This window comes from Eriocheir sinensis, chromosome 3, assembly GCF_024679095.1.
Source record: "Eriocheir sinensis breed Jianghai 21 chromosome 3, ASM2467909v1, whole genome shotgun sequence".
Lineage (NCBI taxonomy): Eukaryota > Metazoa > Arthropoda > Malacostraca > Decapoda > Varunidae > Eriocheir > Eriocheir sinensis.
The window spans coordinates 3,310,273-3,442,639 of record NC_066511.1 but is presented as its reverse complement, the minus strand read 5'-3'; the positions used below and the strand labels follow the sequence as shown (position 1 = coordinate 3,442,639).

The 132,367-nt window shown below is 43.0% G+C and overlaps 1 protein-coding gene across 1 annotated transcript; it reads left to right on the top strand.

Moving 5' to 3' along the window:
• Window positions 1-15,904: 15,904 nt before the first annotated feature.
• LOC127003749 (major facilitator superfamily domain-containing protein 6-like) lies at window positions 15,905-109,701 on the top strand. The gene is made up of 9 exons (XM_050870754.1): window positions 15,905-16,480; window positions 37,989-38,221; window positions 38,473-38,647; window positions 38,919-39,072; window positions 48,738-48,906; window positions 52,632-52,795; window positions 79,662-79,865; window positions 85,812-85,979; window positions 108,280-109,701. Exons 1-9 carry the CDS (start codon window positions 16,331-16,333, stop codon window positions 108,630-108,632), a joined length of 1,770 nt encoding a protein of 589 aa, XP_050726711.1. The 5' UTR covers window positions 15,905-16,330; the 3' UTR covers window positions 108,633-109,701.
• Window positions 109,702-132,367: the final 22,666 nt, after the last annotated feature.

Below are 132,367 nucleotides of genomic sequence, written 5' to 3'. Positions count from 1 at the left end.
TAAGAAGGGTGACAGTTCCAATCCCTCAAACTACCGTCCATAGACTCCGTAACCTTGACGGGTGTCGGCGGAACCGCCTAAATAATAGGCGGGCAAACTCTCAAAACAATAAAAAGGCGTCCTGACTTTATTTTTTTTACCTAGCCTCACCAAATTTTGCATGTAGCCCCCCACTGGTAATGCGCATGGACCCATGAAGTCACATTTTCATTTCAGTTCGTTTTAGTATCAATAAGATATACAAAAAACTTAAGCACGCGCGCTAAAACACAACACTAACATCTTTTCTGCCCGCTCAGTTTCTGCTATTTAAACCCACTCTTGCTTGAGAGAGAGAGAGAGAGAGAGAGAGAGAGAGAGAGAGAGAGAGAGAGAGAGAGAGAGAGAGAGAGAGAGAGAGAGAGAGAGAGAGAGAGATAAAAGCCTAATACATCGTCGGACCGATTTCTTTTGCGGTGAGTGCATTTATATATATACTTTTGTTATTTTTTACTTATTATCAATACCTCCTATCCCATTTCATGCTCCCTGTTACTTACATTAGACACCAGTAACTGTTCTGAATAGCTATCTGTAATACATTATTCACTCATAAATCCACGAAGAATTGATAAAAGAGATGGTAGTATTTTTCTAAGGATGTGAGGACACAAGTGTTGTAGGTGGAATTCCTGAAGTAGAGAGAGAGAGAGAGAGAGAGAGAGAGAGAGAGAGAGAGAGAGAGAGAGAGAGAGAGAGAGAGAGAGAGAGAGAGAATTATACTTTCACTCCATAATCTTCCTTTCTTTATATTCCTCCCTCAAAATCGGTTCATCTTGTATATTATCATTTTTTATCCCTTTCCTTTCTCTTATAACCTTCCCCCCGCGTTCTCTCTCTCTCTCTCTCTCTCTCTCTCTCTCTCTCTCCACTTCATGAATTCCACCTACAACACTTTTTCCTCACATCCTTAGAAAAATACCACCATCTCTTTAAGCTCACAACTGAGAGAGCGCGGGTTCGATTCCCGGGCGGAGTGGAAAAATTTGGGTGGCTTTTCCGATACCCTACGCCCCTGTCCACCCAACAGTGAATGAGTACCAGGTATTAATCGGGGGTTGTGTTCTGTCTCCTGGGATCTGTTCCTTTCTCTTAAAATTCCTTCCCTTTCTGTCTCTCTGCGGCATATGACCACAGATGTTGGGCCGACTAAACGAAACTTTCCAACTTTCCAACCATCTCTCTTATCAATTCTTCGTAGACTTATGAGTGAGTTATGTATTACAGATAGCTATTCAGAACTGGTGTCTAATATAAGTATCAGGGAGCATGAAATGGGATAAGAGGTAAGGATAATAAGTGAAAAAAAAGTTTATATATATATATATATATATATATATATATATATATATATATATATATATATATATATATATATATATATATATATGCACTCACCGCAAAAGAAATCGGTCTAGAGATATATTAGGCTAATATTTTTAAGGAAGACTACTCTCTCTCTCTCTCTCTCTCTCTCTCTCTCTCTCTCTCTCTCCACACTTCAGGAATTCCACCTAAAACACATGTTTCCTCACATCCTAAGAAAATACCACCATCTCTTTTAAAAATTCTTCGTGGACTTGAGAGTGAATAATGTATTACAGATTGAGAACTGGTGTCTAATATAAGTAACAGGGAACATGAAATGGGATAAGAGGTAATGATAATAAGAAAAATGAACTATATATATATATATATATATATATATATATATATATATATATATATATATATATATATATATATATATATATATATAGAGAGAGAGATGCACTTACCGCAAAAGAAATCGGTCCGGAGATGCATATTAGGGTAATATATTTTAGTAAGCTACGACTCTCTCTCTCTCTCTCTCTCTTTCACGAATATCACCTCCACCACTTGTTTCCACACAACAAGAGAAAAAAAACACCATCTGTTTTATCAATTCTTCGTGGACTTATGAGTGAATAATGTATTACAAATAGCTATTCAGAACTGGTGTCTAATATAAGTAACACAGAGCATGCAATGGGATAGAAGGTAAGGATAATAAGTGAATAATAAAAGTATATATATATATATATATATATATATATATATATATATATATATATATATATATATATATATATATATATATATATATATATATATATAAATGCACTCACCGCAAAAGAAATCGATGTCCGGATATGTATTAGGCTTCTAATGACTGAAAACACACATTTCCTGCTACATTATTATATATCATCTGTGAACCATTTCTTCATAATTTTTGCACTGTGACCAGAAGGAAGGAAGTTATGAAGAAGGCCAGTAATTAGAAGCAAGGCACAATAAAGCAATTATCAGCGACAGCAAGGGATGGACGCGCGGAGCAGAGTACTTACTCGGGGCACTGAGTGTCCGTTAGACCGTTACTAATGTAGCCCGCCTATCTCCCGAGCTATTGAGCCAAAGCCCTCCCGACACCCGTCAAGGATATGGAGTCTATGTACCGTCCCATAGCTTTATTTTCCTGTCTTTCTAAAGCTTTTTAATTAATCATTAACAGGAAAATTCTTCAGCATCTATCCACTTCTGACCTACTATTTGATCGCCAGTATGGGTTCCGCGAGGGGTGTTCTACTGGTGAACTTCTTACTTTCTTAACTGACTCCTGGTCGGTGAAACTTTTTCAGTTGCGCTAGACACATTGAGAGCTTTCGATAGAGTCTGGCACATATCTTTGCTTTCTAAACTACCCTTCTACGGATTCTATCCCTCTCTCTGTACTTTTATCTCCAGTTTCCTTTCCGACCGTTCTATCTTTGCTGTGGTAGACGGTCTGTATTCTTCCCTTAATCCTATCAACAGTGGTGTCCCGCAGGGCTCTGTCCTGTCTCTCACTCTTTCTGATATTCATCAATGATCTTTCCACAACAAACTGTCCTAGCCATTCGTACGCCGATGACTCAACTTTGCAATATTCAACTTCTTTCAACAGAAGACCCTCCCGTTAAGAGCAGTGAGTACCGGGTTTTTTTCATTATTATTTCCCTTTTTTTTTTTTTGCCATTGAACTGTTTCCTTTGCTGTAAAAAGAAAAAAACCCCACTGGGATGGGATTGAGTAGAAAGTCGTGGGCAGCGGGGCCGCGGGAGAGGGGGGGGGGGGGGGCATACAGTTAACAAGTTCAGACGAGGAGTCAGCGTGAAAATATCAATAGAAGATAGAAAGAGAGGCAACATGGTGTGGAATTTTTAATGGGTAGGAGATGGCCAGTAAGAGGAGTTGATGAGACGAAGAGCCTTAGACTCTACTCTGTCCAAGAGAGCTGTGTGTGTGTTGAGCCCCCACACACGTGAAATGCAAAGTCCATACGAGGGCAGACAAGGCCCTTATATATGGATAGCGACTCTGCGGGGGAAAAGAACTGGCGGAGACGATACGAAACGCCCAAGCCCGAAGAAGCTGATTTAGTGAGAGATGTGAAGTTTCCGGTTAAGATTTTAAGTTAAGGATAGACCGAGGATGTTTAGTGTTGAAGGACACCGGGTTCCTTCTGCCCCAATCGGAAATAATAGCAACGTCAGAAGTTAAACGTTCTGCAGCCTCCCGTGTAGAGTCTCGTAACTCCTGTTGTGAGGGTTTTCTGCTGAAAGATGTTGAATAATGCAAAGTAGAGTCGTCGGCGTATGAGTGGATAGGACAGCTTGTTGTGGAAAGAAGATCATTGATGAATATCAGAAAGAGAGTGGGAGACAGGACAAAGCCCTGCGGGACACCTTGTTGATTGGTTTAGGGGAAGAACAGTGACCGTCTACTACAGCAGAAATAGAACGGCCGGAAAGGAAACTACAGATGAAGGTACAGAGAAAGGGATATAATCTGTAGTAGGGTAGTTTAGAAAGCAAAGAGTTGTGCCAGACTCTATCAAAAGCTTTCGATATATCTAGCCCAACTGAGAAAGTTTCACCGAACATGCTAAGAGAGGATGACCAGGAGTCCGTTCAGAAAGCAAGAAGATCACCAGTAGAACGGCCCTTGCGGAACCCATACTGGCAATCAGATAGAAGGTCAGAAGTGGATAGATACTTATGAATCTTCCGGTTAACTATTGATCCAAAAGCTTTAGAATGACAGGAAAGTAAAGCTATAGGGCGGTAGTTTGAGGGACTGGAACGTTTACCCTTCTTAGGCACAGGCTGTATGTAGGCGTACTTCCAGCAGGAAGGAAAGGTAGATGTTAACAGGCAGAGACGAAAGAGTTTGACCAGACAGGGTGTCAACACGGAAGCACAATTTTTAAGGACAATAGGAGGCACTCCATCCGGCCCATAAGCCTTTGGAGGGTTCAGGCCAGAGAGGGCATAGAAAACATCATTCTTAAGAATCTTAATAACAGGCATAAAGAAGTCAGAGGGGGGATGAGTTGGAGGAATATGCCCAGAATCGTCCAGAGTGGAGTTTTTAGCGAAAGTTTGAGAGAAGAGTTCAGCCTTAGAGATATATGTGACGGCAGTGCTGCCGTCAGGATTAAGGAGAGGAGGGAAAGATGAAAAAGTGAAATTGTAAGAGATATTTTTGGCTATGTGCCAGAAGTCTCTGGAAGAATTAGAGAAAGCAAGGTTGTGGCATTTTCTCTTGATGAGAGTATTTTTGGTGAGTCGAAGAATAGATTTGGCACGATTCCGGTCGGACATATAAAGATCATGATTAGCAGGAGTGCGAAGGCTCTGGTACCTTTAGTGAGCTGCCTCTCTATCTTTGATAACACGGGAACAAGCGTGATTAAACCAAGGCAATTTAGCATGAGGGGTAGAGAAAGTACATGGAATGTGTGCCTCCATTCCAGAGACAATCACCTCTGTGATGCGCTGGGCACACACAAAGGGGTCTCTCTCCTGTCAGAAAAAAATATCCTAAGGTCGTCCCACCGAGCTGAAGCAAAATGCCAGAAGCACCGCCTCTTCAGTGGGTCCTGAGGCTGTGCAGGAGCGATAGGACAGGATACAGAAATAAGGATGTGATCGGAGGAGCCCAACGGAGAGAACAGTTTGACGGAATAAGCTGAAGGATTAGAGGTTAGGAAGAGGTCTAGAATGTCGGGCGTGTCTCCAAGGCGGTCGGGAATACGAGTAGGGTGATGAACCAACTGCTCTAGATCATTGAGGAAAACAAAGTTGTAGGCTTGTTCACCAGGCTGGTCAGTGAAAGAAGATGAAAGCCAAAACTGGTGGTGAACATTGAAATCTCCTAAGATGGAAATTTCAGCAAAGGGAGAGTAGGTCAAGATGTGCTCTACTTTGGAATTCAAATAGTCAAAGAATTTTACATAGTTGGTAGAGTTAGGTGAGAGATAAACAACACAGATGTATTTAGTAATAGAGTGACAATGAAGTTTTAGCCAGATGGTGGACAATTCAGAAGAGTCAATGTCGTGGGCACGAGATCAAGTGATGTCGTTGCGTACGTAGACGCATCATCCAGCTTTGGTTTGAAATTTAGGATAGAGATAGTAGGAGGGAGCAGAGTAGACGTTGCTGTCAGTATCCACCGAGACCTGTGTTTCGGTGAGGAATAGAAGGTGATGTTTAGCGGAGGACATATGGTGCTCCACAGAGGGGAAATTAGAACGAAGACCGCGAATGTTGCAAAAATTGGTAAAGAAGAAGCTTGAAAAGTTACCAGGACACGTCTCGGGTTGGTACCTAAAAGGGGAATCCTCTCTGGGGGAGTTTGTGGTCCCCCGATTCATTGTTGTTTCAACATTTTGAATTTGAAAATTTTGGGAAATTTGTGTGTGTGTTATGTGTATGTAGCGTGGTCTGGAAAGAGAGAGGATCTGTCTTTAGGGAGCATGCTGAAATATTCTCTGGTGTTGATGAGACACTAGGGAAACGGAAAGTGATAACACGCGAAGGGTCTTTGGTGGGCTCGCAGCAATCTCCTCGCTTCCAGTATATACCTCACCGTGAGTGGCTATACTGTCCAAATCCCTTATGCAAGAGTTAACCAGCATCTTTATTCTTTCATCCCTCATGCTGGTAATTTCTGGAACAATTTTTCTTCGTTTGTATTTCCTCCTGCCTACGACTTGAACTCTTTCAAGGGGAGAGTATCAGGACACCTCTCCTCCCGAAATTAACCTCTCTTTTGGCCACTTCTCTTAACTCTTTAATAGAAGCAGTTATTTGTGGGCATTTTTTTCATTATTGCTTTTCTTTTTTTGCCCTTGAGCTGTTTCCTTTACTGTAAAACTCACACACACACACACACACACACACACACACACACACACACACACACACACACACACACACACACACACACATTTCATTACTTCGACCCTATTCAGTTTTGCGTATTTTCCATCCATCCACGGTTGAGAGTTTATGATTACACACACACACACACACACACACACACACACACACACACATACACACGTTAAAATATTGTAGAGAGAGAAAAATATGCTTTGCGGGATGAGTAAAACCATGGAAAGCTAGCCTAATATGATTGAAGTATAAATATTAATGTGTGTGTGCATGAGTTTTTTTATTTTTATTTACAACAAAGGAGACAGCTCAAGGGCACAAAAAAAGGAAACAATAATAGATAACCCGCTACTCGCTGCTCCTAAAAAGAATCAAAAGAGGTGGCCGAAAGAGGGGTCAATTTCGGGAGGAGAGGTGTCCTGATACCCTCCTCTTGAAAGAGTTCAAGTCGTAGGCAGGAGGAAATACAGATGAAGGAAGATTGTTCCAGAGTTTACCAGCGTGAGGAATGAAAGAGTGAAGATGCTGGTTAACTCGTGCGTAAGGGATTTGGATAGTATGGGGATGAGCATGAGTAGAAAGTCTTGTGCAGCGGGGCCGCGAGAGGGGGGAAGGGATGCAGTTAGCAAGTTCAGAAGTGCAGTCTGTGTGAAAATAACGATAGAAGATAGAAAGAGAGGCAACATGGCGGCGGAAATTAAGAGGTAGAAGACTATCAGTAAGAGGAGGAGAGCTGATGAGACGAAGAGCCTTAGACTCCACTCTGTCCAAGAGAGCTGTGTGAGTGGAGCCCCCCCACACGTGAGAGGCATACTCCATACGAGGGCGGACAAGGCCCCTGTATATGGATAGCAACTGTGCGGGGGAGAAGAACTGGCGGAGACGATACAGAACGCCCAACCTCAAGGAAGCTGATTTAGTGAGAGAGGAGATGTGAAGTTTCCAGTTAAGATTTTGAGTGAAGGATAGACCAAGGATGTTTAGTGTTGAAGATGGTGACAGCTAAGTGTTGTCGAAGAATAGGGGATAGTTGTTTGGAAGATTGTGTCGAGTTGATAGGTGGAGAAATTGGGTTTTTGAGGCATTGAAGGACACAAGGTTCCTTTTACCCCAGTCGGAAATGATAGTAAGGTCTGAGGTTAAGCGTTCTGCAGCCTCCAGCCTGGAGTCATGTAATTCCTGTTGTGAGGGTCTCCTGTTGAAAGAACTTGAATAATGCAGAGTGGAGTCGTCAGCGTATGAGTGGATAGAACAATTTGTTATGGAAAGAAGATCATTGATGAATAACAGCAAGAGAGTGGGTGATAGGACAGTGCCCTGTGGAACACCACTGTTAATAGGTTTATGAGAAGAACAGTGACCGTCTACCACAGCAGAGATAGAACGGCCGGAAAGGAAACTGAAGATAAAGGAACAGAGAGAAGGATAGAATCCGAAAGAGAGCAGTTTAGAAAGCAAAGACTTGTGCCAGACTCTATCGAAGGCTTTCGATATGTTTAGTGCAACTGAGAAAGTTTCACCGAAACGGCTAAGAGAGGATGACCAAGAGTCAGTTAAGAGAGGAAGAAGATCGCCAGTAGAACGCCCCTTGCGGAACCCATCCTGGCGAGTGACGAAGGAAGGGAGAGAGGATGGAAAGAGATGAGAGAAAGGATGAAGAGGAATGGGTGAAAGTAGAGAGAGAGAGAGAGAGAGAGAGAGAGAGAGAGAGAGAGAGTGTTTTATGCACACGAATGAATTTAGTTATGAAGCTGTTTATGGGGTAATTATAAATATATGAGAAAAAAAAAATATATATATATATATATAGAGATATATATATAGATATAGAGAGAGAGAGAGAGAGAGAGAGAGAGAGAGAGAGAGAGAGAGAGAGAGAGAGAGAGAGAGAGAGAGAGAGAGAGAAAGGAATGGAAGGAGGAACAGGTGGGAGTGAGTGAGGAAGGAAGGGAGAGGATGGAAAGAGATGAAAAAAAGGAGGAAGAGGAATGGGTGAAAGGAGAGAGAGAGAGAGAGAGAGAGAGAGAGAGAGAGAGAGTTTTATGCACACGAATGAATTTAGGTATAAAGCTGTTTATGAGGTAATTATAAATATATGAAAATGCTAAGAAAGTGTTTGCTCGTCGATGTGCCACAGGTCTGCCGCCGGTAGGCCGGCGGTCTACCGCCGACTGACCTGCTGCAGTCGCCGGTCGGAGATATCGAAAATCGTATATGGTCGCCGGTCTACCGCAGGTAGATCGGCGGTAAGCCGCCGGTACCGGGATTATTGCCTATTTTGTCGGCGGTCAGGCCCCGATCGGCTTATCGGGAGTCATCGGGGACGATCGGGATCGGGACCGGGAATGTGTGAGAGCCCCTTTATCGGGAGCGATCGTTGACGATCGGGACCGGGACCGGGAATGTGTGAGAGCCCCTTTAGGCTGACCACCCGCTCACATCTCCGTGACCTGCCCGAGTGAACCGGAGGGTTAGTGATCCGTGCTCTGCAAAGTTGCGATCTGAGTAGGCAAGAGTAGAAGGGAGGGAGGGGGGTGAAGAGAGGTAACGAAATGAAATATATAATGGCAGAGCTTGAGGCTGAGTAGGCAAGAGTAGAGGGGAGGGAGGGGGTGAAGAGAGGTGACGAAATGAAATATATAATGGCAAAACTTGAGGCTTAGGAGGCAAGAGTAGAGGGGAGGGAGGGGGTGAAGAGAGGTGACGACATGAAATATATTATAATGGCAAAGCTTGAGGCTGAGGAGGCAAGAGTAGAGGGGAGGGAAGGGGGTCTGGTGTTGCCCGTCCCTCAGCGCGCGCTTGACTGAGCCGTGCCGAGTCCGGAACCCTGAGTCCTCGGGCGCAGCTGACGCGATGCGCTGTGGGTTGACACCGGATCGGTTAACCGAATTCTTGAGGAACCTTGAGCATAACCAAGGCAGGGGTTTCTATCATCCCACGACTGTGTGGTGTGTGAGAAGTAAATGTACGTTGTTCTCTACTTCACAAATACGCCTTAACTATTTTGTTCAGTAGTCGATCAATATTTAGTTTATTTAACCAGATACCCTACTATTACATTAATTGTTGTGTTTTATATCGTCCAGCTTCCAGTGTTAAAATGACCAATGCTGTACAATATATAAACTGCAATTATGGAGTATAACAGTGGGTTATGTAGCCACACAAGAAACTATTTATTGCCTAGTCCTGAAAAAAATCTCTCTCTCTCTCTCTCTCTCTCTCTCTTAAACACACACACACACACACACACACACACACACACACACACACACACACACACACACACACACACACACACACACCGGTAGCTCAGTGGATAGAGCGTCTGCCTCACAACCAGAAGGACCGGGGTTCGATTCACCGGCCAGGTGAAGATAAGTCGGGTTTATCTTCTTTCACGTGTAGCCCCTGTTCACCTAGCAGTGAGTAGGTACGCGACGTAAGGCAAGGAGTTGTGACCTTGTTGTCGCGGTGTGTTGTGTGTGAGTGGTCTCAATCGTACCCAAAGATCGGTACTATGAGCTCTGTGCTCTCCCGTAGGGGAACGGCTGGCTGTCTCGAGAGAGACCCGCAGCAGATCAAGGGGTGAATTACACACACACACACACACACACACACATTAATATTTTAACTTCAATCCTATTAGGCTAGCTTTCCATGTTTTTACTCATCCCGCAACATTTCCATATTTTTCTATCTCTACAATATATTAAGGGGGAGTTTTAAAATCTCAAATCCCATGTTAAATTCCTTATGTTCTAAGTGTATTTCCTCCCTTACTTACGGGCCGATTTCTTTCATTCAAAAAGCATTTCAATCAGGAGGGATGGGAGATTAACGTTTGCTTTCGGTACGTTTTCTACAATAGTAAAACATATTTTTTTAAAGTTCAATGAAATAATAAAAACAATTTTGACAAAAATATTTTTCAAAAAGTAAAATCAACTTCAAGCAATAGTTCCGATAGCAAACCCTATTCCTTACACATACTTTCATAAGCTGCAGTAGGAGATTTGTGCATAACATGAAGTGCAACGGAGGAGATATTTTTGCAAGTGCAAAATCGTGGTTTAGAGATATCAAGCGATGAAGTTAAAATATTTTTTTTATTTTACCTATTCCAACTAGGGACTTGAAATCCACAGGATACATGCATTAGGATATGAAGAAAAAAGCAGACATAGTTTCCTTAACTTACTTTCATTGGATGTGTACACAGGGTGCGTTGTTTACCCATTGTTACGTCTTTTTTTACGGGGTGGCAAATCCATGTACTCGATTTTGACCATATTTCAAAGTAAAAACCAGTCTTCTACTGAGTGAAATCAATAAAATATAATTCAAAAGACATTTGAGGAAGCGAACAGAATGTTGGGCTTCATTAAAATACTTTTTACTAAAAAATAAAGAAGTAATAATTCCGCTTTACAATAGTTTAGTCAGACCTCACTTGGAATATGCGGTACAGTTTTGGTCTCCCCACCATGCAAAGGACATTGCTAAATTAGAAGGTGTTCAACGTCGGGCAACAAAATTGATCCCTTCCTTGTGCAACAAACCCTACGACGAGAGGCTCTCCACCCTTAAAATGTTCTCTCTTGAGAAACGTCGCCTCCGAGGAAAACTGATTGAATGTTTTAAAATACTTAATGGCTTTACGAATGTAGACAAATCAAAATTGTTTATGATCGATGACACTTTGCGAACGAGGAATAATGGCACAAAACTTAAATGTAGACAAGTAAATTCAGACTGCACCAAATTTTTCTTCACCAAAGTTGTAGTGTGAGAATAAAGTAAGCTTCCACCATTAGTGGTCCAGTGCAACACGATTGACTCCTTTAAAAACAAGCTCGACCGACACTTCCCTCAACTTAATATCAACTAGAGTAGAAATGCAAAGTTTTGGAGAGATCTGATTAATGTAGAATCACTTAGATTTAAGGACAGATCACGTAGTCTGGACCATGGGGTCTGTGTGGTCTGATTTTATATGTAAATCTCTGTAAATCTCTCTCTCTCTCTCTCTCTCTCTCTCTCTCTCTCTCTCTCTCTCTCTCTCTCTCTCTCTCTCTCTCTCTCTCTCTCTCTCTCTCTCTGTGTGTGTGTGTGTGTGTGTGTGTGTGTGTGTGTGTGTGTGTGTGTGTGTGTGTGTGTGTGTCTCTCTCTCTCTCTCTCTCTCTCTCTCTCTCTCTCTCTCTCTCTCTCTCTCTCTCTCTCTCTCTCTCTCTCTCTCTCTCTCTCTCTCTCTCTCTCTCTCTCTCTCTGTTCATAGATGGAGGGGGAGGAGTAATGGGAGAGGACATCTAGCTCATAATACAACCAGGCAGCTTAGTAGTAATTATAGGGGAGTAACAGAGGGCGGGCTAAGAATCTTCTATACTAACAGCAGGAGCCTCAGAAACAAGATAGACATACTAAGGGGTGAAGCTTGTGTAGAAAATTTTGACATAATAGCGATCACTGAGACATGGATAGACACTGCCAATAGAAATTTTAGATCGGAATTTGAAATAACGGGTTATCAGATGTTTCACAAAGACAGAAGGGGAAGAAGGGGAGGTGGAGTTGCGCTATATGTTAAAGACTCAGTTAAATGTTCAGTTAACAATTCAGTCAAAATTAACATGGATTCAGAGTCAGTTTGGGTAGACGTTTACAAAGGAAAAGAAAAACTAACTCTAGGGGTTCTGTATAGGCCACCCAACCTTAATAGGCAGGACACGAGTACACTACTACAAGAGATTGGCAGGGCGAATAGGAGTAAAAATGTCTGCGTAATGGGGGACTTTGATTATAGGAATATAGACTGGGAAGACCTAGTGGGTGACCTGGAAGCCGAGGATTTTCTTGAAGTTATACAAGATAATTTCCTTAAGCAGGTAGTTACAGAGCCTACCAGAGGAGATAACATATTAGACTTAGTCCTAACTAATAATGGGAACTTGATACGTGAGTTGGAGGTGGGCGGAGAGTTAGGAAATAGTGACCACAGAACGGTTCGTTTTAGCTTAGACTAGGCGGTAACCCGCGAACCAAACCCAGTGTTAGTGCCAGATTTTAGAAGAGCAAATTACGAAGGGCTTCGAAGACATCTTAAAGTGGTAAACTGGGAAAATTTGGGGATTTATGAGGGCCAGAACTGTGGGTTGGAGAGCTAGGAAAACCGGGTAGAAATGTCTTACAATAATTTAGTTAGAGTAATAGTAGAGGGGCAAGGACCGCATATACCCCAGCGAACACTTAGAAAAAAACAATGACCCTAAGTGGATGATTCGTGGACTAAAACACGAGATAGGGTTAAAGAAGGGAATTTATCAGAAAATAAAGAATGGTGAAACACATTTCAGGGGCCGGTATGTCGAACTATCTAGATTAGTGAAGAAAAACACAAGGGTAGCAAAAAGGAACTATGAGATTAAAGTAGCAAATGAGGCGAAAAGTAATCCTAAGGGCTTCTTTCAGATGTATAGAACAAAAACAAGGGAGACAATTGGACCGCTGAAAACAAATACAGGCGAGCTAGTGGAAAATTTCGAAAATATGAGCACATTTTTGAACAACTTCTTCCTTTCAGTATTCACACAAGAGAATAGAATGACTATTCCGGAAAGGGTTCAGGTGTACGAGGGCAGGGATGGCGATAAATTGAGGGATATAATCATTACCAGGCAAGTAGTTCAGGATGATATAGATAAGCTTAAGAAGAATGAGTCGTCAGGTCATAACGGGATATTTTCGAGGGTATTAAAGGAATGCAAGGATGTACTCAGTGACCCACTAACCGACACCTTTAAGATGTCGGTATATACTGGTTATGTGCCTAGCCTATGAAAAAGTAGCTAATGTGACGCCGATTTAAAAAAAATGGGGACAGGACAGCTGCTTCAAACTATTAGGTTAATTAGCTTAACATCGGTTATAGGCAAGATGCTGGAGTCCATAATAGCCAGGAACATTCGGGAGCATCTTGAGAAACATAGCTTAATTTACGACTCGCAGTATGGGTTCGAGAAAGGTAGGTATGCCTCACTAATCTCTTGTCCTTCTACAATAAAGTATTTGAGGCGGTAGACAGAGATGAAAATTATGATGTAATCTATCATGATTTTAGTAAAGCGTTTGACAAAGTTCCTCACCAACGACTGTTGCTTAAATAATTACAGGCTCACGGGGTAGAGGGTAAAGTTTTGAACTGGGTCAATGATAGCAAATAGGAAGCAAAGAGTGCAAATCAATGGTAAAAGATCTGACTGGGGATGTGTTACGAGTGGGGTCCCACAAGGATCGGTATTAGGTCCACTTTTGTTTATTATTTATATCAGTGACTTAGATACAGGAATTAGTAGTGATGTAAGTAAATTTGCAGATTATGCCAAGATCGGTAGAGTAATTGAGTCGGATCAGGACGCTAGTATTCTCCAGGATGAACTAAACAGATTGTATGACTGGGCGGATAAATGGCAGATGGAGTTCAATGTAGGGAAGTGCAGTATTCTGAGTGTAGGTAGGAACAACCCCTCACATAACTATTGCTTAAATGTCACTCCCATAAGCAGATCTGGGTGCGAGAGAAATTTAGGGGTCTTAGTGAACTCTGATCTCCGTCCAAGGGCACAATACATTCAAGCTAGAAATCGCACAAACAGGGTGCTGGAATTTATTTCAAGGAGCGTAAGCAACAGAAGCGCCGAAGTCTTCCTCAAACTATATTTAGCATTAGTTAGACCTCAACTTGATTATGCGGTTCAGTTCTGGTCACCTTATTATGGAATGGATATCAGAATGTTTGAATCGGTGCAGAGGAGGATGACTAAGATGATTCAGGGGTTTAGAAACTTGCCATACGAGGAAAGACTCAAACAGTTTAACTTGCATTCTCTAGAAAGGTGAAGGGTGCGCGGAGACATGATCGAGGTTTATAAATGGATGAAGGGCTTAAAAAAGGGGGATATTCATAAGGTTTTGTTGGTAGGAGAACCGGGTAGGATACGTAGTAATGGGTTTAAACTGGATAAATTCAGATTCAACAGGGACATAGGCAAAAATTGGTTTGCTAACAGGGTGGTGGATGAGTGGAATAGGCTGAGCAGCCATGTGGTGAGTGCCAATACAATTGTCACATTCAAAAATAGATTAGATAAATTCATGGACAGTGATATTAGGTGGGGTTAGATTCACGGGAGCTTAGGTTCAAAGGAGCTGCCTTGTACAGGCCTACCGGCCTCTTGCAGACTCCTACGTTCTTATGTTCTTATGTTCTTTTATGTCAGTCAGATGTATCCATCTGTTTTATCCATCTACCTTTCCATCTAGATAGATTAGGTTGAGAGAGAGAGAGAGAGAGAGAGAGAGAGAGAGAGAGAGAGAGAGAGAGAGAGAGAGAGAGAGAGAGAGAGAGAGAGAGAGAGAGAGAGAGAGAGAGAGAGAGAGAGAGAGAGAATTACATAGATTTACAGAGAAAATCAGACCACACAGACACCATGGTCCAGACTAGGTGGTCTGTCTTTAAACCTAAGTGATTCTACATTAATCAGATGGCTCCAAAACTTTGCAATATCAACTTAAGTTAATTTTAAGTTGAAGGAAGTGACGGTCGAGCTTGTTTTTAAAGTAGTCAATCGTGTTACACTGGACCACTGAAGGCGGGAGCTTATTCCATTCTCGCACTACAACGTTGGTGAAGAAAAATGTGGTGCAGTCTGAATTTACTTGTCTAAATTTAAGTTTTGTGCCATTATTCCTTGTTCGCGAAGTGTCATCGATAATAAACAATTTTGATTTGTCCACATTCGTAAAGCCGCGAAGTATTTAAAAAAAATTCAATCAGTGTCTGCCGTAAAACTCTGTATATTTGAAAATCATCTTCGAGTGATTGACCGGGAGGCCGGTAGGTGACGGATATATTTATATTATTTTTTTTATAGTAATTACTAGCACGAAGAAATGTTCAACATTACTGGCTCTTGTTGTTCTGTCAGTAGGTTGCAAATAGTTTTTGACATAAAAGGCTACAGCACCACTTCTACGGGTGTCACCATCTTTGTTGAAGAGTCTGTATAACAATGAGTTGGGTAAATGGCGTGGGGGGCGAGTCTGGATCCTCTCCTCAAGGTAATGAAGCCCGCATTATCAGGTGTAACTCTTCTACTCCCCTGTGGCGAGATACCCTCGGTTGATGGCGGGGCTTGAAGTGGCTTCAGTGGTAGTCGGTACCACGATGTTTGCTTGAATAAATTCCTGCAAGGTTTCAACAGTACGGGTTAATTAGGTGATCTTCTCCTGGCCAGCTGTCAGCCTTTCGTCTTTCTCAATAAGTCTTGATTCCATTTGCTGTCTCATCAGGCAAATTTTGCAGACGGACGATCGTCCTGTGAAAAAATGGCATGAAAAGTTACCGGAACACGATGTACATTTTTTCAGCGCCATTGTCCCTGGATCTGGAAAAAAACAACAACAATAAAACAAGACAATGACGGGGCAGGGCAGGTGATGAGGTCGCTCAGTTGAGAGAGAGAGAGAGAGAGAGAGAGAGAGAGAGAGAGAGAGAGAGAGAGAGAGAGAGAGAGAGAGAGAGAGAGAGAGAGAGAGAGAGATCTGAGCAACATGTAGGAAATCTTCTGCCAATTGGCGATGGTCAAAAATTGCGAGCGTCTTGCGGTGGAACTCGAACCTGGGTGCTCTAGACCATCACATCCACATCCACATCCACATGTCTGGCCACCGCCACCCCTAGTAAGAATACATTGGTAGGTCTCGTATTATTCCAGATATTTGTATAGAACTAGAACATTACTCCGGAGAGAGCGCTTACTGAGGAAAAGCTGAATCAAACCACGGTTTCTCCAGGGCGGTTACTGGTTGCCACTTGGGCACTTAAGATTGCTAAAATGGAATGGGCGTAGCGGCCTGTAATTCTATAATGAATCAAACCAAAGTTAGTTTAGAGGAACACTTAGCATGAAAATTGCTATAAGAGATAGTAAGGGAAGCATTGCAGCTCCGGAATTAATATATGTCCACCTCTACTTCCAGGATCAATGGCAATGTTTCCGTTCCTGACGCTGCAGGCGAGGTCGTTGGGCATCACAGAGAAAGAACTGGGCATTGTATACGCCTTCACGCCATTCATCACCATCATCGGGCCGCTGCTCACAGGTTTAGTGGCGGACAGAATCGGCAATTTCAAGGTAGGATAATGGTTTTTGGTTTGTAAATTAAGGGAAAAAATAAATATGCCTGTAAAAATCCGTTACGTACCTCTTTTTTAATTTTCTTTACGATTCAGGAAATACATTAAGGTCAATAAAGTAAAAAAAAAAACGCATCACGACACTCCATATAAAGTAAACATTGATCATACTTAATTAGGTGGATAACTTGATACCTCCTCTCCTTCCATGAAATAGTCCACTTTTATGGAAAAAGGAAGTACAGTGAAGGGAAGGTAAAATGAGACGGGGAACGATGCGAAAAACGGGATCATATTTGCTTGAGGTGTCTCTTTCTTTATTTCCCTTGAAAGTCTAAATAGGCTCAAGGAAATGACACTGCCATTCTTCTTCTTTTTACCCAGCCAGATGTAACAAATTTCAAACTTTCTTTTTCAAGATCCAGTAGGATGAGAATTAAAGGTTTTTAATAGCAGAGACCATAGATGCACCGCTGGACATGGCATTGCAAAGGTGTAGAGATAGCCGAGAAAGGGGAAAAAAACTGGTGAAGATGATACAGAAAGCCTAACCTCGAAATAGCTAAGTTAGCAAGAGAAGGGATGTGAAGTTTCCAGTAAAGATTTTGAGATAATAATAGACCGAGAATGTTTTGTGTAGAAGAAGGTGCCAGCTGAGTGTTGCTGAAGAATAAGGGGTAAGTGTTTAGTGGGTTATGTCGAGTTAACACCTAATAGAATTGATTTTTTGAGTCATTGAAGAAAATCACCACCTCCTGCCCCATTCGGAAATGATGGCATGATCAAAGTTCAAGCTCTACGTAACGTCCAATCTTGAGTCCTATTTTTAACCTCTTTGGTTTCTTTTTGTGAGCAGCGAGTAGCGTTTTTTTTTTTTTTTTTGTTTGCTTTTTTTTGTGCCCTTGAGCTGTCTTCTTTGTTGTAAAAAAAAAAAATAATTACAGGCGAGTTAATTTCTCAATCACGAAGTCGTGTGTGTGTGTGTGTGTGTGTGTGTGTGTGTGTGTGTGTGTGTGTGTGTGTGTGTGTGTGTGTGTGTGTGTGTGTGTGTGTGTGTGAGAGAGAGAGAGAGAGAGAGAGAGAGAGAGAGAGAGAGAGAGAGAGAGAGAGAGAGAGAGAGAATGACTTGTTAGTGTATTATCATATTAATAATAATAATAATAATAATAATAATAATAATAATAATAATAATAATAATAATAATAATATTGTCGTGAGTTGTAACCGAAGTTATATTAATAATAAGAATACAATAAAAAAGTATAAGAATAATGATAATAATAATAATAATAATAATAATAATAATAATAATAATAATAATAATAATAATAATAAGAAGAAGAAGAAGAAGAAGAAGAAGAAGAAGATGAATAAGAATAAGAATACAATAAAAAAGATAATGATACGTAATAATAATAATAATAATAATAATAATAATAATAATAATAATAATAATAATAATAATAATAATAATAGTAAAAAAAATACAATAAATATATAATATTAATAATAACAATAATATTAATAATAATGATAATAATGATAATAATAATAATAATAATATTAATAATAATAATAATAATAATAATTATAATAATAATAGTAATAATAATAATAATAATAATAATAATAATAATAACAACTGAATAAAAATAATATCGCGAGCAAGTTGTATCTGGAACTTATATTTATTATAAAAATAGAATACGTGTGTGTGTGTGTGTGTGTGTGTGTGTGTGTGTGTGTGTGTGTGTGTGTGCGCGCGCTCCCCAACCTCCATTAGACCTTAACCTGAAATAATCGTTGGTTTAGACCGTTGACATTCGTGCTATAAGCTGTAAATGTAAATTGAAAATCAATCATCGTACATATTTACTCAAATTGTCAACGGTAAAACTCCAAAAACCGACGTACATGTGCAAGTATGCGTTTGTGATTTATTTGTCCACTGTGTAAAGTTATTTATAACACTCAACTGACTGTATGGTGGGTCACCGCCGCCCGGCCCTGGGACCATGGGGTTGCAAGATTGGGCGAAAAGTAGCGGATTGGGCGACTTATGAAGGCTACACGCTACTTAACTTTTTAATCCACTACTTGCAACTTAAATTTCGAGTAATTCTGAAATGTATTGGGCTACTTCATGTTGAAATCCGCTACTTTTTGATGTGTGAGTAAGCTACTTATCGTCAAAAGAATCTGGCAACCCCAGCCCGGCCCCCGCCCGGGGTGGAGTCTGTGCCTGGCGCGAGGTATAAACAAAGTTTAACAAACTAGCCATGGACGCCCCTAATGCCTCTTCTGGCGTTTCTGCAGTCGTAGCACATGCTTCATTATGTGCAATGCAGCAGCACAATCTTCTAAATCCTCAATGTCCTTCCGATTCATGGTAAAGTGGCTGGAGATGATGCTGGCGTAGTGTTTGTTGTTGTTGTAGCGCGTCGTCAACACAACAGTGTTCAGGGTCACAGTGTGATGCACACCATTGTTGGTTGGCGGTTATCACCAACAAAAACGAGAAATATGTTGGCAGAAATTTGTCCTGTGTGACGCCAGCTTAACCCTTACGACCTCACGCTCCCCTCCTCTCAGCATCCGGCGACCGTTTCTAGACCTCTTTGAGGACATGCCCGACCCTTTCACATCAAACAGCGTGAACGCGGCTTTAGGCCCCCTTCACACTGTGCCGACTTTGTGCTACGACGACCCACGACTCTTGGGTACACGAGGTCTAGGGTGCTGATGTGAACGGGTCGCGCATGACCTGAAAGAGGACTAGAAATGATCTCCGGATGCTGAGCGGACGTCGGGAGGGAAGCATATAGGGTCGCAAGGGGGAGCGCGAAAAAAAAAATCCATGCTAAACTTCCACAAGTGTCTGAACCAACGGTCACTTCCGGTTGATGTCTGAGGGAGGTCGGGGACAGTCGTTAAGGCTGTCCGCAACAGTCTTAGCTTGTCCTGAGACAGTCGCAAAGACTGTCGGGTTCACTTTTTAAATATTGACCGTGTCCTGTCGGTATAATCGTCGGTGCCGACACTCAAGAATAATAAGGGACTGTCGTGACGACAGTCTTCGTCTAATGAAGGACGTTCTTGACGACTGTCGGCTCACATATATTAGCTAAACGTTGTCGGGATGTTGGCTAGCAGCATGTCCCAAGACAATATTTTTAGACAACGACCGTCCGTCAACCACTAGGCAGACTGTCGGCCAACTAATTTTTCTCGCTAGATGTGGAGTCCTCTTGCTCCATTTCAGCAATTACTTATCAAAAATGACACACTGTGTCCAGTGAAGCAGGCAGGGGCGAGCCCACATGCGTCGCTGCAGCCTTTTCTTCTTCTTGCTTACTCTCCTATGGGCCTTGACTACTTTCACTGCCTCCATCAGGAGCTTCATATTTCATTTTTATTTTGCAAGCGCAAGCACAACAAAACTTCTGGGCATGGTTATGTTTCACTGACACAAATCTGAGACTCACCAATGCAGGCACCCATTTCTGCTGCCTCTCTCTTGAGTTGAATGACACAACGGAAAGTCGCAGTCCATTATATATACCCCAGGACCCAAGAAAAGGGGAGTGCTGGGCAGATGTCTACAGTCTAAATATCCTTTTAAAATTCTGGATAGAAGCATGTCGTCGACTTGCTAACAATTTATTGGGCGAATGTCCCGAACAGGCGACGACCGTCGGCAATCATACTAGCATACAACACGAAGACAACCACAACAGCAACAAAAAACCTCCCCTATTCCTGGAGCGTGGGAGCCGACTTATCATATCCAAAAGCCGCTGGGTTGTAGTTGCCCAGAGTCGGCACAGTGTAAAGAGGGCCTTACACGTCGCCATTTGTCAACATGCATATATATATATATATATATATATATATATATATATATATATATATATATATATATATATATATATATATATATATATATATATATATATATATATATCCAGTGGCGGGATTCAAATTTTTTAAGAACAGGTTCTCTCACTCCAGGACTCGCTAACAACAGGTTCTCTCACTATCACAGTCTCTAGAAGCAAACCATGCTGGTTGGCCCGATGTAAGTGCAAAGATTGATCTTTGGGTTGCCACATGCTACAGTCTAGCAAGTGAAATTATTGATTTTAGTTATTTTCCCAACTTAAAAAAAATATAATGGTTAAAGCATAATTAATACTGAGCAGACAGTATATGCTTAATGACTATTAAAATGATTGGATAGTTGCAAATGTTATCCATTAGACTATTACCAGTTGTGATAATGTTGTGCTAATATTTTTGTAACAACTGTTTGCAATTATAAAATCTTTATTTTCTGTGCTTCAAAAATCTTTTAACACTTTTATTATCATATATGGTTGAATCCATGCACATTCTACTTTCAATAAATATTTTGTTTTCGTCATGTCAGCCTTGCCCCTTCCACTTTTTGTTCTATTTGACCTCATCCATCAGCACGACAATGTTGTCAATAACTATACGGTTGATCAGAATGCATCAAAAGTCTATTGGGCTTATTTTGTGTCTCGGCCCTATGCCTATATATGGCATATTTATAGATTGAAACGGTTATCAAAGTGATCTTGACATATTTAAGATCACCATCCTTATGTCATGATGTGTGACTACAGAAAATAATAGCTAGAGCCTCAAAAAAAAAAAATTCCTACTAGCTACAGTGGTGTCTGCAGAAATGTTGTTGTTACTGTTGTCAGGGCCGCGAAGATCTGAAGATCATTATGAGCCCTGGGGAAGTCCTGTGAGGTTATCACAGGCGTGACAGCTGGCCTGTCTTCTTCAGGAAGACACAGGTGAGGCAGATGACAGCTGGTTGCCGTGAGGGGGAAGTAATTCAAGTAAACAAAACCAGCTGGCAGGGGTTGCTGTCGGTGTAGCCTTTGTAACGCGCTCTCGTTCGAATCGGTGATGCCACATTCGTCTTGAACCCGTGTTCGGCTCCACCTGATATCAAATCTGGTTTTAGTCGTGTTTTTTGACTATTAAAAGCCAGTAACAGATCTATGAGGGGTTTACCAAAATAAGTTATAAGTAAAAGGTGTTCATGGGGGAAAAATTGAGAACCCCTGATTTAAGCTAACAGTAACAACCGGTTCTCGGGATTAAAGAAATTCCAAGAACAGGTTCCTGCGAACCGGTACGAACCGGCTGAAATCCATTACTGTATATATATATATATATATATATATATATATATATATATATATATATATATATATATATATATATATATATATATATATATATATATATATATATATATATATATATATATATATATATATATATATATATATATATATATATATATATATATATATATATATATATATATATATATATATATATATATATATATATATATATATATATATATATATATATATATATATATATATATACCCGACGCCTTGTTCCATCGCGGGAACTTCCCTCCAGGGGGTGGCCGCGGCAGAAGTGTCTCCATCTCTCCCTGTTTTGGCACTCCCTCTCAGCACATTCAATCCTGCTACTTCCAACTCTCTCTTTTCAGTACTCACTCACCCTATTGCTCCACTTCACAGGTGGTCTTCCCCTGACACCCCCTCCCTCAATCTTCCCCCATACACTCTCTTCACGAATTCATTCTCCCCATTCTCATCACGTGTCCAAACCACCTCAATGCACCACGCTTCACCTACTCCACCACTCCACATTCCACTCCTTTCGCTGTCGCACCCATACCAAACTGCTCATACACGCTTTCATTACTTTCTCTATCCCATCCTGACACCACATGCACCTCTTATAGAACTCATTTCCACTGCACATATTCTCGATTGCTGTGCTGCATTCCATCTCCACGTCTCTGACGCATATGACAGAGTTGGCAGGATAATACTACTCCTTGTTCCCCTCTTTACCTCCATGCTCGCACTTCTCCCTATCATAACTCTCTCCAATGCACCCACCGCCTGTCTGCCCCTCACTGCTCTTTCCCTCACCTCACCTACCATACTGCCATGCTTACAAAAAACAGTCCCTAAATATTTAAACTCAGTCACCTACTCCATTCTCTCCTCCCCTAACCTTATCCTACACTTCGTTGTACCCTCTGCTCTAACTCTGTACGGCTTTGCAAAATCAATAACCTGTTCTCCTCCATACTTCAGCATTTCTGCTGTTATGCCATCAGCTCCAGGGGCCTTTCCTACTTTGTAACTTCTTCATTGCCTCCTCTATCTCACCTCTTTCCACTCTCCCCTGTGGATCTCGCCGCCCTACATTGATGTTTATTTCTACACTAGTCACTTTTGCTCTCCCTCCCACACTCTCATTCATTACAGTTTCAAAGTGCTGGTTCCATACCTCCCTTATCTCCTCATTCCCTCTCACAAGCACCTCATCTTTCCTCTTCATGCTACAAATGTCATTCTTTTCTCTTCCCATTTCTCTTTTAACTTCTTTCCAGAAAAGTTTTTCGTTCTCCTGGTATTTTGCTGAATTTTTCCTATCAAAATCCTCATCAACTCTCTCTTTACTTTCCCTAACGAATCTCTTTACCAACATCTTTAGTTCAGCACCCTACACGTATTACCGACCGTCTTGGAAACCGGCCCAACATACTAGACCTCTTCCTTACCTCTAACCCTTCTGCTTACTCTGTCAAACTGTTCTCTCCGTTGTGTTCCTCCGATCACAACCTTATTTCTGTATTCTGTCCTATCGCTCCTGTACACCCTCTGGACCCACCGAAGAGGCGATGCTTCTGGCATTTTGCTTCAGCTCGGTGGGACGACCTGAGGATGTACTTTTCCGATTTCCCGTGGAATGATTACTGCTTCCAGGTTAGAGACCCCTCTGTGTGTGCCCAGCGCATCACAGAGGTGATTGTCTCAGGAATGAAGTCATACATTCCACATACTTTCTCTACTCCCCATGCTAAAAAGCCTTGGTTTAATCACGCTTGTTCTCGTGCTGTCAAAGATAGAGAGGCAGCTCACAAAAGGTACCAGAGCCTTCGAACTCCCGCTAACCATGACCTTTACATTTCCGCCCGGAATCGTGCCAGATCTATTCTTCGACTTACCAAAAACTCCTTTATTCATAGCAAATGTCAACACCTTGCTTTCTCTAATTCTTCCAGACACTTCTGGCAATTAGCCAAAAATATCTCCTCCAATTTCACTTTTTCCTGCCGTCTCTTCTATCTCTAAGGCTGAACTCTTCGCTCAAACTTTCTGTAACAACTCCACTCTGGACGATTCTGGGCATATTCCTCTTACTCATCACCCCTCCGACTCCTTTATGCCTGTTATTAAGATTCTTCCTAATGATGTTTTCTATGCTCTCTCTGGCCTCAACTCTCAGAAGGCTTATGGACCTGATGGAGTGCTTCCTATTGTCCTTAAAAACTGTGCTTCCGTGCTGACACCCTGCCTGGTCAAACTCTTTCGCCTCTGCCTATCAACACCTACCTTTCCTTCCTGCTGGAAGTATGCCTTCGAACAGCCTGTGTCTAAGAAGGGTGACCGTTCCAATCCCTCAAACTACCGCCCTATAGCTTTACTTTCCTGTCTATCTAAAGCTTTTGAGTCAATCCTTAACCGGAAGATTCAAAAGCACCTTTCCACTTCTAACCTTCTATCTGATCGCCAGTATGGGTTCCGCAAGGGGCGCTCTACTGGCGATCTTCTTGCTCTTTTAACTGATTCTTGGTCATCCTCTCTTAGCCGTTTCGGTGAAACTTTCTCAGTTGCACTAGACATATCGAAAGCTTTCGATAGAGTCTGGCACAAGTCTTTACTTTCTAAACTGCCCTCTTTCGGATTCTATCCTTCTCTCAGTTCCTTTATCTCCAGCGGAAAAAATAACAATCGCGTTTGGTAGGTAATGAATGGCAAACAACTTTCTGCAGTAAGTAAAGAAAAGGATCTTGGAATCACTATATCAAGCGATTTAAAGCCCGGTCAGCATTGTTCAGAGGTAGTTAAAACTGCAAACAAATTGGTTGGCTTCATCGGACGAGTCTTTAATAATAAATCGGAAAAAGTAATATTAAAACTGTATAATTCGTTGGTTCGACCCCGTCTAGAGTACTGTGTACAGTTTTGGTCTCCCTACTACAGAAAAGAGTAACAAAGATGATTCCTAGGTTTAAGAATTTATCATATGAACAAAAGCTTAAAGAGGTAAATTTATTCAGTCTATCAAAACGAAGAATGCGAGGCGATCTAATAGAAGTGTTTAAAATGTTTAAGGGATTCAGTGATATTAATGCGGAAGATTACTTCACAATTGATCGATCAAATAGAACAAGAAGAAATCACAATTTCAAGATAAGTGGTAAAAGGTTATCGTCGCACGAAGCTAAACACTTCTTCTTCAATCGAGTTGTTAATGTTTGGAACTCTCTACCCTGTGATGTCGTTGATAGTACAACAGTTACGGCCTTTAAGAATAGATTAGACAGGTGTTTTGAATCCAACCAGCAACTAAGATATTACTCATTGTCGTAATAACGTCAAGTTCTTTCGAATACTGGTGTCCTTGTCCGCTTTTATCGCCCGGTTATTGGTAGCAGTATTGGTAGTTCTTTCCTCTTTCCTACATAATTTCCATGCAGTTTTTCCATGCTGCATGGTTCTTTTTCCTTTCCTGCCAGCTTTGGCTGGAGGGATGGGGGGTGGGGAGGAGCCTTCGCCTTTGCTGTCCTTCATCTTCCACCTTTGATTAGATAGTGTAGCTTGTCACAAACAGCCTCGTAAGGACCAGCAGGTCTGCTGTTGTTTGTTCTTCCTTTGTGTTTTCTTTGTGTTTCCTTTCCGGCCGTTCTATCTCTGCTGTGGTAGACGGTCACTGTTCTTCTCATAAACCTATTAACAGTGGTGTTCCACAGGGCTCTGTCCTATCACCCACTCTCTTCCTGTTATTCATCAATGATCTTCTTTCCATAACAAATTGTCCTATCCACTCATACGCTGATGACTCCACTCTGCATTATTCAACTTCTTTCAACAGAAGACCCTCTCAACAGAAATTACATGACTCCAGGCTGGAGGCTGCAGAACGCTTAACCTCAGACCTTACTATCATTTCCGAGTGGGGTAAAAGGAACCTTGTGTCCTTCAATGCCTCAAAAACCCAATCTCTCCACCTATCAACTCGACACAGTCTTCCAAACATCTATCCCCTATTCTTCGACAACACTCAGCTGTCATCTTCTTCAACACTAAACATCCTCGGTCTATCCTTAACTCAAAATTTTAACTGGAAACTTCACATCTCGTCTCTCACTAAATCAGCTTCCTCGAGGTTGGGCGTTCTGTATCGTCTCCGCCAGTTCTTCTCCCCCACACAGTTGCTATCCATATAGGCTACAGGGGCAATGTCCGCCCTCGTATGGAGTATGCATCTCTCGTGTGGGGGGGCTCCACTCACACAGCTCTCGTGGACAGAGTGGAGTCTAAGGCTCTTCGTCTCATCAGCTCTCCTCCTCTTACTGATAGTCTTCTACCTCTTAATTTCCGCCGCCATGTTGCCTCTCTTTCTATCTTCTATCGATATTTTCATGCTGACTGCTCTTCTGAACTTGTTAACTGCATGCCTCCTCCCCTCCCGCGGCCCCGCTGCACGCGACTTTCTACTCATGCTCATCCCTATACTGTCCAAATCCCTTATGTAAGAGTTAACCAGCATCTTCACTCTTTCATTCCTCACGCTGGTAAACTCTGGAACAATCTTCCTTCATCTGTATTTCCTCCTGCCTACGACTTGAACTCTTTCAAGAGAAGGGTATCTGGACACCTCTCCTCCCGAAATTGACCTCTCTTTCGGCCACCTCTTTGGATTCTTTTTGTGAGCAGCGAGTAGCGGGCTTTGTTTTATTTTTATTATTGTTTACTTTATATTGTGCCCTTGAGCTGTATCCTTTGTTGTAAAAAAAAAAAAAAACTCTTACTCTTCCTGTATTTTCTCTAACATCTCCCTCTCACTTCCTCCGTCACATTTCCCTGTAACATTTTCTTGTAGTTCCTTCTTTTTTCCTAAACTGCCTCTTTTATCCCATCCGTCCACTACGCACTCCCTTTTTTTCCTTTTCCACACGACCTATAATATATATATATATATATATATATATATATATATATATATATATAGAGAGAGAGAGAGAGAGAGAGAGAGAGAGAGAGAGAGAGAGAGAGAGAGAGAGAGAGAGAGAGAGAGAGAGAGAGAGAGAGAGAGAGAGAGAGAGAGAGAGAGAGAGAGAGAGAGAGAGAGAGAGAGAGAGAGAGAGAGAGAGAGAGAGAGAGAGAGAGAGAGAGAGATCTGAGCAACATGTAAGAAATCTTCTGCCAATTGGCGATGGTCAAAAATTGCGAGCGTCTTGCGGTGGAACTCGAACCTGGGTGCTCTAGACCATCACATCCACATCCACATCCACATGTCTGGCCACCGCCACCCCTAGTAAGAATACATTGGTAGGTCTCGTATTATTCCTGATATTTGTATAGAACTAGTACATTCCTCCGGAGAGAGCGCTTACTGAGGAAAAGCTGAATCAAACCCCGATTTCTCCAGGGCGGTTACTGGTTGCCACTTGGGCACTTAAGATTGCTAAAATGGAATGGGCGTAGCGGCCTGTAATTCTATAATGAATCAAACCAAAGTTAGTTTAGAGGAGCACTTAGCATGAAAATTGCTATAAAAAAGAGAGAGAGAGAGAGAGAGAGAGAACGTGGAGGGCCAATGGATGATGGCTGTACTTCGCACTTAAGCGGGGCGGGTTGCCGACTGGTCAGCGTGCGGGCGTTGTGAGCACTGTGTAGCATTATCGTTGCAATGTTTATGAAAAAAGGAACATAATGACAACAAGGTGTCGTCGTGTGTCTACAGCGACGTACTACTGGGCAGGTCGAGATCTTTGAAAAAATAAATAATAATAAATAAATAAATAAATAAATATATATATATATATATATATATATATATATATATATATATATATATATATATATATATATATATATATATATATATATATATATATATATATTTATTTATTTCAAGGATCTCGACCTCGCCACACGCATGGACAGAATGTACTGTTGCATTCAGGAAGTCTCCAAGAGCCTGTACCCAAAGCCCCGTCCACACGACTGGGTAATGCCCGCGAGCACAAACGAGAAGTTTGGTTGGTTGTGGACAGGCTTACTGCTTGTGCCCGCGGGCAAAATAGTAAAATAACGATGCTGGTGGCTGGGTGATTTCATCAGGCACTGCCCGGTAGTACGTCGGTGCAGACACACGACGACACTTTGTTGTCATTATGTTCCTTTTTTCATAAACATTGCACGATAATGCTACACAGTGCTCACAACGCCCGCACGCTGACCAGTCGGCAACCCGCCCCGCTTAAGTGCGAAGTACAGCCATCATCCATTGGCCCTCCACGTTCTCTCTCTCTCTCTCTCTCTCTCTCTCTCTCTCTCTCTCTCTCTCTCACACACACACACACACACACACACATGAGAGCGAGTGGCGACGGGTAGTGACAGCATTTGCTGCTTCCATCCTGGTGAGCGGCGTTCAGGATACTAACCTTGTTAGGCGGTCAGCACACTAACAATTACCCAAATACCCAATCGTATGGACGGGGCTTTGGGTACTGGCTATTGGAGACTTCCTGAATGTAACAGTACATTATGTTCATGCGTGTGGCGAGGAGGTCGAGATCTTTGAAATTTACATATACCTTAGTAGTGTCGTGGAGAATAACGAAGCGCGTCAAGAAGGATTCTGACGGATTGGAGTGAATCATTGCGTAATGAACTCTCTTCTTATATGTTGTTGTTGATACTTGTGCAGAGACACATAAATTCGGATCTTAAAGTTGCTTAGGCTCCTTGTATTTTTCTATGGTTGTGAGACGTTGACACTGACGATATTTCAAGAGGTGAGTTGACGCCTGTGGTAATAGATGTCTTCCCAGAATCATGGGGCATCGCTGGAATGACTTTGCATCAAATCTGCAACATATCGTATTGCCTCTTCGCCGCTTGAAGCCCCTTGCGTGCACATCCGTGGCAACAGCCACGCTTTACGCTAGCAACCGATCGTTAACAAGCAGTAGCCACGCACATGAAAGTCATTTATCAGGCATGCGGAGGGCTCTGCGTGTGGGCTCCTGGAACGTACGGAGCCTCTCGGACGATGATCGACTGCCCCACCTATCAAATGAGCTCAGAAGGCTGAGGGTGGACATAGTGGCACTCTCTGAGACAAGGAGGCCTGGCAGTGGCGAGATCAGTGAGGGGGGGTACACCTTCTACTGGTCCGGCATGAGCAATGGCTTCCATGTCAGGGGGGTAGCTATGGGCATCTCCAGTCAACTGCTGCCATTTGTGGTTGAGGTTGCTCCGGTTGATGAGCGTATAATGCGAGTGAGGCTGAAGCACACACTGGGCTTCATGTCTCTTGTTGCAGTGTACGCTCCTACCGAGATGCGTGAAACTGAAGAGAAGGAGACGTTCTACGCCAAACTCGACTCCGTATTAGACCAGTGCCCTCCCCGGGACACACTCATTGTCCTGGGCGACTTCAATGCTACTACTGGCACTGACAGGGTTGGCTACGAGCTATGTGTTGGTCCCCATGGATCTGGTACCAGGAACATCAACAGCTCTCTCCTCCTGAATTTTGCAAAATCCAGAAGGTTGAGAATTGCGGGTTCCTGGTACCAGAGACCAGAGCTGCACCGCTGGACTTGGTATAGCGATGCCGGAGGGGTAGCTAAGGAGATCGACCACATTCTCGTAAGTACTCGTTGGAGGATCCTTCAGAACTGCAGGGTTTACCGGAGTGCTGAGTTCTTTGCAACTGACCACAGGCTTGTTGTTGCAACACTCAAGCTTCATGTCAGGTCAAGAAGAATCTCGAGATGCAACACTACTGTGTTCCATCTCGAGAGGCTGAAGGACCTGGCATGTGCTCAGGAGTATGCAGTGGAAGTCTCAAATCGGTTCGAAGTGCTTGGCACCCTGTAGGACCCTGTAGATACCTTCAAACGTGAGACTCTGCAAGCTGCCAAGGAGTGCATTGGAGAGCGCCCGAGATCTTGGAGTGGCTTTGCCTCGGTGGAGACACTGGAAAATATTGAGGAGAGTCGCGCTGCCAGACCTGCTGGGAACCGGGACCAATACAGTGCTCTGTCACGTTGGACTAGAGCTCTCCTGAGGAGAGACAAAGAGAGGTATGTCAGGGGTCTCGCTGAGGAAGTCGAGTGCCATTTAAATGCGAATGACCTGCGACCCGCTTACCGAGCCCTGAAAAAGCTCCGCTCTAAGTCTTCCTCTCAGGTGAGCGCTATCCGAACAGCTGACGGCTGCCTCGTGTCGGACATGGATGGGCAGAGGGCTCGCTGGACTGAGTACTTTGAGCAGCTGTACATGGCGGACCCTCCACATGGGCAGCTTCCAGTTGCTGGGTTGCAGGTGAAGGATGCTGACCCACCCATTGACGAAAGCCCACCCTCTCTGGGCGAGGTCAGAGAGGCTGTGGCCAAGTTGAGGGGTGGGAAGGTACCTGGCACCTGTAACATCAGCGCGGAGCTGCTCAAAGCTGGAGGTGAGGCCATGATCCGCGGGTTGCATGCGGTCTTGACTGCCGTATGGCAGTCCGGTACCATTCCTCCTGACTAGAAGAGGGGGTTGGTCGTCCCTATCTGGAAAGGGAAAGGGGACCGCCAGGACTGCAACAACTACCATGGTATTACACTGCTCAGTGAGCCAGGCAAGGTTCTTGCCCACCTATTGCTGATGCGAATCCGCAGCCAGCTGCAGAGACCTGAACAGTCTGGGTTCACGCCTGGCATTTCAACAACTGACCGTATCCTAGCGCTTCGCGTACTGGTGGAGCGCCGACGTGAGTTTCGACAGGGGATGCTTGCAGTCTATGTCGATCGCAAGAAGGCGTTTGATTCTGTGCATCGTGAGGCACTCGGAAATCTGCGACTCCGTCGCTTTTCAACACTTGTATGGACGGGGTACTGGGCAGAGTTGTGGACCAGAGTCATTGCGGAGCGTCCATTGGCAATACCAGGGTCACTGACCTTGTTTTTGCTGATGATGCAGTAATCCTGGCGGAGTCGCTGGAGGTCTTGGTGATGGCTCTCGAGGCACTGCACGAGGAGGCGAAGCCCTTGGGACTCCAGGTCGCCTGGGCCAAGACCAAGATACAGGTGTTTGGAGGCTTGCTGGATTAAACAGTATAGTCTGTTCATGCGTGTGGCGAGGACGTTGAGATCTCAGAAAGTTTCACGTATCTTGGTAGCGTAGTTCATAACAACGTTGAGCCTGGCCAGGAAGTCTTACGGTGGATTGGTCTGGCCCACGGTGTTATGGACTCGCTCAACACGAGTATATGGCGTTGTCGATACCCGTGCAGAAGGACAAAGATCCGGATCTTCAAATCCCTTGTGCTCCCTGTCTTACTCTATGGTTGTGAGACATGGACACAAAATGGGGACTTGGAGAGGCGGATTGATGCCTTTGGTAATAAGTGTCTACGCAGAATCATGGAATATCGCTGGAATGACTTTGTGTCAAACCGGCGACTACTCCGTGAGACTGATTCGACGTATATTACCTGCATAGTCGCCAACTCCGGCTATACGGACACGTGGCACGTTTTCCGGAAGCTGATCCTGCTCATCGGGTTGTCTCTGTAAGAGACAATCCTGAGTGGAGGAGGCCAAGGGGACGCCCACGGAGTTCGTGGATTGAGCAAGTCGATAGATGCTGCCGGGAGGTACTCGGGGTGGGAAGGGGGCCTGCATGGAGACTCGCCCTTAGGGACCCCCGGGCTTGGCGTCGTAGAGTGGGCGAGGCGACGCGCCCCCCGGCGTATGCCCCATTGATTGATTTATTGATATCATGCATCATAACATACAGTTATTAAGTATTTACCATTGTCCCTAACGAAGTGTTTGTTATATATGAACTTCTTTTTGGGTTACTTAACAAATGTAGGAGCCTCCATGCGGTTTCTCAGATCACACAGCCTGATCTGACTTCCAGCACCAGGCTTTGCCGCCAAACAAACTGCAAAAATTGATGAGGAATCTTTGTTTACCGACTAGTCTACAGTTTATGTGTAGCTTACTGCAAACACGTCTCCGTGGTCTAGTGGTCAGCGTGCCTGGCCACCACTCCGCGGGCCCGGGTTTGAATCCCGGCCCGGGCAGTAGGTGTGCAGCTCACACAGCTGTTCATCCTCCCTCTCGGGCTGGTCGATAAATGGGTACCTGGGGAAACCTGGGGAAGGTAAACTGTGGTAACCCGGATGTCACACTGGCCCTGTGTCCCGGGGTAATGGGCTCCCTCCCACCACAGGCTCAAGGGCCACTGTTACGGAGATGAGCACCGAGGCCACGCGCTGCTACAGCGTATGCCCCCAACTTTACCTTTACTGCAACTTCGTGTGTGTAAAGGACTTCCAAATATTCAGGAGACGAAATATTCCATATTGTCGTTCACAACTTGGTAGATACAGACCCACCTACACTCGCTACACAGCGGTCATATATACCATAAATCGACGCAAAACTTAAGACCTAAAAGCAATGGGTAATATATATTTTCCCTACCAGTAGGTACCGTGTTTGGGCATTTGACCCCACTCAATAACTCAAGTACATTCCGGAATCACGAAAAAAAAGGTCATTAGGGCTAGTACCTCCTAGACCAGCATTTCCCAAACCGAGGGAAATTTCTCCCTGAAAGGAATTTCAGGATTCCAGGGGGAAACATAGTCGACTGAAAAAAAAAAAGATCTCATAGATTGCGGCTATTGACATTTCTTCAAGTATATAGAAAAAAATACCTTGATATGGTTTGGATATGTGTAAAGAATGAATAGGGATGATATTACAAAGAGAACCTATGTGAATAATATCTAGGGGACAGGTGTGAGACAAAGACCCCCAGAGAGTTGGGAGGATAGAGTTAAGGTATACCTAAAAGAGAGGGGCGAAGGAGGGATGCGAGGACTTAGATGTGCTAGAAATGTATATTTGGAGAGGGAAAACTGGAGACTTCTGTGCTGACCACCCCCTTGGAGGGAGCTCCAGGCGGAAACGGGCGTCAAAGCTATTGATTGATTGATTTGTGTTATTGAGCAAGTAAATTTTGTGTTTGGTTTAATCACGCTTGTTCTCGTGCTATCAAAGATAGAGAAGCAGCTCACAAAAGGTACCAGAGCCTTCGCACTCCTGCTAACCATGATCTTTATATTTCTGCCCGGAATCGTGCCAAATCTATTCTTCGACTTACCAAAAGTTCTTTCATTCATAGGAAATGTAAAAACCTTGCTTTTTCTAATTCTTCCAGAGACTTCTGGCACTTAGCCAAAAATATCTCCTCCAGTTTCACTTCTTCATCTTTCCCTCCTCTCCTTAACCCTGACGGCAGCACCGCCAACTCATCTATCTCTAAGGCGAAACTTTTCGCTCAAACTTTCTGTAAAAACTCCACTCTGGACGATTCTGGGCATATTTCTCCTACTCATCCTCCCTCCGACTCCTTTATGCCTGTTATTAAGATTCTTAAGAATGATGTTTTCTTGCCCTCTCTGGCCTCAACTCTCAGAATGCTTATGGACTTGATGGAGTGCCTCCTATTCTACTTAAAAACTGTGCTTCCGTGCTGACACCCTGCCTGGTAAAACTCTTTCGCCTCTGCCTATCAACATCTATCTTTCCTTCCTGCTGGAAGTACGCCTTCATACAGCCTGTTCCTAAGAAGGGTGATCGTTCCAATCCCTCAAACTACCGCCCTATAGCTTTACTTTCCTGTCTATCTAAAGCTTTTGAATTAATCCTGAACCGGAAGATTCAAAAGCACCTTTCCACTTTTGACCTATCTGATCGCCAGTATGGGTTCCGCAAGGGGCGTTCTACTGGCGATCTTCTTGCTCTCTTAACTAACTCTTGGTCATTCTCTCTTAGCCGTTTCGGTGAAACTTTCTCAGTTGCGCTAGACATATCAAAACCCTTTGATAGGGTCTGACACAAATCTTTGCTCTCCAAACTACCCTCCTACGGTTTATATCCTGCTCTCTGTACCTTTATCTCCAGTCTCCTCTCTGACTGAACTATCACTACTGTATTAGACGGTCACTATTCTTCCCCTAAACCAATCGACAGTGGTGTTCCTTAGGGCTCTGTTCTATCTCCCACTCTCTTCCTGTTGTTCATTGATAATCTTCCCAAAACGAAGTGTCCTATCCATTCTTAAGCCGATGACTCTACTCTGCATTTCTCAACTTCTTTTGATAGAAGGCCAACTCAACAGGAACTAGACGATTCCAGGATGGAGGCTGCATAACGCTTTACCTCAGACCTTACTAACATTTCCGACTGGGGCAAGAAGAACCTGGTGTCCTTCAACGCCTCAAAAACTCAATTTCTTCATCTATTAACTCGACACAATCTTCCAAACACCTATCCCCTATTCTTCGACAACAGTCAGGTGTCACCTTCTCCTACACTAAACATCCTCGGTCTATTCTTAACTCAAAATCTCAACTGGACACTCCACTGTGTGTGCCCAGCGCATCACAAAGGTGATTGTCTCTGGAATGGAGGCATACATTCTACGTACTTTCTATACTCCTCATGCTAAAAAGCCTTGGTTTAATCACGCTTGTTCTCGTGCTATCAAAGATAGAGAGGTAGCTCACAAAAGGTACCAGAGCCTTCGCACTCCTGCTAACCATGATCTTTACATTTCTTCCCGGAATCGTGCCAAATCTATTCTCCGACTTACCAAAAACTCCTTCATTAATAGAAAATGCCAAAACCTTGCTTTTTCTAATTCTTCCCGGGACTTCTGGCATCTAGCCAAAAACATCTCCAACTTCACTTCTTCATCTTTCCCTCCTCTTCTTAGTCCTGACGGCAGCACCGCCGTCTCATCTATCTTTAAGGCTGAACTCTTCTCTCAAACTTTCTCTAAAAACTCCACTCTGGACGATTCTGGGCATATTCCTCCTACTCATCCCCCCCCCGTCTGACTCCTTTAAGGTTCTTACGAATGATGTTTTCTATGCCCTCTCTGGCCTCAATCCTCAGAAGGCATATGGACCTGATGGAGTGCTTCCTATTGTCCTTAAAAACTGTGCTTCAGTGGTGGCACCCTGCTTGGTCAAACTCTTTCGAATCTGCCTGTCAACATCTACCTTTCCTTCCAGCTGGAAGTATGCCATCATACAGCCTGTGCCTAAGAAGGGTGACCGTTTCAATCCCTCAAACTACCGTCTTATTGCTTTACTTTCTTGTCTATCTAAAGCTTTTGAATCAATCCTTAACCGGAAGATTCAAAAGCACCTTTCCATTTCTGATATTCTATCTGATCACCAGTATGGGTTCCGCAAAGGACGTTCTACTGGTGATCTCCTTGCCTTCCTAACTGACTCTTGGTCATCCTCTCTTACCCGTTTCGGTGAAACCTTTGCTATTGCTCTGGACATATCAAAAGCCTTTGATAGGGTCTGGCACAAATCTTTGCTTTCCAAACTACCCTCCTACGGTTTCTATCCTTCTCTCTGTACCTTTAGCTCCAGTTTCCTTTTTGACCGATCTATTTCTGCTGTGGTAGACGGTCACTGTTCTTCCCCTATTAACAGTGGTGTCCCGCAGGGCTCTGTCCTATTTCCCACTCTCTTTCTGTTGTTCACTGATGATCCTCTTTCCAAAACGAACTGTCCTATCCATTCCTACGCCGATGACTCTACTCTGCATTACTCAACTTCTTTTAATAGAAGACCCACCCAACAGGAACTAAACGATTCCAGGATGGAGGCTGCAGTACGCTTAGCCTCAGACCTTATTATTATGTCAGATTGGGGCAAGAAGAACCTAGTGTCCTTCAACGCCTCAAAAACACAATCTCTCCACCTATCAACTCGACACAATCTTCCAAACACCTATCCCCTATTCTTTGACAACACTCAGCTATCACTTTCTTCAACACTTCCTTAACTCAAAATCTCAACTGGAAACTTTATATCTCTTCTCTTACTAAATCAGCTTCCTTTGGGCTGGGCGTTCTGTATCCCCAGTACAGTTGCTATCCATTTACAGGGCCCTTGTCCGCCCTCGTATAGAGTATGCATCTCACGTGTTGGGGGCTCCACTCACACAGCTCTTCTGAACAGAGTGGAGTCTAAGGCTCTTCGTCTCATCAGCTCTCCTCCTCTTGCTGAAACTCTTCTACCTCTTAAATTCCGCCGCCATGTTGCCTCTCTGTCTATCTTCTATCGATATTTTCATGCTGACTGCTCTTCTGAACTTGCTAACTGCATGCCTCCTCTCCTCCCGCGGTCCCGCTGCACTCGACTGTCCACTCTAGCCCACCCCTATACTGTCCGAACCCTTTACGCAGGAGTTAACCAGCATTTTTATTCTTTCATCCCTTACACTGGTAAACTCTGGAACAGTTTTCCTTCGTTTGTATTTCCTCCTGCCTTTGACTTGAACTCTTTCAAGAAGGATGTATCAAGACACCTCTCCTCCCGAAGTTGACCTCTCTTTTGGCCACTTATTACTTTTATCTTTGAACAGCGATTAGCGGGCTTTTTTTACACCTTTTTTTGTTGCCCTTGAGCTGTTTCCTTAGCTGTAAAAAAAAAAAATATCCTCTCTCACTAAATCAGGTTCCTCGAGGCTGGGCGTTCTGTATCATCTACGCCAGTTTTTCTCCCCAGCACGGATGCTGTCCATATACAGGGGCCTTGTCCGCCCTCATAAGGAGTATGTATCACATGTGTGTGGGTGCTCCACTCACACAGCTCTCTTGGACAAAGTAGAGTCAAAGGCTCTTTGTCTCATGAACTCCCCTCCTCATACTGACAGTCTTCCATCTCTTAAATTCCGCCGCCATGTTGCCTCTCTTTCTATTTTCTATCGATGCTGACTGCTCTTCTAAACTTGCTAACTGCATGCCTCCCCCCCTCCTGCGGCCCCGCTGCACTCGACTTTCTACTCTAGCTCATCCCTATACTGTCCATACCTCTTATGCAAGAGTTAACCAGCATCTTCACTCTTTCATCCCCTACACTGGTAAACTCTGGAACAGCCTTCCTTCGTCTGCATTTCCTCCTGCCTATGACTTGAGCTCCTTCAAGAAGAGTGCATCAAGACACCTCTCCACCCGAAATTGACCTCTATTTTGGCCACTCTTTACTTTTGTCAATTATGGGAGCGGTGAGTAGCGGGCTTTTTTTTCTACACTCTTTTTGTTGTCATTGAGCCGTCTCTTTTTGTTGTAAAAAAAAAAAAGGTTGTTAATTGTTATCGGGGAAGTAAATTTCGTGTTTTGGATACTTTTTTCATACTCCACATAAAGGGGGAAATCCAGATGGTTGAACTGGTTGAATGGGGAAACGACAGAAAAAAGGTTGGGAACCACTGTCCTAGACAGTCCTCCAGGTGACCTAGTGTGGCATTGATTGTATAGCCAATACGGCCTATTGTTTCATGAATCTGAATTTTTGCGTACTACTTGCAAAGTCCATGAACACCAACTCCAGCTATATAGGCATGTGGCAAGAGTCTCCCAAAAAGTGGTTTATAAATATACCAAATGAGAGGCAGTTATCAAATCTACCTAGAAACAAAATAGAGGGTCTAGGAAGTCACTTATATATGAAAAATGTGACATTTACATTGTCATTTTGTAAGTGACACCTTCGCCGGGCTGGCTAAGGGCACATGTGAAGTCACTGACATGGCCGCTCCAATGGGAAGTTCAAACCTGAGTGTTACCTACTTCCTACACGATATCTGGTTAACGGTAAAATGACAAAACACGATGTGCAATCTGTTTGATTTTTGTTGCAAGACTCCAGAATATAGTTTACGACATTTTCCATTTTAGAAGTGCACGTAAAGTTTTGAAACAGGTATGGATTCCTTTTAGTGAGTGGAAGGACAAATTATTGGTTCTTGGTATTGTAATTTCAATTACTTTCTTTAGAAATGAGTTAGATTCAGTAGACTATTTAAGATTCAGCAGAGCAGAAAACACATGATAGATAGCATCCAAGTTTAATCTTTAATAGTATCATCTGCGTTCATGCTAGGATAATTAGGAAAGACCTCATTAGCGTTGGAGGAATGACCAATGGAGCTAGTCTAGAATTCACATGACGGAGCACAGTGACGGTAAGTCCCTATACTGAAGATCCACGGATCCTGGAAATATCAAGTTCAAAACAGGCCATATATATGAGTAGATACTGACACAAGCTATTCACAACTTGATATTTTAGCAAATTTTTCAGCATAACTGAATTCATAAGTAGATTTTGATGGAAAAATAACCAAATATTTGTACAAATGATCAGAGAAAACTGAAAGGGTTGAAGTAAGATTACAACGGGGGAAAGCATCAGACATTTAACTGTCTGTGCTTTAACTTTTTCTGTGTCAGGTGTTCCTGAGCCTGACGCTGGTGGCTAGCGGCTTTGCCGCCATCACGTTTTCCGCAGTGCCAGTGGCTCGCCACAACCACCCGCTACCCGATACCTTGCCCCTCACCCTCTCCCGCCTGGACAACAGCCTGGCGACCCTAACTCTCGCCCCGCCCCTGCACTGTGACATCCTGCCGCACCTCCACAACCTTACCATCGCCCTCACCAACTGCAGCCTCTGCGACCCCACAGGGTGAGGCACACACACTTTTCTTTGTCTTCGTCCCTGCAACTTTGCCTCAGTGCTTGTCCCTGCAGCGTTACTTCAGTGTTTGTCCCTGTAACGTTGCCTTAATGTTTGTCCCTGGAACGTTGCCTCAGTGCTTGTCCCTGCACGTTGCCTCAGTGCTTGTCACAGCAACGTTGTTTCGTTGCTATTCCCCGCAATGTGTCATGTTGTTTTGGTTTGTAAGACTAAGTGAGCGATATTCCCTTGATGTCAAGGATCATAGCGAAGGACGGATGTGTATCTCCTGGCACGGCCACGTGCACCCGGCAAAATGTGGTGGTGCCAGGAGAGACTGAGGTGCAGGTGAGCGTCGCCACGTCGGCCGCCAACGCATCCAACGCCATCTTCCTCAATGTGGTCCAGTGGGACGACACGGCGGTCAAATCTCAGGTGATTATAGCTCCTTGACCTTGGCACTCAAAGTAACATGATTTTATTGTTATCGATTAAAGTATTTTCCACCAGACCCATAACAGCGTAGTCATCTAATGGTCAGCTTTAGATTTTTGTGCAACTGAGGAATGAAAATAATTATAGGAACATTTTGCATGCTCTCTCTCTCTCTCTCTCTCTCTCTCTCTCTCTCTCTCTCTCTCTCTCTCTCTCTCTCTTGGCAACATAATTAAGAAGTAAGAGACTGACGGTTCACTTTTACCCTCAGCCAGTTGGAGTAGAGGCTGGCTGTGGTCTAGTCTGCCTTGCCGCCGTTGCACGAGTGGACCTGTGCTCCAACACCCACTCTGTTGAGCTGTTTGACCCAATGATGACATTTTGGTGCTATCTCCTCGTCCGTGTGCTGAATGGCTTTACTCTGGGTAATCACTGGTAGATGTCTGACACAAGCCAACACCAACACCTACAAAAACAAAAACAAACAACAAAAATAACAGCAGCGACAGCAGCAGTAGCAAAAAGTAAAGCAGCCATAGCAATATTAATAACAACAAAAAATAATAAAAAAAAGCATGCGGGCGGCCGTGGAGTCGTAGAGGACCCGGAATTGAGTCTCGCCCGCCGCTAGGAGCTGACAATTTTCAGTCATCGCCGAGTGGCCTAAGACTACCCACATGTTGTCCTCAAAACGACTCTTATCAACCCGGACTCAAGATTCTCTCTAGAGAGGATAAAAAGAATGAGCTCGGGGGGGGCAGCATGAGCCAAGCAAGGTAAAGCTACTTAAAGCACTTCCCTGCGCCACAACGGGCTGGGGCCGAACATCAGACCCAGTCAAGAAAGCCTACCGGCGCCATAGGATGAAAGTGAGAAAAAAAATTAGCCGTATTAACTGTAACAACTACAATTTACAGCAGCAACAACAGCAACAAGAAAAACAGTAATGATAATAATAGTATCAGCACCACCAACAAGAACACTATTAGCAACATCAATACCAACACAACTATAACATAAACCCTGCACACACACACACACACACACACACACACACACACACACACACACACACAGTGGTTAGCCCCCTCACAACAAAACCTTCAGGCCCTGGGTTCGATTCCCATGGGAAGTGGAGACGGATGGGCAGTTTCCCTTAAAACCCGTTCACACTGTGTCGACTCTGTGCCACTAAACGAAGCAGTGTGTGACTCCCGTTCAAACAACTGCTATCCATAGCGTCTCTACCGTTTAAATGGGTGTCATGCAGCACTGCTAAAGCCAAATCGTAAAACCGCAAATAACACCACCTCTGTTACTAAACCTCAAGATAATGTAAAAGTCCCAAGTTTCAGTACACGTAGCTTAAGAAACACAGTGAAGAATTGAGATGTCTCGTTTCAACGGAAAATTTTGACGTAATTGCTACAACTGAAACATTTATTGACACCACAAATGGAGTTGGTGTGGAGATGGTGTTGTCGCCCTTTATGTCAAAAGCTGCTGATAACCCACTGATGGACCATCAAAAGAAAATATCGTTGAACATTTGTGCGTGCGAATAAACACTGTAAAAATAATGTAAATGTATCCGTCACCTACAGGCCTCCGGGTCAATCTCTCGAAGATGATATTGAAATGTACAGCGTTATACGGCAGTCACTTAATAACAACGACTCACTGATATTAGGTGACTTCAATCTCCTTCATATCGACTGGGCGACACTGTCGGGTACATAAAGTGAGTCACATAGAATGATTCTAAGTCAAATGATTACTAAACCAACTCAACAAAATAACACACTAGACCTTGTTATAGCAACCCAAGATAATCTACTCAGTAATGTTACGGTAAGAGAACATCTTCATCCTTGCGATGATAAATTAATGCGCATCGACATGAGTAGAGGTCAAACAACACTGAAAATATAATAATGGTGCCCAATTTTAAAAGAGCAAATTTCGTAGAAATCCGACAAAAAACAACAGAAATGCAACTCTCAGATGATTGCAACGTAGAGGTAACCTGCCTAAACTTTAAAAATAAAATTAATCACTCAGCAGAATACATTTGTCACGTTTTACGAGAAACAGTGTAACCCTAATATTTAAAAGTCCACCTTGGTTTAATAGCGAAATCAAACATTTGATTTACAAGCTAAATAAAGAGAAAACACACGCCCGAAAATATTAGACTTTATCATGAAGCAAGGCGACGAGTGAAAAGACTAGCATGTCAGACAAAGCGTGGATATGAAGAAAACCTTGCCGTCAACTGTAAAAATAATCCGAAATCTTTCTTCAGTTATATAAACAACAAAAAGGCGATCAGGAGTGGAATTGAACCCTTAACTGACAGTGACGACGAATTAGTGACAGAGTCAACACGTTCCGAACTTTTTATACAATTATTTTTCCTCGGTATTTCATACTAGTAGTCTCACCGCAACTAGCAACAACACCAGCGACGACAATAGTGCAAATGTAAATCTCATTCATTTTTTTATTTATTTTTTTATTTTTACGTTGCTGCCTATTGCGCCGGTAGGCATCTTCCCGGTGGGGCCTGGTGGTCGGCCCAAGGCTTCTTCCAGGTGGGGCCTGATGGTCGGCCCAGCCTGTTCTGGCGCAGGCGAGTGTTTATAGTGGCGCCATCTTGCATTGCCTAACTTTGTAATAACTACCGATGAAGTCCTAAAATTCATAGGTCTCCATCTCAAATGACCTCGAGGGCCGCATTGTCCATTCCCCGTCATCCCGCGGGCCGCACCCAAGAAACAACAACACCACCTTTAATATAAAATATGATATATGGACTTTATTGACAAGAAATAGATGTTTTAATTCTAATGTGAAACTTGATGGGATTTATAATCTGACAATGATTTAAAATCGGGGACAATTAATGAAACAGAAAGCAATAGAGTATCTTGCAAGTGACTATCAGTCAGTTGAGAGGGGGTTCTGGACTTGACAAGCTTCATCTTGTTGAACAGCTGTTCACATGCGTAGGTCGACCCGAACAAAGAGGACACCCGGAGAGCGTTGGCCACGAGTCCCGGGAACTCTGTGGGGGACTGTGCCTTCCAGAAGGCAAAGGGGGTGGCAGCCACAAACTTTGACTTGGACTGATCGCTGCACTGCAGTTCGATGACCTCCATCTGCAGATCCGAGGGCAAATCAGCTGGGTCGAGGTCGAAGGGGGCGGAGAAGATCCTGAGATCGAGCGAGTGCTTGTCGAAGTCCTTGAAGCTGCTCTCGAACTCCTTTCTCAGGTCTGCGACAGCAGCGGCGTAACGGCGAGCAGCGGGCTGTGTTGGCTCGTGCGACGCCAACTTGGTAAAGTGGGCAAAGGGTACCACGATTGTACATAACGCTGTAGACTTGCGTGTTCACGAGGGAAGGGAGGACGAAGAGAGTCGGGAGATGTCGAATTCTCTGAACACGACGGAGACTAGTGCACGTCTCGAGCAGGGGAAAGACACTGAAAACCGAATGGCCGAAGCCCCCTTATAAAGCCGAAAAGTGCCCCATAGTGGACGCTGATTGGCCGGCTTAACAGCGCACGCTCATTGGCTCTCTTAGCACTGCAGAAATTAAAAAAAAGTTGTAAACCAGTCACGTGCCCACGGTCTGCACCGCGGGCCACAGAAACGATCCTGGAGCCCTTCGGCGGGCCGCACCTAATGTTGAATGATGTAAAGCCCCAGGGCCGCACCGAGGGGTCTCGCGGGCCGCGGGTTGGGGACCTATGTCCAGGACCTAAATGTTCTCAAATCCCTTAAAACAAATAAAAGCCCAGACAATGCATATCCTATTCTACTTAAAGAAACAAAGAGCGAAATTCTCTCCTCCCTCACAACCGTATTCAATATTTCCTTGCAACAAGTATCGTCCCTTCGGATTGGAAAATGGCTAACGTAACACCGATTTTTACGAAAGGGGACAAAAAAAATACCAGGTAATTACAGGCCCATTAATCTTATCTTCAGTAGTTGGTAAGCTACTCGAGAGCATAGAGAAAAAATTGTGAGTTACCTTGAAAGCCACTCATTGATTAAGGATTCAGAACATGGCTTTCGAAATAAGAGATCCTGCCTATCAAACCTGCTGATCTTTTATAACGACATAGTCTCAGTTTATAACATAACCAAATCGCTGGACGTAGTATATCTTGATTTCCAGAAAGCGTTTGATAAAGTTCCACACCATAAATTATTTCATAAATTTAAGTAACTAGGTATTGAAGGTGAGGTACACCAATGGATCGCAAACTGGTTGAACAATAGACAGCAGAGTGGTGATCGACGGATTTAACTCAGAGTGGGCGTCTGTCACTAGTGGTGTCCCTAGGGCTCAATTCTAGGCCCAGTGCTGTTCATAAACGACGATGACGTTAGACTTAATAATCTCATTAGTAAATATGCTGACGCCGCAAAGATTGATAATTTGGTCCCTATTGACGAAGACAGACAAAGCCTCCAAGAAGATTTGCACAGAATTTCAGCTTGGTTTGATGGATGGGAAATGCTCTTGAAAATTGATACGTGCCAGGTTCTTCAAGTTGGAACCAAAAATAAGAGGTTTCATTACGAAATGCGTGGCGTTAAACTCAATAACGTTCAATGCGTCAAGGACCTGGGTGTCAAAATCGCGTTCTACATCGAATTCTCGCAGCAATGGATTGACACAGCATATGAAGCGAACTTCTTTAAAGAAACTTTTTATTAAAAAATAAAGATGTAATACTCCTGCTCTACAATTGTTTTGTCAGACCCCAGTTGGTATAAGATGTTCAGTTTTGGTCTCCCCACCATGCAAAGGCCATTGCTGAAAACTTGAAGGCGTTCAACGTCGGGCAACAAAGATGATCTCTTCATTGCGCAACAAACCTTACGACGAAAGGTTCTTAACTCTTATTGTTCTCTCATGAGAAACGTCGCCTCCGAGGAAAACCAATCGAATGTTTTAAAATACTTTATGGCATTACGAATATGGACAAATCAAAATTGTTTATAATCGATGAGACTTTGCGAACGAGAAATAATGGCACAAAATTTAAATGTAAACAAGTAAAATCAGACTGCTTCAAATTTTTCTTCACCAACGTTGTAGTGCGAGAATGGAATAAGCTCCTACCCTCAATGGTTCTGTCGCGGGTGCTACTTCAGGCAGTCTACTTTCTTAGTTCAGGGAAGGAAGAATGAATCACTGCGATGGTCTGACAGCAACTGATATATTAGCTTGAGAGACAGCTGTTTATAGGGCGCTACAGGATCAAGCACAGTTCCACAACCAATCAGCTACCAGCGTGACAGCCACTCCGCACCTCGTGAGTATTCGCTGTCGGCCGTCTTGGATCTAGCGCTTAGACTCCCGTCCTGCGCCTCGTGATTGGGTTTGTGTCGAAGGCCGCCACAATACTCCCCCTTCAGCGAAAACGCCCCGTTGAGCGTAAGAGGGGACGGCCCGCCCTGGAGAGTCGTACAGGAGGGGGGTCGTCGTCTCGAAGGTAAAACATAAGAACGTAAGGAGTCTGCAAGAGGCCGGTTGGCCTATACAAGGCAGCTCCTGTAGCCTATACAAGGCAGCTCAATTGAGACCCAGTCGTCGCTGCCCTTTAAACGTAGAAGAAAAGCTTTCTTCTCTCTTTGGATGACTTCGTAAAGGCCAGAGTAGGGGTGGGGGGTGGGCGTCGGTGCGAAGAAAGACATGCTTTGATGAATGCAGATCTTGGGGGATGTATTGTATTCTTGTATGTTTGCTTGCACGCGGGGCGAGTTTCCCTACGATGCTCCTGAGGCGGCTTATGTCGTTGCCCGTAGGGGCATCGGGGAAGAATTCGCCGGGTACAACGAGGGGGTCGCCGAAGACCATCTCGGCCGCGGAGACGTCGAGGCCCTCCTTTGGGGTAGTACTAAGGCCGAGGAGGACCCAGGGAAGCTGTGAGAACCATGTTGAGTTGTTGCATCGTGATATCAGGACCGCCTTGAGGGTCCTGTGAAATCGCTCTACCATGCCGTTAACTTTTGGGTTGTAGGCTGTAGTGTGGTGGACCGCTGTGCCCAACAGCTGTCCCAAGGACGTCCAAAACTGCAACGTGAAGGCGGTGCCGCGGTCGGACGTGATGTGCTCTGGAATGCCGAATCTGGCCATCTATCCGGAGAGCAGGGCTGTGGTGCAAGAGGCTGAAGTGGCGTCGGGCATTGGGACGGCTTCACGCCATTTGGTAGAGTGGTCTACGATGGTGAAAAGATAACAGTGTCCTGCTGACTGAGGAAGGGGACCCACGACGTCCACGTGGATGTGGGCGAACCGTCTCTGAGGTTGGTTAAAGGATCCGGGGCCCGTCTCGGTGTGTCGGTGGACTTTGGATATCTGGCAGGAACAGCAGGACCGAACCCCGCGTCGCGGGAGATGCCGTGCCACACGAACTTTTGTGTTAGCAGTCATGTTGTTGCTCGTCGTGAAGGATGTGACAGGTCGTGGACGAAGTCGAAAACGTGCCTCGAAGGGATGTTGGTATCTATGGGCGTGGTCGCCCGGTGCTGACGTCGCAGAGGACGGTGGTGCCGGAATCGCTCAGGGGAACGTCCTTCCACTGTAGGGATGTGAGCGATATTCTCGCTGCTGTCGTCTCGGGGTCCCGTTGCTGCTCCTTGGCAAGGAGGTTGTAGTCGAATCCCAGTTGAATTGCGTCTATCTCGACTCTGGAGAGGGCGTCGGCTACGGGGTTCTTCCTACCTGGCAGGTGTTTGAAGGTGCAGTTAAACTCGGAGATGGCTGAGAGGTGTCGGCGCTGTCGTGGGGACCAGGCGTCCGTCTGTCTAGTAAAGGCGTGAACCAAGGGCATGTGGTCGGTCTGGATGGTGAAGGTTGCACCCTCCAGGAAGTGGCGGAAATGGCGGACGGCTTGGTGGACGGCGAGAAGTTCTCTGTCGAAGGCGGAGTAGTTCCTTTCAGCCTTAAGGAGTTTGCGGCTGAAGAAACTCAAAGGGCGTGGCTGTCCGTGGGTGATTTGTTCCAAAACAGCGCCAATGGCGATGTTGCTGGCGTCCGTGGTGACGATGAGAGGCTTCCCGGGAACTGGAAAAGCAAGGAGGGTTGCCGCGTCGAGGGCGTCTTTCGCTTTCTGGAAAGCGTCTGCTTGAGAAGGGCCCCACGTCAGGTCCTTGGGTTTGCCTGCTAGTACTGCGTATAGTGGCGCCATGGTGGAAGCGATCCTGGGGAGGAAGCGGTGGTAATAGTTGACCATTCCCACGAAATCCTGGAGGGCCTTGACTGTGGTGGGCGTGGGAAATCCTTGGATGGTCGTCACCTTGTCTGATAAGGGTGAAACGCCTGCAGGAGTGAGATGATGCCCTAAGAAGTCCACCTCTCTGGCGCCGAACACACACTTGTCGTAGCGTACCACCAGGCCGTTCTGCTGAAGGCGCCCCAGTACTTCGGAGAGATGTCGTAGGTGTTCTTCCTTTGATGATGAAAATATGAGGATGTCGTCGATGTAGCAGGCGCAGAAGGGTAAGTCACCGAGGATTCCGTCCATCATCCGTTGAAAGGTGGCGCCAGAGTTTCGCAGGCCAAAACAGCTGTAATTAAATGTGAAGGTGCCGAAGGGCGTGGTGATGGCGGTCCTTGGGATGTCCTCCGGGTGCATGGGGACCTGGTAGTAGCCCTTCAGTAGGTCCAATTTTGAGAAGATTTTGGCGCCATGGAGGAAGGAGGTGATGTCGGCGATGTGGGGCAGTGGGTAGTGGTCTGGCTCTGTTCTAGTGTTGAGGCGCCTATAGTCCCCGCAGGGGCGGAGGGAGCCGTCCTTCTTCGTCACGATGTGAAGTGGTGACGCCCAGGGGCTTGGCGCCTTCTGGCAGATGCCCAGACGCTCGAGCTCGGTGAAGGTATGTTTTGCTGCGGCGAGCTTGTCAGGGGCCAGACGACGAAATTTGGAGAACACCGGGGGGCCTGATGTCTTTATATGGTGGTAGATTCCATGCTTTGCCGGATGTTTTGGCTGTTGTCGGAGTTCTGGCTTGAAAACATCGGGGTAGGTGTTGCGGAGGTGAGCGAAGCCGTCTGTCACCTCGACTACCTGTAGGGCGAACTCGGTGAGCACTGCGGCGATGGGGGTGGTGGTGAGGGAGGCTGCGTCCACCAGCCGACATCTGGCGACGTCCACGAGGAGCTGGTAGTGGGCTAGAAAATCTGCCCCAAGTAGGGGAAGGGTGATGTCTGCCACTATGAAACTCCATCCGAATGTGCGGCCGCCGATGCTGATATCGAGGTGCTGACGGCCGTACGTTGGTATAGGTGTGCTGTTGGCCGCGGCGAGTTGGACGTTGGATGCTGGTTGATGGGGCTTCTTCCATCGTGCAGCTGGCAGGAGGGAACGGGCAGCGCCAGTGTCGACCAGGAAACGCACCCCCGTTGCAGGATCGTAGAGGAAGAAGGCGTTAACACCGGTGGGGGCCGCCGCGATGCACGGCGGCCGCCCTACCCGTTTTTTGGCCACGAGCATCCTGGTTGGCAGTTTTTTGCCTTGGGGCCGAATTTGGCGTGGTAGTAGCAGAGCTGCTCAGTGAACGTCTTCTTGGTCCCTTGGTGGTTTGATCGTGGCCGCGGGGCGTGGTACTGTTGCGCCGGTGCTTGTCGGGTTCTCTGTGGTAGGCGGTGTGCTGTGTGTCGCCTCGTCATCCTGGAATGATGGTGGGATGTCGGAAGGCACGGCGTTGATGCGGCGGGTTGAAGCCGTGAGTGCGTCGACTAGGTGGTCTGTTTGTTGATGCAGGTCATCCTCGTCGATTTCCTCCGAGTTGGGAATTGCAGCGCGGATGGATTCGGGGAGGCAGAGGAGCCACAGTGCCCGAAGCAGGTCTAGATGTCGAGACGTCCCGTTGGTGGCTGGAGGGAACCTTGCCAGTGCCCTCATCGGGTTGATGTGAAAGCTGGAGGAGCTGTGACACTCGCGCTGTTGGGGAAGGCGTACAACACTGAAGTAGGAAGGTTTTCAAGTCGTCGTATTCGATGGCGGCGTCGCCCTTGGCTTCCAACCATTCCGAGATGCGTGGAAAAAGTTCGTCTAGGAGAGCTGCTAAGACGTGGTCGGCCCGTGAGGTTGGACTGCTCACCCTTTAGAGGCGGTGTATTTTTGTGTATTTTCAGCCTTATGGGTGCCTGCAAATGAATAAACCATTTATTATTATTATTATTATTATTATTATTATTATTATTATTATTATTATTATTATTATATACACACAAGCATGCACATACACATGTATATATATATATATATATATATATATATATATATATATATATATATATATATATATATATATATATATATATATATATATATACACACACACACACACACACACACACACACACACACACACACACACACACACACAATTATTAGGAGCGAGCGATGAGCAAGGTCAGGCCGGTCAGGCCTTAGGTTAGGCCAGGTCCCTTCATTTGTCGAGGTGTGAATGTGACTGGAAGGGTTGCCTGCTAGGTCAGCTTTTTTTTATACCCTGTGCTACGTCATGCGGTCAAAGGGAGGAGCCTCGAGAGGATGCGCGGAATGTGACGAGTTTTGAGCCGACCATGAGTTGACCTCCCTTTCTTTAGAGCTTGGATCTAGCGCTTAGACTCCCGTCCCGCGGCTCGTGATTGGGTTTGTGGTGAAGGGCGCCACAGTCCAGTGCAACACGATTGACTCCTTTAAAAACAAACTCGACCTACAGTTCCTTCAACTTAATATTTACTAAACCAGAAAGTCTTGGTGCCGTTTCAAATATCTAATTTCGCTTAGGTTTAACGACACACAACCTAGTCTGGATCATAGGGTATATGTGGTCTGAATATCTATATAAATCTCTCTCTCTCTCTCTCTCTCTCTCTCTCTCTCTCTCTCTCTCTCTCTCTCTCTCTCTCTCTCTCTCTCTCTCTCTCTCTCACGCGCGCGCACACACACACACACACACACACACACACACATATACACACACTTTTTTTAAAAAAATTGTTATTATTAATCTTTTGATAAGGCAGCTTTACTGATGTATGTTTAAACATTCCCCAGCCGCCAGCTTCACGCTTTTCGACGGAGCAGCGATGGCCATCCTGAAGGAGCATCACGGCGACTACGGTCTACAGCGACTCTACGCCAACTTTGGGGCTATTTTCGTCACACCGATCTCCGGCTTCCTCATTGATCACTTCACTAACATCAGCGGAAAACAAGATTACAGGTGACATTATAAATAAATAAATAGTTAATATATATATATATATATATATATATATATATATATATATATATATATATATATATATATATATATATATATATATATATATATATATATATATATATATATATATATATATATATATTTTACGTCTACGCCTATAGCGCCCGTAGGCTTGCTTGAGGGGCCTGGATGGTAGTCGGCCCCCAGCTCGTATTGGCGCAGGCAGATGTTTATAATGGCACCATCTTCTCTCCATATTTTTTTTTACAACAAAGGAGACAGCTCAAGGGCACAAAAAAATAAACAATAATAATAAAAAAAGCCCGCTACTCGCTGCTCACAAAAAGAATCTAAAGAGGTGGCCGAAAGAGATCAATTTCGGGAGGAGAGGTGTTCAGATACCCTTCTCTTGAAAGAGTTCAAGTCGTAGGCAGGAGGAAATACAGAAGAAGGAAGATTGTTCCAAAGTTTACCAGCGTGAGGGATGAAAGAGTGAAGATGCTGGTTAACTTCTGCATAAGGGGTTTGGACAGTATAGGGATGAGCATGAGTAGAAAGTCACGTGCAGCGGGGCCCCGGGAGGGGGGAGGCATACAGTTAGCAAGTTCAGAAGAGCAGTCAGCATGAAAATATCGATAGAAGATAGAAAGAGAGGCAACATGGCGGCGGAAATTAAGAGGTAGAAGACTGTCAGTAAGAGAAGGAGAGCTGATGAGACGAAGAGCCTTAGACTCCCCTCTGTCCAAGAGAGCTGTGTGAGTGGAGCCCCCCCACACGTGAGATGCATACTCCATACGAGGGCGGACAATGCCCCTGTATATGAATAGCAACTGTGCGGGGGAGAAGAACTGGCGGAGACGATACAGAACGCCCAACCTCGAGGAAGCTGATTTAGTGAGAGAAGAGATGTGAAGTTTCTAGTTAAGATTTTGAGTTAAGGATAGACCGAGGATGTTTAGTGATGAAGATGGTGACAGCTGAGTGTTGTCGAAGAATAGGGGTTAGGTGTTTGGAAGATTGTGTCGAGCTGATAGGTGGAGAAATTGGGTTTTTGAGGCATTGAAGGACACAAGGTTCCTTTTACCCCGATCGGAAATAATAGTAAGGTCTGAGGTTAAGCGTTCTGCAGCCTCCAGCCTGGAGTCATGTAATTCCTGTTGAGAGGGTCTTCTGTTGAAAGAAGTTGAATACTGCAAAGTGGAGTCATCAGCGTTTGAGTGGATAGGACAGTTTGTTATGGAGAGAAGATCATTGATGAATAACAGGAAGAGAGTGGGTGATAGGACAGAGCCCTGTGGAACACCACTGTTGATAGATTTAGGGGAAGAACAGTGACCGTCTACCACAGCAAAGATAGAACGGCCTTAAATGAAACTGGAGATAAAGGAACAGAGAGAAGGATAGAATCCGAAAGAGGGCAGTTTAGAAAGCAAAAACTTGTGCCAGACTCTATCGAAGGCTTTCGATATGTCTAGTGCAACTGAGAAAGTTTCACAGAAACGGCTAAGAGAGGATGACCAAGAATCAGTTAAGAGAGCAAGAAGATCGCCAGTAGAACGCCCCTTGCGGAACCCATACTGGCGATCAGATAGAAGGTTAGAAGTGGAAAGGTGCTTTTGAATCTTCCGATTAAGGATTGATTCAGAAGCTTTAGATAGACCGGAAAGTAAAGCTATAGGGCGGTAGTTTGAGGGATTGGAACGGTCACCCTTCTTAGGCACAGGCTGTACGAAGGCGTACTTCCAGCAGGAAGGAAAGGTAGATGTTGATGGGCAGAGGCGAAAGAGTTTGACCAAGCAGGGTGTCAGCACGAAAGCACAGTTATTAAGGACAATAGGAGGCACTCCATCAGGTCCATAAGCCTTCTGAGAGTTGAGGCCAGAGAGGGCATAGAAAACATCATTAGGAAGAATCTTAATAACAGGCATAAAGGAGTCGGAGGGGGGATGAGTAAAAGGAATATGCCCAGAATTGAACAGAGTGGAGTTGTTACAGAAAGTTTGAGCGAAGAGTTCAGTCTTAGGCCGGCCACACGCGTGCAGTTTAAACTGACAGTTACAACTGTTCACTGTATTTACGTCAGTTTAAACTGACGTCAGTTTAAACTGAGATGGACACACACGTACAAGTCAATCCTTCAGTTTTTACAATGGATTCCGAGCAGTACGATCTTGTCGCTCTCGGTGTAGATGCTCCAGACTTCTGTGATGCCTCAACCTTCTTTTCTCCTAGCGATAAGCAGATCTCAAACTGTTAATTTTCATTAAGACAGACTTCTTGGTAGCACCAGGTTCAAGTTCCTCCAACTTCTTTGCTAATTTGCCATAGGCAGCATCTTTCTTTGCGCGGTCATGATATTCTTGACTTTAACTTGCCACAGGCAAGGTTCAGATCGATACAATGCAATGAAATCAACAATCACTTGGTTTGGTATACGTGACATCTTCACCTCAACCAACTGCACTCCACACTAAACACAAATTTTAAACTGACAACTATACAGTTGAATCCCCACACACGCTCAGTTCAGTTAATCCTTTCAGTTAAAAATATTGAAATTTTATTTGTCACAGTTTAACTGTTCAGTTGTGATGAACTGAGATACTGAGATACCCACATACACGCGCAGTTTCAACTGACAGTTAGAACTGAACAGTTGTAACTGTCAGTTTAAACTGCACGTGTGTGGCCGGCCTTAGAGATAGAAGAGACGGCAGTGCTGCCGTCTGGGTTAAGAAGAGGCGGGAAAGAGGAAGAAGTGAAATTGGAGGAGATATTTTTGGCTAAGTACCAGAAGTCTCTGGAAGAATTAGAGAAAGCAAGGTGTTGACATTTGCTATGGATAAGGGAGTTTTTGGTAAGTCGAAGAATGGATTTGGCACGATTCTGGGCGGAAATGTAAAGGTCATGGTTAGCGGGAGTTCGAAGGTTCTGGTACCTTTTGTGAGCTGCCTCTATATATTTGACAGCACGAGAACAAGCGTGATTAAACCAAGGCTTTTTAGCATGGGGAGTAGAGAAAGTACGTTGAATGTATGCCTCCATTCCTGAGACAATCACCTCTGTGATGAACTGGTTTAGAGGAGGAGAGATGGTGTTCCACAGAATGAAAATTAGAACGAAGACCGCAAATGTTGCAGAAATTGATAAGAAAAAGGTTCGAGGAGTTATAAAGACACCTTTCAGGTCGGCAGCCAGAAGGGGAGTCCTCCCTGGGAGAGTCTGTGGTCCCCCCCCCCCCAGGCGGGGACTCCGAGGCTCTGTTGTTGAACGCCATTTTGAATTTTGAATTTTGAGATAAGGTGTGAGTGTTGTGTGAATGTAGTGTGGTGTGGATAGAGAGAGGATCTGTCTTTAGAGATCATGCTGAACTACTCTCTGGTGTAGATGAGACAATAGGGAAACGGTTAATGAGGTAACTGGGAAGGGCTTCAGCACCCTCCTCACTTCATTTATATACCTCGCCGGGAGTGGCTTGCGCCCGTTATATATATATATATATATATATATATATATATATATATATATATATATATATATATATATATATAGATATATATATATATATATATATATATATATGTTATCATTTTTCATTGTGAAATAAATGTCTGTGGGAAGCAGAAACATAAGTGTAGGATTGATATACATTTGTTTTTTGCAGTACTGCACATGTTATAATATTCTTCCTTCCTAAGAATCCCTGTTTCCTCTGTCCCCAGACCAGCGTTTTACCTATACTGTGCGCTCAAAGTGATGGGGGCGGGCGTCATTCTTTTTCTCGACCTTGATTTCCGACAGCCTTCCAGGAAGGTGTTGAAAGACTTCAAAGGACTCATCAAGAAGCCGGAAATTCTTACCTTCCTAATTGTCATGCTGATCTCTGGTTAGTTGTGATTATTGTTATTATTGTTATTAATATTATAATCATTAGTATTATGATTAATATTAATAGTACGATTATTATTATTATTATTATTATTATTATTATTATTATTATTATTATTATTATTATTATTATTATTATTATTATTAATATTATTATTATTATTATTATTATTATTATTATTATTATCATTACTATTATTCTTATTCTTCTTCTTATTATTATTATTACTATTATTAGTAGTAGTATTATAACTTTTATTATTTTTTTAATGCTATTATTAAATCATTAATATTGTTATCATCATCATCATTATCATCATCATTATTATTACAATTATTATTATTATTATTATTATTATTATTATTATTATTATTATTATTATTATTATTATTATTATTATCATTATTAGTATTAGTATTAGTATTAGTAGTAGTAGTAGTAAAAGTAATAGTAGCAGTAGCAGTAGTAGTGGTATACGTAATAGTGGTAGCAGAGGTAGTAGTAGACTAGTAGTAGTAGTAGTAGTAGTAGTAGGTGTAAAAATAGTAAAAGTAGTAGAAGTAGTAATAGTAGTAGTAGTAGTGGTAGTAGTACCAGTAGTAGTAGTAGCAGTAATAGTAAAAGGTCTAGTGGTAGTAGTGCCAGTAGTACCTAATAGTAGGGATGGGCATACGTATACCGTTAATTTGAGTACCGGTACCGGTACCGATACTGGCCAGAGTGTAGGAGCCAGCTAAGCTAGACTAACCAATCAGCACGCAATATGGGCGGCCCCAGTTACCTGACGCTTGACTGACTGACGTCGCCGATGTACGAAGCACCCAACTAAGGCCAACTTGTCAGCTTCAGTATGTCATGAGTAGCAGAAGGGAACTGTAGCGTGCCTCTCCTCCAACGAGGTTTTCCTCACTGACAGAAGTAGGACAATCATATGATGGCTATTTTTTTATCGTATTATTTTGCAATTCAAGTTAATTTTCGACGCAGCAAAAGACACTTTCTTTTATCTGAATGATCAAAGGCCATATAACTAAGCTATACGTTTGACGAAATACCTAATACAATTTTCCGAAGAGAAAACATTTTCTCTCCGGGCAGTCGGCGTGCAGCTCACCCAGCTCTTCATCCTCCCTCTCGGACTGGTCGATAAATGGGTACCTGGGGAAACCTGGGGAAGTTAAACTGTGGTAACTCGAATGTCACACTGGCCCTGTGTCCCGGGGTATTGGGCTGCGTCCCACCACAGGGTCAAGAGCCAATGTTACGGAGATGAGCACCGAAGCCACGCGCTGCTACAGCGTAGGCCCCCAACTTTATCTTTACCTCTCTCTCTCTCTCTCTCTCTCTCTCTCTCTCTCTCTATATATATATATATATATATATATATATATCTATCTATCTATCTATCTATCTATCTATCTATCTATCTATCTATCTATCTATCTATCTATCTATCTATCTATATATATATCTATATATATATATATATATATATATATATATATATATATATATATATATCTATATATATATATATATATATATATAGTTAAAGGTAAAGTTGTGGGCATACGCTGTAGCATCGCGTGGCTTCGGTGCTCATCTCTGCAACATTGGCCCTTGAGCCGTGGTGGGAGGGCCCATTACCCCGGGACACAGGGACAGTGTAGCATCCGGGTTACCACAGTTTACCTTCCCCAGGTTTCTCTAGGCACCCATTTATTGACAAGCCAGAGAGGAGGATGTAGAGCTGGGTGAGCTGCACGCCGACTGCCCGGCCAGGATTCGAACCTGGGCCCGGAGTAGAAGCCAGGCACGCTGACCACTAGACCACCGAGGCGTATAATATATATATATATATATATATATATATATATATATATATATATATATATATATATATATATATATATATATATATATATATATATATATATATATATATATATATATATATATATATATATATATATATATATATATATATATATATATATATATATATATATATATATATATATATATATATATATATATATATATATATATATATATATATATATATATATATATATATATATATATATATATATATATATATATATATATATATATATATATATATATATATATATATATATATATATATATATATATATATATATATATATATATATATATATATATATATATATCAGGGTTGGCGGATTAAACCAAATGGTTGAAACCAAATTGTTTGAACCAATAAAAAACAGTGGTTCAAAGCAACTAATAAAACCATTTTATTTTAATTTTATTTTGTGTGTATCTTTGTTAGTTTCATCAGTAGTGTGGTTTTAACTGTATGTAAGATTTTAATTATGTACAGTAGGGTTGGCGGTTTAAACCATGGGTGTCATTTTAATTATGTACAGCAGAGTTGGCGGTTTAACCAGGGGTGTCAAACTCAAAACCCTTCGAGGGCCAATTCATGCTCTGAAGTGCCGTCATGGGGTGCAACAAGGTAGAAAATACATTGACAAGATTAAAGTTACCGTCATACTGCGGGCCATTTATAACTATCTCGCGGGCCATGAGTTTGACACCCCTGATTTAAACCAAAAACCCACCAATGAAGCCAGTGTTTTTTTGTGTATCTTTGTTAGTTTCATCAGGTATTGTGGTTTTAATTATATGTAGTTTTATTTTTTTGTCTCTCTCTCTCTCTCTCTCTCTCTCTCTCTCTCTCTCTCTCTCTCTCTCTCTCTCTCTCTCTCTCTCTCTCTCTCTCTCTCTCTCTCTCTCTCTCTCTCTCTCTCTTACAATTGTTTTTGTAGCATGCAATTGGAAAATGAGAAGAGGTTTTTCATATTTTACTACTCTTTAACATTGCAATTAAAAAGCATGTTAGAGAAGCTACATTTTGCCTCTTTTACAGATTGTATGAAGATCAAATGAATATATTGCTAAATCCATTTCTAAATCTATATAATTTTTTTATTTTTTTTTATTTTTTTACATCAAAGGATGCGGCTCAAGGGCAACAGAAGGAGTACCAATAAAAGCCCGCTACTCGCCGCGCCCACAAAAGTAAAAAGTAAAGAGTAGCGAAAAGAGAGGTCAATTTCGGGTGGAGAGGTGTCTTGATACACTCTTCTTGAAAGAAGTCAAGTCATAGGCAGGAGGAAATACAGACGAAGGAAGACTGTTCCAGAGTTTACCAGTGAAGGGGATGAGAGAATGGAGATGCTGGTTAACTCTTGCATAAGGGGTTTGGACGGTATAAGGCTGAGCATGAGTAGAAAGTCGTGTGAAGTGGGGCCGCGGGAAGGGGGGAGGCATGCAGTTAGCAAGTTCAGAAGAGCAGTCAGCATGAAAATATCGATAGAGGATAGAAAGAGGAGAAACATGGCGGTGGAATTTAAGAGGTAGAAGACTGTCAGTAAGAGGAGGAGAGCTCATGAGACATAAGAACATAAGAACATAAGAACGCAGGAGTCTGCAAGAGGCCGGTTGGCCTGTACATTGTACAAGGCAGTTCCTTTGAACCTAAGCTCCCGTGTATCTAATCCCACCTAATATCGCTGTCTATGAATTTATCTAATCTATTTTTGAATGTGACAATTGTATTGGCATTCACCACATGACTGCTAAGGCTTTTGCACTCATCCACCACCCTGTTTGTAAACCGATTTTTGCCTATGCCCCTGTTGAATCTGAATTTATCTAGTTTAAACCCATTACTTCGTGTCCTACCCGGTTCTCTTACCAACAAAACCTTATGAATATCCCCCTTATTAAAGCCCTTTATCCATTTATAAACCTCGATCATGTCTCCGCGCACCCTTCGCCTTTCTAGAGAATGCAAGTTTAACTGTTTGAGTCTTTCCTCGTATGGCAAGTTTCTCAACCCCTGAATCATCTTAGTCATCCTCCTCTGCACCAATTCTAACATTTTGATATCCATTCTATAGTAAGGTGACCAGAACTGAACCGCATAGTCAAGATGAGGTCTAACTAATGCTAAATATAGTTTGAGGAAGATTTCGGCGCTTCTGTTGCTTACGCTCCTTGAAATAAATCCCAGTACCCTATTTGCTCGATTTCTAGCTTGAATGCATTGTGCCCTTGGACGGAGATCAGAGCTCACTAAGACCCCTAAGTCTCTCTCGCACCCAGACCTGCTTATGAGAGTGTCATTTAAGCAATAGTTATGAGAGGGGTTGTTCCTACCTACACTCAGAATACTGCATTTCCCTACATTGAACTCCATCTGCCATTTATCCGCCCAGTCATACAATCTGTTTAGTTCATCCTGGAGAATACTAGCGTCCTGATCCGACTCAATTACTCTACCGATCTTGGTATCATCTGCAAACTTACTGACATCACTACTAATTCCTGTATCTAAGTCATTGATATAAATAATAAACAAAAGTGGACCTAATACCGAACCTTGTGGGACCCCACTCGTAACACATCCCCAGTCAGATTTTTTACCATTGCTTTGCACGCTTTGCTTCCTATTGCTAAGCCACGCCTTGACCCAGTTCAAAACTTTACCCTCTACTCCGTGAGCCTGTAATTTAAGCAACAGTCGTTGGTGAGGAACTTTGTCAAACGCTTTACTAAAATCAAGATAGATTACATCATAATTTTCATCTCTGTCTACCGCCTCAAATACTTTATTATAGAAGGACAAAAGATTGGTGAGGCATAGCTGGGCGTTATCGCGATAAGTTATCGCGATACTTTATCGTTAATAACAAAATCGGGTTATCGGCCATCCGCTACTTATTTAAATAAATATCGGTATCTTCATTACTTTTGTAACCAAACTAGCGATAATCGCTACTTCTTTCCGCCTCTCAGAAAAAAAAAAAAAACGTTGTCTCCTCCCTAAACGTGGCCCGGGCTCCCGGTGTTGTATGAAAAATCTTCGGGGTATGAAATATCTTCGGTGAAGAGATTTCATACATAGATCATCAACATTAAAACACTAGCTTATTTTTTTTAATGTTACTCAAAAATCAATATATCAAAGAGAAAAATCATTTAACTTTGCCCTTAAAATTATTATTCTTTGCCTCAAATTTGATATTCCATATTCGTTTGTGAGCATGCCATGGTATTGAAGGCACCCGGTGTTGTGTTATTTGGTGTCCCATCGTCAAAAGCTGGCGCTTTTGTTTACAAACACTGGTCTGTCGTGAACTGCGCATGCTCAGACCAGTAAGCGTAGACCTGTACAGTCGCACAAAGCTTTTTAATACATTAAGAGTTGCTGGAAGACTGAATCAGACATACAGTACCACCATCCTCGCTGTTTCTAGAACGACACTGTACATATACATACAACTCGTACAGAGTGTCGTTCTAGAAACAGCGAGGATGGTGGTAGTGGTACTGTATGTCTGATTTAGCCTTCCAGCAACTCTTAATAACGGTTAAAAAGCTTTGCGAGACTGTACAGGTCTGCGCTTGCTGGGCTGAGCATGCGCAGTGCACGAGAGACCAGTGTTTGTAAACAAAAGCGTTGACGGTGGGGACGCCAAATAACACAACACCGGTTCAGGCGTTTCTAGTATTACCGTCCATATGTACGTGTCAAAGTGTGGTTTTCAGGTTTTGTAAGTTTTCTAAAATACAGATAATGAAAATTTGAAGTCATCTATGTTTTTCTATCTGAAATATCAATATGGTATCGTTTTCGCCTATCGGACTTATCGCTAGCTAGTATCGGAATTGCGGATTTATATCGGTTATCGGTTATCGGTTATCGCCTATATTTGTGTCTCCAGTTAACGAATATCGGTTATCACCGATAAGGTTTTCCATTATCAGTTATCGGTTATCGGGAATAAGGTTTTCTGTTATCGTGCCCAGCTATGGGCATGACCTACCTTTCGTGAACCCATGCTGCGAGTCGTGAATTAAGCTATGTTTCTCTAGATGCTCCCGAATGTTCCTGGCTATTATGGACTCCAGCATCTTGTCTATAATCGATGTTAAGTTGATTGGGCGATAGTTTGAAGCAGCTGACCTGTCCCCCTTTTTGAAAATTGGCGTCACATTAGCTACTTTCCATAGGCTGGGCACATAACCAATATTTACCGACATCTTAAAGATGTCGGTTAGTGGGTCACTGAGTACATCACCTAATTCCTTTAATACCCTCGGAAATATCCAGTCAGGACCTGGCGACTTATTCTTCTTAAGCTTATCTATCTCATCCTGAACTACTTGCCTGGTAATGATTATATCCCTCAATTTATCGCCATCCCCGCCCTCGTACACCTGAACCCTTTCCGGAATAGTCGTTCGATCCTCTTGTGTGAATACTGAAAGGAAGTAGTCGTTCAGCAATGTGCTCATATTTTCGTAATTTTCCACTAGCTCCCCTGTGTTTGTTTTCAGCGGTCCAATTGTCTCCCTTGTTTTTGTTCTATACATCTGAAAGAAGCCCTTGGGATTACTTTTCGCCGCAATTGCTAATTTGATCTCATAATTCCTTTTTGCTATCCTGGTGTTTTTCTTCACTGATCTAGATAGTTCGACATACCGGCCCCTGAGATGTGTTTCACCATTCTTTATTTTCTGATAAATTCCCTTCTTTAACCCTATCTCGTGTTTTAGTCCACGAATCATCCACTTAGGGTCATTGTTTTCTTTTCTAAATGTTCGCTGAGGTATATGCTGTCCTTGCCCCTCTACTATTACTCTAACTAGATTATTGTAAGACATTTCTACCTGGTTCTCCTGGCTCTCCAACCCACAGTTCTGGCCCTCATGAATCCCTAAATTATCCCAGTTTACCCCTTCAAGATGTCTTTTAAGCCCCTCGTAATTTGCTCTTCTAAAATCTGGCACTAACACTGGGTATGGTTCGCGGGTTACCGCCCAGTCTAAGCTAAAACGAACCGTTCTGTGGTCACTATTTCCTAACTCTCCGCCCACCTCCAACTCATGTAGCAAGTTTCCATTATTAGTTAGGACTAAGTCTAATATGTTATCTCCTCTGGTAGGCTCAGTAACTACCTGCTTAAGAAAATTATCTTGTATAACTTCAAGAAAATCCTCGGCTTCCAGGTCACCCACTAGGTCTTCCCAGTCTATATTCCTATAATTAAAGTCCCCCATTATGCAGACATTTTTACTCCTACTTGCCCTGCCAATCTCCTGTAGTAATATACTCGTGTCCTGCCTGTTAAGGTTGGGTGGCCTGTATATAACTCCTAGAGTTAGTTTTTCTTTCCCTTTGTAAACGTCCACCCAAACTGATTCTGAATCCATGTTAATTTTGACTGAATGGTTAACTAAACATTTAAGTGAGTCTTTAACATATAGCGCAACTCCACCTCCCTTTCTGCCCCTTCTGTCTTTGTGAAACATCTGATAACCCGTTATTTCAAATTCCGATCAAAAATTTATATTGGCAGTGTCTATCCATGTCTCAGTGATCGCTATTATGTCAAAATTTTCTAAACAAGCTTCACCCCTTAGTAAGTCTATCTTGTTTCTGAGGCTTCTGCTGTTAGTATAGAAGATACTTAGCCCGCCCTCTGTTACTCCCCTATAATTACTTCTAAGTTGCGTGGTTGTATTATGAGCTAGATGTCCTCTTTCATTACTCCTCCCCCCATTGTCTATACTAAAAAATCCCTCAGGGTACTAAGTGCTCGCTCAAGGGAGTCTGAGAGAGCCTCAACACCCTTGAACGTCAAGTGTATCCCGTCACGGGCGTAGAGGGCGTCGTTGCCAAAGAAGAGGTCCCAACTGTCGACGAACAGCCACCCATTGCGCTCACAGTGCTCAGCTAGTCTGCTGTTTACTGCTATCGCCCTGGACAGCCATCCATCGCCAACGCCCCTCCTTGGCAGAACGCCACACACTACTGGCGACCCACCAGCATCTCTTATCCTACCTAACAATTCCCTAAAACGCCGGAGAAGGTCCTCGCTTGGCACACGGGAAACGTCGTTTCCGCCACAGCTGAGAATGACAATGGAGTTCGATCCCTTGCTTGCCATACACGCCTCAATCCTGTCTGATATATAGCCCACCCCTGCCCCTGGAAAACACACCCTAGTCCTGTTCTTATCCTTGGGGCAAAAATACCTGTCAACATAACTCACCTGACTATCACCAACAACAAGCACCCGGCGGCCAGGACGAAGAGCCTTAGACTGCACTCTGTCCAGAAGAGCTGTGTAAGTGAGCCCCCCCCCCCCCCACACACACACACGTGAGATGCATACTCCATACGAGGGCGGACAAGGCCCCTATATATGGAAAGCATCTGTACGGGGAAGAAGAATTGGCAGAGACGATACAGAAGACCCAACCTCGAGGAAGCTGATTTAGTAAGAGGGATGTGAAGTTTCCAGTAGAGATTTTGAGCTAGGAATAGACCAAGGATATTTAGTGTTGAGTGTTGTCGAAGAATAGGGGATAGGTGTTTGGAAGATTGTGTCGAGTTGATAGGTGGAGAAACTGGGTTTTTGAAGCATTGAAGGACACAGGGTTCCTTTTACTCCAATCGGAAATGATAGCAAGGTCTGAGGTTAAGCGTTCTGCAGCCTCCAGTCTGGATATATATAATTCCTTTTCAAACTCGTATATGTATATATGGATAGAATTACTAGAATAAAAATACTGGAAAAAAAACAACAAAAAAATGTGGTTAAAAAAAACCAGGTTTAAACCAAAAAAATAATGTTTTTTTAAACATTGGTTGTTGCCAACCCATATATATATATATATATATATATATATATATATATATATATATATATATATATATATATATATATATATATATATATATATATATATATATATATATATCTCTATATATTATTTATTGAAAGTGATGGCTAGGTCGGCGTTTGTTATTTTCTGTAGTATAATTTCTCTCTTGATATGAATTGTATGACTTCGCCGTAGCTTGTCATTTTGCTGGATCCGGATTTCGGGTTCTTAACCCTTCATCAGCAGCTTTGTCGTGAGATATTTCTTCTCCTAATGTTGAGGTGACAATGGTGAGGGGACTTCCTTTAAAGATTCACCCCTTAATAGGGGACAGGGCCTTAGGCCTAAAGGCGGCCCTGTAAGAGGGAACGAGCACTTAACAACTCGTGACGGGGGTGGGGGAAGCCTCCGCCCCCGCCACAGACACGGGTAACAACCGTCGAGCAGCGACGGAGGCACGGGTCCCCCGGGCAGGCGCCCAGTAGTAGCCCGTAGCAGTACACGGGCGAGCAATCGACCAGTCGACTTGACTGCAGCTGGGAAGCCCAAAGCGAGGATGACCAAGCGGGTCAACCTTGCCGCCGCAGAAGGCCCACCCAGATGCTCGCCCCCGGAGGGCTGGCGTGCCACTGGGTGAGGGGACGGCCGCACGGCGCGCGGCTCCTTTTATGAGGGGACGGCGCGCGGCTCCTTTTAAACTGAAGCCTCGCTCCTTCCTTCTCCTTGGTCACTGATTGGCTCGTCCCGCGTCCCTCGTGCGCGCGCATTGATGTTTGGTTTCTGCCCGTTTGTCGGCGCATGCTCGGTAGGGCCTGCAGGTCTTCAGCCTGGATGTTGAGTTTTGGCTTGAGTTCTTGCATGTACAACGCCTCCATTATTGGGAGCCCTCGCTTATCTTGGCAGATATCCAGAATTTCTGTGTTTTCCTCCAGGGAGCTTCTTGTTATTATTTCTCCGTGGGGTTCTTGAAGGTGTTTTTTTGGGCTCCGGCAGATAGATGGAAAGTAAGGCGCGAGACAGCCTCATTGTTGTCATGCCGATATCCGAGGAGGAGAGGACTGCGCAGTTTCCTCTTGTACAGTTGAACCTGAATATGACGTTAGCCTTCTGGGTTGTCTCTTTCCTGTCGGGTATTGTTTTTGAGCAGGAGGTGGCTCGTTTTCTTATTTTTGTAGTATATTTGGAGATTGATCTCCTTCTCCTGGTGTGTGGGCTTCAGGTTGAGGTGCACTATCTGCCTCATGATTCTTTCTTCTTCCTTGTATGCTGTCGAGAAGAATGTTCTGTAGAAAATGGTTATTTCGGGCTTCTTTTACGTTGTTTTCGGTTTGTGCCAGTTGTCCATGATTTTCTTGGTTTGGCGATTGATGTCAATCTCACTGAAGCCGTTATTAAGGAGAACTTGTGTTGAGTGCTCTATTTCGCTGTGTACTTGTTCCATGTGCTGCAGTGAGTGAGTGCCCTTGTAACATATGCGCCGATGGTAGAGTCTTTGTATCTTTGTGGACACTCACTTCTTCCGTTGAGGCAGTGTCCGGGGTTTGTGGGCTTGACGTACACTTCTGTGTTGAAGGATTCCTCTTCTTGCTTCATAAGGATGTCTAGAAATGGGATTGAGTTGTGTATGCTCTTTTCTATTTCGAGCTTGAGGCCGGAAACTTCTTGTAGGCAGAGTCTGAGCCGCTCGGTGTCGTTGTCGTTCTCTGTCTCGATGAATATGTCGTCTATGTAGCGGCAGTAAATATCTGGTTTGTCGGTCTTTTTGAATACTTCTTCAACGCAGCCCATGAAGAAGTTTGCCAGTAATACTCCTAGGGGTGAGCCCATGGCTACTCCATCAATCTGGCAGTACTTGTTTCCGCGTGGACAGGTGAATGGAGCTTCTTTTGTGCTGCATTCCAGGAGTTCTCGTGGTATGATTTCTGGGATGTCGATGGGGGTGTTAGAGTCGTCGTGGTATACTCGTTTGATGATGTAGTTGATGGTGCGGTCCATAGGCTTGTAGGTTGTGAGTGGAGGGTTCGTATGAGGTCAGGAGGCCGTGTGCACAGTTGCTTCGCTAGGTAGTAGGTCGGCGTCGGTATTTGAGATATAATAGGCCGGAGTTTGTTGCCTGGTTTGTGGGTCTTTACTTTGCCATAGCAGTAACCCATGATCAATTCACCAGAGAGTTTTTCTAGTTTGATGCATCTGCTGGCAAAGTTCTTCTTGACTATCAGTTTGTTTCCTTTTTTCTTGAGGTCTTCCGTCGGATCCCTGGTTATTCTTTTGAATTTGGTTGCTTCGTTGAGTTTGTCGTCAATCTTCTGTAAGTATTCGGAAGTAAGTGTTCATGATGACGGGTTTGGCAGCTTTGTCTGCTTTCCTAATGGTGATGTTGTGGTCTGCTTTCAGTTGTTTTGGTGCATCCTGGTGTCTTGGCTCAATTATGATGTTGCTTTTGTATCTTCCTCTTGTTTCGCCTGCCTCTGCGATAACTTCTTGTTTGAATGTCGGCTCGATGGTAATTTCGCCTTTTTTCGCTAGTGTCTCCGCGTCATCCAGTAGTATTTCACACTCGAACCGCTTCTGGAATTTTCTGGGTTTTGACATGATATGGCAATTAAGGCCCATGTTAAGGAGTTCTTCTTGATCTGCTTAATATGGCCGCCTTTTAGTTTCACCAATTTCTTTAGGTTAGCTCTGATGATAGAGTTTTTATGTTGGTCTATTATCTATGTTCTCTTTCAACGCGGCTCCGATGTCTGTTGCTCCATTTATCCTCCAGCTCAAGGTGTATAGGTCTGAGTTCTTGTATCTTTCTCTGGAGCTCCAGAGTCCTCTTTTCCATGAAGGTCCTTCTCTCTTCATTGCTAGGCCTCTGTCGCCGTCTTCTATTGTGATTAACTGCCCCATCACTGCTGATATTTAGTGCATATATGGGCAGGAGGTTTTCTCTGATACATGATTTGTTGAAAGTGATGGCTAGGTCGGCGTTTATTATTTTCTTTAATGTATTTTCTCGTTGCCTTAATAGTGTCTTATTCTCTCTTGATATGAGTTGTATGACTTCGCCGTAGCTAGTCATTTGGCTGGATCCGGATTTCGGGTTTTTAAGCCTTCATCAGCAGTTTTCTTGTTAGATTTTTCCTTACCTGGTGTTGAGGTGAGAATGGTGATGGGACGTTGTTGTTGTTGTTTAATTTTATCCAGCACGTTGGCTGGATGGGCTATGTAAGAGCCCTGCAGAGGTCTCATCTCCGCTCGATGGTGAAATCAAAGCGTGATGGGAGGGTCAACGATCTGTGCTCTCCGTCCTGGGTCATGGGGAATTCAACATGCCCGCAGTCGCGGTGCGCTGGATTTACCCCATTACCGTGCGGGCGGGAGTTCAGGTCTTATCAGGGGGTTGGTGTTCTTATGCCGAGCTTCAATAGCTCGTCGTCTGGGGTTCGTGCTACAAGCTCGGCGCCTCGTTGTGTCTGGAGGTGTGGTGTTGTCTCGGGCCTTCTTGTAGGGTCCTTGTGGCCGGGCAGTTGATGAGGTTATGTATCAGGGGTGTGAGTGAAGGTATCCTGCAGTATGGGCAGGAATCGGGGGAAGGGGGGGGCATTGATCACTTCATGTGACATGAAAACGAGTCAAGGCTTCCACTTTAGATTTTTTTACCCTAAACTAGGGTAATTGGTACCTCTTTAGGGTAGAGTTTAGGGTAATGACATTTTTAGGGTAATTTTAGAGTAATCGAGCCAATTTAATTAAATGTCACATAAGTTTTATTAAATCACAATAAAATAAACTACTGTTTTAGTTTCTGCCCCTCAATAGAAAAGTTTAAATCATGTACCTGACTTTCGAGTGTGTAAGATGTGGCATAGTTGCTCTTGCAAGACACTTGGCAGCGTGGCTGAGGAGGCAGGAGGGGGACGGGGTGTGGGTGGTCAGTCACCGTCAGTGGTGGTGTGGTACTCGTAGGCAACGGGTACAGTACGAGACTTGGAGGTTTTTTAGTGAGTGCTCTGTTCAAGACTAAACGGCGGGTAAGTACTGTTTATTTCTAGTACATTGTCCCAAACACAATTTAAATAATATTTTAGGTAATAAATAGCGTGTGATAATCACATTCACTTCTGTGGCTCACAATTTTATTATTTGTAAACATTGGTTTAGGTCAATATTTCGAATTTTTATCGGCGTCGCAGACGCTGATCAACAGATTGTCCATCTTCTTACTGTTGTTGTTGTTGTTCTCTTCAACTTGTTTTCCTGGCTTACCCATGCATTGTAGACATGACATTGTATAATAACATTTGTTAGCCCTGATGAACCCTACAACATGGCATTATAAACAGTCAGCTGTTTTATTTATTTATTTACGTTTTGGCCTGTGGCGCCGGTAGGCCTTCATAGTAGGGCCTGATGGTCGGCCCCAGCCCGTTGTGGCGCAGGCAAGTGTTTATAGTGGCGCCATCTTTACTTTTCAGCATTTTCCATTTTAGACCCCTAGTTGCATAATATAAATTGTTGGGGGGGTGTTGGAGGGTCATGCGACGCCGATCTAGGACATTTTTTGTGCTATTAACACTTGTTCAGAGGGAAAGAGGTTCTCTCACCTGGTTATCTCACCTGGTGGGCTTCCCGTCCCTTAACCTCGCATTTGAGGAACAAGGGACCGAAGCACTCCGCTGATGCGCCAGCCTTTTTATGAATTCAATAGTTATTTTGTTTGGCTATGAGCATGGCTGGAAGGTGCATTATTGCGGCTATATGTCTGGCGGTTGGACGATTAGATGAATTTAAACATGTCCTCTCCTAAGTGTTCTACTATGTTGGCTTTAAATGATGTGAGACTGGGTGAGGAAACCACTGAGACAGGTAGAGAATTCCAGAGGGAAACATGTCTGACACTGAAAACTCTTTTTTTCTTAAATATAGTGAGACTCTAGGAACTGCTAACTTGTATTCGTGGCCTCTAGTACCCATCTCAGGGGCTCTTAAGAAATAGCAGATGAAAGAATAGACGACTGGCCGTTGAGTATTTTCCAGTATTTTATTAAGCCGTGTCTCAGTAATCATCCATAGACTGAATACAAGTCCAAGGCCCTGAGTCTTTCCAAGTACGAAAGATGTTCCATGCCGCTCATTTGTTTTCTAAGTGCTTAAGGTATCCCAAGTAACCTGTGTTCCACAGAGAAGAGCAATAATCAAACAGAGGGCAGATATAAGCTAAGTATACTTGGAGCAAAGACTCCTATTCACTGTTGATTTTAATAAGTTATTTGCTAGAGCAGCAACTTTGTTTACCAATGTTTGAATATGCACATGAAACTTTAAAGTAGTGTCTATAGTAACACTAAGATCTAGGGCCGAGTTAGTTATAGGCATGAGCGATCCATCCAAGTAGTAACTTCCATCATTCTAATAGTATAACTGCATGATAGGGAAAAATTGAAAGTGTCAGCTACTCATTATAACTACATGACCTACTATAATATTCTCTTTTCAACCTAGAAATGATAATTATAGTACCAACTCAATTACTGGAATTTTTATCCCATGTACTAGCCTATAGCCTAGAATTACTTCTTAGTATAATTTTGTGTATAATTGAAATATATCATGTAAACTAACAAACTGATGAATTTAGGATTTTGGAATTTTTTTATACAATAGGCTACTATATTACTAAAGGGCAATTATAGATTTTAGAGGATTCCACCCTACCCCCACCGCAAATGATTTTTCTACCATATTTAGGCCTACTACCATAACTAAACGTAAATAGTTAGTCTGTGCGACAACAAAGCTGCATACAGATGTGTGTGTGTGTGTGTGTGTGTGTGTGTGTGTGTGTGTGTGTGTGTGTGTGTGTGTCGTTTTGCCAACATACCCTGTTTACATAGGTCACTGTTATCCTATTATAATTGGTATTATAATTACGAGCGAAGCGAAGTTTACTATGGAGATGGGTGTTTTCTCTCTCTCTCTCTCTCTCTCTCTCTCTCTCTCTCTCTCTCTCTCTCTCTCTCTCTCTCTCTCTCTCTCTCTCTCTTGTTAGTAGCATCACTAATGCTACAATGTTAGCAGTAGGCCTAATGCTGATTTAGTTTTATGTTGTCCCATGCAGAATGGATGATAGTAGCTCATGTGACGAACCAGGCTCCCCGTCCCCAAGACCCACAACTTTCAAAGCTCGCAATGACCCTACCACACCTCCAACGAAGAAAATTAAAACAACTAAAGTCTGCATAGTACTGTATGGTCAGAAATGGCGAGAGAGTTGGGTGACAGAACCAAAGTTTGCTGGGTAGTTAACAAAATCTTCACGCTCAACAAAAATAAAGGATTATGCATTTTGTAATATATGTAACATGGATATTACATGTGGAAAATCTGAAATAACTAGACATTCACTTAGTCAGAGACATAAGAATCTCAGTCAACAAATGTCAAAAACAAGGAGCATTGCCAGCTTTGTAATTGCAAACGATCCAAGTGAGAGGTCAGCACGCAGGTCTGAGTCGATAGAGGTCCAGTCTTACTCTCAGCGGTGTGTGTGCTGGCAGGTCGGCATGGCGGAGTCCGGTCCGAGTTCGGATGGAGGTCGCCAGGTGGTGGATCTCGGTCACGAGGTTGATGTTGTCAGAGGGTTCGGGGTGGCTGAGTGTCTGGAGTACAGTCAGTGAGTGGCGGAGTGCCTCTAGTATGGCCACGAGCTCAGCCTGAAGGGATGAGGCTCCATCAGTTAGGCGCGTTTGGTGGCTGTTCCCACTGACGGTGTGTGGTGCCCCTGCTCTGCCCGTCTCGGGATGGACGGACCCATCCGTGTAGATGGTAATGTCGAGAGAGGATACAAGGGGCCGGATTCGTTGGAGACTCCCCTGTTTCAGAACTGCTGGGTTATGGAGTGTCTTTGATTGTGGGAGCCAGGACCTTATGATGGCGGGGAGGGGGGGTCCCACGGAGGGAGCCGCGCATAGTCAGGGTGAGGGAGGTCTCTGCCCTTTGTTAGGACGAGATTGAAGACTCCTGCCGCATCCGCATATGTGATGAAATAAATATCCGCACTCGCATCCGCACCACACAAAGAGGATGTTGTGGATATAATTTATTCATTACAGAGTCACAGACTTAGAGATCACAACGCAGACTACAGAGTACAGAGCTTGCAAAGTTGAAGAAAATGAATTAATGCATGTTAATTTTCTACTGAAATTACACGTTCTATCCATTTCCTTTCAAATTTACACATCCTAATGTGACAAGAATTTTGCGGAAGGGCAGAAGGAAGGAGATACTTTTATATAGTAACTATGTAGTATGTATGTATCATGTAAATTTGTAAAAGTATGTATGTATGTATTGAACTGTGTAACTGTATGTACTTTATGTAATATTGCGTAGGTGTGAAGGGAAGCAGCCTGGCCGGCAGAGAGAGAGAGAGAGAGAGAGAGAGAGAGTCAGTTCCGCGCGTGACCCAGGAGAGATAGGTCACACCGCTCCTGCTGCCCCCCGGGCAAGGGCAAGTCAGGTTAAACCCGGCGGCGTTCCGAGGCTCCCTGGGTGTAGTGGACCACGACCCCCTCCCCGCTCATCTCCTCGATCTCCAGCTGCATGTCGGACCCTTGTGCAGTGGCGTAGCGAGGGGAGCTGCTGGGGGGACATATGTCCCCGGCGCCATACTTCGGGGGCTCCAAAGTGAAGAAGATCAACCAATTTTTTTGTTCCGCATCCTGGTAACACACAACATGTGTGGCTGAAACTCGTCATAAAGCTTTAAAATTACAAAATGCAGTATTGTGTAACAAATGCAGTTAACATCTTGCAATAGGTAGGCGGTGGCTGAGTGGTTAGTGTGCGGGCCTAGCATTCACGGCGCCATGGACAATGTCGGTTCGAATCCCCACGATACCACATGGGATTTTTCAGTCACCGCAGAGTGGCCTAAGACTACCCTCATGCTGTCCAGAAGACCACCTGTCAACCCGGACTCTAGAAGATACCGTCCTGGTGAATCAAGAATGAGTTCCGGGGGGCAGCATGAGCCAAGCATAACTGGCGCCACTAAAAAAATGCCTGCACCATGAGGGGCTTGGGACGACCACCAGGCCCAAGAAGAAAGCCTACCGGCGCTACAGGCCGAGATGTAAAAAAAATAGGTGCTATTTATTGAATTACCAAAATCATGAACACATCCGCATCCGCATCCGTGAGGATGTCATAATTTGATATCCGCATCCGCAGTTTGGCAAAAATTGATATCCGCATCCGCAAAATACGTAAATATGACATCCGCATCCGCGGATCTCTAAAATCTGACATTCGATACGTGACAAAGATTCCATATATATAGTCTCAACAGTAAAAGCTCCAGAAGCCAGGATCCTCCTCCGAGACGAAGAGGGCGTGGCACAGCGGAGACTGCGGACGGCCATGGCACAAGGCAGGGAAGTGATCGGCAACAACAGGTGGCTCATCCACACCACCTCAGCCACCCACAGACTCACCCGCACACTCGGCTGGTGGCGGGAGGCCGATGTCCCCGCTCCCTCCTTCCACCCCCCGCCCCCGTGGGAACCGTCCATTGCTCCCTTCACCGCCACACCGATGCCAGCCAGCAAGGCCCTCTGCACCACCCAGGAGCTGCGGCAGATCGCCCTGATATCCATGGCGCAGGTCACCGAGCCAGGCAGCGCCGTCTACTACACGGACGGCTCGTTAGACCCAGTGAGCGGCAGAACGGGCGCTGCGGCCATCACCGGAGAGACGAGGCTCTTGCGTAGGACGGCAGACCCCTGCTCTACCCTCCAGAAGGAGCTAGTCGCCCTACTCCTCGCCCTGGAGCACGCCCAGGCCCGTCCTCCGCTGACTGTCGTCATACACACAGACTCCCGAGCGGGGCTGGAAGCCCTGCAATATCCGCGCTTCACCGACAACGTGGGCCTCGTCACTTTCGTGCTTGGCAGCCTGCAGAGCCTCGCCGCGCAAGGGAAGTGCGTCAGGCTCCACTGGATCCCCAGCCACGTGGAGGTACGCGGCAACGAGGCTGCGGACGAGGCCGCCAAGAGGGCCGCTGCGGGCCCCACCATCACCAGGCAAGTGCCGCTCAGTCTACAGCAGGCCAAGGCCAAGGCGAGGCACGGTGCAGCCTGGCAGACTCATCAAAGCCACCGGGAGCTAGAGGGCTGGAAGAAGCAGGCGGCGTGATACTCCATTGCCACCGGCTACCACCCACTGGATGACGCCCAGCAGCAGCCCAGGGCAGACGGGGTCCTGCTGCAGCGTGTCAGGCTGGGCTACAGCACCAGGGAGTAGCTCCAGGTCGATTTCCAGGGGCAGGAGTGTGGCCACTGCGGCAGGCACAGCCGCCGCCCGCTGGTGCACAACCTGCTGTCGTGCCCGGCCACCGCGCGGCTCAGGTCAGTCCCAGAGCCCGCCACCCAGCCTGCACATGGCGGCCTGCTGAGCAGCCGGGAGGTCAAGGCTGCCCTCCTGGTCCAGCGCTCTCCACCAGACCTGCTGCTCGATGTGTTCAGGGCGGCACCTCCACCTCGATGACCCGTCACCCCTCCCTCGCACCACCTAGTGACGAGGGACACAGATGCGTCACCGCCACCACACCTGACCACGCTTCCACCGGCGGGCCGATGCCCGCTTTGTACACTACATACACCAAATGTATATATTTGTGTTATTATATATATATATATATATATATATATATATATATATATATATATATATATATATATATATATATATATATATATATATATATATATATATATATATTTTTACAATAAACCTTTAAACAAAAAGCTCCAGAAGGAGCACCAAACAGGCTAACAAGACTTTCCTTAACCTAAATGAGGCGGTTTAGCGGATATAATACGGCGAAGCTCACAACTTCGTTTGCTGCCTCGAGGACATACAAGGCAGAAATGCCTTGGTCCTCTGTAGAGGTCTAGGCAACCGCTACAAAAGGGCGGTTTAGCGGACCCATACGGCGTAACCCTAGAGGTTACGTTTGTTGCCCTGAAGACACATAAGGTATCAATGCCTTGGTCCTCTTGAATAGCGGCCTAGGCTGCCGCTCCAACCTTGATCAAGTGATCAAGTCTCCTTGTAACCTTCAACTTTCTAGAGAATATAGATTTTAATGCTTCAGATTATACTTGTACGGCAAGTTTTTCACCCCTTGAATCATTTTCTCACCCCTTGAATCAATAGTAGTAGTAGTAGTAGTAGGATCAAGTGGATGATAATGAGGAGGAAGAAACATGTACACATGGAAATGCAGGAAACGAAAACCGTATTGGCTCATTACGAGGTTGACCGCTTTGGTGATTTATTCTTCTCGACAGCCACTTCGTGCCTACAGAACAAATGAAAGCACTTCGTATTCAGTTTACTTCTGACACAATGAAATAACGGTCGATTCTATATAAATGAGTTGATGGTATTCGCATTTACTACTTCTGAAGGAAGATTGTTCAAATGGCGGATGACTCGGGATGAGAAGAAACTCCTGCCTATGTCTGTACTGTATCGCCTCGCTTGAATTGGCAGACCGTTATTTCTAGTTCTTCTGCTGGTTTGTAACTCAAAGAATGTAGATTTTTTTTTGTTTTTGTTGTTTACAACAAAGGAGACAGCTCAGGGGCACAAAAAAAGGAAACTATAATGAAAAAAAAAGCCCGCGACTCGCTGCTCTTAAAAAAGAATCAAAAGAGGTGGCCGATAGAGAGGTAAATTTCGGGAGGAGAGGTGTCCTGATACCCTTCTCTTGAAAGAGTTCAAGTCGTAGGCAGGAGGAAATATAGATGAAGGAAGATTGTTCCAGAATTTACCAGCGTGAGGGATGAAAGAGTGAGGATGCTGGTTAACTCTTGCATAAGGGGTTTGGACAGTATAGGGATGAGCATGAGTAGAAAGTCGTGTGTAGCGGGGCCGCGGGAGGGGGGAGGCATGCAGTTAGCAAGTTCAGAAGAGCAGTCAGCGTGGAAATATCGATAGAAGATAGAAAGAGAGGCAACATCGCGACGGAATTTAAGAGGTAGAAGACTATCAGTAGGAGGAGGAGAGCTGATGAGACGAAGAGCCTTAGACTCCACTCTGTCCAGAAGAGCTGTGTGAGTAGAACTCCCCCACACGTGAGATGCATACTCCATACGAGGGCGGACAAGGCCCCTGTATATGGATAGCAACTGCGCGGGGGAGAAGAACTGGTGGAGACGATATAGAACGCCCAACCTCGAGGAAGCTGATTTAGCGAGAGGAGATGTGAAGTTTCCAGTTGAGATTTTGAGTTAAGGATAGACCGAGGATGTTTAGTGTTGAAGATGGTGATAGCTGAGTGTTGTCGAAAAATAAGGGATAGGTGTTTGGAAGATTGTGTCGAGTTGATAGGTGGATAAATTGAGTTTTTGAGGCATTGAAGGACACAAGGTTCCTTCTGCCCCAATCGGAAATGATAGCAAGGTCTGAGGTTAAGCGTTCTGCAGCCTCCAGTCTGGAGTCGTGTACTTCCTGTTGTCATGGTCTTCTATTGAAAGAAGTTGAATAATGCAGAGTGGAGTCGTCGGCGTATGAGTGGACAGGACAGTTTGTTATGGAAAATAGATCATTGATGAATAACAGGAAGAAAGTGGGTGATAGGACAGAGCCCTGTGGAACACCACTGTTGATAGATTTAGGGGAAGAACAGTGACCGTCTACCACCGCAGAGATTGAACGGCCGGAAAGGAAACTAGAGATAAAGGAACAGAGAGAGGGATAGAATCCGAAAGAGGGCAGTTTAGAAAGCAAAGACTTGTGCCATACTCTATCGAAGGCTTTCGATATGTCTAGCGCAACAGAGAAAGTTTCACCGAAACAGCTAAGAGAGGATGACCAAGAGTCAGTTAAGAGAGCAAGAAGATCGCCAGTAGAACGCCCCTTGCGGAACCCATACTGGCGATCAGATAGAAGGTTAGAAGTGGAAAGGTGCTTTTGAATCTTCCGGTTAAGGATTGATTCAAAAGCTTTAGATATACATGAAAGTAAAGCTATAGGGCGATAGTTTCAGGGATTGGAACGGTCACCCTTCTTAGGCACAGGCTGTACAATGGCATACTTCCAACAGGACAGTTATTGACATTAAATACCTTCTTCAGGTACTTGAATACCTTAATTAAATCTCCTCTTAAACATCTCTTCCAGCGAAAAGAGGTTTAGTCCCAGGAGTCGTTCTAAATACGGTTGAGCCCTTAAAAGTCGAAATAATTTTCGTAGCACGCCGCTAAACTCTTTCCAGTTATTCAATATCCTTCCTGTAATTAGAGGATCAGAACTGTACCGCATATTTAAAGTGAGGCCTTACCATTAAAATACACAAAAAATACCATTACTTTTGGCGTCTTGCACTCGATGTTCCTCGCTATGAATCCGAGCATAGTATTGGTTTTGTTATATGCTCTTCTTTTTTTTACAATGTTTCATGTTTCAGGTCGCTGCTGATGGTGACCCCAAGAACCGATGCTTTCTGCACAACCTGCAGAGGCTTTCCATGAATTTTGCATGAATGTTTACTATTTCTGGAACCAAAGTGCATGACTTTACACTTGTCAAAATTGAATGACATTTGCCACCTTTCAGACCATTGGATGGGCTGGTCAAGGTTCTTTTGGATGTTTTTTCAGTCGGTCGTCGAGAGGGCCTTTCCACCCACTTTGGTGTCGTCAGCAAAATTTGATAGGGAGGATTTCAATCCTGTTCCTTGATCATTGGTGTGAATAATAAAGTGAATGGATCACAGAACTGACCTTTGCTTGCCCGTTGAGTAGCACTCATTGTTTTGTATCGGTAAGTCAATAACTTATCCACGTGGTCAGATTGCTTCCCATATCCGCTGACTGTAGTTTCTTAAGGAGTCCATAGTGAGGTACCTTATCAATAGGCTCTCTGGAAATTAAGTTAAATAACATGGCTGGGGACGTGATCATCCTTGTTTTTATATATACCTTGGAAAAAGTGTAGTAAATTTGTTAAGCATGCACGCTTATTTCTGAACCTTCGCTGAGTATCGGAAATTACATTATTATCTTTTAGAAACGTGACAAGTTTGTCTTTAATAATCTTCTCGAGTATTTTACCAGCGACTGATTTCAAACTTCTGGGTCTGTAGTTTAATGCAACGCATTTATATCCATTTTCTTTAAATCGGTGTTACGTTCGACATCTTCCAATCTTCAGGGACTTTGTATAGTTATACTGACCAGTTAAATATGCTTGTGAGGAGCTGAAGTATTAACTGTTAACGTTCTTTCAATAACCGTGTAAACAAATCATCGGGTCCCGTTGACTTGTTCGTGTCATGTTTGTTTAGGCATTACCGTACTTTACTTCGTGATCGCATATTGTGTCAATTTCCAGGGGTGTAATCTCCCTCTGGGGATTAGGGCCCTCGCAAATGTTTTCAACGTTCTCAACTGTGAATACGTATGCGAAATTGCTGTTGAGGATACTAGCCATGTGCTTACTGTCCTGAGTCAGCGATCCGGTCTCATCTGTTAGGGGAACAATTTTGTTTTTTACTTTCATTTTTTTATTCTGATGTATGTGAAAAAAAATTGGGGGTTGGATTTGAGCTATTTGTTTTTCATGGTCGCTTTTCATGGTCGCATTTTCTGCTCCGAATGAGAGGTTATTAGGGTCTGAGGCTGTTTTGATACCTTACAAGGACTTCGGCCTTTTCATTTTCTTTAATTAAAGTATAGTTCCTTTTCTAAAATTTTACTACTCTCTTGATTTCTGTGGTCATCCACGGTGGATTTACGGTACCATTTATTCGCTTCGATTTCGGCGTCACTGTTCTCTTCACCGCTTCCAGGAGTTTATCATTGAATGTGCTCCACGCATTGTCTATTGTGTTGACGTTGAGGTTAAGTTGGTCCCAGGGAGCAGGGGGTAGCAGTTCACGGGCTAGGTCGAAATTTACCTTTTTTTATAGACTGGTATCACCGTCGGATTATCGATGAGTTTATGACCCATGCTGACACTGAAACGGATTAGGTAGTGGTCGCAATCACTTACTAAAAAAATCTATATCAGACCCTATGACATACCGTTTTTCGCAAATATCTTTCAAACGAAGACTCGGATCAGCATGGTGCTTTGGCATAGATTATTTCACACACTCCGCTAATGTTTTATGCTATTGTGCATTGACATATGTGGTTAATTATGGCGTTTACTCTTGACTGTGATGGCAAAACCTGCGTGAGCCACTAACACATTCGAACAGGTGAGGCGTGACGTATTTCTGACGTGTATCAAGGCCATCTAGACGGGCCTCTAGATGGCCTTGCGTGTATCCACCAACTACCTCCACCCCTTGCTTCCCCTACTCCCATCCCTCCCTTTCCCTCCCTCCTACCCTCCTCCTTCTCCCCCGCACTCTCTCCCTCTCCCTCTCTCTCTCTCTCTCTCTCTCTCTCTCTCTCTCTCTCTCTCTCTCTCTCTCTCTCTCTCTCTCTCTCTCTCTCTCTCTCTCTCTCTCTCTCTCTCTCTCTCTCTCTCTCTCTCTCTCTCTCTCTCTCTCGTCTAACCTCAAGTTTTCCCAGCAGTGCAACGAGTCCGTTAAAAAAGCAAACAGGATGATGGGTTTGATTAAGAGAAATTTTTCATTCAAGAATAAAGATGTTATTTTACCATTGTATAATAGTTTCGTCAAACCTCATTTTGGAGTATGCCGTGCAGTTTTGGTCTCCCCACCATGCGAAAGACATTGCTAAATTAGGTGTTCAGCGTAGAGCAACCAAAATGATTTCTTGATTACGAAACAAACCCTACGAGGAAAGGCTGTCACATCAAAACCTGTTTTCTCTTAAAAAACGCCGCTAAGAGGAAAACTGATCGAGTGCTTTAAAATACTTAACGGTTTTACCAACGTGGATCCGACCAAGCTGTTTGTGATGGATGATTCGACGCGAACGAGAAATAATGGCGCTAAACTCAAATGTAGAGAAGTTCATTCAGATGCACAAAATTCCTCTTCACTAATGCTGTCGTTCGAGATTGGAACAGATTAGCACCATCAGTGGTACAGTGTGACTCAATTGCATCGTATAAGAATAATCTTGACCGCTATCTCCTCCATCTCAATGTTCACTACTAGTAGGTCAGTTTCAACGTCATGGTGGCCGCATAACAATTGTCACTTAGGTTTAGGACAGACCAGCTAGTTTGGGCCTTAGGGCCTGTGTGGTCTGGTTATCTTTGTAATTCTATGTAATTCTCTCTCTCGGTGTACATGAGATGTGAAGCTATGCACACATATGACTTCTCTATAATGGCGGATAACTCGAAAGTATATGCTAAGTATGGTCTGGTGTTTTGTGCACACGACCCTGATTCCTGTTCCAGCATAACTGGATGTTGCTGCTGTATGAGGTTTGTTTGACAATTATACAACCATTTAAAGCTGTACGAGTATATGACCCTCCTTCCCACAAGTTACGTTGAACGTATGATGGGATGAAGTACGTAGCTGACGCTTGATCATTTATGGGAAGTCGCGTAAGAGACGGAAAGGAATAAGGGTGAAATTGAAGCGGGAATACATTGCAGAGTAAAAACGTGAAACGAAATTGGAGAAATATAGAAATAATTTATTCTGATGTTAGGAAAAGACTGCCATACCATACGGGTTCATGTAGATATGTTAATAAGTCATAACATACAAAAATAGACAGCGAGTATATGATGGGTGGATTAACAATGTAAATAACTGATCACTTATGTTACTATAATATTCATCACCATTGATAAAACAGGTCATCCTCGTCATCACTGTCGATACTGATGCAGACGGCATATAATTTATATTTATCTGCCATTAATTCAAGTAATACGTGTGCATGGATTCATATCTTGTGTACAGCGCAAGTGTGTGTGTGTGTGTGAGAGAGAGAGAGAGAGAGAGAGAGAGAGAGAGAGAGAGAGAGAGAGAGAGAGAGAGAGAGAGAGAGAGAGAGAGAGAGAGAGAAGTATGGGGGAGAAAGAGGGCGTGGGGAGAGTGAGTGCGTTTTTTTTTTCTTTTTTTTTCGGCCATCAGCCCTGGCTGGGCTGTTAGGCCATGTTTATTATTTTTTTTAGTTTGTAGGTTTATTTTATTTTTATTTATTTATATTTTTTATCAGCATCGTTCACACAGTCATTCATTCAGCTCATCCACACCGCTTAACAACAACAACAACAACAACAACAACAACAAAAGATTAAACAAATACATCTTAAGCTAAGGTTTCACTAGTCAACGAAACGCTTGGAGTCCAACCTTAAACAGCTGTCCATCCAATTCTATCTTTGGACGGAGTGGTTAGACGAGTCCAACCTTGCCGTTGGAAATGTTTAGGTTTCTGCCTTTCCAACGGCGTCAAGACGAAAAGAAGAAGAAGAAGAGGAACAACAACAACAACACATGTGCCACGCTATGAGCTGCTTTCCCGGAAGAAAAAAGACAATTGCCATCACGGCGAGAACAGAAAAAGTCATGGCGCGTAGGGAGAGGAAATATTTACACCGCAACGGTAGCCAAACGAATGTCTGCTTATTGCCACTATATACATTCTATAAAATTCTATTCCTATTTCAAGATATTTTTATACTAATAAATACTTCCTCTCTTATGACTGAATAAGCTGTATACTTTCTTTTCAAATATGTCATAAATATGAATACTGTATAACATAGATCTTCAGTTCTCTTCTGGGCGAGGAATCTTTCCTCCAACCCTACGCTTGGATGCCTAACGAAGTCCTCCAACCTTGGACGAAATTCAAGCGAATCGTTGGAATCCAACCATTTCGTTGACTAGTGTAACCGTAGCTTAAGAGGACCTATCCAAAGATAGCTAAGTAGGGGTGGGTGGGGACATAACATCGCATATAAAAATGAGATAACATATATATTAATTTTATAATATGTATCACCTGCTGATTGTCACGTGGAGGAGGAGGGTAGGAGGGAGGGAAAGGGAGGGGTGGGAGTAGGGGAAGCCAGGGGTGGAGGTAGTTGGTGGATACATCACAAATACGTCACGCCTCACCTGTTGGAATGTGTGAGTGGCTCACGCAGGTTTTGCCATCACAGTCAAGAGTAAACGTCATAATTAACCGCATCTGGCAATGCACAATAGCGTCAAAAATTAGCGGAGTATGTGAAACAATCTGTGCCAAAGCAACATGCTGACCGAGTCTTCGTTTGAAAGATATTTGCGAAAAAACGGTATGTCATAGGGTCTGATATGGATAGTAGCATGGTCTAATGGATAGTAGATTCTCGCCTACCTCACAGTCGCGAATGACGTCGGGATCGCTTACAAAGAGGAGGAGGAGGAGGAGGAGCAGCAGCAGCAACAGCAGTAATAGTGGTTGTAGTTGTAGTTGTAACTAGTAGTAGTAGTAATAGTAGTAGTAATATTAATAGTAGTAGTAGTAGTAGTAGTAGTAGTAGTAGTAGTAGCAGTAGTAGTGGATGTAGTAGAATAGTAATATTTTTAGTTGTGTTGTTGCAGTACGCCCGATATTCGTGAACAGAACAGCTGCAGTGGCAGTAACATCCCTTGACAGTGTGTGTCATAATAACACACATCTTAACACAATTTCATTGACAATATAAACCTCAGTGGGGCTCTTTCATAGTGAACCAGGTCCTGGCCCTAGGCCGATCAATTCCTAAAGGAGTCGCTTGCGACTCCTTCACCACTGGTTGTTGACCTACCCATTTGATTGTTATGTTGTTTGATCCCGCCCTTGCACCGCTCTGAATTAAGATATAAAGAGAGGTGCTCCAACTCCATAATGAAGATTTCCCAAGTTGGTAAAAATATGATATTTAAAACTGTTGTGGATGTATGTCGTTAACTTAGAAAATGGAATTGGTTATGAAATGGAACCTAGACGTTGACAGATAGTGTGCAGATTCTCCTATGTTTATTTATTTTTATTTAATCAGCTTGTTACATAATTGTGTCAGAATTCACCAGCATTTCATCCCTTCTATCAAATTGCCCAAGGTCATCGGTTAAGAAAAGGGAGAAATTATTAACCAACTGATTAGTTAATGGCACTTTAAAGCAAACTTAGAATGGTAATATATGATTACTCCGCAGGAGCATGCTTTGGCGTCCTGGACACTTTCCTCTTCTGGTTGCTGCAAGATCTTGGTGCTAAGAAGTACCTTATGGGCATTACAGTGACGGTGGGCAGTATTGCCGGGATCCCTATCCTGGTTTCTTCAGGGTTCATTTTCAAGAAGTTGGGTCTCTCCTACACCATCATTCTCGGGTTCGCTTTCTACGTCATCCGGATGTTGGGTGAGTGGCTGTTGCAGCGCACTGTCAAAGCTGGTCACAGTACCGAAAGATTTTTCGTAGGAAAGAAACGTTGGAAATAGTTAGTTGCTTATTATCATATATATTATGAAAATATTCTAAAGTTAATATGATATTTGTTTTCATGAGAAATGGAAGAAGCATTAGCATGATTTTCAAACTTATTAATATTTCTTACAGCTATAGAGCCGTAAAAAAATATATAGTTTCATTAAATACTGGAATTCAAAACTATATTTTCAAATATAAAAAGGAGAAAACATTAGAAATATATTTTTAGCAACAAACGTGATGATTTCATCTGAGTGTTTGTAATAGAAAATAATACTGCATGATAATGTGTTTTATAGTTTGTTTACATTTTGTCAGCAGTAGGAAGTAATTAGAATAACCATGGGATCATTATGATCAATTTAACACAAATTTAAGTGAGCAGAATGTTTTGTGCATGGGCATGGTGGAGGTAGAAATACATATATCATACAAAATAATATGTCCTCAACAAAGTTAACATTAATAACAACCACAGAAGGATTCGATGCGACGTCAAGATCACCTCCAGGAGAGAGAAATAACTTGATACTATAGCCATATACGAACTTAATGAACCTTCATATTAAAAAAAGAAATCGGAATACCAGTCAGTATCCAAATAGATAACGTAATCCTTGGCAATGATTTTTTTTTTTTTTTTAAATTGAAGAATTACCCTTGCATTAAAATTCTGAAAAAAAAACTGTGTTAGAGGAATGAGGGAAAAGGGAAAATAAAATGACGATCAACAGTCATCAGAAAATAAACTAGTAATGCAAAAACGCCCAAGCATTACTGTGGCATAAAATCAACGTACTGTAATAAAAAAATATGAGCAGCAAAAAGTAGCAAGAAATAAAAAAGTTCATGATCAAAATTAGCGAAATTCAAATCTTAGGTACTGGTCTAAAAACACTTAAGAGGAAACTTGGTATTGGCAAAAAAACCTGTATGCCAGAACAAACCTAAATAGCAATTTCATGACAACATGGACAACACAATCAGCATTGTTGAAGAGTTCTACAGTTAACTATAGACTGAAGTAATTCAACTACGGTAGGAAGGCAGAGCTGGAAACACAGATCTCCAAGCAGTAACGAAATACGAAAAAGAGAGAAACATTGAAAGTATCAATCAATCAATAAATGGGGGGGGGGGGGGGGCGGTATTCCAGGGTGCGCGACGCCTCTCCCACCCTAAGACTCCAAACCCGGGGGTTCCTCCGGGCGTCTCCATGCAGGCCCCTTTCCCATCCCAGCTACTTCAAGGCAGGTTCTATCGACTTACTCAAGACACGAACTCTGTGGGCGTCCCCTTGACCTCCTCCTCCTGGGGTTGTCTCTTACAGAAACCATAAGGTGAGCTGGGTCGGCTTGTGGGTAGCGTGCCACATGCCCGAATACCTGGAGTTGGCGTTCACGTATTATGCAAGTAATAGTCCTCGAATAATCGCCGGTTTGATACAGTCATTCCTGAGATACTCCATGATTCTCCGTAAGCACCTATTGCCATTGACATCAATCCGCCTCTTCAAATTACTATTCAGTCTGTCTCATACCCATAGAATATGACAGGGAGCTCAAGCGACTTGAAGATCTGGAACTTTGTTCTTCTGCACAGATATCGACAACGCCATATACTCGTGTTGAAAAGTCCATAACACCTTAGGCCAAACCAATCCGCTGTAAGACTTCCTGACGAGATCCGCCGTTATTCTGCACTACGCCACCAAGATATCAAAATCCTCGCCACACGTATGAGCAGATTTGACCCAGGAGAACTGGACTCAAAGACTTCGCCTCTTCGTGCAGTGCCTCGAGAGTCTACATTAGAACCTTCAGTATCTCCGCAAGGATTACTGCATCATCGGCAAAAACAAGATCAGTGACCCTGGTATTGCCAACAGATGCTCCACAATATCTCTGATCCACAACTCTGCCTGTTACATAGTCCATACAAGTGTTTAAAATTTATGGGACAAAGATAGACCTGCCTCATGCTACGCCCCTCCCCCCCTTCTCCCTACTTCACAGGACTTTCAGCCCCAGAAACCAGGCCAGTCAATCATTCAGTGGTCCTTGCAGGAATCCTGCGGAGTCGCAGTCGATCTAAGAGTGTCTCGCGATGCCATGAATCAAACACCTTCTTGAGATCGAGGTAGGGTGTCAGCATTCCCTGTCGAATCTCACGTCGGCGCTCCGTCTACGCGAAGCTCTAGGAAACGGTCAGTTGTCGACTTACCGGACTGCACAGGTCTCTGCAGCTTCAGTAGATATTTACAAATCATCATGAGCAATTGATGGGCAAGCACCTTCCCCGACACACTAAACAGCATAATACCACGACAGCTGTTACGGTCTTGGCGACCCCCTCTCCCTTTCCAAATAGGAAATACCAGCCCCCCTCTTCCAGTCAGAAGGAACGGTACCAGACGGCCATACGTCAGTTAAGACCGCATGCAACACGCGGATCATGGCCTCATCTACAGCTTCGAGAAGATCCGAACTGATGTTAGAAATGTCTCTCCACCTTTGGCACAGCCTCTCTGATCTCAACAAGAGAGGGTGGGCTTTCGTCGATAGGTAGATCAGTATCCGACACCTGCAACCCAGAAGCTGAAAGCTGTCCACACGGTAGTCCACCATGTACAACTGTTCGTCGAGATTTCTGACATGCCTCTCCTTATCTTTTCCCAGGGGAGCTCTAGTCCTACGCGACTGAGCCCTGTATAATATATTCGTCCCGATTCTCAATAAACCTGCCAGCGCGACTTTACTCAATATTAATCTGAGTCTTTTCCGAAGTAAAACCATTTCTAGATCCCTTACGTTTGAAGGTATCCCATAGTTCTACAGGGTTCTCAAGGTTTCTGAGCACACTGAACCGATTTGAGAGTGTCACTGCATACTCATGAGCACATGCCAAGTCTTTCAGTCTCTCGAGATGGAACACAGTATTGTTGCATCTCGAAATTCTTCTTGACCTGACATGATGCTTGAGTGTTGCAACAGCAAGCCTATGATCAGTTGCGAAGAACTAAGCACACCGGAAAATCCTGCAGTTCTACAAGATCCAACACTGACTTACACGGATGTGGTCAGTCCATTTAGCTACCCTTCCAGCATTGCTATAACAAGTTCAGCAGTGCAGCACTAGTCGCTGGTACCAAGAACCTGCAATTCTCAAACTCCTCGACCCTGCAATATTCAGAAGGAGAAAGCTGGTGGTGTTCCTGGTATCAGAGCCATGGAAACCAACACAGCTGATAGCCATCTCTGTTAGTGCCAGTGCACTGAAGTCGCCCAAGACAGCGAGTGTGTCCCGAGGGGGGCACTGGCTTAATACGGAATCGAGTTTGGCGTAGTACACCTCATTATCTAAGGGTATACACATCTCTTTATGGAACATACACCGCAACAATGGGTATGAAGCCTAAAGTGTGCTTCAGGTTTACTCGCACTATGCGCTTATCAACCGGAGTAGCCTGAATCACTAATGGCTGCAGCTGGCTAGAAATGCCTATAAGTACTCCCAAGATGGGAACCACTGCTCATGCCGGACCAGAAGTAGGCGTACCCACAAATACTGACCTCGCCACTGCCAGGCCTCCTTGTTTCAGAGTGTCACTATATCAACCTTCAGCCTTCTGAGCTCGTTCGATAGGTAGGGTAAACGGTGATCATCCGAGAGGCTCAGGACGTTCCAGGAGCCCACATAGTACACAGGCCTTCGGAGATTAATCCCAGGCCTGGTTCTGTCGGAGGGCGCCGCTACTCTGCCTCCCCAGCCAGTCCCAAAACAAAAAAAGGGGCTAGGTGATCTCTCCTCCTTCGAAATGCACGGGTACCGTAGGCTTTGCCCAGCACTCGTCACTAATGGCAGGCTCGCTGGATGCTGAAACATCGAGGAAGCCTGCCACACTGTAGGAGCCACCAACATAACTAGATTGGGGTCGAGGCTCGCGCTGTGACCCCGACCTCTACTTCTTATCTTGGTTTTGGTTATGCGGGCGTTTCGTGGGAAAGAGGAGCAAGCCCCTCCCAAACCAACCCAGATCAGGGGCTGGACTGACTATTGGCCGTAGGACACTGAGCCAGGACACCTGAGATAAATCTCTCGTGAATCTAAGGAAAGAAACAGGAACACGAAGGAAAGGAGAGAAAGAGAGAAAAACTGTCGGGGAAGTTGAGGATGCTGCACTCCTCATCCAGATATAGCCCCTCCCTAAAGTAAAAAAGAAAAAAAAATCTCCCAGGATGATGATATTGGTACATGCCTTATATATAAAAAAGTGGAAGAATACTGTAGAAAAATCGTCAAATCTTTTCACAAAATGTCTAGAGAAAGAAAAAGTCATTAAGTCTAAGAAAAAGTCTGCCATAATCTGAATGACAAATCGATCTCTGACATGGACATTGGCCATGTCTCTGGAAAGGGAGGTGCCCAAAGAAGACTGGAGAGATTAATGCCAGAAATCACTATAATGGAGAAAAATATCTACAAATAGATAGGAAACCAGAAAAAAATAACAAATAATTACGGTAATTAAAATCAAGAAATATCAATAATCAGGACAAAGACAGACATAGACAACAAATGGACAAAACGAGTGACAGATTGGAAAATAACCGATATAAAAGACACAAATGGTGTGGTGAAATTAAGAGGTGTATGGGACGTTTACATCGAAACTGGGACCAAGAGGGACAAGGCAGAAACAATTGAAATGATACAGACTTACGATTACGAGGATGGTAATGTTGCTATTGAGAAGAGGGTTGTCTGAAGATTGTGCCTGACTGATAGTGAAGTAAGTAAGAGGTGGTGGACGAAGAAATGGTGGTCGGTGAGCGGACGTGATGATCCGGAGGACCCGAGTTCAAGTCCCATCGCGAGGCGCGGACAGTTTTCAAACATCGCCGAGGGATGAAAGATTATCAATATGCTGTCCACCCCTACCTAATCAACTCTAACTCCAGTGAATTCGGTGAGGAGTAACGCTGGGGAGCACCACTTCTATTTTTTTCTTTATGTTTCGCCTATGACGCCGGTAGGATTTCTTGATGGGGTCTGGTGATTGGTCCCAACCCATTATGGCGCAAGCAAGTATTTATAGTGGCGCTATCTTGCTTGAATTACGCTGCCCCCTGGAACTCACCTTTGATCCTCTTTTAGAGAGAATCCAGAGTCCGGGTTGATGGGTGGTCTTCAGGACACCATGTGCATGGTAGTTTTAGGCTACTTGGCGATGACTGAAATGTTGCCAACTTGCTTGCAGCGGAGAGCGGGACGCGAACATGCGTTCTCCTGGATGCCGAGCCCGCACGCTGACAAATCAGCCACCTAATTCCCCCTCTGGTCATGGACCAAACAAGTCATATATCACAGGAACCATTTAAAATAAAATTCGCTTGCGCCTAGAGGACTGAGGCCATCCACCAGGCTCCTCAAGAGAGCCTACTGGATCCATAGGCAGCACATCAGAAAAAGAAAATAGATGTTTCCCTCTTGTCCCATTCCGATATTGCATAAATATCTAAAGTAAGTGTTGCTTCGTGACCTGTAAAGTCGTGTAGTTTCTATCGAGAATATTATATACAATTACCATGAAAATGGCCATTTGGAAAGAATGGGAACAACTACCGAACATTTGAGATTATTAATTAGCTCTGTATAAAATTGCTTATTGGTTAGATTTTTTTGTTTCATATTTTATTGTATAGTGAAAAAAATATCCAAATTCACCGCATATGTGGTTTCCACTTGTTTTCTCTAACAAAGCATTATTGAATAAATACCTCTACTTCTTCACCAAAACCCCTGGCTTTTTAAATGAAACCAACAATAATTATACACCTTGGCTTTATCGACGGTTAACTGATGTTTCAAACGCAGGCTACTCCTTCATCAACGACCCATGGTGGTGCATGCCTTACGAGGCGCTGGAGTGCTTCACAGTGTCCCTCATGAGCGCTGCTGCTGTATCCTACGCCGCCGATTTAGCCACGCCTTCCACGCTCGCCACCCTGCAGGGCATGTATGGCGGTCTTCATTACGGCGTAGGTGAGTACACTCTTGCAAGGGATATTTGCAAGGGATATATCTATGTCCAGCGCGCGACCAAAGAGGCGTTCGCGCTCCATTTCGTCCGCGTAGTGTGAATGTTATAATTAAAACATCAGTCTTTAATTTGGGGGGGCCCGCGCGTTTAACAAATCTCGCTGAAACTCACCGGTTACAAGTGATCTTAATAGCTCTGTATCAATATCCGCATCCATATTCTTCCTAGAAATAAAATTAAATAATTAGAGTGCGATTGGAATATGGGCGCAGGACCAGTCACATTGAAGTCAACCAGTGTACTGAATGAATTTTATCTGGAGATGCGCGGGGCGCTGGCTTTAAGCGCGGACGCGGACATCGACCGCAAGGTGTGAAGAGGCATGAGTAACTCCCGTTGAGGTATACGAGTATACGCAAGGCGAGGGGGTGCTGCAAGCCTATCGAAGACCCTCCCGCGTCCTTACTTTCATTTTCTCTTTTGTCTAATTATCACCAAAAAGCAGCTCAGCATGCTCTCTGAAGACAAATTATCTTACTTTCCACACTAAACGACATACATGCAACACACTATTTCCTCAAAATTTATTAAAATGTATTATGACATGTTTCCAGGGAAAAAAAAGCCTCTAAGTCTCTATCTGAGGAGGGGACCAGATATGGTGATGATCGAAGATGCCTTGATTGCTCTTCCAACTTTTCTTCATCATCTTCTGCAACATTCGGTCTCCTCTCTAATTTCCATTAACCATCTCTCCTCCTCTAAACCTCCCCTTTTCTTCATAAGCGAAAGACAGGTTTTTGAGAATACTGACAGAAATGTATACTCTTTTGCCTACTACTATTTCTATCTTAAATTTCAATCTAAAGCTGAATGCCGTGTCTATGTAGCAGTATCAAATGTTCTCGTGGCCACAACCATCATTCTTTAGAATTATATTTTTCCACTATCTTGTTACGATTTCATTGTCATTTTGATTTAATTGTTATTTCGTTTCTAAATATCTATGTGTTGTTTACTCTCACATCTATCAACTATGTAATTGTTTGACTATTTGAATTCTAAAGCGAAACACATCTTGACCAACTATCCTTTCGCTGAAATCTCCAATTATAGGGGGCGTATTTTGGCGACATAGGGAAAAAGTCAAATTTATAATTTTGAGCTGAGACACCAGTACAGGAAACTAGGCTTAAATGTGAGTATGTATGGCCAGGTTTGAAGGAGATACTGCCAGTATTTTTTTGTATACGTTCTTTTTTTTTCTTTTTCGGGAGCCGTTTATTAGGTTTTTAATTTTCAAATCCTTTTTTTATATGTGGTTATACACCTTTTTCCTTTATTGCAGAATAGATAATAACCACTCTGTTACTTTTTCATTTACCGATATTTGCGGTTTCTGTATGTTAAATATTTTACAACTTTACTCCCCTCAGCAGCCTACATGACCCCTGGTCGAACTGGAGACATGCCAAACACTATTCCTTTTCCTAACTTATAATCCTTCAGATTATGTTAAACTATTTTATCCTTTGGGATCCTCTGATCACAACCTCATTCCCGCATTTTGTTCTAGCTCTCCTGTAGGTACAACCTCTGGACACACCGAAGAGGCGATGCTTCTGGCATTATGCTTCATCTCGGTGGGATGACCTTTGGATGTCTTTATGATTTCCCGTGGAATGATTTGGTTGCCAGGTTTGGGACCCCTATATGTGTGCCATGCACATTACGAAGGTATTGCCTCTGGAATAGAGTAACACATTCCTCATACTTTCTCCAGTCCTCATGCTTTAAAGCCCTGGTTCAATCTCGCTTATTCTCGTACTATGTAAGATAGAGTGGCAGCTCACAAAATATACCTGAGCCTTCGGACTGCTGCAAACTGTGATCTTTACATTTCTGCTCGTAATCGCGCCAGATCTATTCTTCGACTCACCAGAAATTCATTCATTAATAAAAAAAATTTACACCCTTGTATTATTTTTTTTCAGAGCTTTCTGGCATCTCTGCAAAAATATCTCAAACAAATTTAATTTTTCATCTTTTCCAACTCTCCTCAATCATGATGGCAGCTCAGCTCAACTTAGATTTTCTCTGAAAATTCCACTCTGGACGATTCAGGGAATATTCCTCCTACTCAACCATCCCCATGCTGACACCACTATGCCTGTTACTTAAAATTTCAAGATGATATGTTGTGAGTCCTCAATTGCCTGAATCCTCAGAAGGCTTATGGACTCAATGGGGTGTTTCCTATTGTCTTTTAAAACTGTGCATTCGTGCCAGCACCCACCCTGGTCAAACCTTTTCGTCTCTGCCTTTCAATCTGTATCTTTCCTTCCTGCTGGAAGTACGCCTACATACAACCTGTGCCATAAAAGAATGGCCGCTCTAAACCTTCAAACTACCGTCCTATAACAATAGCTTCGTCTTTATTTTTTTAAACATCCATTATAAAAAAAAAACCACTAAAGCATTACTACTTCTGACCTTCTTTGATTACCAGTTCGGATTCCGCAAGAGGCGTTCTACTGGTGATCTTTTTGCCTTTCCAAGTGATTGCTGATCAGCCTCTCTTAGCCGTTTCGGCGAAGTTTTCGTTGTAGCCTAAGAAAGTTTTGAAAGCTTTTGATAGAGTTTGGTACAAATCTTTGTTCTCTACTCTACCTTCCTACGGATTCGACCTCTCTCTCTCCCCAGTTTCCTTTCAGGCCAATCTGTCTGCCGTCGTAGACGGTCTCTGTTCTTACCTAAACTCATCAGCACTGGTGTTCTACAGGGCTCTGTTCTAACTCCCACTATATCTCGCTGATCATTCATCTGTTGCTAAATCAACTTCCTCGGGATGAGACTTTCTCTATCACTTTAACCATTTCTATTTTCTATAATTCATTAATGATCTTTCCGAAACAAACTGTTCCATCCACCCCTAGTCCGATAACTCTCCTTTGCATTACTTAACATCTTTTATTAAGAAGACCATCCCAGAAGCAATTAAGGGTCTCAAAGCTGAACGCTGCAGAGCACTTGACCTCGGACCTTGCTATCATTACTGAAAGGGGCAGAAAGAACTTAGTATTCTTCAGTGCCTCAAGAACAAAATTTCTTCGCCTGCTAACTCGATACAATCTTTCGAACAGCTATCCCCTATTCTTCAATAATACTAAACTGTCCCCTTCAACACTAAACATTTTTGGTTAGCCCTTAACTTAAAATCTTAACTGGAAACTTCATATCTCATCTGTTGCTAAATTCTAAATCAGCTTCCTCGGGGTAAGACTTTCTGTATCAATGTAACCATTTTTTTCCCTCTCAGATGCCAGATGCCAGATCGTTGTCCACCCTCTTATGGTGTATGTATCTTATGTGTGGAAGGGTTCCACCCACACAGCCCTTTTGGACATAGCAGAGTTGAAGACTCTTCGTCTCACCAACTCCTCCCCTCTTAATGATAGTCTTCTACCATTTGAATTATGCTGCAATGTAATCTCTTTTTTTATTTTTTTATTGGTAGTTTCACTGTTCTAAACTTGCTAACTGCTTGCCCCCCTCCCCGCGGCCATGCTGCACACGGCTTTCTGTTCTTGATCACCCCTATGCTATCCAACTCACATGCAAGAGTTAACTAGCATCTTCCTTCTTTAATCCCTTTTGCTGCTAAGCTCTTGAACAGTCTTCCTTTGTCTGTATATCCTCCTGCCAATGTCGTGAACCCTTTCAAGAGGGGAATATCAAGACATCTCTATCGGAAATCGACCCTCTATTCTGGTCACTTATTATTTTTTTTTTTAGGAACAGTGGGCTTTTTTATTTCTTTTTTGTCCTCGGGATGTTTCTATAACTGTAAAAGAAACCTTCACTAAGACAGCTAAGTCTTTCATGGGTAAGTTTATGGTTGAACTATGAAAATAATTATATTTATTGTAGGAACGTTTCACTGTAATGAGACAAATGTCACTCTTGACCTCAAACGTTGACGAGCATTGAGGCATAAATGTCAGATGGCTTGATTATTTTGTACCGTTTGAGACAAAACTGCGAGCAATGCCTTGCCTTCTTTTCTTTTCTTCTTTTTTTTTACATCAGAGGACACGGCTCAAGGGCAATAAAAAAGAGTACAAAAAAAAAGCCCGCTACTCGCCGCTCCTATAAAAGATAAAAGTAAAGAGTAGCCAAAAGAGAGGTCAATTTCGGGTGGAGAGGTGTCTTGATACACTCTACGCACAGTGATGTGGATTTTGCGGATATGATGTTTCAGGCTAATGATATAATAGTCCCTTTGGTCATTTGATATGATCGTGACAACCAGAGAGTGTTAGTTTTGTTTAGTGGTTGTAGACCTGCCAGGAATGAGGCTCATTTACTATTATCTATTACTTCTTAATAAAACACTGTCCTTATGTACCAGGATAAGTCAGTTTATTTTTTTATTTTTTTTACAGTGAAGGAAGCAGCTCAAGGCCAAAAACTAAATGAGAAAAAAAACACGTTAATCACTGATCCTATAAAAGCAAGTATAGATGAGTGACCAAAAAAGAGGTCAATTTTGTGAGGATAGGTGTCTTGATACTCTCCTCTTTAATGAAGTCAAGTCGTAGGCAGGAGGAAATACAGACGAAAGAAGGCTGTTTTAGAGTTTACCAGTGAAAGGAATGAAAGAATGAATATGCTGATTAACTCTTACATTAGGGATTTGGACAGTATAGGGATAAGCTAGAGTAGAAAGCCGAGTGCAGCGGGGCCGCGGGGAGGCATGCAGTTAACAAGTTCAGAAGAGCAGTCAGCATGAAAATATCGATAGAAGATAGAAAGAGATACAACACTGAGGCGGATTAAGAGGTAAAAGTTTGCAAGTAAGAGTAGAAGAGTTGATGAGACGAAGATACTTCGACTATTGTCTCTGGAAGTAGGGCATGTATTCCACGTTCTTTCTCTACTCCTCATGCTAAGAGGCCTTGATTCAATCACGCTTGTTCTCGTGCTATAAAAGATAAAGAGGCAGCTCGCAAAAGGTACCAGAGCCCTCACATTCCTGCTAACCATGATCTTTACAGATCAACCCGGAATTGCGCCAAACCTGATCTTCGATAAACACTTTCATCCATAGAAAATGTCACAGCCTTGCTTTCTCTGATTTTTCCAGACTCCTGGCATCTAAGAAAAAAACATCTCCAACAATTTTACTTCTTCATCTTTCCCACCTCTCCTTAGTCCTGATGGCAACATAGCTGTGACGTCACATCCGTCTCTGAGGCTGAACTCTTCGCTCAAACTTTGTCTAAAAACTCCACTGGACGATTCAGGGCATTCATCCAATTCATCCCCCTCTGACTCTACTATGCCTGTTATTAGAATGCTTAAGAATGATGTTTTCTATGCTCTCTCTGGCCTTAAACCCCAAGACTTATGGACCTAATGGAATGCCTCCTGTCTTCCGTACTTCCGTGCTGACACCCTACCTGGTGAAACTCTTTCGGCCCTGCCATTCAACATCTATCTTTCCTTCGTGATGGAAGTACGCCTACCTGTGAAATTCCAATCCCTCAAACTACCGTCCTATACTTTTACTTCTTGTCTTTCTAAAGCTTCCTAAACCGGAAAATTCCTAAGCATCTATCCACTTCTGATCACCAGTATGAGTTCCGCAAGTGGCGTTCTACTGGTGATCTTCCTTCCTAACTGACTTCTGGTCGTCCTCTCTTAGCCGATTCGGTGAAACTTTTGCTGTTGCCTTAGACATTTCGAAAACTTTTGACAGAGTCTGGCACAGATAATTGATTGCTAAGCTACCCTCCTATGGATTCTATTCCTCGCTCTGTGCTTTTATCTCCAATTTCCTTTCCGACCGTTCTATCTCTGCGTGGTAGAAGGTCACTTTTCTTCCCTTAAACCTATCAACAGTGGTGTCCCACAGGCTCTGTCCTATCTCTCACTCTCTTTCTGATGTTCATTAATGATCTTCTTTTCTAAACAAACTGTCCAATCCACTAATACGCCGATGAATCTAATCTGCATTCTTCAACTTCTTTCAGTAAAGGACCTTCCAAAAAGAATTAGACTCAAGACTGGAGGCTATAGAGCACTTGAACTCAGACCTTTCTATCATTTACAAATGGCACAAGAGTGACTTGGTGTCCTTCAACGCCTCAAAAACTCAATATATTCATCTATTAACTCGACACAATCTTCCAAACGTATCTCCTATTCTTCGGTAACACTCAGCCGTTACACTATTTTACAGTAAACATCCTTAACTCAAAATCTTAACTGGAAACTTCATTTTTCCTATCTTACTAAATCATTTTCCTCGAGGTTGGGCGTTCTATATCGTTTCCGCCATTTTCCCCCCCTCCTAGATGCTATCCATATACAAGGACCTTGTCCGCCCTCTTATGGAGTATGCTTCTCAAGTGTTGGGGAGCTAAACACACACAGCTTTTTTGGAGAGAATAGAGTCTAGGGCTCTTCGTCTTATGAACTCTCATCCTCTTACTGACAGTCTTCTACCTCTTATATTTCGCCCCAGCGTTGCATCTCTTTCTATCTTTATTCGGTATTTTCATACTGACTGCTATTCTGAACTTGCTAACTGCATGCCTCCCCCCCTCCCGCAGCCCCACTCAACTCGACTTTCTACTCTAGCTCATCCCTATTCTGTCCAAATCCCTTTTGCAAGAGATAATCAGCATGGATGTCTCTCCACCCCTCAACTCTGCCAGTCTCTCTGACCTCGTCAAGAGAGGGTGGGTTTTTGTCGATTGGTGGATTAGCATCCGCCATTTGCAACACAGCAACAGGAAAATTGCCCAGTAGGAGAGTCGCAATGAATAATTCCTCAAAGTACTCAGCCCAACGAGCCCTCTGTCCATCCATGGCTGACACGAGGCAAACATCTGTTGATTGGATACCTGAAAGGCCACCTGAGAAGGAGGCCCGAAGCGGAGGTTCTTTAGGGATTAGTAAGCAGGTCGGTTATGATTTCCGTTGAAATGACCCTCGACATCCTCAGTGCAGCTTTTGACGTACCTCTATTTGTCTCTCGTCAGGAGAACTCTAGTTCTACGCGTGAGAGGCCTGCATTATTCCCGATTCCAATCAAGCCTGGAAGCGCAACTCTTCTCAATATTATCCACCGTCTCCACCGAGGAAATAACAATCCTGGATTATGAGCGCTTGCTTATGCACTCCTTTGCAGTTTGAAGGGTTTCATGTTTGAAGATAATATAATCCACAGTTCTTCAGGGTTTTCAAAGATGCTGGGCCAGGTCTTTCATTTTTCGTGATTGAACACAGTATGTCTACATCTCGAGATTCTTTTATGACCTGACATGAAGCTTGAATATTGCAAAAACAATCCTATGATTGGTTGCAAAGAACTCAGTACTCCGTAAAACCCTACGTTTCTGGAGGAATCTCCAACGAAAGCTTAGTAACAAGGATGTGGTCAATCTTTTTGGATATCACACCAGGATTGTTATACAAAGTCCAGCGGTGCAGCTCTGGGCCCGGTGTGGTGTCATCTGCCATCCACGAATCGTGAAACATCCCATCCTGATCTGCGCATGCGTGGAACCCGATGTTTACAAACACAGAGTGTTGATATTGTAGTTAGTCCAGGCAAGATGGCGGCAAGACAGCATGGCAGTTTTTATGGGAAAATGGCCAAATTTAAGGATGACATGGATCCCATAATTCAGATACCATTAAATGGAGAGTATCCGAGAAACATGACCATCAATGAGAAGAGAGTGTAGGTTCTCATTTATCACATTTAACGACGTACAAAGCGTGCAGGTTATCTCATTTATCACATTTATGACATACAAGCGGTGCAGGTTATCTCATTTATCACATTTACCGACGTACAAGGGGTGCAGGTTATCTCATTTATCACATTTACTGACATACAAGGGGTGCAGGTTATCTCATTTATCACATTTACTGACACACAAGGGGTGTAGGTTATCTCATTTATCACATTTACCAACATACAAGGGGTGTAAGTTATCTCATTTATCACATTTACCGACATACAAGGAGGGCAGGTCGTCTCATATATCACATTTATTGACATACATGGGGTGTAGATTATCTCTTTTATCACACTAACTGACGTACAAAGGGTGTAGGAAGAAACTTTTATACATTTTCAAATTCAAAACATATGTCATCATTTACTTAAAAAAAAAAAAAAAAAACTTGGTTGGGACGTATAGGCAGTCGACAAAAGACACAGTACCGTGCCGAAATTCTCATCCACCTTCTGATTGTAAACAAAGCTCGCGCATGCGCAGATCAGCATGGGATGTCTCACAATACGTGGATGGCAGACGACACCACACCGGATTCACGGACTTTACCAACAAACCCTTCGGTATCTCTCACATTTACTGGACCATTAATAGACCTCCGTTTTTTTTCAAACTCTGCATTCATAAACACTCTTGTAACGGGTCGGTAAGAGCTACCCTAGCAACCAGTTGTTGTGTTCGGTAGCCAATCACGTGCAGGCTTTTATACTGTATCTTCAGCTTTCACGTGACTTTAGTGTACAAACACAGGCTTCAAAATCAAAACATATGTGTTGTACAGCGGTAAACAGTGCTCTAGAAGTAATAATAAGAAATGCAGTCCTTCAATGCTATGAACTTTGTTTACTAAAGCTTACATTAGAGCCGTATATCTGCATTAAATTAAAAAAAATCTATGATTACAGATTTTCTGCTTGTTTGTTTACATTCTTACGTTCCATACGGAGTTACTCAAAGGCTTGCAACTCCTGCAGTGGTCAGTGACGACAGGGATAGCGTATTCAAAGAGAAGGTGGTGTGGCGTTCCTGTGGTTCACCCTTGGAGGAATAGTACATGGAGAGGCCCTCAGCGAGTTGTTATTCACTGTGAGGTGAAGCAAGGGGGCGGAGTTCAGCCGGTGGGCGGAGGCAGCCAAGTGCACCCAAAACATTGGATTTCTCGCTCCCAGATCATCGGCGCAAATGAGACATTAACCTCCCCCATATCGACTGGGTGACACTGTCAGGCACAGAAGGCGAGTCACATAGAATGATCGAATTTTTAGAAGAAAATGAATCAACTCGACAAAATAACATACTGGACTTTGTTATAGCGACCCAAAGTAGGAGAACACCTTGGTTCTTGCATCATAGATTAATGCGCGTCGATATCAGAGCTCAAACAACAGTGACTGAAAATAAAGTGAGGGTGCCAAATTTCCAAAGAGCTAATTTCGTAGAAATCCGACAAAGAAATACAACTATCAGATGACGGCAACGTAGAGGAAACCTGGCTAAACTTTAAAGATCAATTACTCACTCAGCAGAACACATTTGTCCCATTGTGCGAGGAGCGAAGTAACACTAATAGATTAATAACGAAATTAAACACTCGAATAAGGAGAGAAAATTGCTTTACAGGCTAAAAAAAAAATAAAAAAAAGCACGCCCGAAAACATTAGAATTTATCATGAAGCCAGGCGACGAGTGAAAAGATTAGTATGTCAGGCAATGCGTAGATATGAAGAAAACATTGCAGCCAACTGTAAAAATAATCCGAAATCCTTCTTCAGTTATATAAACAATAGGAAGGCGATCAAAAGTGGAATTGGACCTTTAACAAACAGTGACGGTGCACTGGTGACTAACAGCCAACACATTGCAAACATTGCAATTGCAAACAATTATTTTTCCTCGGTGTTTAATACTAGCAGTCTTCCCACCACTGCCACCAACAACAGTGACGACAACAGTACTAACGTAAGTCCTGAGCATGCATTGCCTAACTTTGTAATAACTACCGATGAAGTCCTTAAAGCTCTCCAATCCCTTAAAACAAATAAAGGTCCCGGACCCGACAAAGTATATCCTATACTGCTTTAAGAAACAAAGAACGAAATTTTCTCCTCCCTCACAACTGTTTTCAATATGTCCTTTCGACAAGGCATCGTCCCTACAGATTGGAAAAAGGCTAACGTGACACCGATTTTTAAGAAGGGAGACAAAATTATACCAGGTAATTACAGGCCCATTAGTCTAACTTCAGTTGTTGGTAAGCTGCTCGAGAGCATAATTAGAGACAAAATTGTGAGTTACCTTGAAAGACACTCATTAATTGTGGATTCACAACATGGCTTCCGTAACAAAAGATCCTGCCTATCAAACCTATTGACCTTTTATAACGACCTCTTCTCAGTTTATGACGTAACCAAATCATTGGACATAGCCTATCTTGATTTCCAGAAAGCGTTTGATAAAGTCCCACATCATAAATTACTTTATTAGTTAAAGCAAATAGGTATTGACGGTCAAGTTCACCAATGGATCGCGAATTGGTTGAGCAACAGACAACTAAGCGTGGTGATTGACGGATTTAACTCAGAGTGGGCGCCGGTCACTAGTAGCGTCCCTCAGGGCTCGGTTCTTGCCCCAGTGCTCTTCATTATTTACATCAACGATGTGGATGTTGGACTCAATAATCGCATTAGTAAATTTGCAGACGACACAAAAATTGGTAACTCGGTTCTCACTGACGATGACAGGCAAAGCCTCCAAGAGGATCTGCACAAAATTTCAGCTTGGTCTGATAGATGGGAGACGCCCTTAAACATAGTCAAGTGCCAGGTCCTTCATGTTGGAACAAGAAATACGAAGTTCGATTACGAAATGCGCGGCGTCAAACTAAAAAGCGTTCAATGCGTCAAGGACATGGGTGTCAAAATCGCGTCAAACCTCAAATTCTCACAGCAATGCATCAGTGCAACAAATAAAGCGTACAGAATGTTGGGCTTCATTAAAAAAAAAACTTTTTATTCAAGAATAAAGATGTAATACTTCCGCTCTACAATAGTTTAGTCAGACCCCACTTGGAATATGCGGTACAGTTTTGGTCTCCCCACCATGCAAAGGACATTGCTAAACTAGAAGGTGTTCAGCGTCGGGCAACAAAAATGATCCCTTCCTTGCGCAACAAATCCTACGAAGAGAGGCTTTCCGCTCTTAACATGTTCTCTCTTGAGAAACGTCGCCTCCGAGGAAAACTGATCGAATGTTTTAAAATACTTAATGGATTCACGAATGTGGACAAATCAAAATTGTTTATGATCGATGACACTTTGCGACCGAGGAACAATGGCACAAAATTCAAATGTAGGCAAGTAAATTCAGACTGCACCAAATTTTTCTTCACCAACGTTGTAGTGCGAGAATGGAATAAGCTCCCACCGTCAGTGGTCCAGTGTAACACGATTGAATCCTTTAAAAGCAAGCTCGACCGTCACTTCCTTGAACTTAATGTTAACTAGAGTGAAATGCAAAGTTTTGGAGCATCTGATCAATATAGAATCACGTATTTTTATGGACAGACCACCAAGTCTGGACCTTGGGGTCTGTGTGGTCTGAATTTCTATGTAAATCTATGTAAATATATGTAAATCTTTCTCATCCCCCCTCCCCCCCCCCCACACACACATACACATACATAAATATTTCAACTTCAATCCTATTAGGTCAGTTTTCCATGTTTTACCTCAGCTCGCAACACTTCTATAACTATTTCTCTACAATATTTTAATGTGAGAGACAATATGTGTGTTTGTGTGTGTGTGATCAATAACTACCTACAGTGGATGGGTGGAAAATACGGAAAGCCCAATAAGGTGGAAGTAATGAAATGTGTGTGTGTGTGTGTGTGTGTGTGTGTGAGAGAGAGAGAGAGAGAGAGAGAGAGAGATTACTTATTTTCAGGAATAGCATATCAATAGCTTCCATAGATATAACGGACAAGCTATGATTATACTCATTTTTTTTATATAGTACAACACTTCAAAATTCTCTCTCTCTCTCTCTCTCTCTCTCTCACACACACACACACACACACACACACACAGAAGGAAAAAAAAAACGTCTCACGTTAACATAGATAAAATAATTAATATAGTTGAGGGATTGTTGCAAACACGGAGATAGGCTATTAGGATTGAAGTAAAAAGTGTGTGTGTGTGTGTGTGTGTGTGTGTGTGTGTGTGTGTGTGTGTGTGTGTGAGCTATTAATAATTTATGTAAAAACATAACTAGCCTATTGTTATGCTTATTATGGCTGTTTATATATTTTACAGCACTGGTCATTATAACACTGGATGCGGGACGATGTATAACACACCAGTTAATATAACATTCGTTAAATAAACTAAATATTGATCGCGTATTTGTGGAGTAGGGAACAACGTACATTTATCTCTCATATACTGCACAGTCGTGGGCAAGGTGTTGATGTTATAATAAACTAAGGATGATAGAAAACCCCTGCCTTGGTTATGCTCTGAGGAGAGCCGTCACGGAACCTCCCAGCGCCTCGGCAGTCGGCGCTGGAGAGCGAACTGTGAAAATGATACTGTAATCAAGGGAAGGGACCATAATTATTTACATGTACCCAACCTTGTACAAATTTTGAGTGGGTAAGGGACCTAAATAGATTGCAGTAACAATTACCATGTTAAACTACTTTGTGACCACGTAAGGTGCCCTTGAGCCTGCTCCTCATTAGAAATTGTGATCACCTGCAGAGCTTACGAATCCGTGATCTACTGCTGAGTTTAAAAAATTGTCATCACCTGCAGAGCTTACGAATCCGTGATCTACTGCTGAGTTTAAAAAATTGTCATCACCTGCAGAGCTTACGAATCCGTGATCTACTGCTGAGTTTATGTCATACCCGTTTTCTTCACCGTTAAAAATTGTCATCACGCTGAGTTTAAAATTGTCATCACCTTTAAAAATTGTGATCACAGTTTAAAAATGTCATCACCTGCAGAGCTTGAGTTTAAAAAATTGTCATCACCTGCAGAGCTTACGAATCCGTGATCTACTGCTGAGTTTAAAAAATTGTCATCACCTGCAGAGCTTACGAATCCGTGATCTACTGCTGAGTTTAAAAAATTGTCATCACCTGCAGAGCTTACGAATCCGTGATCAACTGCTGAGTTTAAAAAATTGTCATCACCTGCAGAGCTTACGAATTCGTGATCACCTTCAGAGATTAAGTAATTGTGATCACCTGAAAGATGCCAGAAATCCGGGTTTACACCTGGTGCGTCTATGTCTACCCGTTTTCTTCACCGTAAGTTGTTACAAGACGCTGTAAGAAGCTTTGAGAGGAAGTGCTTACGTAAGAGTATAGTAGGTACAAATATGGGCTAATCAACATTTTTAAGGTGAGTTTTAGAATTTGTTTGAAATCGTTACAATTGTAATAATAGATAACTAACTTTTTAACGATAGCAAATTAAAAAAGGAAATGAATGAAAAAGGGAAATGATAATTAGCTGCAGCCGAACGATTGCGAACGTCAGCCACATCCCTTTAATATTTTCCTTATAGTGTCCTAATAGTTCTGTTACTTAAAGATCTTGTAACACGTTAATATTCACGATACACTATTGTTAGCATTAACATAACTTTAAGAGCATTAGGATAATGTATAGCTATAAATTCGAACTTCAGACGCGACATCCTCCTGAGTGATCCAAAATATCATAGTTTACCATATTAAACAACATCGCTCGCTTACATATAACCTTTCCCTCCGACGCTTTGATAGACACTGAATTTTAGGGGTGGGCAGGCACCGGTAACAGTACCGGTACTAACGGTACCAGCTATACGGTACAGTACCGGTACCAGACTGCTCGGTACCGGTACCGATACTGACCATGGTTGCCCATGATGTCCGTGACCTCGCTCGCTTGCGATTCCACCTCGTGTGCCGTACTGCACTGTACTTTAGATCTTGCTGTGCTGTGTGCCGTGTGCTATTTCGCGTTGTACTGCGTACTGCTTATTGTCAACCGAGTTAGCTGCCTGCAGAGATGTGCTGATTGCTGTGCGACCACGTGCTTCGCTGGACAGGATTAAGTGTTGCCCTTATTTTTACTACCTCTCTCTGCCTGTATCTACCCTCTCGCCGTAGCGCCCTGTAAAACATATATACACATATACACAAAACACAGTGTTACACTCTTTCCGCCATATTCATTATATATTCCAGATTCCACTCCTACGCCACTCCCTACACAGGTGTGGAGAGTTGCCTGACCTGACTCGACCCGAGTATTCCCCCGAGACACACTAATTCTCTTAATTTCTTCCTCACCTGCGTCTCTCTCCCTCTCGTCCCTCTCTTCTCTCGCCCCCCACTCTCTCCCCCCCCCCCCTCTCCCTCTCTCTCTCTCTCTCTCTCTCTCTCTCTCTCTCTCTCTCTCTCTCTCTCATGACTACCCCCCACCTGCCCCTCTCTATCTCTCCTTCCTCACCGCCTATCTCGTTCCCACCCCCTCTCTCTCCCTCCCTTTCCTTCGCCCTCTTCCTCCCTCCATCCCCATCTCCCTCCTACGCCTTCCCATCTCTCTCTCTCTCTCTCTCTCTCTCTCTCTCTCTCTCTCTCTCTCTCTCTCTCTCTCTCTCTCTCTCTCTCTCTCTCTCTCTCTCTCTCTCTCTCTCTCTCTCTCTCTCTCTCACACACACACTTATTCTCGCTTATTCACGCGCGCGTCCCTCTGCCCTACGAAAAAGAAAAAGAAAAGCAAATAAATAGATAAACACTACTCACTTGCTCTCTCCTCCTTACCAAGATGGCGCTAAAGAAATGCTCGACTTGCACAGGAAACTTCTCTGGCCATTTCTTCTCAGGACGATCGACCGTCTGCAAGATCTGCCTGTTGACACAGCAAATGGAAACGAGACTCCTTCAACAGGACGAAAGGCTGACGGCTGGCGAGAAGAAGATCACCGAACTAACTAGTACTGTTGAAACCTTGCAGGAGTTTATCCAGGCCAACATCGTCGACCCTGCTGCAAGTGACGCCTCATCACCCTCCGCACCTGCACTCGATGCCCAGCCACCTTCCGAAGAAGACACGTCACAGGGGACCGGTAGAGCTGACGCTGAATGCTTCACCCCCGTGAGAGGAGGAGCCAGACCCGCCCCTAGAGCCATTTATCCTACTCATTGCTACAACAGATTTGCCATACTGGAGGAGGAGGACGAGGAACAGAGCACCTTCTTGGTCGGTGACTCTATGATTCGCCATCAGGTGGTCGAATTCTGTGGCAGAGTCCCCCGTCGTAGGCGTAACTACTGTTATCCTGGAGCTGGTGTTGACGACATGACAGCTGCCCTGGACGAGGTCTCCGCTGAGGCATCTAATGACTCACCCTTTGTTCTCCACACAGGTACAAACGACGCCACCACGACCCGGTCTGAGGAACTGCTGGACAAGTACCATAGGCTCATCCAGCAGTATAAGTCTAAATCCCCAAATATTTTGATTTCAGGAATTCTACCACGGACGTGGGACGAAGGCGACTTCTACAGTAAGGCCTTCAGCCTCAACAACCGCCTACAGACTCTCTGCGGAGAGCTTGACGTCGAGTTCTTTAACGCCTGGAACCATTTCTACGGCCAGAGTAAACTTTTCCATAGGGACGGCATACACCTGTCCCCCATCGGGGCAGCCAGATTCGGAAGGCTCCTCAACGACGCCGTACGTAACGCCCGAACAACAAAAAACGACTCTCAGCCACGTCCTTCCATTCCGCCCGTGTAAATAGACACCATACACCGCAACAAACTCGTAACATTGAACCCTCCAATACCACTACCTCTATTACCAAGCCTCAAGATAACCTAAGAGTCCTTAGTTTCAATGCGCGTAGCCTAAGAAACAAGTTCGATGAACTGCGATGTCTTGCTTTGACAGAAAACTTTGACGTAATTGCTATAACCGAAACATTTATCGACACCACAAATATTGATTTAAGTTCCGAATACAACATAGATGGCTACAGACTCTTCAACAAGGATCGTGTAAACCGTAGAGGTGGTGGTGTCGCCCTTTTTGTCAAAAGCTATTTGCAACCCACTGACAAAACACCAAGAAACAGTAACGTTGAACATTTGTGCGTGCGAGTAAACACTGCAAAAGTCAATTTAAATATATCTGTCACTTACAGGCCTCCGGGGCAATCACTCGATGCCGATCTTGAAATGTACAGCGTCTTAAGGCAGTCACTTAATAACAGCGACTCACTGATATTAGGAGACTTTAACCTCCCCCATATCGACTGGGCGACACTGTCGGGTACAGAAGGTGAGTCCCATAGAATGATCGAAGTTTTAGAGGAAAATTATCTAAGCCAAATGGTTTCTGAACCAACTCGTCAAAATAACATACTTGACCTTGTTATAAAGACCCAAGATAACCTAGACCTAGTCAGTAATGTCACGGTAGGAGAACACCTCAGTTCCTGCGATCATAAACTAGTGCGCGTTGACATTAGAGCTCAAACATCGATGACTGAAAATAAAGTAAAGGCGCCCAATTTCAAAAGAGCCAACTTCGTAGAAATCCGACGAAAACTAATAGATATGCAACTATCAGATGACGGTAATGTAGAGGACGCCTGGCTAAGCTTTAAAAATCACTTACTCACTCAGCAGGACACATTTGTCCCCTTGTGCGAGAAACGAATTAACACTAATAAAAGCCCACCTTGGTTTGATAGTGAAATTAAACACTCAGTCAAGGAGAGAAAATTGTTTTACAGGTTAAAGAAAGAACAAAGCACGCCCGAAAACATTAGACTCTATAATGATGCCAGGCGACGAGTAAACAGATTAGTGCGTCAGGCAAAGCGTAGATATGAAGAAAATATTGCAGCCAACTGTAAAAATAATCCGAAATCCTTCTTCAGTTACATAAACAACAGAAAGGCGATCAGAAGTGGAATTGGACCCTTAACAAACAGCGACGGTGCACTAGTGACTGTCAGCCAACACGTTGCAAACCTATTAAACAATTACTTTTCCTCGGTGTTTGATACTAACAGTCCTCCCACCACTATCACCAACACCAGTACTAATGTAAATCCCGACCATGCATTGCCTAACTTTGAAATAAAACCCGATGAAGTCCTTAAAGCCCTCAAATCACTTAAAACAAATAAAAGTCCTGGACCTGACAAAGTATATCCAACTCTCCTGAAAGAAACAAAGAGCGAAATACTCTCCTCCCTCACAACCGTATTCAATATGTCCTTGCGACAAGGCATCGTCCCTTCAGATTGGAAAAAGGCTAACGTGACACCGATTTTTAAGAAAGGAGACAAAAAAGTGCCAGGTAATTACAGGCCCATTAGCCTAACTTCGGTTGTTGGTAAGCTATTTGAGGGCATAATTAGAGACAAAATTGTGAGTTACCTTGAAAGCCACTCATTAACTGGGGACTCACAACATGGCTTCCGAAACAAAAGATCCTGCCTATCAAACCTATTAACCTTTTATAACGACCTCTTCACTGTTTATGACGTAACCAAATCACTGGACGTAGTCTATCTTGATTTCCAGAAAGCGTTTGATAAAGTCCCGCATCATAAATTATTTTACAAATTAAAGCAAATAGGTATTGACGGTCAAGTAAACCAATGGATCGCGAATTGGTTGAGCAACAGACAACAAAGAGTAGTGATTGACGGATTTAACTCAGAGTGGGCGCCGGTCACTAGTGGCGTCCCTCAGGGCTCGGTTCTTGGCCCAGTGCTCTCCATTATTTACATCAACGATGTGGATATTGGACTCAATAACCGCATTAGTAAATTTGCAGACGACACAAAGATTGGTAACTCGGTTCTCACTGACGAAGACAGGCAAAGCCTCCAAGAGGATTTGCACAAAATTTCAGCTTGGTCGGATAGATGGGAGATGCCCTTTAACGTAGACAAGTGCCAGGTCCTTCAAGTTGGAACGAGGAATAAGAAGTTCGATTACGAAATGCGCGGCGTTAAACTCAAAAGCGTTCAATGCGTCAAGGACTTGGGGGTCAAAATCGCGTCAAACCTCAAATTCTCACAGCAATGCATCGATGCAGCAAATAAAGCGAACAGAATGTTGGGTTTCATTAAAAGAAACTTTTTATTCAAGAATAAAGATGTAATACTCCCGCTCTACAATAGTTTAGTCAGACCCCACTTAGAATATGCGGTACAGTTTTGGTCTCCCCACCATGCAAAGGATATTGCTAAATTAGAAGGTGTTCAGCGTCGGGCAACGAAAATGATCCCTTCCTTGCGCAACAAATCCTACGAAGAAAGGCTTTCTACCCTTAACATGTTCTCTCTTGAGAAACGTCGCCTTCGAGGAAAACTGATCGAATGTTTTAAAATACTTAATGGTTTCACGAATGTAGACAGATCAACATTGTTTATGATCGATGACACTTTGCGCACGAGGAACAATGGCGTAAAACTCAGATTTAGACAAGTAAATTCAGACTGCACGAAATTTATCTTCACCAACGTTGTGCCGGTACCGAGTACCGGTACCGAGTGCCGAATAGAATCGATTCCACTCGGCACTTGGTACCGGTACCGAGTGCCGAGTAGTCTCATTAAAAGTCGGTACTGCGGTTCCGTTCAGGTCCCGGAACACTAAACGGTACCAGTTTACCGCCAGTGCCGCTTGCCGGAGCTTAGTGAGACGGAGTGTGGAGACAAGTTATGTCTTGCAGTGCTGAGTCACACGGTCTGCCCGCCATTTTGCCCCGCGTTGTTATTTTCATTCTCCCTCTCGCCTCCATTATTTCATTAACTTATCCATTAGATAATATAATTATTCATGTACGATTCTTTTTTTAAAGGTTTGTTAATATATACTGTTATTGTTATCAGACTGTGAGTCCATGCATAATAACTATATATATATATATATATATATATATATATATATATATATATATATATATATATATATATATATATATATATATATATATATATATATATATACTTTTTTTATCGAAAAAATAAATATTCACTTCATACAGGAGAGAGAGAGAGAGAGAGAGAGAGAGAGAGAGAGAGAGAGAGAGAGAGAGAGAGAGAGAGAGAGAGAGAGAGAGAGAGAGAGAGAGAGAGAGAGAGAGAGAGAGTTTTCTTTAGAGAAAATTTAATTAGGAATTTCATCAGACGTCATTAACATAAAAAAAAATTTTTGGGTACCGGTACCGGTACTAACGGTACCTGAGTTTTCGGTACCAGTACTACTCGTACTCAAATTAACGGTACCTGCCCATCCTTACTGAATCTCTGAACCTCCTCACTTCACCGCTCCACGAACAAGTGTCTCTGTACGATAAGTTGGGCACCTGGACTGTCCGAACATTTCATTATGCCACACCGGGGCTGAGAGAGAGGTGGCGTGTTATAACTGGGCCGGCTCCTGGGCGGTAACGATACAGATGAAAGTCATGGTCACTCATGTTAAAAGCATTACCCATGACTCATATCGACAGCTGCCAGTTATAATTGCACCCCTGTTGGGCCGTTAAATTTGAAATACCCTACTAATCTGTCTTTCCACATCGGTAATTAATGTTTGTCAATTCCATTCACTACGGTAACATGTGTTTGTCAATTTCTTTCACTACTATGCTTATCAGTCGGTTATTTCTGTCTTAAGCTATGGAGCAAATATGAGTACAAAATGAATAATGAGGATAACGCACTGTCGCTGTGGCTACTCATACGCTGCACCGCTCACTTTTTCTTTTCACGTTTCTCTCCACTTATTTCCATCACTATTATACATCTTCATACTCCTTGTACTACAAAGATAATCACAATTGCATTGTCTTGTTCAGAAATCATCAACACCGGCGGTTAGACGGCAGAATAATCCTTAGGTGGCAGTGTTTACCGAGCTTACCATACCTCCGGTAACTCACTTACGGGTGCTCGGGGCAGTGGTAAATTTTGGCCTTACCGGAGGCTCAGTAATTTTTATTTTATTTTATTATTTTTTTTACGTCGCGGCCTATTGCGCCGGCAGGCTTCTTCCCGGTGGGGCCTGATGGTCGGCCCAGCCCGTTCTGGCGCAGGCGAGTGTTTATAGTGGCGCCATCTTGCATTGGCTCATGCTGCCCTCCCGGAGCTCATCTTTAATACTAGAATCTAGAGTCCGGGTTGATAGGTGGTCTTCTGGACAGCATGTGGATAGTTTTAAGCCACTCGGCGGTGGCTGAAAAATCCCAGCTTGGTGGCACCGGGCGGTGATTGAACTCGCGTCCTCCTGAACACGGCGCCGTCACTCTGTCGACTCAGCCACCGCCTAATACAGATTTACGGAGTGGGCGAAGTTACTGAAAAACTTACCAACGAGAGGTCTGGTGAATGGTTTTATGAATCCGGTCTCTAATCTTTATTACCAAGAACTTTCAATTCTCGACCTCCTAGATCGTGCAAAATTTAGGAGAAAGCTGAACCATGGGGGCCAACACATAACTCATTGCCAACTCTGTCAGTGCCCGAAGTTACATCAAAGTCGTTCATGGAAATTAGTGTGTCCCAAATGAGGACTGGTCTAATATCGAGCCGAGTTTGACGTAGAACACCTTCTCTTCAGTTTCACACATCTCGGTAGGAGCGTACACTGTGACAAGAGATATGAAGCCATTGGTGTGATTCAGCCTCATTTACATTATACGATCATCAATCGGAGTAACCTCAACAACAAATGACCGCAGTTGGCTGTAGATGCCTATAGCTACCATCTGCAGACGGGCACCATTGTTCAACCCGGAGCAGTATAGGTGTACCCCATATTATCGATATCGCCACTGCCAGGCCTTCTCGTCTATAGAGTCTCGCTATATCCAACTTCAGCCGTCTGAACTCATTGGATAGTTGGTTGTCCTTTGAGAGGCGCAGAACATTCCAGGAGCCCATACGCAGAGCCCTCCGAAGTGACGCCTGGTTCTGCGGGCGATCGCTACTTTTGAACTCCCAGGCCATCCCCCCCCCAAATAATCCCATGTGATGATGAGTCTGACACTTTATAGCATTATATACCCTGTCAAGGGTAGCTACAGACAAAATTCAGGAGGCTTTTGTTGGTCCCATTAAATCTTCCTTTCACATTTCATAGTCACTGTTTAAAGGCACTGATGCTTTGAGTCAATGAGGATTGTTCTGTTAACATCCAACCGATTGGCATTAGTATTTACTAGTCATTGTGGCTTTTTTTTCATGGGAAGTTCTTGCTTCTGCCATCATTTCAATAAAAAAAAAAATTTACAACAGAGGAAACAGCTCAATGGCAAAAAAAAAAAAAAGGAAAATAATGAAAAAAAAAAAACCGCTACTCACTGCTTCTATAAAAGGATAGGTCAATTTCGGGAGGAGAGGTGTCCTGATACCCTCTTCTTGAAAGAGTTCAAGGCGTAGGCAGCAGGAAATACAGATGAAGAAAGATTGTTCCAGAGTCTACCAGCGTGAGGGATGAAAGAGTGAAGATGCTGGTTAACTCGTACGTAAGGGATCTGGACAGTAAAGGGATGAGCTTGAGTAGAAAGTCGTGTGTGGCGAGGCCGCGGGAGGGGAGGAGGCATGCAGTTAGCAAGTTCAGAAGAGCAGTCAGCGTGAAAATATTGATAGAAGATAGAAAGAGAGGCAACATGGCAGCGGAATTTAAGAGGTAGAAGACTATCAGTAAGATGAGGAGAGGTGATGAGACGAAGAGCCTTAGGGCCGCTTTCACAGTCGTTTTGTTTGTTTTGATCGTTACCAATGGCGCCGATCGACGCTATAGTTTTCCATGTGAAACTGGCCGATGGGGTAGTGGTGACTGCAGAGGAAGCGAGAGGTGTTGAGAGTGTGTGGCAAGGTGCGGGGCTAGGCTAACCCCGCAGCCACCACTACCCCATCGGCCAGTTTTAAGTGGAAATTCTATAGCGGCGATCGCCGCCATTGGTAACGATCAAAACAAACAAAACGACTGTGAAAGCGGCCCTTAGACTCTACTCTGTCCAAGAGAGCTGTGTGAGTGGAGCTCCCCCCCCACAGGTGAGATGCATACTTCATACGAGGGCGGACAAGGCCCCTGTATATGGAAAGCAACTGTGCGGGGTAGAAGAACTGGTGGAGACGATACAGAACGCCCAACCTCGAGGAAGCTGATTTAGTGAGAGAGGAGATGTGAAGTCTCCAGTTAATTAGGCCACTTTCTTCCATGAAATCAACATTTTACCGAAAAAATAGACAAAGCTGTCGTAGTGTTGAAAAGTTTCGTGTATTCTTTTCTACACAATGGTTTAAGCTCTTCATCTCAGCTTGCAATGAGCTAGGTGAAGTTTTACCATAATTAGAATTTTTACTTTGACTAATTCTACATATTCAATATTCATATACCACTCTGACATACTTACAGTATAACAAAAATATTCATCTGAAACTTTTGCAGGTCGAGGCTTGGGAAGTCTAATGGGTGGCTTCCTGATTGGTCCTATTGGGGTACGCAATCTCTTCAGGCTCATGGCTCTCATTTGCGGCATCACCTGCGTTGTATACTTCATCCTCAACCGACTGTTCTTTACAAAAGCGCAGGAAGAAAGAAAACTCAAAGCTGAGCAGAAGAAAAATGAAAAAGACTCAAATGAGGATGAGGAGAAAACTGATAAGGAGCTTGAAATCGTAGAAAACGGTATAAAGAAAAACAAAGACACAGTTTCATTCGAACAACCGAATGCAAATAGATCTGCTGAGAATTCTTCCGAAGGTGGGCAGCTGAACTCCGCTTTCGAAAAGGTGGAGTGACTGAAATACAGACGGACATAACTTCAGGTGTGGTTATGACTCCGAAGTTTCTGCATTTAGTTACAGGTAAAAAAAAAAAAAAAAAAAAAAGACATTGTTTTAATAAGTTTTAGACTTCATAGTTTTATTATTCTCAGTGAAATACATGAATAGTCAGCTTTATAATATTGCTTTAATAACAACATTATATACAACTAATGAATATACTATGGAACGGACACTTGCCCCAGCCTTGTCATTAAGCCGCGAATTTTGGAAAATCAACCGCTTTGGTGCGAATCGCCATAATTCCCTTATTTCTGGGGCTACATAAATGTTTTTGGTATCAATCGACGGCAAAATGAAAGAGCTATAGTATGTAAGTAACGACCGGGCTCGAAAACCGACTCGAAAGGGTAAAAAATCGAATAAATTCGCAAAAAAAGACTCGGAAAAAACTTTTTGGGCTCCCAACCTTGAAACCCGCTCATTTTTTTAAGAATTTCAAAAACCTTATTTAACAAATGATTTAGCCCTGCCAATGTGCTTTCCTCCAATATGGAGCGTAACATTTCCCTACTCCCAGTAGTTCCGTCGCTAGAGCTCGAAACGTAAACCCTGTCGAGAGCGATCTTGACGAACTCCAGACACCGACGTTTTCGTCTAGTGTGGCCTCGCTATTACCTCTAGAAGGCTGTAATTTGGCATGTAGCCCCTCTTGGCATTGTAGTTTAATCATCTTGAAGGATTTTATGATAGCTCGATTCTAAGTTCGTCGTCGAGCCGTCACAAAATAGCCTGTTTTTCGGCCCTTTTGCCGCGATTTGGACACGTCCTAGTGTTTTGCTTATAATATTTTTACTCGTATAATGCTTTCCACTTTGTTTCTGATTATTAATCTGTATTAAAAGAGCTTTCATTTGCCACCAAGCACGCCTTCCTAGCTTCAGTAGTTTTTGCTCGAACTCGACCAGAACACGCGACGAACATTCGCCGAATCTGACTCATTTCACGCGCCGCGACGAAAAACTTGCCTGACGCCACAAAAATTAATATATCTGCATAAAAAAATCATATATAAACACTTCAATATGTTGACTATTTTGTATTAAAACCATTTTAAGATATCTTTATAATAAGTTACTATTATTATATAATAATTTCACTATATAAATCAACCTATATTAAGCGCCTTATTATACATGTTATTTCTATTTTTTTTTAGTATTCAACCATATTTCTTCCCATTTATGAATAATACATTTAATTTGCTTTCTTTTGATACAAAATATATATATATATATATATATATATATATATATATATATATATATATATATATATATATATATCTATATATATCTATATATATATATATATATGGTATCAAAAGAAAGCATAGTAATATTTCAGAATTAACCATATTTCTTTCCATTTATGAATAATACATTTAATTTGCTTGTTGATATATATATATATATATATATATATATATATATATATATATATATATATATATATATATATATATATATATATCAAAAGAAAGCAAATTAAATGTATTATTCATAAATGGGAAGAAATAGGGTTGAATACTAAAAAAAATAAAAATAGATATAACATGTATAATAAGGCGCTTAATATAGGTTGATTTATATAGTGAAATGATTATATAAAAATAGTAACTTTTTATATAGATATCTTGAAATGGTTTTAATACAAAATACTCAACATATTGAAGTGTTTATATATGATTTTTTTATGCAGATATACTAATTTTTTGTGGCGTCAGGAAGGTTTTTCGTTGCGGCGCGTGAAATGAGTCAGATTCGGCGAATGTTCGTCGTGACTTCTGGTCGAGATCGAGCGTAAACTACTGAAGCTAGAAAGGCGTGGTTGGTGGCAAATGAAAGTTCCTGTAATACAGATTAATAATCAGAAAACAAATAGGAAAACATTAAATAAATAAAAAAAGTTATAAACAAAAAACTAGGACGTGTCCAAATCGCGGCAAAAGGGCCGAAAAACAGGTTATTTTGTGACGGCTAGACGACGACTTGGAATTGACCTATCAAACAATCCTTCGAGCTGGTTAAACTACATTGCCAAGAGGGGCATTTTGCCGTCGATTGATACCAAAAACATTTATGTAGCCCCAGAAATAAGGGAGATATGGCGATTCGCACCAAAACGGTTGATTTTCCAAAATTCGCGGCTAAATGACAAGGGCGCCGCAAAATCAAAAGAGTAAGCCATCCATTACTTGAGATGTCACTGATAAAATACATCCCAGCTCTTTTATGCGGTGCGTGTGCGTGCATGTGTGTGTGCGCTTTCGTGTGTGTGTGTGTGTGTGTGTGTGTGTGTGTGTGTGTGTGTGTGTGTTTAAAACATTTATTTGTATTTTTTTAGGATTTATTTAAGCTCATATTGTCCTGTCTTTGATATAAAAAAATTACAACTTAATCTTTCCATGTGAAAAGCTTTAGTTATAGGTCTTGTCTCCTTTGCTGTGTGTTTAATAGAAAGTTCGTGGCTGTGTTAAAAAAGTAATATTTTTAAGAGTAAAACATAATTAACTGTGAAACGATCGTACAAATACGTTCTATTTGTATTCAGTTGTTGTTTATTCTTTACATGATTTTCCTGAGTGAGGTTTTATATTGCCTTGTGTATCATGTGTGTGTGTGTGTGTGTGTGTGTGTGTGTGTGTGTGTGTGTGTGTGTGTTTTCATGTATCTTCATCAATGTGAACTTATATTATCTTTAAGTGCATATGTTTTTGTTTCTTTCATTTAAACTACACTCAGTTAGGAGCCATTTTTGGTGACATCAGTTGTCTGATATTCAAATGCTTGTATTTTGCTTTGAATCACTAGGTCTTACCTTGTCTGGTTTTTGGAGCTCGTCTTCAGCATCTATATTCGTTGGCTCTTGCACGTTGTTTTTCTTGTAGAGGCATCTCCTCCTGGTTCATGCCACCTCATGAAGCAGTAGAGGTTGGGATAGCTAGACAGGTGGGTACTCCATGGCCATGCACTCACTGAAAGTCGGAAATCGTTATCCATCTAATTTGTATGAAGAACCTCACTAGCTGTTACTGGCTAATTTATTGCACAAAATAAAGATTTGTGATTCTCTCTCTCTCTCTCTCTCTCTCTCTCTCTCTCTCTCTCACACACACACACACACACACACACACACACAGAACATAGTATAAAAACGTTGTTGTTTTTTATGAGTGCGAAACGACAGCGTTATGAAGTGGTGGATCAGGAATAGGGAAGGGGAGAACAATTAAAAAGCAATAATTACAATACAAAAGAGAAGGGAACCAAAAGGCTTAGGTTAACGTATACTAATGTCGACGGTCTTATATAAAAAAGCTAAAATTTAGAGACTACCCGAACAAAGTTAAACCAGATGTAATGTGCATCAAAAGGTACAGAAATGGTGGGAATAGAGGAGTGGAATTATGATATATATAGAAAAGACAGAATAGGGAAGAGTGGTGCAAGGGTGATGATACTGATCAAAACAGACTTAAAAGTGATAAAAGTGAGAACAGGACCAGAAAATACGGAAATTCTAAATGTTCTATTACAGTTGAAATGCGGTGAAAAACTAACAGTAGTGGTGACATAATGTGCCCCCACACACAGCAAATGAAATTCATAATAATTTGTTAGAAGGTACAAGTAAACCATTAGATCAGTTTTTCCCAAACTTGTTCTGGTCGTCACCCACTTTTCACACATGATCCTTGTCCATGACCCCTCCCCCCGCCCCCAACCATAACCCATGACTACAGTGACTGTCTACAGTCGTACACTCATTAGGTTCATATAAAAACCACTCTTGCAAATCCTGTAATTTTATTGATTCCATTTGTTATTTTTTCTTTTGTTAAGTATTAATAAACAAATATGTAATTTGCCTTTGCTGAATCTCATATAATTATTGAAATGGTACTAAATAAGTAATGCACATAATAAAAATACAGCAGATATTATTTACCTTCTTAATACACTCCGTGATGTTGGCTTAAGTTCATATAACACTGAAGTATTCACAGGTGGGCTCAAACTGATTATTTGGGGAGGCACACACGGTAATTAATGTTGCAACTGTGATTGTGTGGTTAACTCTGAATAATTTGAATATCCTTGCTGATACTTAAGATTCAAGACCAGGTTATCATACAAAATCCATAGCTTAGGCAGCCTTAGAATTATGTTGACTTAATCCTGCGTTAGTACCCTGGGGATTTGGAACATCATTAGTACTGTGGGGTGTTTGAACACCCCTCCCCTAAAAAAAATAATGTATCGTTCATACTATTTCCAATATATGCATATATTCTATTTTAAATATTACTTCATATTTGTGTAAAGGAATTGGTCAAACACACACACACAAAAAAATTGGACTCTAACAATAATTTACTAGATAAAAGTATACAGTATTTTATACAGTGTCGTTTCCATTTCCTCAGAATCATCTTCAAGAACATGAAGACCTAAATAATTTTCATTAATAGTTTCATTACTAAAATCCTAAAGAAATAAGTCATTGTTTTGCTTATTAGTAAAAGTTGTTTTACTGGTGGTTAGCTATGAAAAAAGAATATATTGTTCATGCTTCCTAAACCACAACAAAACAAAACAGAAAAAAATGTGCCACCAAAAATAAGACGTGTATACTAAAACAAATAAACATGAAATTGCAGAAAAATGCATAATATATTTACTCCATACCCACTGACATAATAAGGTAACTCTAAACCACATATGATGATCTTGTTGCAACAGCATCTTGTTGCAACAGAGAGTAGTTCTAAACGGTTCTAAGCGGCGTACCTCAAGGATCAGTGCTTGGCCCCATGCTCTTCTTAATTTATGTTAATGATATCGATGATGGGCTCACTTGCAAAGTATCAAAATTTGCTGATGACACAAAAATTTCTAGTAAAGTAACTGCGATACTCGACGAAGAAGCTTTACAATCAGATATAGATCGACTTGCACGTTGGGCCAATCAATGGCAAGTGAAATTTAACGTTGAGAAATGTAAAGTGTTGCACATCGGAAAAAATAACAATCGCGTTCGGTACGTAATGAATGGCCAACAACTTTCTGCAGTAAGTAAAGAAAAGGATCTTGGAATCACTATATCAAGCGATTTAAAGCCCGGTCAGCATTGTTCAGAGGTAGTTAAAACTGCAAACAAATTGGTTGGCTTCATCGGACGAGTCTTTAATAATAAATCGGAAAAAGTAATATTAAAACTGTATAATTCGTTGGTTCGACCCCGTCTAGAGTACTGTGTACAGTTTTGGTCTCCCTACTACAGAAAAGACAGAAAAGTTGGAACGGGTCCAACGAAGAGTAACAAAGATGATTCCTAGGTTGAGAAATTTGTCATATGAACAAAGGCTTAAAGAAGTAAATTTATTCAGCCTATCAAAACGAAGAATGCGAGGCGATCTAACAGAAGTGTTTAAAATGTTCAAAGGATTCAGTGATATTAATGCGGAAGATTACTTTACAATTGATCGATCAAATAGAACAAGAAGGAATCACAATTTGAAGATAAGTGGTAAAAGATTCTCGTCGCACGAAGCTAAACACTTCTTCTTCAATCGAGTTGTTAATGTTTGGAACTCACTACCTTGTGATGTCGTTGATAGTACAACAGTTACGGCCTTCAAGAATAGATTAGACAAGTGTTTTGAATCCAACCAGCAACTAAGATATTACTCATTGTCGTAATAACGTTAAGTTCTTTCGAATAATGGTGTCCTTGTCCGCTTTTATCGCCCGGTTAGTGGTAGCAGTAATGGTAGTTCTTTCCTCTTTCCTACATAAATTCCATGCAGTTTTTCCATGCTGCATGGTTCTTTTTCCTTTCCTGCCAGCTTTGGCTGGAGGGATGGGGGGGTGGGGAGGAGCCTTCGCCTTTGCTGTCCTTCATCTTCCACCTTTGATTAGATAGTTAGTGTAGCTTGTCACAAACAACCTCGTAAGGACCAGCAGGTCTGCTGTTGTTTGTTCTTTCTTTGTGTTTCTTTGTGTTCCTTTGTACTTATCACTCGAATCCGTCACCTAATACAGAATCTTGGCATACCATGCAACTTACAAACAGCTTGCTGTTGTCACTGCACACATGTTCCCACAACTGGTGCACACTGTTTTCACTTTACGGTCACGTGACCTGACTCAGATTGCACATCTTTTTGGCCCTCGTGATATCTGCATCTGGGAAGGTGTTGCGCATTTTATAGCTTCTGGTAACATTCTTCTAATTCCACTTGAGATCTTTCTGTAGATGTATGTTCTGCATTCTCCTCTTCAGAGCGTCTTCTATAAGCTGCAAACATACATTTTTTATGAACATGCGGCGCTTGAGCTTGTTTTCAGGGTTATGACAGTACAGGATATAGGCATTTATGGTTGATATGTTCAGCAAAGTGTAGAAAACAGTCATTGGCCAACGACGGCTGTTTCTTTAAGTGTCATACTCCCCTGCCATTTGGTCAACCATATCAACGCCTCCTTTAGTTGAGTTGTAGAAGGTGATAATGTCATGTTTCTTCTTTTCACCAGATTCTGAATCAATTTTGTCATCATGGTGCATACTGCTGAAGAGAACTACATTTTTTTTTATTACTGTCAGGCATGATAATGTCAGTCATCTGTAAATCCAAACATACTGTCAAACCTAGTCCTGTTCTTTAGTGATGAAAATTCTTGGGGGATCTCAGGTTTGTTCTTGCGAAGGGTTCCCACAGAAGTCAGTTTATGATCATCAAGCAGACTTTTGACTAGTGCATAAGTGGTATATCAGTTATCAAATGTAACATTTATGCCTGATCCTGAGATTTCTGAGATAAGCCTTGTGACTACACCAATAGATGAATTATCTACCTTGAATGGGCCATCAGGCTGCTTTCCTTTTTTTTTTCATGTGACCTACAACGCCGGTAGGCTAATCCATAGGGGCCTGGTCGGCCCGAGCCCGTCATAGCGCAGGCAATTGTTTATAGTGGCGCCATTATTATTGGCTCATGCTGCCCCCCGGAGCTCATTCTTGATTTCACTTGCGCTGTACAGCTTCTTCTAGAGTCCGGGTTGATAGGTGGTCTTCAGGACAGCATGTGGGTAGTCTTAGGCCACTTGGCGGTGACTGAAAAATCTCAGGTGGTTAGCGGAGGATTCGAACCCACATCATGGACAACGCACCGAATGCGGGGCCGGCACGCTAACCACTCAGCCACCGCCTCCCCTTCCTGCCTATACATCCATTTTACAAATATAGTAAGTTTTAGCATCAGCTGTTGCTTGTATCTTTATTCCATACTTAGCTGGTTTGCTGGCTATATATTGTCTGAAGGGGCATTTGCCCCTGAAAGCTACAAGCATCTCATCAATTGTCTCAAACTCTGATGGGGAACTGTTCCTCAAACAGTTTTCAACAAACATCTCGAAAACGTCTCTTTTTGGGGCAAGCTTATCTACCTCTTCTTGAAAGTCGTGTTGCTTTGTCATCAAATCTTAAACAACAGAGGAGAAAGCGAAAGCGATGCAGTGACATGTCAATCTGAAAACATCTATACTAGTTCCATCAGGATTCCACAGATCATCGAGATTCATTCTGTTACTGTGATAAATACCAGCTAATAGTATTAGACCAAGAAAGGTTTTCATTTCAACAATGTCAGTCTCTCTTCCTTTACTCCTTTGCGTATATTTCTGCCCCTTGTTACTGATGATCAAGTTTGTCTATTCCACCAATATTTCAGTCATTCCAGGGGTGATGAAGAGATCCCAGAAGTCAAAGGGTAACTTTGCTTGTAGGGCTGGTCCTCTACGTCCTGATCTTCCCTGAAAAATATTATGAGCACGGGTACGAACTGCTGTATTAGGTACTTTTTTCTGCCACCACGTGTTCTTGTCTTTTCCTAACCATCCGTTACATCTTGACTGTTTCTGACGAGGCTGCTGCGGTGGTTCATCAAGTTCCGATTCGAAGCAGTCAGAATCAGGAATATCTTCATCCTCTACCACAAAATCTGATTCACTTTCATTGTCATCTTCTGCATCACTTGGAACGTGGCATTCTAGCAACATCCTCTTTATCCTCTCCATCTCTTTACTGCAACCATCCATTTTGTACCTGAAATAACAAAATTATATTGTAATAGAAATGGTTGAATATTGTTTGATGTACGAGATGTTTTCCGCCACTCCCGGCGTCTGTGACCGTGCCTTTGTCAGTCACTCACTCACTCGGGAGATGGACGGACACTCTTCTCGGGTTTCCTTATCCATACATCCCATATGGCGTAGTAAATTGAAGTCTGGACCTACTACCTAGCCACTCCAAGATGCCTCACCAACGCAGGACACCCGCCCAGTCCCCTAGGGCGCCTGCGCCCGTCATTACTCGGGCCCTCGTGCCAGTGCTGAACCAAATTATGCATTCACCGTGAACGGTGATCTGATTGAAAATTTTGTTACGGCTGTCATTGATATATTTTCAAAAAAGAAAAAAAGGAGAGGAAACTTTATCCTGTAATTTGAATATCACAAGTTATGAATACAGTTAGCTAACGTCTAGGGGTTGATTTGTGTTGAAAAGAGCTAACTGTGACATAACATAATTGTAAGGTTAATTGAAAATAAATCGTGATTTTACTTATTATTAACACAACCTAATAAAACAAATAGTTACTTGACATCAGAAGAGAACATATGACAAAATAAGCAATGCTACAATGACATGAGTTAAGCCCCAAATACACTGCCGAATTTTGGTTCACGAATGTGCGCGAATATGCATGTCATCCGGTGTCGCGGACAAGTTCGGCATCTTTCTTGCCTGTTCTTGGCCGTTCGGGGACATGTCTGCGTCCACCACGCGACTTTTGACAGTTGGTCACGACCGCCACGAAAGTTTCGTGTTGCATGAAAAACTCGCGGCCGTTCGCCGAATGTGCACGAATGCAAAATGGACGCCGAATTGTCGCCGCATGTCCCAGACAATTCGGCGTCCAATTCACGGTGTTCGGCGGATTGTCGCCGAATTTTGACCGTTGAAATTTTGATTTTGTTGGCGAATTTGTCACCGGCATGTCGCAGACTATTCGAGGACATGTCTCTGACATGTTGCCGAATGGCCAAGACTATTCGGGGACATGTCCCCGAATATTCGGCGAACATCCGGCGAATTAATTACGACACGGCAAACGGGTCGCGGTGGGAGGTGTACACGGGGGTCTATCAATCTACCTATCTGTCAATCTATTTATCAGTTTATCTATCAATCTATCTATCAATCTATCAATCAATATCAATCAATTTATCAATGGACTATCAATCTATCAATCTATCAATCAACTATCAATCTATCAATCAATCTATCAATCAACTATCAATCTATCAATCTATCAAAATATCAGTCACTATCAATCTATCAATCAATCAAGCAATCAAGCAATCAATCAATATATCAATCAATCTATCAAACTAACAATCAATCAAATCGGTTGAGTTCAGCTAAGAGCGTTCCAAAGCTCATAAAGAAAAAAATTGCTCATCAGCGATACAAAGACGTCCTATTCCAGAAGCAAACATTTACCTTTGAGTTTTGGAACGCTCTTAGCTGAACTCAACCGGTCACCGTCTGCCAAGAGGATGGAGTAGCACTTTGGTCTTACACCTACAAATTCTGAGATGGTTCTTTCCCTCACTTCAGACTTGAGAAATCCGAGCTTGCCTTTGTTGTCTGTGTTGTACAAGGAATGTGAGGAGCTAAAGTTACTTGTGTCTATATAGCTTTTAAAGGGTTCCTGCGAGTACTCTGTTAATAGATCAGGAGTTTCAGTTTCTGTTATTAAGGAATCAGTGTCACAATACACATAGTTTCGCCCGATCCCCGTAATGAGCCTTCATGATACTGTAAAATAAATCATATAGTCGCAGCTTGGACAGCTCTAGGATGTAGTAGCCAATGTAGTTTGGATGATTCACCTGTGAATATTTCTTATGGCGAACTACAACTACATGACCATCATTGAGGGGTACAACACGTTTAAAGTAAAGACTTCGGACCAGCTTCAAAAACTTTTCGCGGTTGGTGACAATATTTATGTCTTCACTATATTTGGCCGCGTTCATCAGGAATCGACCAAAAATGCTGTTTTAAATACACTTGATTGCAGTGTTTATGATAGGGCAAGTAGCACTTTTGCGGGCTTCTATGTTATATTGAATGAAGTCCGCAAGAAAGTGCTTTTGCTTAAACATATATATAGCATGCACTTTTTAACAACCCGGCCTAGTTGAATAAGCAGTTTAAGGAGGGACAGAGCAAACAGCATTTTCTCCTGAGCAACATGTGTTCCAATCAGTTTTATGTTCTTACACGGTACTGGACGGTTTTCTTCTTCATACCATTCGTGTGCGGCTGACGATATATCTCTATTGATGATATTGTGTCTTCTGATGGTCAGTGGGAGGTCATCCGTTTTCTCAATGACTTCACGTGAGACAGCCTCAGTATCGCACAGAATGAGGTATCCAAAATCGCCATCGGTTGCTTGATTGACCTAGCCCCCCTCCCGCTTAAAAACCAGTGCATTTCTGTCTCATCTAGTTGTCTCATATCTCCACATGGTAACTTCTCTTGCATTACAGTGGGATAAAGACTGTTGAAGTCAAGATATGAAAGGAAAGTGTTTATCATGTTTTGGATTAAACTGAGGGTTCGTGTAGATGTTATTGGTGCGTACAAAACGACGCACAACACTTGTGTAGCCCCCACGCACATTTGTTTGAATGCAATGATATATGTCTGGGCTACTAAGCATCTCTAATTCCTGCCGTGTTTTTAACAGAAAAGAGTCGTAGGCAAATCCTGGCAGGCTAACATAATTTACAATATCCAACCTCCACTGGGTTTTCAAAATACCTCTCCACTCTAGGAAGACATCACATAGAAGGCCAACATCCACTTTTACATAAAGCAACAAATAGTCCATCAGGCTCTGACACCCAGCTACTTTCTAAACATTCTGAGCATGTTTATAATCACTTTCGGAAAGTTCTGCTTCTTGAAGCGAATTGGAAAAATCTTCGCGGGATGGAAGACGTGTCTCAGAAAGTCGTTCCATCGAATCCATATAGTCATAACGAAAAACCTGCTTTCCCTTGATCAATAATGGTAACGCAGGTGCTGGCACATCTTTCAACATCTGTTGTGTGTATATGGGTTCGTTCCCATTGCTGATGAATTGGTTCGCTAAAGCCGCGAGTGAACCAGACATAAAGGCATACGCGTAAATAAATCTCGTAATTTTTTTTTTTTTTTTTTTTTTTTTTTTACGTCGCTGCCTGTTGCGCCGGTAGGCATCTTCCTGGTGGGGCCTGATGGTCGGCCCAAGGCTTCTTCCAGGTGGGGCTGATGGTCGGCCCAGCCCGTTCTGGCGCAGGCGAGTGTTTATAGTGGCGCCATCTTCCATTGGCTCATGCTGCCCCCCGGAACTCGTTCTTGATTCGCTTGGACGGCTTCCTCTAGAGTCCGGCTTGATGGGTGGTCTTCAGGACAGCATGTGGGTAGTTTTAAGCCACTCGGCGGTGACTGAAAAATCCGAGTGGTAGCGTGGGGATTCGAACCCGCGTCGTCCATCACGCGGTGAATGTGGGCCCAGTACTCTACCAATTCGGCCACCGCCTACCCTTCATGGTATTTGTGTAGTGAATGTTTTGGTCTTAGTTTGATTTTCAAAGTCAGGTAGCGTTAATTCACACGGGATTAACGTCATGCCGTAATCCGCATTATGTGCAACGAGTGCGCTGCAATTTGTGATTTTTTTTCATTTGAAGGTTGCATCTATTACAATAAGCTTCAATGTAATTGTTTCCTGATTTTTCATGGTCATGATGTTTTCCTCCTTACCTTTTAAAACCCGTATTTACAGAGAAGACAGTGAGTTTGTTCATTGTGACGTGCCGTATCTTCATCGGTCATATTGATTTTATTGTAGCCTTTAGAAAATTTTAACTTCTTCCAGGAGTGTGAGTTCAGCTAATGTAAGTTCGTTCTATATTCAAAACAGTGTGAGATCAGCTAATGTAAGTTCGTTCTATATTCAAAACAATGTGGGTTCAGCTAATGTAAGTTCGTTCTTTATACAAAACAGTGAGTTCAGCTCATGTAAGTTCGTTCTATAATCAAAACAGTGTGAGTTCAGCTAATGTAAGTTCGTTCTATATACAAAACAGTGCGGGTTCAGCTAATGTAAGTTCCTTCTATATTCAAAACAGTGTGAGTTCAGCTAATGTAAGTTCGTTCTATATACAAAACAGTGTGAGTTCAGCTAACGTAAGTTCGTTCTATATGCAAAACAGTGTGAGTTCAGCTAATGTAAGACCGTTCTATATACAAAACAGTGTGAGTTCAGCTAATGTAAGTTCGTTCTATATACAAAACAGTGTGAGTTCAGCTAATGTAAGTTCGTTCTATATACAAAACAGTGTGAGTTCAGCTAATGTAAGTTCCTTCTATATATAAAACAGTGTGAGTTCAGCTAATGTAAGATCGTTCTATATACAAAACAGTGTGAGTTCAGCTAATGTAAGATCGTTCTATATACAAAACAGTGTGAGTTCAGCTAATGTAAGATCGTTCTATATACAAAACAGTGTGAGTTCAGCTAATGTAAGATCGTTCTATATACAAAACAGTGTGAGTTCAGCTAATGTAAGATCGTTCTATATACAAAACAGTGTGAGTTCAGCTAATGTAAGTTCGTTCTATATACAAAACAGTGTGAGTTCAGCTAATGTAAATTCGCTCTATATACAAAACAGTGTGAGTTCAGCTAATGTAAGTTCATTCTATATACAAAACAGTGTGAGTTCAGCTAATGTAAGATCGTTCTATATACAAAACAGTGTGGGTTCAGCTAATGTAAGTTCGTTCTATATACAAAACTGTGTGGGTTCAGCTAATGTAAGTTCGTTCTATATACAAAACAGTGTGAGTTCAGCTAATGTAAGTTCGTTCTATATACAAAACAGTGTGAGTTCAGCTAATGTAAGTTCGTTCTATATACAAAACAGTGTGAGCTCAGCTAATGTAAGATCGTTCTATATACAAAACAGTGTGAGTTCAGCTAATGTAAGTTCGTTCTATATACAAAACAGTGTGAGTTCAGCTAATGTAAGATCGTTCTATATACAAAACAGTGTGAGCTCAGCTAATGTAAGATCGTTCTATATACAAAACAGTGTGAGTTCAGCTAATGTAAGTTCGTTCTATATACAAAACAGTGTGAGTTCAGCTAATGTAAGTTCGTTCTATATACAAAACAGTGTGAGTTCAGCTAATGTAAGTTCGTTCTATATACAAAACAGTGTGAGTTCAGCTAATGTAAGTTCGTTCTATATACAAAACAGTGTGAGCTCAGCTAATGTAAGATCGTTCTATATACAAAACAGTGTGAGTTCAGCTAATGTAAGTTCGTTCTATATACAAAACAGTGTGAGTTCAGCTAATGTAAGATCGTTCTATATACAAAACAGTGTGAGCTCAGCTAATGTAAGATCGTTCTATATACAAAACAGTGTGAGTTCAGCTAATGTAAGTTCGTTCTATATACAAAACAGTGTGAGTTCAGCTAATGTAAGTTCGTTCTATATACAGAACAGTGTGAGTTCAGCTAATGTAAGTTCGTTCTATATACAAAACAGTGTGGGTTCAGCTAAAATGGTTTACAGCATTACTTCCACAATAGGATCCGCTTTCTACTGTTTCTCCGTTTCTATTCGCTATAATGTAAGCATACGCTATGGCAAAGTGATGTCTCTTTACACCCATTCGAAGAAGGCTTTACGAGAATACTCTCAATGATATAGAATGCTAAATAAGATGGGTCATATGCTTTAGCATTAATAATAAATTTCACAGTATATCCCGCAGGTGGGAATCTTAGTCTTGTGATCATCATTGGGTGCTCAGCAAGCGTTGTCTTGTTCTCACAGGCACACAAATTTCCATGCAGTTTTTCCATGCTGCATGGTTCTTTTTCATTTCCCGCCGTAGGATAGTTTCCTTAAGCAGTTAATTAGAACACCAACGAGGGAAGAAAATATTTTGGATTTGTTGTTAACTAATAAAGAGGACATAATAAGCAACATTGAGGTTGGGGGTTCATTAGGTAACAGTGATCATAAGGAAATTAGATTTAATATTAAATGGGAGGATAGAGTCAGCAGAAACAACACTTAATACCTGACTTCAGGAAGGCGGACTTCGAGGGTTTAAGAAAGCAGCTGCAAAGGCTTAAGAGAGTAAGATCAGAAGTAGCTGAGAGCTTAAACCATAGGGTTCGTTATGTTGGGAGTATAGAACGTGTAAGAGTTCCTTTTTCCTGGAGTTCACCATTGGAATTCAGGAGTATTTATACCCAAATCAACAAGAAGATATCCATAAGGACGTGAATATACAGCATATATATAGTATATATATATATATATATATATATATATATATATATATATATATATATATATATATATATATATATATATATATATATATATATATATACAAACTGGTTTGCCTTCTCTTTTCCGAATATTTGTCTGCCCAGACAGTGAATTTGAGATAAATCTGACTTATTTAATAGCACGAGGGAAGGAAAGGGAAGGGGAGGGAGGGAGGGAGGGGGGAGGAGATAGAAGAGGGAGGAAGGGGGGAGGAGAGAGAAGAGGGAGGGAGAAAGGTATGATGGGAGAGTTGAGCGAAACTGTAGGGATTCAGGAGTATTTATACCCAAATCAACAAGAAGATATCCATAAGGACGTGAATAAACAGCATATTTATATATATCTATAAACTGGTTTGCCTTCTCTTTTCCGAATATTTGTCTGCCCAGACAGTGAATTTGAGATAAATCTGACTTATTTAACCCTCTCGCGCACGATGACGCATTTCGTGTCATCAAGGGTAAAAGGTTCTGGCGGACGATGACGCGAAACGCGCCATAAAAGTAAATAAAAAATGATTAAAAATTAAGTTTTCGATGAAAGTGCGTCAAATTTGCAGTTGTTGGGATAAGTTTCTTGATAGTAACATATGGCAATCTTTCTAAGGAACGTAGATGAGGAGCTTTGAGTGAGTTTTATTTGTTAGGCTACTCTGACGAGAGAAAAAAAAATCAGTTTTCTCGGTGTAACTCGGGAACTAATAGACGTATGAGGAATTTGAAGATACCATAAGAATCCTCACTAAATTCCGCTTCGGAACATATATTCGGCTAAAAAAGTTGGCCCACAAAATTTCGAGCTAGCCGCAGATTTCTCAAGAATCAGAGGGGAATGGAACACACACACACACACACACACACACACACACACACACACACACACAAGCATGATCCCTTTTTCACGGAAAAAGGTAAACTCGATGCGGCAACGTCTAAGGTCATAATTATGACACCGAAGAGCAGGCAGAAAATATAAAGAAATGCAAGTTGAGAAAAGAAATAAGAAGAAAGAAGTTAAGAAATGAGATATAAGACATTAATTAATGCAAAATCAGAAAAAAAAAACTTGGTGTTGCAGTGTTTAGGGTTAGATGGCACCAAATAACTGAGTAAAATAAAAAAAAATATATATATATATATATATATATTTCTATATATATATATATATATATATATATATATATATATATATATATATATATATATATATATATATATATATATATATAATGAAGAAGAAACAAGTTGAGAAATGAGAAATAAGAAAATAATGATACAATACACCTAGCAAAAACTTAAATAATTTATCGAGTCTTACGTTCAATGGCGATTTTTTAATTTTATTTTCGGACTTGCATTAGAGAGTAAATTCATATTCCAGCCTTGTCTTTAACCTTTTCCGTGATTATAATCTCGTGGTCATTCGAGCCCAAGATCTTATCTTAACCCTTCAAGTACCCCCTCTCCCGTCACCCCCCCTCTCCCTGCTGGGCACCCCATTCTGTCACCCTCCCTGCCTGCACGCAGCCTGAGGGGTGGGGGTGGGTGTTGAAAGCAGTAAAAGAGATGGGATGAAAGGGGGGAATCCAAACCCTAGAATGAGGGGAGATCAAATACCCTTCCCCTCTGTAACCCCCTGCTGACTTCTAACCCCACTTCCAGTCCCCCCCGCTGAGGCCACCCCCACTTCCGTACATTTGTTACTACTCACGTGGGCGGGTAGAGGGAGGTAGTGGAGCACCTCCGGTCACGGCTGGGTCTCTGGCGAAGTGGGGTGCGGCAGCGAACGTTCGCGGGCTCGCGGGCCGGCCCGCAGTCAAGATGCCAGCACTCGCCACAACTGACGTCTCTCGTTCTGCGTAACACTTAACTAACGCCCTAACGACTATGGGTTATTATTTATTAATAACCTAACACCATGCACTAAGTAATAGTGGGTCATGCATCCCACGAATATTTCAGCATTGGCAGCAATAGGCGATAATATGATTTGAATAAGCTCCGCCCACTCAAGTGCACTGACCCGTTGAAAAGTAAGAATAATGGAATTTTCCGCGGGAGAGGAATTCCACGGAATATTCCACTCTCGTCTATTCTTGGAATGAGGAATTCATGACATTTCGCCCCCCTCTAAGAAAACTTTTTCTCCGGGAATAAAGTTTTTGCTGCGTTACAACTACCAACACGGTAACATGCCCTACACCTGCACCTACAGAATTAGCATGTTCCTGACAGCACGTTCTCACACTTTTCACACACCCTCTCATACTGTGGTGTATGTCAGTTAACCTCTGCTCAGGTAAATGACGGTTCGCCTGTGAGTGAAAAACCTCAACATTTACATTGATACTCAAACTAGAGGGAAAACTCCCTAGCGAGGCGCCATTACCTGTTAGAGCGGGCTTGGCGAACTTCGCCACAATTATTCACAATATGTAAGTGGTGTTATGTATGTATACACAGTGTAGGTGGGACAGATGTGGAGTAGAGGTAGGTAAGTGTAAAATGATTTAACTTAGCATATAAATTCCTGGCTATCTGCCTAATTTTTCCTACATTATCACACCATGCACCATACCATGCAACTTAAATCTTAAGCAGGCAGCAAAACTTTCGGGCCAACCAGCTTTTTCAGGGTTGCATTTACGACTCCACCACCTACGGTTTATGACAGCTCCTATCTGCTCGAAAACACATGGCCGGATGGCGGGGTGCACCGCCAACCATCCTCGAAACCACCTAATCTGCACACTTTCGTCACTTGGTTCCTCGATTCAGCTGAATCTGAGGTCCCAAGATCCGAACATAAAGTCTCCGAGCCACCTAACCTGTCCACTTCAGTCACTTAGTTAGAACATAAGAACATAAGAACACGGGGCAGCTCCAGAATCCCCCCACTACTCACAATGGGTGAGGTGTAGTTTCAGGGGTCACAGGTAGAGGCTTGATCCTCGTTTACCGTGGTATAGAGTACGCATCCAGTACCCTGTCACCTTACTGCACCCACACCTCACTACCACCTTGATCAGCTTACTCTGCTACCAGACGCGACAAGAAGTCCACCCCAACATTGGCTTGTCCCTTTATGTACTTTACCCTGAACTGAAACTGTTTGGAGATACAACCCCCAACGCATCAGGTGTGCATTTGCGTTCTTAGAAGTTTTCAAACTGGCTAGGGGCATATGATCAGTTTCGAGAACGAACCGATCCCCATATATGTAAAAATAATATTTCTTGATTCCCTCTACTACTGCAAGGAGCTCTTTTTCTACCGTAGAGTAATTTCTCTCGGCTGCACGCAACTTCCTACTGTATTAACTTACAGGAAACACCTGATTATTACTCTCTTGCATCAATACGGCACCAATGCCCTCCCGTGATGCATCATTACGCAGAATGAACTGCTTATTGAAATCAGGCAGCTGCAAAATGGGCTCTTTGCATAACATGCTATTAAGTGTCGCGAAGCCTTCCTCTTGCGCACCTGTCCATTGTACATTACTGGGTGCATGTTTTCTCAACAATTCATGCAGAGGGGCAGCAATGACAGCGAAATTGGGGATATAATCCCGGTAATACCCAGTTAAGCCCAAGAATGACTTTACCTGAGTCTTGGTCTGAGGACGTGGAGCATTTCTGACCTTTTCTATCTTATCCATCTGGCACCCATACTGTCCCTCACCAATGACATGACCTAAGAATGGCACCTTTTCCTGCCCAATGAAGCACTTACTGGGCTTAATGGTCAGGCTGTAGCGCCGGAGCCGCTCCAACACTAACCTGAGGGTCTCTAGATGCTACCTGAATGTGGGTAAGTGAATTAACACTCATCCACGAACAGCTCCACTCCTTCGATACCTCTCATGACCTTGCGCATGACCTTGTTAAAAGCTGCTGGCGAGTTGGTCGTCCCGAAGGGTCAGGCTTTGTACTGATATAAGCCCCCAAGTGTACTAAGAGCCGTCACCTTACAACTCTCCTCACTCAGAGGAATCTGGAAAAACCCTTTCGTCAGATCTATCTTAGAAAAAATTCTAGAATCAGCCAGAGTAGCGAATATGGCTTGCGGGTCAGACAATGGCTCAGCATCTACGCGCGTCACTGCGTTACTTTTCGATAATCACCGCAAATCCTAATTCCTCCTTTCTTCTTTACGACAACCATGGGGCTGCAGTAGGGGGAATTTGATCTCTCTATGATACCCGCTGCCTCCATTTCACTGATTTCGCTTTTTATGGCGTCTACCAGTCGTAAAGAAATCTGGTAAGTCCTTTGTCTGACAGGCTCCTTGCTCGTCAACTCGATTCGATACTCTGGTACCCGAGCAATCTTAGATTTGTCAGAAAAAAAACCTCTGCATAACCCTCTAGCAACGATGCTAATTGTTTCCTCTCCTCTGGGGCTAACTTTTCTCCCAACGTCACGTCCTGCACTGACTCGGTCTGTCTAGAAGAGACAGTGAGAGGAGCCTCGCCGTCCTCATCATCCTGTATTACCACTGCCGCTCCCACATCTACGATCTGAGGTTGAGAATAGTGAGCTTTAACTAACTCCAGACACCTCACCTTCTCATCATCATACTCACTTTCTCGCAAGCAACTTGCGGCTGCTTCTGGCCGGTAGTATTGTTTCAACATGTTGATGTGGAACCGTTTAGGGTGTCCATCAACCAGGAGAATATAATTTAGGTCATTGACCTTCTCCTGAACCTCGCAAGGTCCCTTCCACTGAGCTAACAGCTTGTTGCTAGCTGTGGGAAACAAAACTAGGCACTGTTCTCCTACACTGAGCTTACGCAACTTTTCCTTCCGGTCGTAGTAACTTTTCTGTACTTGTTTTGCTTTGAGTAACTCCTCCTTAGCAATGTTACAGGTCTCTCTCAACCTGTCACCTAAATCTTACACGTACTGGTACGTGTTCTTGACGTTCGGGTCCGGAACATTGTCATCCCACAGCTCTCTCAGTAACTGTAGCGGGCCCCTAACGGACCTTCCATACATTACCTCAAACGGGGAGAACGTTGTGGAGCTCTGAGGGGCTTCTCTGTACGCGAACAACAAAGAGCAAGGTACCTAGGCCATTCCTTGGGTTGTTCGGCAGCCATGCGTTTAAGCATTTTCTTAAGTGTGCCGTTAAAACGTTCACACAGTCCGTTCCCCATGGGATGGTAGGGCGTGGTACGTAACCCTTTCCAAGCTAGCAGACGGAGTACTTCCTCCATCATCCCTGAGGTGAACTGAGTACCTCGATCACTAAGTATTTGTTTGGGTATGCCTACTCGGCAAAATATAGTCATGAGAGCTTCAGGCACAGTTTGCGTCTCAATATTCTTGAGCTGCACTGCTTCTGCCCAACGCGTGGCAAAATCTACAAGCGTAAGAATATACCGGGAGCCATCGCTGGCTCGGGGCTGTATTGGCCCTACCAAATCTACCGCTACTCTCTCAAAGGGAGAGTCAATAATGGGCAGTGGCTGTAAGGGAGCAGGCTTTACCCTTCCCCTATCTATAGTCTTTTGACATACATCGCACGACCTCACAAATGTAGCTACCTCCTGGCCTATCCCTGGCCAGTAAAAATGTGCTTGTACGCGAGCGAGTGTCTTGGCTCTTCCCATGTGACCGCCTAGAGCAGTGCTATGACCTAACTTGAAAACAGCCTCTCTGTATCTCGCAGGCACAACTAACTACAATTTCTTTTCACCAGAGGGAGAGATAATCTGCCTATATATCAAGCCACGCTGCTTGATAAAACTGACGCGGTTGTCATTCACTTGAATGACACTTGTGTTCCTGCAGACGTTTACGTACGCCTTGCAGGGTGGCGTCACTCTCCACCTCCTTCCTTACGTCCTCGCTGTTAGATCTCCAGGAGATGTAACCATGAGAGGCCTAACAGTACTCTTACGCTTAGCAGCGGCTCGTGTCACTACTGCTGCGCCAATCTGAGGCTCACCTTTTCCTGGTAGCCTTTCACTTTCCCCAAAATCTTCTGGATCCAACACCGCGTTAGGTGTTTGAGTTACTGCATTTTAACCCACCCCGTTAGTAGCTCCGGGAATGTTGCCAATCACTAAATCATAGAGCGGTGTTTCGAGTGTCACCACCATGATCCATCCTGTGTAATAGGGTGACTTGACTTCTATCTTGACTTCAGGAACTATCACTGGTGGGCTATTCAACAGCCATATTTTTCTCCGTTCGCCTGTGAATTCACGGCTCCTAGCTAAGCTGTGCCTCAGTGTACAAATGGTCGAACCACTATCCCTCATCACCGTAACCTCTCGGTCTCCTACCCAACTTTTACTCAAGTTCAACCGATCATCACGTACTGATTTGTGGCTGCTCCGGCCAATAGTCATTGATTCTGCGCCTCATCGCGATACTGGCCGTTCACGGAAGGCACATGTGGTGGCGAACCCTGCTTTCTGCCAAAATTCCCATGCTGCGTTGCACCTTCCTGCCTTACTGCAGCATTTTTGTGCCACTTAGAGTAGTTACCCTGATTCGGACGCGGTGCATAATTTCCAGTCTTCGGACGCGGTGCATAATTCTGGTTACTTTTGGCTGAAGGCCACGCGCGGCTAATCGCACCTATGGTGGCGACGCCGGAAGCCATCTTTCTTCCAGAGGCATCACTCTGCATGTTACTGCTTTTAACTACAGGCTGTTTCGTCCTACCGCAGGCCTCAAAATATGAATTAGCCATTTCCTTTATAACTTCCAATTTCCTCACCTTGTCTATTTTGAGCCACGTGACTAATTCATCTGGGCAGGATTTTACGTACTGCTCACGCAATATTAGGTCCTTCACACCTTCGACTGTTTCCTCAGCACTGTTTTCTTGAGCCATTGCTCTAAGTACCCCTTGAGGCGAGTAGCAAATTGAATTGCTGTCTCATCGTCATTTATGGAGGCAGAGGAAAACTGTTTCTTTAAATCATCAACTGACATTGCATAAGCTGCCAATAATGCCTCCTTCATATCCTTATACTCACGAGAGTCCTCATCCAATCTATGAATCACCTCCAAAGCTTTATATTAAAAAAGACTCATGAATTGCACACGCATGGTGACCTCATCATACTGCATTGAATTAGGGGCTTCCTCAAACCGCGCTATAAATATCTCAATCTTGTCATCTTCCTTGAAATAATTAAGCTTTAGCTTTGGGGAAACTACTTTATTATTCTGAGAGTTGGTACCATTCCCATTATTTGCCGCTAGCTCGGCGAATTTTACTGCATGGGCCTCCTTTTCTCGCTCTCTCTCAGCTTCCAGCTTCCGTAATTCTAGCTGGTGTTGCTCCCTTTGGCTTTCTCTCGCTTTCTCTTGCGCTGTGAGTATGTACTCTTTGGTTTCCTTAGCATTTAACCCAATCACTTCTGCTTCCTGTTTCCACTGTGATATCGACATCTTGCTAGATAAATACTTCACGAGCCTAACAGCCAATACTTCTCCTAATTAATGTGGGGTTCTAGAAAAAGGTCTGGACTTCTGAAGATCTCGATGTATTCTCAGCAATAAATATAAAATATAAAATATTTGAAAATTGAATTCTCAGACTCGCATCCCCTTTCTCGTCACTTATTTAGACCAATCACACTTCTCATAGGATAAGCACAGACCAGATGAACCTGCTCTTAAGTTTATTTAAAGCAACAAGGAAAACTCGCTCGAAATAAGGAATAATTAAATGAATTCCAGGCACACAGCTACCTAGCCTACTGGCTTAAACTACCCTAGGCAAGAACTGTACTTAGCTGTGTGGATGAGCGCGCCAGAAGCCGCACACTGATCGCCACGTGGTCCGTCCGCCCAACGTTGGAGTCCTTCAGCCGTTTCTTGTAACCCAGGGTCGTCCTGTAACCTCCCAGGGCTTCCCTCGCCTGCAGTACACAGCTACCTAGCTTGTGGATACGGCAGGGCAGGAAAGACCGCCACGAACACACGTGGGCGGGTAGGGTGAGGTAGTGGAGCACCTCCGGTCACGGCTGGGTCTCTGGCGAAGGGTGCGGCAGCGAACGTTCACGGGCTCGCGGGCCGGCCCGCAGTCAAGATGCCAGCACTCGCCACAACTGACATCTCTCGTTCTGCGTAACACTAACTAACGCCCTAACGACTATGGGTTATTATTTATTAATAACCTAACACCATGCACTAGGTAATACTGGGTCATGCATATCACGAATATTTCAGCATTGGCAGCAATAGGCGATGATATGATTTGAATAAGCTCCGCCTACTCTTGTGCACTGACCCGTTGAAAAGTAAGAATAATGGAATCTTTCGCGAGAGAGGAATTCCACGGAATATTCCACTCTCGTCTATTCTTGGAATGAGGAATTCATGACAATGATGGAGGAAAGTTGCAGAGCGGTAGCCTGCGGTATGATATCTTTTTAGTGGGAAACTGGTTGCGCATTTCTGAATCCTGTTATCTTGGCTCTCTTGAGCATGTGGCGATGGCAGGAAGAATTCCAGACAAACCGCTTACTGAGTATATATGTAACGCTCACCTTCTCTCATAATTTTGCAATATTCTGTGTCTGATGTTGCACATTCAAGACTCTCATTTTCACCAGGAACACCTGTGATTACTAGGTTGCATTCTTGCTCTTTTCTGTCGTTACTTCCGAGAAAGCGTTGTTTTGTTGCTATGATTTCGGCCTGTTTGTATCATTCATATGAAGAGAAAGTTACCTCATATACACTGAAGAATGATACACAAAGTTACTGCACGGCACTGTAGGACAGAGGCAGTTGTCAACACATTTAAGGCACGAGAGAAAGGCAATGTTTAAGGTCAGAACCGATATCAACGTTATTATCCTTTTCCTCGTCATCGTCGTCATCACGATCATCAACATTTTTAATATCATTCCATTTCTTCTTTTTCGTATATCTCTTCTTCTCTTTTCATTTTCATTATATCATTTTCCTCATTATTATTATTATTATTATTATTATTATTATTATTATTATTATTATTATTATTATTATTATTATTATTATTATTATTATTATTATTATTATTATTATTATTATTATTATTATTATTATTATTATTATTATTATTATTTTTATTATTATCATCATCGTTTTTATTATTATTATTATTATTATTATTATTATTATTATTATTATTGTTGTTGTTGTTGTTGTTTTTGTTGTTGTTGTTGTTGTTGTTGTTATAATTCCTGT

Bases quoted from the DNA above. Each gene is read 5' to 3' on its own strand.
- LOC127003749 (XM_050870754.1), top strand. From the start codon at position 16,331: ATGGCAATGTTTCCGTTCCTGACGCTGCAGGCGAGGTCGTTGGGCATC. The intron at 16,481-37,988 runs GTAGGATAATGG...TTTCTGTGTCAG, and splicing joins ACAGAATCGGCAATTTCAAG to GTGTTCCTGAGCCTGACGCT. The intron at 38,222-38,472 runs GTGAGGCACACA...CTTGATGTCAAG, and splicing joins AGCCTCTGCGACCCCACAGG to GATCATAGCGAAGGACGGAT.